Source organism: Lepisosteus oculatus, chromosome 19 (genome assembly GCF_040954835.1).
Source record: "Lepisosteus oculatus isolate fLepOcu1 chromosome 19, fLepOcu1.hap2, whole genome shotgun sequence".
Lineage (NCBI taxonomy): Eukaryota > Metazoa > Chordata > Actinopteri > Semionotiformes > Lepisosteidae > Lepisosteus > Lepisosteus oculatus.
This window is the reverse complement of record NC_090714.1, coordinates 10,419,243-10,563,421: the sequence shown is the minus strand read 5'-3', so window position 1 is coordinate 10,563,421 and position 144,179 is coordinate 10,419,243. Positions and strand designations below refer to the sequence as shown.

The window sequence follows — 144,179 nt, the reverse complement described above, 5'->3', positions numbered from 1 at the left end:
CATTTCCCAGTATCTTATGACAGTCCATGTGCCAAACATTTTAGTTCAGTTTAGTGTGCTGTTTTCAACACCAGAGGTCTGACATGGTCCTGCTTCATAAAATACAGCCAAAGCACAGCCTGGGAAGTGTATTCCATCATCAATCATGAGGGGATCTATTGAGATCAGTGGCTGACGGGTGACATAAACTCTGTCTCAGCTTTCTGTAATAGAGCAGCCAGGGAGCAGAATCCAAAGCGAACTGGACTTGTTTTCAAATCGTATTTCATCTAATGATTTTTTTTTTCAAGCAAGATTGAAACTATGATTTACAGAAAATGGATTGTCTTTTTCACACTTACTGTATAAAGCATTTCCTCAACAGTATTTACCGTCACTGTCTAGGATACCTTAAGAAGGAAGACCATATAAGATAAAATCAGCTTTGCAGAGACAGGAATTATCATCATTTCTGGAAACACAGACTGTAGAAGGGATCAAGAAGTGCTTTGGGATCAAATTTAACTTGGTATCAAAACAGTGTATGAAGAAGGAATTTCAAAAATTTTGAATCCACTACAGTCAGTTCTTCTTCTATAGATCTTTGTTTACATTGACATAATATGGGATATTTGGATAAGAAGACCATGTAATGTTTTAAAATTAATCTATGTTCACAGTGAATACAGAGCAGAACAGTCTTCAATATAGCGATATTATTTTTCTACAACTTGGAGAAGAATTAACAGAAAGTGTATGGCCCACAGGCAGAGTAGCCAGGATGCTGTATAAAACAGCTACTGTACAAAGTTCAGAAATGCCTTTTCAGACTTTAACCCTTGTAGGAGTTTCTCACTTTCCAGTCTCTCCCATGACTCAAGTTTGTTCCATTGTCAGTCCCCCTTTGAAATATCGATTTGACACTGTGGTTGTAAACAATGCAAATAATGTTATTTTTTATTTCCAGTCACTGGGTAAATGGCATTTTGGCTGTAGAAGTCCTGTTTCTTCCTTTCAGCTCTGCTGTCTAGGCTGCCCCATGATTTCTCTCTAAAGAGCACGCCTTAGTTTCGGGGTTAGCTTATTTAACATGCAGCTCAGCCTATGTGCTCCATCGGAGGGCTTTTAAAAACTCGGCTCTGTCCTTATTTAATTACACCGAGAAAAAAAACAGTGGAAGAGGAGTTAGTCAGACTCAGCAATTCTGCCCTAGCTGGTGTGAATACAAAAGGCCTATGCCCAATTCCTATATCCCAGACCAGTTTACCTTTCCTGTATTTTGATGAGGTTGCAACCTTACTACCAATCAGTCTAGCTAAGTTGCATATGTCCTGCATGCTAACCCCAAAACTGTACAACTGTAGTCAATTTCATACATCTCCCAGAGGTGTGTCCCTTTGTTAGACACAGTACATGTGTGACTCAGCTGTGATGTCATAGAGATGAGTCATTAAAATTAAGGGATAGGTTTTATTGTCAATATTTGTAATACAGTTGTGTTTGTGTGTACAGAGCCAGTCTTGCCCCATCTTCATGCATGCCTTACTTGATTTCTAATCACAAGGCAGCACTTACATTACATTGTCATTAAGAAGGGCCTTCATATAATTCCATTGAGCACATGCTATCTATTACTGTAGATAGCATCCAGTAATGAGAGATTCTAGAGCAAAACAGCATGTAATTAAAGTCCAAATAAAACCAGATTAGCTCCTGAACAGCTAAAACCACAGTATAACATACATGGTCACATTTTTAGCAATAATAGCAACATTTTCTAATATTTATCATTGTGTTTTAACTGGACTTCATTACTGATCTTAAGCTGGTACAGAATAAAACATTGACTAGTAAGAGGGAAATCATTGAAGTTTAAGTTAGCTTTCCGCATAAGACAAATTGTAAATGAGGGAAATATTTGTTCATACTGAGTATCACACCCCTTTTAATGAATTAAAGGATCAATATTTGGGAAGAAAGTAAAAAAAGAATAAAAGAAAAGTGGAAAATGAAGGTGATTTCTGGCTTTTTATAACATGTTTAAGCTGGAAGGTAACAACATTCCAATTAACCTAAAGCAAACTGCTTCCCAGTTACTTCTCCCTTAATAGTGAAATCAGCATTGACACATATTTAACAGTGAGAGAACTTGCCACAAACAAAAACTCTATCCCAGCAGCCAAATAAGGGCATTTTCAGTGAGACACAGGCTTTCTAACAGGAACTGCATTTCTTAGGTCTGACATTTCTAAGCCGAGTCAACACAGGAAGTTGCATACAGATATTTTAGCCCTGGAGAAAGCCTGAGCCAAAATAGGAAGGTGCAGTTCTGCTGTATGTATTGATCGTCTCGCTTCTTCTGACAAGAATATTGGTCAGACACTCAGATATTGCATAAACTGTATATGCAGAATTTTAATGAGAGACAAAGCATTTCAGTGGTAGGTTAGTTAATCTTCATGATGAACAAGGCTAATGTCAAAAGTGCTTTCTTGTTAACGCTTAAAGGAATGTCCTGTTCTGACAGGCTAAAAAACGAATCTGCTTCATTTTGATCTAGAGCCTTAGTATTCAAACTCCTCAGAAGGCCCGGACCATGCTGACCCAACCTAGCTCTTTGAAATCAACGTGAATTACAACCCAGATATGGAAAATAGGGGGAAGTGCGTTTAAAATGGAGAACAGGAGGTATTTCTTTATCCAAAGAGCTATGGGACTCTTGTTCATGAAATAATTATCTGTTAGCAACCAAATGAGCCAAAAAGGGCCAAATGGCCTCCTCTCATTTGCAATCTATCGTATATTGTACACAATTATTCTCTCTCTGCTGAAATTGTCTAGACAATGGTTTCAACTTGACCTACGCATATTTTATTGTATTTAAATCTGCTTGTAGTAAGGTTTGCTTAAAACAAAACGAAAAGCATAAAAGGTCTGGTTGTCATGTAAGAACGAGGTGGGCGGGGTGACACAAGATTTCTTTATACTTTTATGGGTGAGAGCTTCCTTTAAATCGCAACTTCTCCAAACTTCATGGTGATTGTGTATTACAGTCAGTTTCCTGCCACAGCCCGAAATCTCTCAAATGTATAGTTTAATTTGGCAGTAAACGTTCTCACCTTCTGCGGAATAATGCAATTAATTCTGGAACTCAGAATTAAAATATTCCCTTGTGCAAGCACAGTATCTCTATTTGGATCTTCTGAGGGCCTCTGGAATTTTGTTTTCTCATTGCAGACAACTGGCTGGTGTCCTGACTGACAAGTAGTAAATCAAGTGGATTTGCCAGTTTTTTGATTCTGGGAGCTTCAGTGTGAAGGCAGTTCGGGTCAGAGGTCAAATGGGTTTGGTGGCCTCAGGATAGATCCAGTGCGTATTAGTCCACACCACAAATCCAGCACACAATCTGTCACTGATTGCCTCTACAAGTATGCAAGGGGCTTCTTAATGGATGCCAGTGTGTGTTTAGGTCAGCAATGTAGTGTGGTATAAGAACCCATGCAGGCCATTGCTATCTGCTCTAATGGTGAACAACTCAGCTTTGTCATGACCACTGTGTCACATCTCTCAGCCCCTCTAAAGTGGGGTTCACAAAGGTGACAAGCCCTCAGTCCTCAGAGTGGAGTGTGCTTTGGGTTTTATCACTCCAGGGTGGCCACAACTCATCACATCTTTGATCGTACCACATTCAGGCATCTGAGCTCAAGCAGGTCCCCAGGATTTCCATGCACTTCAAGGGAGAGCCGATGAAAGGGCGCTGGCCAGCTGTGAGTCCTTGGCTGCTCTATGTCAGTGAAAAAGACTCCGAGACATGGACGAGTTTCAGCCTGCAGATCAGTTCCGATCTGTCCTTGTGTGATGTGCTGGTCTTTACCTGCTGCTGGAATGCCAAACTGATGATGCAACAACAGTTGAATACTTTGCCTTAACTTACAAGTGAAACGCAAACAAATAGCAACATATTGCACTTAGTGTAAAAGTATTATGCCTAATGTATACAGAATAAGCACCCAGTATTTTATTCTTGACTAATGCGTCTATTCCAGGGTTATGCATTACGACTGTCAGATAAAATACGAAAGAGGGCTAGGCTGGGAAAGCTAGTGGTATCTCTTATAGCACAAATCAGAGTGGAAACAGCAGGAAATGCTTTTTTAGAGTCTGTAGCTTTTCTGTGAATCAAACAAACAAATCGGTTTGAGATAGTACTTTGCCTTTTAATCTGCAAGAGTCATGTTTCACCCCAGAAATAAATCCAAAAATTTGAATTATTGGATGCTTGTTTCTGTTTTATAGTCATTTCCATAGCTTCGTATTTATTTCCCTAGATGAGAGAAGCCTCGCCCTCTAGGAGATGTAAGAGTAACCACCATAAAAGGCAATCTTTAAGTGTGTCACATGGTAACAATGTTAAGAATGCAAGGCCTCTGTCACATGGGACTTTCACAAGGAAATCAGATTGAAACCACTGGGCCAAATGAATGAAATGGTTATATGCAAAAAGCAGGGGGAATTTGCTGCAAAGAAGATTTTCACTTCTGTTTTGCTAAACAGGAACGTTTAAACTATTTCAGCTTATTTGCTCCTTCAAGTTAATTTCCTTTTCTTTTTTTTTTCTGCTTCGCAAAGCCTCCCTCTCTGTGCACGATAGAGCTTTCTGCAGGAAAGATTTTTTTTTTTTAAAAGCCCTGATGTATGCGTGTGTATTTGAGTGGGCTGGCCATTACAGTTCCAGCACATAGATGTTCGAACAAAGTAGGTGATCTTAATATTTTTCTCGCTTTTATCTTAAATTAGTTAGCCGATGGGCATGTCTTAGTGAGTGATCACTTGTAAGGATAATTACTCTTTAGAGAATTTGGACGAAACACTGACAAAATGTGATTTTAATACACAATATTATACTTTATAAATAGGTGTTTAAGATATATGGTACTCAAGCTGTTGTTAGCTTCTGTACTCTTTCTGTCATATCATATTTTAACTGCTTTAGTTATTTATCTGTATGCATGCCTCTTATTTATTTATGCATTACGTGCTTTCATATCTATGCAGGCTGTCATGGATGTGCAGTTTATTCGTCAGCAAGCCAAAATACAGTATTTTACATGTGAAAATGTTACATGGTGCAAAATATGTATACATATACACAAAAGAAAACTCTTACTTTTTTCCTGTTAGTGTACTGCAATCAGGGCCTAGTCCCTTATTATATTTCTTCATACAAGGCATGGAAACTTAATCAGATGCTTTCAGTGCATGTATGTGCCCCAGGTATAAGCTACAGGGCACTGAAACAGCACAAAAAAACAGAAACGAGGAAGCAGTTTTAAACTAGGGCACAGAAATTTCCTTAAATAGCAGGTCTTGGCTGAAACGCTGGTGACGAGTGGCTCTTTGTCACATCCACTCGTTCTGACTTTTTACAGCTTTGCGTCCATCTTGTTGTGCCCTGTGTCATCGCGACTGTGGGCAGCTCTCTCTCCCTCCTGTCCACACCAGCACAGAGTCACTCTCTCACACACATGGAATTCTTTAGCATTCCTGTCCAACTCCCTGACTGCCTCACCACACGCACACACATGCGCACACTCCTGCACTATCAGTCCTGGGCTGCCCTCTCCTCCTTGCGCTGTTTAGACTGCAAACAATCATTAGAGCAAGGTCTGTAGGGTGGAGCCCTGCCTCATTCTCAATGAGGCTTTCTTTTCTCAAAAGCTCCATATATGGGAAAAACTAGCAGGTAGTGATTGCCAAACTTAGTCATCAAAGCCTGCAGTCCACTCAGTGCGCAGTCAGCATCTGGTTTCCTCTCATTTTAGGGGCGTAATTTTTTCATAAGCTCTGTGAGTATTGTGACAAAGCATTTACTGTCAGTGCTATTTACGGGTTTATTAACCGTTTTGAGTTCTTTTTATACAGTGTTAATTTTTAACGCTTAATTCTTTCTAAGCAAGTTGTTCCTCCGGGATAGCTGGGCTGGGAAGAAACATACAGTTCCTGTGTCTGCTGGTCCTCAATAGCTAGTGGTTTTTAGAATCCGGTTTGCTATAAGAAGAGGCATTGTGATGTGAAATCTATGCAGCAGAGCAGGCTGACAATTTGTCTTTGACAGCACTAACGATACCTCACGAAGTACGGCTCTGCAGCTCACCTTCAATTTAAAAGGGTCTTTCTTTGCATTCTTAGATGCCTGCTTTCTAGCAGAATTCCATTCACTGAACTGTTCTGTACTCAGACAGTGCTAATGTATGTGCTGTCAGCCTGAGAGAGGCCCTCTACTATTCAATTCCTGAGCTCCACATCGTGAGAAAATATTAAGTAAAGATCTGTACCACTTCAATGTCCATACTGGGCCGTTTTTGTTCAAAGGCAGAAGAATGAGAGACTTGTCTGTGCATGTTTGTGTTTCACAGGAATCTTAATTGTTCTGACACATCAATGCGATGAAGGGAAAAAACTATCATGAGTACACACAGGATGATAGATCTCCTTTTTATGGTGATGCTTCTTTGGCTTTAAAAGAGAGTCGTTATGACTGCTTTATGGTCATTATCAGAGAACTCAGGTTGTAACCTATGTGAAAAGCAACAGTACGGTGTTTGGAAAATTCAATTTTTTATCCGTTCTGTTCTAATTTAATTTTAAAGATGATTTTGAAGAAGCAGTTTTTTTTTCTCTGTAACACTAAGGACTTCAAATCTGTAGAGAAGTCAAGCACATACTGAGCTCAGTGTGAAAGTCAGTAACTAATGCAGTTGATTCAGCACAAACATGGATGCCTTTTAGGGAACATTATAGCTTTTATCTATTTTACACTCTGACACCGATAAAGATGTAAGCTACTCCCTTTTATGTGCACTGAAATAGCAACATAAATTTCAATTGATCCAGAGAATTCTCAGATTATGGCTCCTGAAGAGGATTTCAGGAAAGCTTGGAGGTAACGAGAAATGTGAACATTATTACACAGACTGAAGTGCCGCTCGCTTTGGCCACATTACCTGTCTGTCACTTTAAAACTGCTCTCCAGTGTGGAGATTTCCGCACAGAGCAAGACTTCCTCTTTTCTAGTACCCATCAAAGCTGCTATTTTTACCCTGATTAAAAACACGCTCTGGTGCCGTGCTTTGAAGGCCAGAAGCAAGCGTGCTACACGCAGCAGTGTTTGTGTAGCTCTTACATCACACAAATAATTCGAAATATATTCTTAACACAGAAACACAACACAAAATAATGGTAAGAACTGGGCGAAGCTGCTTTGTGAAATCAGTGGAGTTGACAGCGCTCTCCAACTGTCGAGCGGCTGCACCCTTCCCTCGTCTAAAACCCTGCCCCAGTTTTTGCATTGCCTGAAGCTGCAGAAAAAGAAAGCAGGGCTGTTATTCAGTCGTAAGGTACTGTGCATTTGTGTGTGCAATGATCACAGCTGCCAGCGAGTGCTGAAGCAACAGGAACTGCAGTGTGTACAACAGCAAGTGTGGGCATGAATGAAAGCTGGTTTAATGGTCACTGAATCACTTCTCGAGGTAATGAATTCTACCACTTGATATGCAAAGCCCCCTCTTTCCGGGCCCTCCCAGCTTCCTGCGCAGCTCCCATTCTCAGGGATCATCCTCGCTGGACCCCCAGCTCTTTCAGCGGTAATTTATTTTCTTTCTCCCATCGACGCTACAGGGAAAGATGCCTCACAAGGTCAGCAAGAGGCCTTCATGGAAAGCTGGGGAGGTTCTGCGGCGCTGTTTCTGCAGAGCTGGGGAGGACTCCCACAGCAGATGCTGAACAGGCATGTCTAGATCACAGCGAAGCTTCCAACCGCTGAGCTTCTGGGATTATTCTACTTTCCTCACTAGCTACTCCCAAATCAAACTCCCACACTCATTATAACACTGTATTGATGTCGCCTGGCCCGTCAGAATTTAAAGCAAAATGAAATCCATTTTCATTTTGGATTGATTCATTGAAGCCTATCTGATCATCGTAGAATATAAATCATTTGTTACATGTTTTTCAATTTGTTTCAACCATTCTAGGGTGAAGTGAAGCAATAATGACGAGGGTCAGAACTATCCTAAACTGATATATGTAACTATAATTCTACTCATTTTCCCACACTTAGATAATTTTATTTCTTAATTGTTCAGAGAGTAACCTGTGGGAAGTGAAATGTAATCACAGTGTGGATAAGGCTTTCAGGAGGTCTCTTTCCACTCATTGCAGACTTGTTGCTCAGAGGTCTTCGAAAATTTGCCTGTCTGACGCAAAACACAGCATGCCACATGCTTTGAATATATATTTGAATGTGTCCATTGAAATCCTCCCTGTTTCATTTAATAAAAACAGAGTGTATTAAAACAGGGCCACAGTGAAGTATAATCTATAGTAAATTTGTTGTTATTTCAACACAAATCATACAGTACCATCAAAATAAACCCTGAACACTTCTAGATATTGTACATTTCTTGTTTTCAGACATTTGTGCCCTAAAGAAATGCTTTTGAAACCAACACCATACCCTAGTGTATTGATCAAATTACACTGTTATTCTCAGACAAAAGGAAATGCCTATACAAAAGCTGCCAAAACAGCAAACACAATCCTGGGCATAAGGAAATCACTGGAACACAGGCATTTCTGGCTCTCCTGTAGAAAAAAAGAAAAGAATGCTGAAGATACATGACAATGATGCCCTAAAAAGGCAATCTGATTGCTAACAGCAGGTAGAGGTGGAGTAATGATTCACTGCAGAAATTTTAGTTCAGGTAACACAGCAGGTATATGCTGTATATAAGTGCCATCATGAACCAGTTCCATTCTGTTACTTAGTTTCATGGAAACTACAATAATGATAAAGATATGAATTGAATTTTAATGAAGAATCTGCTAAGGTATCACGCTGTACAATACAAAGCTTTCAACAGGTAAACTTGGCCCTACCCTTCCTGACCAAAATCTCAGCTATTGACTAAATAAGGCAAGGCTGAAGGGCTTTCACGTGTCTGCAATCCAAAGAATGCCAGTGTGTCACAGCCTGAGAGGATTTTTTTTTCTCTCCTGTACCCACCAATGCGAGGAGGAGAAAACGTTAGCTGAGATAACCCTGAAAATAAACTGTAACTGCCTGGACAACAAACACACCCTCTACATAAGCCACAAATGAGTAAGCTGATAACCAAAAACGTCAGTATGAAGCTGCTGCATAACTGAAACTAGTCAATGATACAGAGAAGTTTGTCAGGGAGAAATCCAACTCTATGTCTGTCAGGGAGAACTACAACTCTATGTTTGTCAGGGAGAAATCCAACTCTTTGGAGATTTGGTGTCCATATTAAACTGTTTCTTGTTATTCTGTGTTGCTGAGCTGTGCTTCTGTTGCAAGAACTAAGGTACATAGTATGTGCTTTGTGTGTCTCATACAGACTTAGTAACCCTATGTTATAGGGTGAACAAAATGCAGCACCTACTGTGAGAAAAAGATTGTGAGGCAAAAACAGAAGTAGCTCCAAGATAATTCAAAAGATCCGAAAGCTGAAATGTGTTTTAAGTGGAAATAAAATATGCATGCTTGGGGCAGTGTTTTTAAGATTCAGAAATGGCATCCACTGGAGTCCCCAGCTTTGACAGCAGAGGAACAATTCAACTGCAGCAGAACAGTGCTTCAGGTCTGTGAAAATGGGGCTCACTCAGGGGGGGCTGAACATTTTCTGTCGCCCTTGAGCGAAAACCCCAAACAACAGGGCATTTCAGCATCACCGGGATACTGTTGCTAGGAAAGATCTGCACAAGACCACAAAAAAGCTAAGTGTTTTTGAGCTGCATCTTCATGAAGAGCAACACACTTGAGCTGATGAGGGCAAAAAATGAGAACCTCTGTAATGAATTGTCTCTTTCGCACAAATTAGAAAATACTGTCAACCTTCTTTTTTATAGTTAGACTGACGTTAAGGTAACTTGTTGAACACAATACATGAACTAACAATCCAAGGTAACTTGTTAATAATCTCACAATCAGTTTCTAAAAGGAGCTACAGTAAGTGACCTGGTTGGTGAGCTCTGGCAATATGGTCATATTTTCACATGTGCAGACATGTATCAATGAAATTAATAAATAATTGTATCCAATGTGTGATATGGTCTTCAAAATAAAACTACTTTATCACACTGTCTCTGCCACTCAATTTTGCATTGTGTTTTATTTTTAAAACAATTTAATGCCAGTTAATGTGTCCCGTGCATCCCTTTCTCTCAGTGAGGATATTTCTTCAGAACGCCTATTATGTTTAAAAGAGGTTCTTTCATTTACCCAACAGGGGGCAGGGTTGAGTTTGAAAACCGGTCATAATCACTGTGCTGTTGCCAGAGGGAGTGTCCATGTACGATTGCTAGTGCATTCATCTGTTCCAATGACAGGGCATTTCCTGTCTGGGAATTTTTCTCTGCTGCAGAAATCATGTAGTCAGATGTGTAGTGTTGTTTAGCCATAACACACACACACAAGATAAAGACATACATTTTTAAGATGAAGTCTCGTTTATATATTAATGTTTTTTTTTTTCTAGGTTGCTCAGTGGAGACACCTGCCATGGTTTTAATGCCCTTTGGGCCAGGTGTATGTGGAGACTTTGCATGTAGAAAAGATTTCATCTGAAGTTCTTTGCAAACAATTAGGTACTTGAAGACCTCTGTGATGCTGTGCGTTTTTATCATACAATGATCTGAGTACAGCTCAGTATATCCCAATATTGCTCATGTGTCCCAGCCAGATGGGCAGAAAGCGGGCAGGGTGTGGAGACTGTGGCCCAGCTGAGTGTATTGAAGACGGAGGCTTGTGGAGCCCCAGGGAACTCCCCCTCTGAGAGCTCAGTGTTTGTGGTGTGTGCCGGCCACCTGTGCCAGCTGTTAATGAACCATTATTGCCAACAGATGGTGTCTGTCCTGGGCTGTAAGTGTACAGAAAGCCCCATGCTGCTGAATCCCATCGTCCCCACTCACAAAATCCACTTTAATGGGTATATGATTGCATTAAACCAAATTGAAAAGTAAAAATATCCAGTTCACAATGGGATGCAACCTCAGTCCACAAATGGTAAGGGAAGCAGGTTTAACTACAAAGAGTAAAAAGATGGGGAGAATTCAGGACTCATGGGGTCATGTTGAATTATACTATACATCTATTCAACATTAGGTAAAGTCTGTAATAAAGTGGTTGCTATTTCAACACAAATTGTACAGTACACTTAAAATAACCCCCCCCAAATTCTAGATATTGTACATTTATTTTCTTAGGCATTTTCCCCCCTTGATGGAAGTTGAGAACCTTTTTTATTCTTCTTCTGAACTCTCTTCTTTGCAAAACTTTACATTATTATTTTTGATATTATTATAATGATAATAATGACTTAGCTAACTGCCTTATCAAGGCTAACCTGCAATACAGATATATAATGTGCATTAGGTAAGTGTCAATCAAGCGTATACAGCAAGTTTTTTTGACTGATTTTGAGCAAGTAAAATTATATATTATATCCTAGACACAAAAAAGCACTCTGGTTTGAAACATACAGTACATGTCCTGTGTTTATGTTTGAAACAAGTGTCAGTCATTTGTAAGGGACACTGATACAGGCTGTGAATTTTCTCTCCTTCAAACAAAGATTTTCTTTCACAGTCTTTTTTGATTTTGCCAAAACAGGCCTGATTTTCCATTGCTGCATTAAAAAATCCGCACCAGTATATCTACAAAAAAAGCATGCCGCAGAAGGGTGGGCAAGTTTCATAGTAATCGGTTTGATGCACTTTATAAAATATTCAAGAGACTTCTGAAATTTGATGCAATGTGTCCTCCTTAGAGAGGGTGGTAAATAATGTTTTAATGGGTGCACTCACAAATGGTCCTGTGCTGATGTACAGTACCAAACAAATCCCATCAGTTCAGCTGCATCAATGGGGACTGGGCAAGGAACATTTAAACTCACACGATTCCAGATGCTCTGAAGTTTATCAAACAGAATGCACTGTGTATGAATTATGCATATTAAGAAATACAATAAAAACGAATGTCATACAGTAAAGCCTTGGAATCAACAAATGACTGCAATTAGGAATCAAGTTGAGGTGATCAAAAGAAAATTTCCTATGAGAAGAAAAATTCAGTGAATTTAATGGCTCATTACTATAAGCTCTTTGCTTGGTTCGGGTCACTACATGTCTCATGCAAGTAAACTGTAGTCTTTACAAGCATTTAACATACCTAAAGTTTACAGAGAAGGTCTGTTTCAGGCTTTTTCTGAAAGAGCATTTAACAATATCAGTTATTAGCCAATTACTGAAATCAATACACATTCTGAAATGGAAAAGCGATGAACCTAGTTTTCCAATTGATCATTAGTATCTACATTTATAAGGGTTTTTTGAAGACACACAAAGTGCTGCACAATAACATATGCAGAATCAAAAAGACAAATAAGGAAAGCAAAGCTAATTGACATTATAGAGTGAAAGCTATAGCAGAATGGGTCATTTTTATTATGTAGATTGTGACAGAGAACCTTAATTCATTTCAAAATGTATATGGGGTGCAATATAAATATAGGGAAGCCGTGCATTACAGAAAACAGGAGTTATGTGCTGATGCAGAACACGTTTAATTAGCACACAAAATACAGAATCGTGGACAATCTGAATGGGGCACAGAGAATTATCGTTATTAAAGCTAAGTGAAATAGCACATTCCATATTGTATGTGGCAATAAACATAACTGACTGTAAATGGTTTAAGTTGTGAGTTGTGGGCTGTAGGATGACAAATAGAACAATTTGTTATAGACAGCTGTTTCCAGCTGCTGTTCATTTCCTCTGAGCGGTGCTGCTGCAGGCTGAAATAAATCACTCCAGGGGGGATTCTAATGCATTGTTCAGGGAACGTATTTCATTTGCATCTAAAATACCTGATGGATCAAAGGACATCTGGGTCTGCTTTTTAAAGTCACTCATGCCATAATGGGGTGCGTTAGCTGAGCCCCATGTGCAAATCTCTGCCTTGTCAGGCAGATGTCCAGGAGGGTTTCATGGCACTGACTGCGGGGATCGAAAAGACACGCCACCCACATGACCAGTATCACCAAACTTCAGTGCACAGGGAGAGAGAGGGCTGATGTCATTATCTTCAAACCATTTAAGAACCGTTAATACTGCTAATGATACATTTCACACGCAGCCAACTTTCACTCTTCAGATTTAATAGCTGTTATACCTGAAAAAAATGAAATTGTACATTTTTGGACAGGTGATATTTCAAATTTCTCAGAGTCTTCCAATGTAATATAAGTTATTCCTTGCACTGCGAGAGAAAGCCATTGATTATCTTAATACTGATGTCCTGGTTTTTAATGTCTCATTCATTTACTCAATAACATCTGATGGAGACAACAAAGTAACCAATAAAGCCAAAACAGAAAAAAATATGTGATCATGCTGAGTAATTCACATCTGACGCCCAGCTTTGCTGAGTATTTGATATTCTGAATGCATATCAGGTAGAGCCTGTGAGAGAATATTTTTTTCCTATCAATTTTTAGCTGTGCTCAGTAATATTATGCTTTTCAGGTGTGTCACATCCCATGCGAAGACGAACAGCTTATACAGGACATCGAGTCAAGGTAGTATTATTAAATGGCATCCTAATGTTAAATTAAGTGTCTTTGTGTCTCTTTGCTTTAAAGTGCTGCGATTTAGGATTTCAGATAGCTATGCTTTTGATGAATCTGAAGGTATTAAATTATTTAACTGAGAAGGCAAAGGTTCAGTAAAGCCCCCCTTACAACTGCGTTACCATGGTATTTCTGTGAAGCACAGGGCATGGAAGGTTTCTAAGAACCTGCCTTTCCTGCATGAAGCCCACTGTTCACCATGCTTCGTTTTTAAACTGTACCTGCTCAGCAGAAGGCCCTGGTTATTGTGCTCAGCGTCCCCATCGCCCTTGGCAAGCAGGCCATGACTGTGCGTCTCCGCAGCCTTGAGATATACATGACAAGGCAGAGTGGGCGTGTGTAAACCGAGCCCAGTCATCACCCCCCAGCAAGATGAACATTAGACTGAGTAATGCAGGGCTTTCGGGCAGAAACACATGAGATCTGAACACAGCCATACGTGGCAGCAGACATGCAGCACATTGCAGTAACACACCTTTTCTATGCTGATCAAGTGGCATTGGCTATATTGCATGTATCTTAAATAAAATGCGAGTTTGGAATTGCTTCTTTACCTACATTATACAGTCTACATTTTAAGTAACCTATATACCTTTTTGACAAAGGTTTGCAAAAATAGATAAGTAGTTAAAGAAAAAAATTATCACATTTCACCAGTCTATTGCAATGACGTTGGATGAGCAGTTACAATGACTGTGATCAGCCAGTGGGTGGAGATGGAGAACTCCATGAAACCTTAGCCTATTTCATAAGTCAAATAAGAGATATTGCTCTACAAAGAAATGCTTTTTCATTTAAGTTATCATATTGATGCCACCCGTTATCCAAAAAATTCACTGTACAATCATAGCTCTGATTTGGTCACCTGCAATGTAATTGACACCCTTGATAAAGAGGCGCAAACAGGCTGTAGTAAACGGTAAAATAAAAAGATAATGCCTTATATTTTATGCTCAAAAAGTGAAAAAAAAAATCGTATTAATTGTAATGCAACGGCTCAGAGAAAAAGATTTTTGTCAGCACATAGTAATTTTACTTCTGAAAAAGATGCTTATAAATAAAATTAAATCTGTATGCCAATATTTTGAGTAGAAATAATCTTGTTAATCTTCCAATCAGGTGACTTGTTAGCTCCGCTGAGGGTTCTGTTAGGAAATTAAGCTCAACTGGAATGAAAACACGCAGGTGTGCAGTCCTCCAGGACCAAGATTAGGAACCTCTACTCGTGGAGACATTGCACATCACATTGGCCACAGTGGATCAGACATGCAAAAAGAACAATCTCTGGCTACATGGGTCTGTAAAGTCTACCCATTTATTTTCATATCCTGGCCTTGCCAGCCAAAATATTGTTTCTTGATGTCATGTTATTGTGCTGAAATGCCGTTTCCAGGATATGCATTTTTATCTTCATTCTTCCTGTCCCCTATTAATGTTTCCTACATATGGTAACACTTTACACAGATGTACAAGACAGTTAATTATAACAAACCACTGGTCCTACATTGCTGGCCTTAGCAGTTAAACAGAACTCACTTTGCAACAGTTAAAGATGCAGCTAAAGACATTATTAGGCATTTGTGAACCACAACTCACGTGTTACACAACTTGCAAATTGCTCATCATTCTTAACAAATCTTGACGATATAAAAAAAACAAAAACAAAAAACAAAACAAACAAAACAAAAAATGACGATATAATGAAAATCATCTTATTATTCAATGGAATTAAAATATTGTCAGTGTGTGAGTCGCAAAGGAACATGCAGGGGTTAGTTCTGAAAACCTTAATGCAGAAAAGTAGAAGGCTAAAAAAATTGTTTCAACTGTGGAGCTTTCTTTAGCAGTGTGAAATAATAAAGAGTATATACAGTCAGAAGGAACAACAATCCTCAGTGATTAGATACTACTTAGAGACTGTGTTGTGCAGGAATCCAACAGGCTCACCCTGTCCAGATCACTATGTGAATATTGTTTTAAGATGAGTCATTTTCTGTTTTGACCACATTGTGCTCCAGACGTCTAAACAGTAGCTGATCCGGGTTGGCTTGTTTGAAGATTGTTTGTCTCATTGATGTGACTTGGAGTTTAATCCAAATCCTTGGTGAGCTAGCTTTTTAATTGTATTGCGCCCTGTAGCTTTATTAAAAGAAAGAAGTCGGCATTTACATTAGTTGCAATATAAATTAGTTTACATCACCTTTCAAGTAAAATTCCTCTCTGCAAGCAGAGGGATTTTTTTAATTTTCAAGCAGAATATTTACCCTCTATTCCCAGCAGAGGGGTGGCACTGTGGCTAAGGATCTGCCCCTGTGGCTGGAAGGTTGCTGCTTCAAATCCCACAGCTGGCAGAGAAGTCCTACTCCGTTGGGCCCCTAAGCAAGGCCCTTAACCCCACCTGCTCCAGGGGTGCCATATAAATGGCTGACCCTGAGCTCTGACCCCAAGCTTCTCTCTCCCCCTTTGTGTGTCTCAAGGTGAGCAAGCTGGGGAATGTGAAAAGACATATTCTTAATGCAAGAAATTGTATATGGCTAATGAAGTGATTTTATCTTATCTTATATGATGGACAGAAACAAGGGACTCACAAACGTAAAAAAAAAATGGAATTGACTGATTTCAGCAATCTCACATTAAAAGGAACTGTGCGCATACATCCTATTATTCACCAATTAACCAGAAAATTAACAAGTTTCTTTAGCTTAAATCGGAACACAAAAGTTCTAAACAACAGTGGCATGTTTTCTTTTGCTTAATGAAAGATGAAATAAGTAAAAGTGAGAATATTCAGGAATGCACAGGAATTAGTTTAAGGAATTGTTTAAGTTGTGCTTTTGATGAGCACAAATGATGTTTGTGCTCATTGTAATTACATTTTAAAAATGCAAATAACCGGAGTAATAACAGACAGTCTTTTTATAAAAATGCAAATGGAGAGAAACAGCACCTCTCTGTAAAGCAGACAGTGCTGTGCTTGTTGATGGTATGATAGCATCGGCAGGCTGTTGGAGGAGCCTCACTCTTGGGGACTCACCTGTAGCATTTTTATCAGTTTGATCTCCTGAGCAAAACTTTGTATGAAATATTCTTAATCATAACCTTCGTAAATGCTCCTCATAGCATTTAGTACAGACAGACCCCACAAAAATAGTACCCAAGGAACTGAACCCAAGCCCCCAGTTCACTTCCAACCACTGTGCCAACATGGTGCCCCTAATAGGGTTAATAGAAACCAAATTAATGTCTCTTGGAGTGAGTTTTGTTTTTCACCATACAGGTATGTAGGAACAAGTCATGCCATCTAAGGAAATCTCCAAATCTCCAATCTCCAATAAAAAAATATTTTATTAAATTAAATGATGAGATTGATGAGAGTAACAAAACCATTCCTCAGGGTCTCCTGCTCCACCAATCGACTGTCAGACTGATAGTCTACAGATGGAGAAAGATCAAGACCACAGTCACTCTACCCAGGAGCAGTCATCCTACCAATATCTCTACAAGAACAAACTGGAAACTCATCAAGGAAATTACAAAGAACCTTATAGTAACATCCAAGGAATTGCAGTCAAGGAACTTGCCTTGGCAAATGTGACTATTCATGAATCAGCTATCAGAAAACGACAGAACAAGAATGGTAGGATAGCAAGGTGAAAACTGCTGCTCTCCAAAAAAGAACGTTGCAATCTGTACAGTATGTAGTTCCCCAAACAACTAATGAATGGTCTTGCAAGTCTCCCGTACAGACGAGTCAAAAGGTAGAACTCTTTGGCCTCACATTGTTTTCAAAGTGAAGAACCTCACCCTAGATGTCAAGCATTATAGTGAAATTGTGAGGCATTAGGACCTGCACAGGTTGTCTCATTGACACATCCTGCATTTATCAGAGGATTCTAGAGGAGAATGTCAGGGCATCCATGAGTAACCTGAAAACGAACCAAAACTGGGTCTTGTAGCAACGCAATGATCCTAAACATACAAGCAGATCTGCAAAACAATTACCGCAAAAGAAATTCTCCATTATACAATGGCCTAGTCAAAATTTGGACCTAAACCTCATCATAGTGTTGTGGGAGGACATGAGGCAAGCTATCCTTGCAAGGCAGCCCTCAAATGTCACAGGGTTGAAGGAGTTCTGTAAGGAGGAATGGAACAAAAGTTCTCACAACCGAAGTGAAAGACTAATCCATGGTTTCAGGATTAATTTAATTACAGACCTTGCAGCTCAAGGAAGCACCACCTGTTACTGAATGTAAAGATTCCCATACTTTGTCACACATGGAGATTGAATGTTGCGTTATTTAAGGATAAATAAATGTTGAAAGAATATTGTCTAATTAGTTTAATCTCTTTCTAGGACATACAGTAGATTAAGATCCAATAACATTTTATATCTCAATTACATGAAATATGCGAAGATTTAAAGGGGTTTACAAACTGTTTCTTGACATTTTATAAACAAATAAACAAATACATGCTCTCTGTGCCCTTTGGCAGACAAACAGTGCCCCAACCCACCCCCCACACATGAACATCAGCAATGTATGCTTTACAGCTAATTACATCACATTTTTACATAATTACATCTAAGGTTATTTTCAGTCTTAAATTATTGACAGTGTTGATAAGAGTATTAATGCAGCGAAGGTATCCCACATCAACACACCTTTCACACTCTGAGTTTAAATAGACAACGGTGTTGGACCAGTGCTCAGAGTAATGTTGCCTAACTTTACTGTCAGCAAAAGTGAACTGGTTTAATGAAAAACATCTGAGGCACACTTTAAACTGTCCAATGACTGCAAAGCTTTTAGGTTAGAAATATTATTTGTTTTCACCTTTATGCGTTCTGCTAGTACCTCAGATTAATCATGTCCATTGTCCACATTAGTACATGTGTCTCTCAGGTCGATCTCTCGGAGTTGACAGTGCATGGATATGCTTGACGTCGCACTATTTTGGAACATTGAAGCTTGTTCACACTCTGTGGGAGACAGGGCTTTCTCTTGCTACACTATGAAGCTCTGGAATTCAATCCCCAAGGATATCCGAGGGTCATCTGCCCCGAGTACATCCAAAATCTTGACTCAGGTCTTCAGAGAGGTTATTATGAAATTTGACATCTGTGTCTGCACCATGCATCTTCTCCTAAATTTCTAATCCCTTGTGTTTCTTTGTTCTAATTTTATCATCTCCTATTGTTACTGTTTTCAAAACTTACTGTTTACTGTTACTGTTTTTTTTTACTTTCCTTTAAAGTGCTATGAAAAGATATTTTAAAGGCGCTTTATAAATTAAGTTATTATTTGTAGTAGTAGTAGTAGTTGGCATCTTTGCAGTTAAAGGATTAGGGCAGTCACAGATGTCAGAACTTGTTTAAATTAAATGATGATATACGCTTCACATCCTGAAATTTTCATTAATATCTCCCTGCACCATGAATGCTCCAGTAGAGAGGTCAGTATGTAGGTGTTGTATTTTTTAAAAACTCAGCTCAGCACTAATAGCACAGAAAATCAAATCCAGTTTTATTTTAAATATGATGAAAATGTTTTCAGTCAGTTAAAGACAAAAAATACATTTTATTGGAAAATTAAAAGTGAACAAGTAGCCCATCTGACAGGGACTTGGCGTGTGCTAAATTTTAGTGATGCCTAATATTCAGCCTGCATGTGCTGTTAAAAAAATGTTTAATTTATTTGATTACAAGCAGGAAGTAAGCCCTGGACTGGTTTAAAAACTCATTAGTCTGCTTGGCTCTGTAGTCTTTCTTTTATAAATCTTGGAAAAGGTAAACATTTTAACAGTATTTAAATGTAATCACATTTAGCCCAGTTATTTTTGCCGCATAGTTGCTAATATACTTATCCATAAAATCTGGACATTTTTCCTTTGTTTTTATGCATTTGTATTTTCTTTTTTTCAACAGTAATAAATTGTTTGTCACAAGGGAAAACTAACGCAGATCATCTGCCTGTCTTGATCTTTCTTTAAAGGGAAAAAATATTTGAAATATTTTATTAATATTGGCTAATGAAAACTCCAGCAGGTGACCTGTCCAGCACACACACACTGTCGTGTTGAGCATTCTGTCTTTGACAGTGTGTTAGATTTGTTAGGCCTCACAGTGCTCATCTATATAGTATCAATCCATAGCTTATTTGAAAAAAACAACACATGAAGTAGATTATAACTGCTGTTGTTCTTTTTCTTATGGGCTACAAAAATGCAGAATATGCAGGAAAAGATACACCTGGCTTTTGACAAGTATTGCTAACCTTATTCCTGAAACTGTCTGACTTCTAGTTTAACCAGCTAGAACAGAAAGCCAACATGTACAGTATTGTGACAGAGTGCTTGTTATTTTTTTCTTTCTGAATGTGAAATACTCCAATCCTTCCCCCTTCCCTTCTGGTATGTTTGAGAGAGTGTATGTGATACAAATGAAGTGTGAACGATACTTACCCTTTTTGTTGTTTCCCTAAAAGCACTGCAGTGTTTTCCCCATTTGGAGTATTGTATTGTATTGTGTTGTGTTGATCAACATGGCCACCAGTCACCTTTCCTGTTTGTAGTATCACAAAAATGATCTTAAAGGGAAAGGTTACTGGTGAGCCATCTATAAATAACCGATGTAAGGTTAGGTGTTTTGTTTAAGTGAATATATCATGGTTGCATGACTCTGTTAAAATTTATAAAATTAAAACCCCATGAGGGTTTTTTTTTTGTTATCCCTATTTTTTTTGGCAATAAATTTTCAGTTTTGTTTGCATTTGAAGACTGCTTGTGGGAGTTTCTTTTCTTTTGAGCCAAGCCTGGTCACTTGGCCTGTGACAAGTATGTAAATATTATATTTTAATTTAAAATATTTCACTTCATAAGATATTGTATTCCTCCACTTCATGAGAAAATTATAGTTTATAGTAGTTTATAAAATAAAATTCTCTGAAAGCAAGAAGAGATTTTGTTTTCTGGGCCTTTCCAGCTTCCAGCTCCAGTTTTCTCTAGGAAGTCATCTATCAAAATTGTAGGAATGATATATGAAAAGAAAAACAGAGGCTTAGCTGAAGAACAGATTGCAGAAATAGTTTTACCAGCAATGGCCACATTTAGTTGTGATCAAAAGCCAAAGCAAACATGAAGAATAATGTAGTGATAGCAGCTGAGTCTTAATGACAGAAACACACATCACACCGACAAATATAACCATGTATCTTTTGGGACCTTTAGAAAATAAGGTTTATCTGAGGTGCCTTGTTCGCAAAATCAGACGCATATTTGCAGTCTTTCCAAATGTGTAGATGATGCTTCCATAAAACAGGCCAACAAGGAAGCAAATGCAGGTGATATGAAAAACCTACAAAATTATGGTTATTTCTGGTATGCCTGCAAGTCTAGATAATGAGATAAATATCCGACAGAAGATCTTTGTCCTACAGATAAATAGGGTAACAGTAGCTGTTGTGTCCATACGCTTCTTGCGGTAAGTTGGCCGGGAACCAGTACCTTGCTTCTTCAAATTCAGGTCAGCATAATATTTGTAACATTTTCATTCAGAAGGATTTCGCTCACATAAGCTTCAGCCTGATAGCCTCACTCGAGTTCTCTGCTGGGATGTGATGTCAGCAAGGTTTGACCAATTGAATAAAATAACATAGTATTGCTTCTTCATTCATTAGGATTTAGGGTTTATATCCTAATGAAAGTCCTGTTTCTGCTGAGCAAAGTTGGCTGAATCCCAGGTGCAGAATAACTGAGTTAATGAGCACCCCCTGTCTACTCGTTACAGGCCTTATGAGCTCAGCAAAGAACATAGTGGGAGGTCCATTGTTTCTGTGAGTGCAAAATTGAAACTACAGTTGAATAATCATAGCTACATAGAAGAAATAATTCTGTGCTTACACATGCAAAAATCATTGCAGCTAGCTCAGTAAAGACTGACATGTGGAAGCATAATGTCCCTGAACTTAGGATCATACTATATGTAACTGAAAGTAAGTTTCCTTTCAATTTTGTAAAGACTTTTCCAGCTATAATTCCATGGCTGTAATTCACTGCTATGAAAGAAAGCATGATGGGACACAGTCCCTGCTTACCCATGTGCTCCATACGTGCACTCACTGGTAAGGGCTCAGGACTGCTCTTAATAACGTTAATAGAAAGTACTGGTGTTGCTGTAGTGGCAGTAGACCTCATCGTTCTGTCTAGTCTGAACCCAATAAAAGGCCTGATGAAAACAGCAGAAGCTCTTTGTTATCCCAAATGTGGTTCATCCAGGGGGGCCCATGTTGGGCTTAGAGAACCATCGTTTTCAAAGCAGAAGCACACTTGCAGCAGAAAATCTCCAGAGGCAGGAGGAATCCATCATGTCTTCAGGCCTTCCTGGATGAGTGCATGAAGAGTAAGCCCAGAGCTCTGTTAGGTAGAGAGAACAACTGGTCATGTCATCCCAGGTGGTGTGCTTTCTAACCACCACCCACTGACAGCGCCTTCTGTGTCCTTAAGTGACATGAACTAGTGCAAGACTACACAACTGCAGAAAAAAGCCAGTCTAGAAAAGTGCTGTATAAGTGTATAAGTCTTATTCATTATATTAATTTGAATATTTATTTATTGTAAACGTATGTACTTACGTGGCGTCCAAGGAAGCGGCTTGATGGTTGCGATCTTCTCAGAGACCAGATGGAGAGTGCAGAGGAGTGACCACGAGCCAGCCGGTCAGCCAGATATTCAAGACCCAGGGTGGGAAGGCCAGGTGGCACAACTTGTACACCTTGATTCCTGCTGGGCATCAGGTGGAAGCCTGGATGACGATAACCATCAACCCAGTTTCTAACACTGACATGACACCTGGCATGGCACTTCATCTATGCAGATGGGAAATAGTGCTCCAGAGTCAGTGACTTATGAATAGCAGAGAGGATACTCAGTACGGGGTTAGACTGCCTCTCACTGGGGCTGCCTGAGGGACTCGCAGCGGCTGAGGGCTCTGTATGGGACTCTGTATAGGATAATGTAAGCAGGAGGTTTGTCTGGCAGGTGTACTGGCCTCTGCGGCAGGCTGCATCTGAAGGGTGTGGAGTGCCCTCACTGAAGACCTCTTCAACCTCAAGTGTCTTCTGAATTGCAGCTTCCAGGCTGCCTGGGTGTTCTTGCTGTCTCAGGCCATAAATGAAGCTGTGGGGTTTTAGCTCTTTTTGGGCCTCCCTGGGAAACCAGAGGTCTATCATGTGTCCCAGACAGTGGAGGTCAGCTAAAAACGCCCAGATCTTATCACCTAAAGGAGGTCAAACTGCCATTTAAAATCCCCTTGCTCACAGTAATACACTCAGCAACATTCCAATTTGAACAGGGTAGCAAATCACTTGCGTTGAGTCCCCGAGCTTCAATCCTGCCACATATCTTCCATATAGGAATTCGTCTGTCTTCTTCTTTCATTCCAAGCCATTACTTCTCAGGATATGAGAGTGCCACTGAAGCGAAACCCATGTAGCAGCCTCCGTCTTTCCTTTCTGAGAGTGACGGCGGTATTGAGATAGAAGCAGCCAGTGGCAGATAACAATGCCCATGATTGCCTTTAATCTTTAACAGGTGTGTGGCATAGGGAGAAGTAGTGTTTTGTTACCACCCCATCAGATGTAACAAAATCAAAATGGCCATCTCCCCTCTATAAAGGTGAGAGAAGGGGAACAGAGGTGTGTATGTAAGAGAAGAGGGGGGGAGTCAGGAAAGTAGTCCTGGCAGCCGAGCTCCAGGGGCGGAATGATACAATATTGTACAAACAATTGCCGCTGATGACAACAGGACATGCTGTCCACACTGTACAAAAACCATACCAGAAAGGGTTGTAGTAAGAAATTACTTTTTCTAATGAGGTTTGCTAGATTTTTATAATGGGTTTTGTAAACCTGTCAATACAAGTACTAATAAAATCTGTTACATTACAGCAACTGCGGGTTTCAAATCGCAAAATTGTCAATAGTGTATAAACCTTGCATAAAGGTTTTGCCTTATCAGTCTTTTTATTCTCTAGATTTCTTTATGTTTGCAGTGTAAAGTGGAGAGCAGGCTTCGTGTTTAATTTAACACAACTTTAAAAATGTATGAAATCTGATGACAAATCCACACCTGGGTGATTTGCATTTAGTGTCATCGAACAAACGATGTATAAAATAGCTTGCCTGATACCTTTACAAGCGTGTATTCTTTGTTCAATGCCAGAGTTTTTTGTGCTTTATTAATATTTAATATTTGATTATTGTGTGAGTGCTGTGTGTGGGGGTGATCTAAATGGCTGTTGGCCCCCCCACCACCAAGTCATTTGTGAAACTACATTGTCATTCTATCAGTCTCATCACTGTTTGATTTCCAGTGTATTTCATTTAGTCTTTTTCGCAAAGGTGGATTTGGTTCAACAGTATGTCTCGTTAGGTTCTGACTCATAACCCTTTATGTAAAGAAATACTTCTCCTTCTCAATCCTACATGTACATCCTAATTTCATTTGGCCTCAGGGTCTTGTTCCACTATTGGTCCAGAAGTAATTTCCTGGGGTGATTTTGTCTGCAGATTTTATTTATTTGCGCCCTCACACAGTAAGAGGCATTGAAATAGGCACTACTTTAAAAAAAATGATGTGTCGTCTCCGGAAATCAGTGTGAGAATTAGGAGACTTAAGTTGGCAGTGAGCTGTGTGGGCACTTGCTCTCATTTTCTGATGTAGTATCTATGTAATGGATAAATTAATGCAAAGCTAATGTAGCATTTACAAAGCTACCTCCTTTTATTCAGTTTCCCTTCATTTAAATAAGTGGTTGGGCTGTACTTGGCTGAACAAAGGAGTGAAACTTCCTAACAATAAGCACCCATTAGGTTATTATGCGTGTGTTGGTTTGTGGTATCTGGTAAATGTAAGGCCATTGCAGTACAGCAGACAATAGCCCATGATTGCTCAGCTCATGATGAAATAGTCATTTGAACAGCTTGAAGTCTTGCACCTGCCAGTCTAGTCTTAGTCTTCTTTTCCTGCCCTTGGTGCTGGATTTTCAAATAATGCGCCCATCCAGGCGTCTGCACAACATCACAAAGAGGGGATAAGAAAACAGGACAAAGTGAGGTCCTGGACAAGCACTGTTTCATAAGCTGAGAGCGGAGAATGAAGAGCACAGTGCGCTAGCCTATTGTCTAAACACGGACCAGGAACCACTGCAGTGTAAGATGGGAGAATGCCCAGAAAAAAGGAGCATACAGACAATGCCTGCTGACTGAAGAAGCAAAAAGCAAATGTCACATGCTATAATTATTTATTTGTCTTTATAACGATGTTGTGATGGTGCGGCATTTCAAATAGATGCAGACAAAAATAGTGTCAGGACAAAAAAAAGGCTGTTCTGTGGTGATTTAGAAGTTTGAACAATTCAGAATTTTCCCCGCGTATATTATGTAAGGGACATTGCTTAGTCCCTTCGATGGACTTTAATGGATTAAGGATCCTGCCAGTATCGGGCAGTTTTTATCACTTTTAAACCTTCAAGAATAAGAGGATTGTGGGATATTGGAGAAAATAGTTGTTTCACCCTGAATGCTTTAGTCAAACCAGCTGTATAAATAGGTATCAGCAGTCAAATGGTGTCTAATCCGTGATGAACCTTGAAGTCTATCTGGAGTAGCTCTTTGCTTTAATTGGAAAAGTGAAAACAGACTGACTCCTCTATTTTAGACTGTTTTTTATACTATTTGCTTGATACTACTACTGCCCTATATGAACTGTTGTTTTTTTAAATAGACAGTAGTCTAACCTAAGAGACCTTGCTGCTCGTGCTTTTTTAAGCAGATAGGAAGGAATTTTATATTACCATATTTAATCTGGCTATATCATGTTAAAAAATGAAAAAGAAAAGACGCTCTGAAGCTAGCATGATCTGTGTTTGAGGTATGTACAGTAGGTTGAAAGTGTATCACCCTTGACTGTGAGTGAAATGTGCCTGTAGAAGTATAATTACCCAAATCATCTCTTTTTTAATTAAACCCAGTGGTTTTCCCAATGTACTTGTAATTACCCACCAGATTCAGTACTGATATGACTTAATTTAAATTAATCTGGGAAATTCACATGTTTAGAGGCTTGAATGTCATTGACTGGGAAGCCTAGTGGGATCAGATGGGGTGAAGTGAGAGAGAGGGAGGATGTCTTTGAAATCACAAGAGGGATTTCCTTCTGGACCTGCTTCCCCGCATTCATACCCATTTCTGAAGCGCCTTCTGAGGAGTCGGCCTGCTTTCGCTTTTCCAATTAAAGCAGAGAGCTACTCCAGATAGACTTCAAGGATTTAATCATGTCAGGAGCTGATATTCATTTTAGAGGCACAAAAAGAATTTGCCTTTTGTATAGTATTACAGTCTTGTGTGTTAACACCCCTTTCACATGGTTTCAGACAGCAGAGATTAATCTCCACCATTGTGTCTGACTCAACACTCCCAGGTCCCCGCAGTGCTGTTGAGTCAACCTCCTGGCTCTGAAATTTGGGAGGAGTGTATTTAAGCAACTTCAGCATTTCTTTCAAACTCAGTTTATTCTTGAGCGAGCTCAAGCTTCAGCTAGCAACAGCTAAAACTTTACATAATTACAAACTGCGTCCCTTCCCCACTGAGGTATTTTCAAATTTAAGGGCATGAGTCTACCAATATCCTAGTTTCCTAATGTAGGTACAAGGTTTTTTATTTTACCAGGAAGCAGTTAATCTTCTCTGGTCGTTTGTAGACTTCAACGTCAAGCACCAAATTACAAAATGAAAGGTGAAGCCTAAATTAAAGTCTGTGCCATTTAATAACAGCCCAGAAAGCTATGGATACAAATTAGAACAAGTCAGTAAAATACACGTTCCATTAAAGGAACTGGTATGAAAAAACAGACCTGAGAAACCACAGGGCATATTATGGTTCATTTTCATACTACCGAATTGACGTTTAAAGCACAATGCAGGATTTGAACATCAAACAGGCAGAGCTTTTTCTCAGAGGACTTTCATGTCTCTAATGTGAGTCCTAGTTTACTGGGTCAGCTGTGTGCATTAAAACTTCCCCTGACACAGCATCATCACGCCTCAGTGATTCATGTCTTTCAGCATGACCTATATAAAGTAAGTCTGCATTTCCCTTAATCTAACGCTCTTATCTGCCGAATTGCATTCCCATCAGGGGCTCTGAAGTCATGGATGTCAGCAGCATCATTTCCCGATCAGCTGAATTGTGTTGCATTTTGAAGGCTGTGATTGAGGGCTATTTTGGTGGTGAGGTATGGCTCAAGTGACAATAAAACAACAGAATAAACTGGAACCTATCCAATCTGCTGATTCTCTTGTGCCACAGTATTATACTACAATACCTTTAAAATTTAAAGCAAAATGGGTACTATTAGTTTTGAATTGCAGGGCTGTTCTGTGGTTAATGTAGAACGTTTTGTTTTAATTCAAAGCAGATTGCTTATAAAAGTATAGGGTTCTTCATCAGATTTAATCCGGTCAGACAATTTGCAGTGTTATCGAGGCTTTCCGAAGGTGTACTTATCCTAAAATCTAATTGAGACAGCCCCCATTTCCCAAGTAGGCTGACAAGTAAAACACTAAAGAGACTTCAGTGGTTCAGTTGTTTAGAGACAATTTGGGGATTTGTATTGGTAGCACTAGACAGATGCATACTTCGTATGTTGGATTTACAGTGTAAATCTGATTTCCCTGAGTAGATTCTGCTCTTGCAGATCAGCACGGGAGCACAGAGGGAAACTGGTCTGAATTATTATTATTCCACCTTGGGATTCAGAAATAGAATAAACACTAGCTGAAAAATAATTTTCCAAGCATGGGGAAGTGAGCTGTTTTGAATGTCTCTTGTCTTAAATCAACAACAGCTAACAGTGTCTGAAAATTCAAAAGCTAAAGGACACTATATTATACTTTCAGACCTTTTTACTAAAATACTGGATCAGACCTTAAGCTTATTTTATAGTCTCTGGGAGGAGGTAATTTTTTTGTTGTTAATCTTGGCCCAGGAGGTACAGATTGTTTTCCTGTCGGCGTGGCAATGATTGGCCCAGAGATCACAGGGTGCAGTGACAGACCTGGGCCCAGCTAAACAAACCTGTGAACTTTGACCTCACCGGCAGACCGGGCCATTTCCCCGGCTATGGGTCCCCTGTGATTTCAGGCATGGCCTTCGTTGAAAAGAAGAGGCCCTCAGAAAGGGTTGCTTTCTGTATGGAGAAAGAGAGAAAAATAATTAGTGTTCATCTATCTGAAAGGCTTTCTTGCAGGCTCCAGTCTTTGAACAATGAAAGAATGTCTATCTCATTCTTGGGGGTTATCTCCTGTGACTTTTCAAAATCTGATTATCTTTGCCAACCACAGTAAGTTAAACGAAACCTTGAAAATATTTAATAATACTTTCTTTCTCAACATCAGACACAAGGCTTTTGTCATAAAGCTTTGACCAGTTTTTTTTCTTATGAAAAAGCAACAGGAAAATATTTCAAGAAACTAAGAGTTGCTAACATTTTATTTAGTAATATTTCTGAATTTCAAAAAACAGCTGGTAAACTGAACGTGCTGTAAACATTTTGTCAATACGACCTGTATTCTCAAATTCACTTTAGACTGTAATTATGAAAAGACACTGATAAGGGGAATCGTATCAAACACACACTTACTGGTTGGAGTTAATTTAAGAAACAACACTCTTTATCCCATTAAATAATTTGGAAGGCCTTTGTGATAGAAAATCTTTAAAAAGTAAAAAAGAAGCATAAACAATCAAACAACAACAACAAGAACCCTGAGTGCAGTGGTAGATGAAATTGGCTCGTGGGGATTGGGATGGTGCATGAATCCTTTCAAAGGTTCGCAAGGAGTCAGTAAACCCAAGAATTAAGTGTATTAAAAATGTTTCTTGTGTGTTTTAATCATTGTTAATTTGGATGAAATAATACGTCTGAGGCCAACCTCCTGGATACAGGGTGAGGAGGCTGAGCCCCCCTGCAGAGTGGGCAAGAGGGACCTACAGAGGCAACAGAGGGAGCAGAAGATGAATGTGAAGTAGTAAAGGCTTATGTATAGTATTTATAGTGTTTTTAATTGAGGAAATGAAGTCGGGAATGATTACGGTACAGAACAGCAAATTGAACTTGGCTACAGCCTGAACTTTCGTTTTATGTTTGACCAGTAGGTTCACCAGCAGTTCCACTGCACACTGTAGCAGGCGCTGAGCAGGCAGCCCGCTCGCTTGGTACTGCTGTGCATCCTTTATTATTATAATCCTTTATAATTATAATTCCTAATGCAAGAAATTGTAAAGGGTTAATAAAGTGATGTTATTATTATTGCTGATCTAGACCTCCGTGGCAATCCCTGCCCTACACTCAACGTCTATGACTCTCGCTCTCCTTGACTCTGCTCGGCATCTGGAGGAGTCTTCAGCACCACAGCGCGGAGTTTTCACAGCAAAGGCAGAGGGGTGTTCCTCCTGCCTCTTTTTTTGTGAGCTGGTGTTTTACGAGCTCCACTGAAGACTGGAGGAAAGCTCTCTGAAAGCTGCCATGTTCTAATCCTCGTGCTGTCCCAAGGTCGGGGGGTTGTCTGCTTGTGCAGGAACCCCCTGTAGAGCACTGGCTGCTTGTAAAACCAGGCAAGATTAAGATAATGTGTAGAAAAAATCCACATCCTTAATTACAGTTTGTGAGTCATGAACCTGTAACACGGTAACTACAGATGATTTGTTTAACTGGTTTTAAAAAAAGGGAGCCCGCTTGTCTTAACGCTAAAATGTATGTTACATTCTTTCAACGGCTTTATTTTTGAAAACGTCACTATCCTCTTCAGCAGTGTTAGTGACAGTGCACTGGAAATATTGATATAATATTCAACATTGAAACAAAAAACACTTTTGAGTCTTTTCTTACACCAAACAAAAGCTCAAAGCAAAACAACGTTTCTACAAAGCTGAGCTGTCTAGCTATAAATACTCTGCAGCTCATTAGTAAGAGCGCCCGATACTCGGGGGTGTCAGAACTAATTCAGTTCCTGCTTCTTTGCTTCTGAACAGGAAGTCAGAGCAAGCTGAAAGAGTTCTACAGGCAAAGACATCATCCAAAAAAAGATTTTTTCGGCCAGATGTATTTACAATGAACTAGAGCTCTATCCTCAACCACAAAAAGTTCCTACTGCTACTGATTTGGTGACAAAACGTTAAGATTGCATTTGCATCTCTTTAATTAGCTTCTTACTGCTTTCCTTTTTAAGACTTAAGAGATGTTCTTAACATCCGAGACACTTAAGAATTTGTGCTAGGTTTCTAAATGCATCTGTTAAGGATGTACAGATACAAATATATTATTAAAGAAGACGGTAGATATTTTAATGTTATTTCTAAATTTTTTTAGTTTTGTAGAGAGCCCAAAACTACTAAAATAATATTGAAGTGGCTGGGCAATTAGTCAGGAACTTAAATGTACTTAAATGTGTTTAATATAACAATATCTTGTTTTATTGTATTCCATTAGAAACAAACACTAGACCAAATACATAAGTTACAGGAGCTCTCAGGCATGGGTTTATGTTTTATTTGTTTACCCAGTACACACCATTCATTCTAAAGCAAGAGGCTGAAGACTCCTTGGAAGGCCACTGTGTCTGAGATCAACACTCATTAAAAGTGTCCTTTAATTTATTCCAGTGGCTAAGGAACTTTAATTTAGTGTCATTTTAACTTCAAAAAAGATAGAATACTGTTTGATTGAATGCTTGTCTGCCCATTAATAGAAAATAAATATGTTCCTGATTAGAACAAAAAACCTGTTTTGCACTTTCATGAAATAGTAATATAAATGTGCAGATTTTAATGTATCTCTCATTCACTGCATGGAGGTTTTTTGTCTAGGAGCTTGATACAATCTTGTGTGAAATCATTTGTTCCTGATTAGCATGCATTGCTTTCAAGCAGACGGTTGATAATATCTGCCTTTTGTCACGGCCCAAGAGGTGCCTTTCCCAGACAACACCTTCTTCCTTCTTCAGGATATGGCGAGAGAGGACACAGTGGGGAACCTGAGTACTGTAATTGAACTCACTGAAAATAAGCCAAGTACCTGCATTTTAGATAGATGAGAAAAATTGGTGAATCATTGCTTCTCATATTGCAGTGTTTTTTAATATACTGCTCAGGTGGGTGGTCTGGGGACAGTTTAGGATGACCCCCATAACTGTTTTTTTATTAATAATCTCCAGAATCCTTCCATAGCCAAGGGAAAATTCCCCAGAGGATACCTGGCTCACAATAGTGGATAAACTGGAAGGTCTGTTCCATGTGAATGTCTTGAGCACAGAGAACAGCAAGGGAGTGTTGCGGCACAGACATGCTTTTCAAAGAGCCAAGGAGACACTGAAATCACAGGACTGGAAACAGTCCTTTAATCTTCAGCAGTGAGAGAAACCTAGGCTACATGATAATAGATGAAGATGCCAGGTTTACAGTGGGAGAAACAGTGGGAGGGAGCAGCCTGACTACCACAGCTAGCGGCAGGATATGATTCATGACAACCTTTACCCATTCGTTTAACCCTGCCAGCCTTTCAGAATTCTGCATTTCACCCGGGTGCAGTGATAAGGACCTGCTGGGAAGGTACATTCCAGTTTTTGCCTTTATATTGAGTGGTAACCCAGGTCTCAGGTACCCTGTTGGCCATGCTATCGTTACTAAAACCAATTGAGCGCTTGTCACCGAAGTGAAAGACGTAATGACGTATACCACACAACTGCCAGAGAGCTCAGTCATTACACAGGCCCAAACAAACCTCCACGGCAGTTTCTCAATCCTATTTATGGATGAATGTTGCCATGTTGCAACATCCCCGTAAGGAAATTTCATTCTCTTGAGAATGTTCTCCTTTCTAACAAGCATTGACTTGTTTTTCTTATAAAACAGTAATACAGTACAAAGCTGTATTTGAAATTTTAACCTTTCATTCAGCCATGCTGCTGTCAGTTGTGACTGGCTTCTTCCTTAAACGAACCAGGCTATGCTGCTAATATTATCGCATGTTTAGCACTGACAAATTGAAGGAACTGATCGTTTTTAGTTTTGGACAGTGAAGGTTATGAAGAAAACTTATAAAAGTATACAAAATCCTTAAGGCATTGACAGAGTCAACGCATGGACTTCTTCAGTGTCAACATTGCAACACCAACCAGAGGACACTAGTGGAAACTCTCAAGAACAGGAGGCACTTCTTAACATGAAGGCTAAAGGGAGTGTGGAACAAGCCACCCAGCCAATGTTGTTAAAGCCAAAAGTCTGGCTTCTTTCAACAAACAACTGGATGAGATCCTAAAATCAATTAGTCACTAATTACCAAACAAACTAGGTGAACCAAATGGCTGAATTATAACTACAGTACACACCTGCACACACCTGAAAAGGGCTCCACAGCCAAAACATTGTGTCTCATTTCTTCTCCTTTCAGAATGGAATAAACCTTCACCTGTTCCTTTGCAGCCTACGCATGCTGATGCAGCTCCCTATTCGAATGATAAATAGTCGTATGGGAGGATGGATGAAAAAGGTATTGAAATGGAAAATCTTTTTTGTTTCGAGGCAGGATTCTGAAGCCAGCTTTTAACCAGATCTCCTGCAGCAATCTGTACATGTCAGCCTAATATGTCAGCCTCAGACACACTCTTGCTTTGCAGCAGTCCAGGATTTTGATAATTTCTCTCAGTGCACACACAATGAGACAAGAATGCATTTCTAGCTACCCTTAAAAACCCAAAATAAGTCTAGGCAGTTCTTTATCTCAAGCATTTCTTTAAGTTTCAAAATTGTTTTTGCACTGTGAAGTATATTCAATAAGATATTAACTGCTGATGCTGGAAGGGTTGCTAAAGCAATACCTCCATTTGCTCCATAGGTTCATCATAATTTAATGCACCTGGTATTTCCTGTGGTCTGCTGCAGTGCTTGCAGCTCTGAGCTCACTCTTGTAAGAAGCCTGTATGGGATCAATTGGCAGCTGTGTGCTTGCCAAGGCAGTGCTGCAGTGCACTATTATCATTCTTGTGATGTGACTCTGAAAAACCCCACCTCTCTGCTTGGCCAGACAGAGTGCTTCCAAAGGGAAATTGCAAAAATAAATGACAGCAGAGAACTTTTAACAAACACACGTGAGATTGTTAAGATGAAAGAAAATCTGCAATTTCTCACTGAAAGGGGATTCAGCAGCTGCAGTCATACTGCAGGCTGGTATGATGTTTCTGAGCATCTGCAATGCAAGCTAAGCAGTCACATGGCCAGAGACTCCACACTCCTCGACAGCAAACACAGCTCAAGGGATTTCTTTCAGAACCACAAGCATGCAGAACTCCAAATGCATCTCTATCTGCATGCACCACTAGCCAGTGCCTGGAAACGACTTTAACATTTTAACGTTCACAGTCATTTATGTAGGCTGAAAAAGCAGCTCTGTGACTTTCTTTTACTATGTCAAAAGTGTGGCTTACACAGCTGTAAAAATACAGAACTTTCAGTGCAAATGACACCTGTACAAATGATTTTTCAAGGTTAATCAATTGGTCAAAGGTTATTATCTGATCTGCATGTTTTGAGATGCATAGGCGCAATGTTAAAGAACAAAGAAAAAAACAATTACACAAACGTCCCTTACAATGTTACAGTAATTTGATCTTGAAGTGAAATGACTGATGCCAATAGAGAGTTTTATTTTTTTTTGTTTTCCTTTTAGAAAAGATGTCTAGCACATGGAAAGATGAAAGCCTTCACACTACTGAGCCAGACTGAGTGCTCCCTTTTTTATCTTACCAGGGGCAAAGCTCTGTTTCCATGGTTACCTCCACAGCTTTGAGGCGTGGACAAAGACAGCCACATACACATTTGGAGACCCTTAATGTGAAAATTCTGTATTTTCATGCAGAACGATAGTCTGTACATTTAATACAGTGATCTTCCTGCATACACCAGACAAACATACTGTACAGCTGAGTAGATTAAAGTGTTAGTTGTTAATACTCAAAGTTAAAGAAATTGATCTTTCCCTTTTACTTGCATTTTCATTGCTAGAAGGCATTTCAAGAGGATTTTCAAAAATAGATTGCTGAGCTGCCTTCACTCACTATGATTAAAAAGTATTGAGGAGCAGTGTGAGAGGCCTTCTTTCTTCGGCAAACAAATGGGACTTTTTTCATCAGCAACAATGGAGCTAACCATCTGGAATGTGAGATAGCCCCATTGCAGGAGGGGAGGGCTGTATTAGAATAAACTGTGAGACTCTGGCAGAGAGACACCCCCCCAGTTAAGCCCGAACCCTCCCCCACCAGGGGTGAGAGGGAACTGAACTGTCCTGACTCAGGCCGCAAGTGAGAGGTCTGATTGAACGTGGAAAAATTCACATTATATACTGTTCTAGCTCATGAGATGAAATTTGAAAAAGCAACACGCCTGCCTTGAAATGTCCATTGGAATGACTCAATGAGTCAGACCTCCCAATATCCATCTGCCAGCTCCTGATACACCATCAGGAACAGAAATGCCATTCCCAACCAAACCAGGGGATGTTTCCAAAACTTTCCTTAAAGAAATTTTACATGATTCCCTTACTGGCAGAGCTTGCTGTGCAATTCTTGTGTCCTTTACACTTTTAATGTTTACCGCAACAGTATTCATTATCAAGGGGCAGTCCTGCATCAACATGCAATTCTGAAGGCAAAAGTCATGACCAGTAATGCATAAGACACTGTGTTTTTCTAATTACGGATAAAGTAGAACAAACATTACACACTGAGGAGAAATAAAACAGTTCTACTGTTGCAAATGTACACTAAAACAACTTGTAGATTTTATATATTAAACACACTCTTAAGGCAAAAGCTGGACTGGTAAAAACTGCCTGATGGCAATAATTAATGACAGGACAGGAATGAGCTCACTTAAGTAATTAAGACAGAAATTTGATTGGGGACAAGAGAACAATAAAGGACTTGTGAAGAATACCTCACAGAGTATAGCAAGCTGGGAGGTTTACAGCTAAGTCTCTCAGCAGGAGGCCACAGTGGCTGTTTGACACCTTTAGGGTTAAACGTCTAATTTTCCACCAGCTTGGATTATACTCTAGACCCTTTCAGTAGTGTGTGTGTGCTCACACTGAGGCTGACCTGAGTATGTGTACTACTGTTTGTCTCGAACAAGCTTAAGCTGTTTTTGATTCATCACAATGATAGAATATACAGCTTTATTTTTTTTCCCAGTTGCTTCACCAGCAGGAATGCCCACAGTATTTGTTTATGAAAATCCATGAAATCACCTGCACCAGTTATCGTGGGCATTTTCAAGACTGAATTTCTAGAGGAAATAAATACTTTTACTTCTTCATCTATTTCTAACATATATTTAAACAGCTGTGGCTGTCTTATTTATTTTCAGTCGTGTCGCCTTATAATTCATGCACTTTTCCAGTATTTAAAGAAGATATATACCCACAAACTATAATGCTGCCTCATTCATGTTTAAAGGCTACATAGCACACGAGCCTTTTCTGATTTTCTGTGAGCTTAGCTTGACAAAAAGACAATTTGTGAAGCACCATAACTATCCCACAGAATCATCTCCTGCGAAAACAATAACACCAGCATCTTTTTACACACAGGACTTATGTCTTCATGGGAAAAAGCTCCTAATGGTGACACTTCTTTTTCTTGTGTTGATAAAGGACTAACAGCCCAGCCATTGAATCAAGTTGATTCATTCTGCACACACCTTCACATTGCATACTCCAACTAGCCCAAGAAATATAGCTAAAACATTCATTCCTTTTCAGCCTGAATTATTTGACATAAGGACTTTCTTTTGAATAAAATTACATAACAATATTTGTACAAGGTGAATGAATATATACAAAACACACTCATTGTTTAAAACTTATTTCCTTTTCGAAATAAAAAAAAGTTCTGCCTGTGTAATTTATATGCACTGTATACAGTACAATGACAAATGCACTGCATGTATTATACTTTTTATCATGCATATTAAACTTTTACAAACTGGAGCCAAATATATAAATACATTTTCAGTGCCTTGGATAAAAGCATGACGGTTGCCAATATTATGTAGACAAGAGCCATTGTTTATTTTTCTGTAGTCTTTACTGAATTGCTTTTTCACAGCGATGAATAGATCATTGTATGAGTGGACACTCTTGAGTTTTGTCTCCTCGTTTTCTCTCTTGCCTGTGTGGGAGATAATGTTTTCCACATGACATATCCAGTTTGATTTGTTCTGCACACGTGATTGTAAACACTGGCTCTGATGCCATGTAAAAACAATTTAGACAGAAGAATTGCTATTTCGGTTTCTCGGTGTCAAACGTTGTTATTACTGGTGATAGCACTGCTTCGGCATCACGACTAATACAAAGCTAAAGAATAAAATGCATGCATTTTTTGTGTGTGCTGTATTCAAAATTCACTTTCACTGAAGCATTCCTGAATCGACTTTCCCTGTGTTGTATGGCACGCATTTGTATATAAAAAAACGCCCTTAACTTATGTTTTGCTACTAAATGGAAACAATGATACCATTCGATGTAAAGGAAACTCTAACTAGTCCTGGTAACCAAGTTATTCATTTTAATTTTGCAGAAAAGCTCCTAACCTGTTTTAAAGTTGTGGGCACGTTGTGCACATGCAGAGAGCTTAAATTGCACCCCTTCACACACAAACATCGCTACCTTGTTTAATTCTGAATTAAGCAATCGGTAGAATATTCGTATATCCACTTCTTGCTGCACGCAATTACTGCCAATATATGTTCATTCTACCCCAAGTCGATATATTGTGTTCCAGGGTGTGAAATGTGGTAGAAGGCTTTTTGGCTAAGGTGTGGTGCGGCTCTCTCGCATGCATCTATCTCATTTTGGTGTACCGGCGCTCGATGCAGTTACTGCTTAACATTTTTACCACCCCGCATCTTTGATCACCCTTTTTCTCCAACTGCAAACCTAAAGGCTTTTGCTGCAGTTTTCTCTAAAAAGTCCCCTCGAAACTGGAGGCGTGGCTGCGAGACTGACATCACTCATCTGTATAAAAAGCTGCAGCTGTGGCTGGAGACTCAGGCTGTCTGAGGCTGCAGAACGGGGTGCTCCTGTCTCCGAACAAAGAAACTGAGCAAGCATCATAATCATAGCACAGAATCATCTCTCCTACCAAAACAACAACAACACCCTTTTGTAAGCCAGTAACAACAATGACGGCAAACGGTGTCAGCGAGATGCTCCAAATCCAGTTTGGGCTCATCAACTGTGGGAACAAATACCTTACCGCTGAAACGTTCGGGTTTAAGGTCAATGCCTCTGCCACCAGCATGAAGAAAAAACAGATCTGGACCCTGGAGCAGGATGGAGATGACTCCAACATGGTCCTCTTCAAAAGTCACCTGGGCAGGTATCTGGCAGCGGACAAGGACGGCAACATCACCTGTGATAGCGAGACCCCCGGCGTGGATTGCAGATTCATCATCGTCGCTCACGACGATGGGCGCTGGTCTCTGCAGTCTGAGCCCCACAAGCGCTACTTGGGCGGCACGGAGGACCGGATCACCTGCTTTGCACAGACCATCTCGGTGGCGGAGAAATGGAGCGTCCACATCGCCATGCACCCTCAAGTCAATATCTTCAGCCTCACCAGGAAGAGATACGCTCACCTGAGCTCCAAGCAAGACGAGATCGCCATAGACAGGGATGTCCCCTGGGGAGTGGACTCCTTGATCACTTTGGTCTTCCAGGACCAGAAGTATAGCCTTCAGACGTCGGACAACAGGTTTCTGAAGAATGATGGCGCGCTGGCAGAGAAGCCCGACAAGACCACTGGCTACACTCTGGAGTTCAGGTCGGGAAAGGTGGCGTTCAGGGACTGTACGGGGAAGTACCTGGCACCCTCGGGGCCCAGTGGGACCATGAAGTCTGGAAAGAGCACCAAGGTTGGAAAAGACGAGCTGTTTGTAATGGAGCAGAGCCACCCCCAAGTGGTGCTCACCGCTGCCAATGACAGAAACGTGTCCACCCGGCAAGGTAGGGGTTACTCTTCTCTGGTTACCTTAACTCTTCACATCATGGGGCACGTTTTTGAATTTGAAATTGAATAGGCGGGCAGAGGGTTGGTTATTCTTCACAAATATGCTCATACTTCAGCATAACGGTGGAAGGAACCACAAAACGATTCAGCACTGCCAAAGCTGCTCTTTGATGTTAGTGTAGGATAAACGTTTTTGGAAAAAAATCTCAAACTGCTTGACCCGTGTTCGTCATTCAATAAACAATTTGAAATGAATCTATATGCATAAGCGTATCTGCTTATGTATTGTAAGCGTCACGTTTGCAATGCCTCTTTTATGTACAGTAGCAAAGAAATGGTTAATTAGCCAGTGAATGTATTTAATGCTAGGAGGTATTTTTCTGAATGCTCCATTTAACTGAAATCTTTCATCCGTCTTAAACAGCAGGATTTGCTTCATTTTTTACGGTTTGGGAAGGGTCTTTTTTAAGAATGGGAGCGCTGTCTTTTAAAGTATGTGTATTTATGGTTTTGGCTTTGAAGAACGACGAACTCAACTGATAAAGGACTTAATTTGCAAATCAAATTCTCGCCAGCCTTTCTAGCTTCTAAGCAGACTGGGCTTCAGACGAATGCAAAACAAAAGACATCCTAGAATTTTAAAGTAATGTTGCATTATTTTAACTCTTCGGCTATTAACGGTTTCCATTTTCCAAGGACTCCCCTTCTCACACAAAGGATCTTTACTTTCAATACTAATAAAAATAGTGGATGAACTGTTCATGTACTTAAGCGTTATTTGTTTTTCTTGGTGGGGGTTGGGGAGTCAAACACCCATCTGTACAACTTGCAGTGGTATTCTACCTAATTCCGAGGCTTCGACTTTATTTTAAACTGTTCTTGGAAGGTATGTGCCATGTGTGGATCGGTTTACTCGTTTCTTCGTCCGTCTTTAGCAATGTGCATTTGTTTCGGGTTAATGTTTGATGCACAGAAGACTTCCAGAGATGTGCTTAGCCATTTGGCTAACCGACAGCCCGTATGTGTCACAAAACAAAAGATGCGTTCTGCAGAAGGCAAGCCCTCACGCCCGCAGCACGTCTTTTCCCCCTTTATGCTCGAGTCAGGAGCCTGCCAAGGCACAGCAGCGGGAGTGTATGTGGATTTTCGAACGGAAGCGTGCCTTAAAACTTACTGTGGAGTAGCATGATAATTTTGTAGCCACTGGGATGCGCTTTAAAGAGGCTTCGAGTCATGGGGTGTAAATTACAACCGGCAGACCTTTCTCTTGGGGGGGGGGGGGAGGGACAGAGTTATTTTTTTTCCAAGTTTCCTGGATTCAGATCAGAAAGTGGAGTCATGTTTCCTCACTTTTTTTTAATATTGCTGTTATTTATTACCCTGATGGCGTTAGTGCCTACGATCTTGTGAAGCAACCTTCATTCTGTTGCGTGGAGAGATTTTAAAACAAAAAGTCCTGTGTATTGAGTCTGTAGGAGGGTTAGGGGGATGTACCATGTGTTTTGTGCAATATGGAGCTTTGTATCACCTTAGCTCTTATCTCGAATAAGAACTGGGGCAATTTCTTTGTGATTACAAGTTATAATTTGTAGTTACCTTGCTTAATGCCTCAGATTATGCAAAAGTCTTTATTGCATTTTAATGGGAATCCATAGAATATTTTCACATCTTTTCATTCTGAAGAAAATGGTCTACATTTTTTTAGACCCTTCAATGCACATACAGAAAGTATATGACCATCTTTGTTCATCTTTTGTTTTTAGCAAGTATTACTTGAATTGAATTCTCACAGATAATGAAGCAATTAAATTGTCATTAACTTGAGCAATACAAAGTAGGTGCTGATTTAATCCTGGAAGTCTTACTTTAATCTCCTTATCTATTACTATAAAGTCCCAAAAGCAAAGCAATAACTGCATTTCTCTGCATGTATAAACACATCTACATTTTTAATCTATTTAGTAGTACAAGGAGCTAAAGATTTTGCAACATGAATTTAATGCTGCATGCAGCAGCTTACTGTTGAATACTGCAAAACATGCACATTTGAATCAACTTCACTAGTTAAAACACTGAAGCTTGCCCATGTTTAAAATCTGCATCTTCGGCTTTTGCTGACATAGCATAGTTATTTTTCCAATGTTTGGTTGTGAATTAAGATTATTGTTAATCCAGGTTCACATTTTTAGGTGTCTTTTTTTTTTTAAAAAAAATTTTGTTTTTAAATAGCATGCACTGTCACTCCAAAGGCCAAAAGTCTTCATTTGTCTCCCGTAAACGGGCATATTTTTATTTTCAGGGCTGTCATCTTGGTGTTTTATCTGCCACCCTACAGAAGTTCAGATTGCAGACTCAGGCCATTCACGCCAGAGGGTTGATTAGTTGCCAAGAGCAAGCTGCACATGGTTTGAGATGGGCATGTTAAGATGAAAACTGGGCCCTTTCCTACCATCTTCACTGCACAATATGCCCCTTATATTGAGTAGTTTTTTTTTTACCAACATAAATTCTGCTGCTTCATTCGGCTATGTAACGCTTGGTAGAAGTGCAATGTACATGAGTGATGAGCTATACTTATTCATAGGTATATTTCTACATTGTCCAACTGCATATCGCTGACATCCAGTTCCTTTATTGAACTGAGGAACCCGACAGGCTACTACTTAAGTTAAAACAGTCTGCCCTGTTTGGTAATTGAAAGTTGCCCCTGACATTTTTATTTAACAGGAGTGTTTAGCCGTTGGAGTAAACTTCTATCGTTACATAGAGGAAGGAAGAAGGTGCACAGTTTGAATAGTTCTTTGTTATTGAAGAATAATGTGGCATAATGTTTATGCATTCTTTTGGATGATCTCATTTTGATAATTAAGGGGTTGTGTTATAGCCAAGGAATGTTAACCCGAGATCAGTTTAGGAAATAACCCTTTACGATTCCCTCGTATACATATGCAGTAGGTATGAGTAGTGTACTTTTCCATTTAGGTGCTGCAGGGTGCAAGACACTTCTGTATTGCAATTAAGTTTTTTTTTTTCTGCTGATGTCAGGAACCTCTTGACCTTGCAGCAGTTTCAGATATCGAATGCATAGAAATCATAAGTTTTTACATGAAATTGGAGGAGCCTGGAGCCGGCCGGTGTAATTTGAAGAGAACAAAGGCAGTGTGATCTCACCAGGCCTCCTCATCGGCTGCAGCTGCTTGGCCCCATGGCTTGGCTATCTGAACAATAGGGGCTCTGAGAGAGGTTAACTTGAGACCATGTGCGTGAAGCCTGACAAAACTTCATGCACAGCTCCAATCTGCATTGAACTCTACAAAGTTTTTTCTTTCTTACAAAATGGCCAAATGCAGGGATTAGTAGGAGAAACCATTTTGAAGAAGTCTATATCTTCATACGCCTTTTTCTTAAGAAAATACCAACCGCTGAACATGTAAACTTGGGTATGGATTAAAAGCTCATCCCTCCTGCCAATAGCAGATGATGATCGGTAACTGAGTTTAATGGCTAGAAGCAATTGTTCCTGGGACTTCAAAAGCTGATTTGTTTGAAAATCAGTTGTCTAGCCAGATGCGCATATTTCTAAATTCACTGAAGACCTTTTCTGAACCATACAGTTTTTAATAGAATGGAAAAAAAAATCTGATTTAAAGTGTTTTTCATCCTAAAATGGGTTTAGCAGTGCAATTCTGAAGCCATCCCATCCACAATTTGGCAGTTATCCAAATCTTGCCCATCATTATTCTGTATTCCTATGATTTGGGCTATTAAGATCCAGGTATTGCTTCCTATTTTTCTTTTTGTCGAAGCCTGATTACTGATTTTAGTCTTTTGCTTCTCAAAGTTTGTCTGGGTTTTTCTTTCAAAAGTATTTACTTGCCTGTGTACTGAAAATGAGTTGAGAGCTGAGCTACAGTAGTTGTATTTCTCGGCACAGTGACCTGATTTTTTTTTCTCCCCACCAATCTAACAATACTGCCTGTCCTCATTTTGACCCTAGCAGTGTTTGATTTAACTTAAATCTCCACTGAAATGCTGACCTGAGCATCCTTTCCTTAAATATTACCATCCTGCCAACACCCTGAGCTGACCGGCTTGTCTTAATATATGTTTCTAAAAAAGGATGGGGCATCTTGCAAAAGCTTTGGAAGTTTTGAACATTATGGGATTTAAAAAAATGCTTAATGGTACATTTTGACATTAGATGACTAGGTTAATTTAAAGATGCTTTTTGGTTTTACAACAAAATTGTATCATTGTATTGTGACATGTTTTTCAGGGACCTTCTGATCATTTCCCCCCCATCAGAAGATTTCATTTGGTCTGGCAGATTTCACTAGGCTTCTGGATATTCCTGTTCCGTTGCATTTTTCAACAGTTGACAATTTTGTACATCTACCAAACCTCTCTACAATATATATTCCTCTAGCCTCAATCTAGGTATAACATTACAACAGGGTTTTTAGTTTTGCCTGTTGTGAAAGTAATTGCCCTGCTTTTAACAGAACCTTTTTTTTTTTTGCTTTGGAGTAACCTGTTAATTTAACACCATCACCTTGAAAAGTGATTGCAATACTTTTGTCCAAGGACATTTTTTCTGAATAGCTTTAAGGAAAAGAGTGCTGTATTAAATATCAGGTTTCTTAAATAGAATATGGCTTTGACCTCCAAGTACAATTTCCTTCCTTATTTTTGCCTTGGTTAAGAGAGAGGAGGCCGATCTAGCCCATTCGGTAGTTCAGTAGTCAATTGAGCCAAAGATCTCATTTGGTTATTTCTTGAAAAAAGCCAGGATGTAGTCTTAAACATGGCTGGGTAGCTTTTTCTGTACTCCCACAACCCAATGAGGAGGAAAGTGTCTCCTGTTGTCAGGTTTAAGTGCACTTCCACATAGTTTCCACTTGTGCTCTAGGATTCATGTTTAACCGTTCATTCTAAATCCTCTGGGTTGATTATGAGTGCCTTTGAGGATTTAGAATACTTGTATCTCTGCGTTCTGGTTGTTGTTGTTGTTATTGGAGAATCGGAAAGATTCTGAAGAAGCAGAAGGAAGGGTGATTGTGGAGAACAGGTTTGTCGTAGGGAATGAGGATTGCTCCAAATTTTTTCCTTCATAAAGCAAGGCTTCCTGTATTTTATTCACAATGCCTTTCCTAGGTTGAAACTTAGCAGATGCGTTTTTTTGGGGGGGGAAATTGCCTCATGTAAAGAATGAGGGCTGTGATCCAAGTAGTGCAGTAAAAGTGCTGAGCGAAGACCTCTTTCTGCCAGTTTTTAAACCATAGACCTTTCTTTTGGCCAAGTTCAGTTTTGGGCTTGTCTGAACCCCTCTGTCTTAATCTCCTCCAACCCCCTACTAAACAGCTCTTTATAACCATCTGTTTCTCATCTTTGCTGTTCAAGTTTGGATAATTCTGAGAAATGGATATGCCAACAAAGTGCTTATATTCCTAAGATTACCATCTTACAAGAGTAAGGAATATATTAATAAGGCTAGTAAGTCTTGGAAACGTGCTTCTGTTAAAAATTGAAGTCTAGGGAATATACAGGGGTATTAGTAAATATGCTCTGGCAAAGTCTTAAGGATGAGAATGTAAGATGAAGTACTTGATGTTTATGAATGATTTGGCTATTCTCACAATGTTCTGTTGAGAGTGCATTCACTTGCAGTTTCACATATGGTTCATAGAATTGTTAGTTCCATTATTTCTTGCTCCATGTGATATCTTCAACAGGCCTTGCATTATAAAGAGGTGGTTTAAGAACATATATTCTTGTATTGTGTTGTAAAGAATCTCACCATATACTGTAGGTGCACAATATTCAGGAAAAAAATGGACATGTGCAGGTGTGAGTTTTCTAAAGAAGGGAGAACCTTGAATATCTGCAGAAGATGAAGTCTTTCATCTGCGTACTATCTGCACTCAAATACCGGTGGCTTCCATGACTAGGGGAAGCTGATATGTTGTGCTGACCTGCACAGCAGGTTGTGTTTTCAATAAGCCGAGATTTGGCACATAAAAAGGACCAGGGTGACTTGGCAGCTTTCAGTAGTGGAACTGCAAGAGAGATGTGTAAAACCCATTCCCTGACCTCGCTGTGTCTAATTCCCATTGAGCACTGTGGATTTAATTTAATGGCAGATATCTCCCTAATACAGCATGTTGTGTAAGGAATTCTATCACTTTTAAAGCCTTCCCATTTTAATTTCTTTGGTTTATATATATATATTCATAAATGGCAAAAAAAAGCACATTTTATGTAAAAAAACTGTCCAACTGTCCTATCTAATATTTTGATGCAGTATATGGTGGTAACAACCATTCCATTTGTTAAACCACAATCTTGTCTTTTTCCAATGAATTCTTATGCTGCGAGATATGCCAGAAGGCACAGTGTGTTGCAAATGGAGGCTGATGTAAAATGTTCAAGAGCAGGCGACTGCAAAGTGAACTTCAGGAGACTGTGCAGTTCTGTGTGTCAACCACAAAACTGTACACCTAGAGTAATTCGACATCTGCAGAACTTCAAAAAGGAGCTATTGCTCATGCCAAATTTGTGATTGATCCCATTCACATTGATTGATTGTTGTTCTCTGGTGTTAACTGCAATATCTAGAAACCTGTTGGGATTTCATTAAAATAATAATTCCCCTTGTATACCTTGGCAACACGCAATACCTAAGTGTCTAAACACTAGATTGCATTTTCAGGAATGGACCTCTCTGCTAACCAAGATGAAGAGGGAGACCAGGAGACCTTTCAGATGGAGGTCAGCAAAGACACAAAGAAGTGTGCTTTCAGGACCTGCACTGGGAAATACTGGACCCTGACGGCCAATGGAGGGGTACAGTGTACTGCCTCCACCAAGTGAGTCCAGCCCTTTTTCACAGGGGTAGCATGGCCTAGCTTTGCTCTTCACAGCCACAGGCCCCTCCATTCTTCATTGTATATGTTGTTAAGGTTACACACTTCGTATTGGTTGTATACAAACAAACGTCACCCTGCCTTGTGCCCGTTGCTTGCTGAGATAGGCTCTGGCTCCCCCTGTGACCCTGTGTTGGAAGAAGTGGTTAGAAAATGGATGGATGGATAAACTGCTTTCAAGAAAGAACTCATCAAGCTTTGCCCACGCTGGCATGATACCAGGAGCTAGGCTAGGCAAGGCTAGCTTGTTGGTTCAGTCATGTCCCATTAATGTGAACATGGGTTGAAGAAAAAATTGTGGTGTAGAAGGTGTGGGGTTACCCCCTCCCCCCTGCCCCTCTAAAATAAAGCAGATTTGATGGAACGCATTAACATTTAGGCATTGTTTTGGTATTTTTGCTTTCTTTACTGCCCCTGTCCATTTTGTTCTTGAAGGACAGCAAGGTTGTGGCTAAAATGAAAGGCCTTCACTGCAGGAATACCTAAAATAATTGACATCAATATAAATCGGATTACAAATGAGAGGGATCCATCAGCCAGTCTAGCTCTTTGGTTTTTCTAGAGTTAATCGACCCTCTGTGTCTTTCTTGAAGTTGAAGCCAACCTCCTGGCTTACAAGTGTGTCCTGTAATATTCTATCCGTTTAACGTGCCCTGAGTGATGTGATCTTCTCTTCACTCAAACCCATGAGCTTCTTAATTCGGATAGTGCACATCCTTGTTCTTTTAAAACATGGACAGTGACTATTGCATCAGTGGGTTTTATGGGCACAAGATGTTCTACATTATCACATTTGTCACGTTAAGTTCACTGTCATAAGGGAATGGTCATTTTAAGGTCAATATGTATGTCTACTAGAGTGACTTGGACTGAGGTATTATCATATGGTAGACACTGGCCAAATGCTCCTTTCAATAAAGGAGGTTCTTGCATGTGCAGCATTAAAACGGTATATATTTCTTAGGCTATCATTTTCTCCACCACAATTCTATATAATAAAAATATAATGAAGTTGAAGTATATGAAATTTGATGCCTCTGTTTTGATTACATTTGGCCCCTGAACATACTAATTTCTCAAAACTGTCTTTCTATATAGTAGTCTTTTAAATTAATTTAGAAAGCTTTTGGTTCTCTCTGGAAAGAGTGCAATATGTACAAGAATTAAAAAGCCCTTTTACCACAATCAAATGTGGTATAATGCAGAGTACCAAAAAAAGGTTGAATTTGCATTTATAATTTTACTTGGACTTTATAAATCTGTTTAATTACTCATACAGCTACAACGTTAGTCGAGGCTATAAGATCTCCTGGAGAACAGTACTTGAATAAAACATTCAGTATAACATCTCCACTACTGCAGTGTCTACTGATAATGGCACAGTAACTCCATTCCATGTTTGTTTGCAGTAGTTCTTGGCAATTTGTCTGGAGTTTTAAATGAAGATTCAGGAGATCAGACCCTATCCCTTTTCACTACATAAGGGTATGAAAGTCAGAAACTACCCTTTTTTAGCTGTTGCATTAACACATCATATATGCCATTGTGGCAATCCTCTTTTCACCCTAGCTGTGTCTTCAAGTGAGGAGGAGAGGAGAATTGCAGGCTCACCAGGGTTTACTGTGCTTTAATGCTTAACAGGTGTGTGTGATGGAAAGAGTCGCAGCCAGCAGCCTATCATGGCAAGAAAATTAATTAAAAGTTTAAGGCCTAATTAAATCCCAAATTTAGGATACACTTAAGTAAAGAAGCATTGAAGAGAGAATGGCCTTTTCACAAATTTGTTTACCAGAACTGAGCAGAAAATTGAGCGCTATAGAACCTTATTTCTTTTAAGAATGGGCTGGATGAGATCCTTGAATCAATTAATTACTATGAAATGGGCTGTTCTTCAGCTGCTTGTTTCCTTTCTTCCTCTCGTTCCTATTTGCCAGGAGAACATCTCATTGTGCCTTTGATCCCAGTAACATCTTAAAAACAAAATCCTTTTCTATTCTGCCATCCACTTCTACTGTGCTGTTGGCACCAGCACTGCTACTTCACTCACAGCCTTCAGTGAATATGCAGTTGTCCTTGAACCTTCAGGTATCCTGATCAGTCTTGTTCTTCCATCTCCTCAGAATATCCACTTCACTCCTGCTTCAGTCCTCTTCCCCAAATTCATAAACGCCCAGGATGCTGTCATCCTTCCAGAAATACCCCAACTCTGTGACCATATCAGTTCTGTGATGAAAACTATTTCTCTCCCTAACAGATTGCTGAGAAGCACACACTTGTTCTATTTGCTCTTGCCAACCGCCTTCAAAATATTAAGCCACGGCTATTGATAATACTGGAGCTCTGATGCAGGAGACGATATTTTGCAATCTGTAGTTCCATTGCAGCCCAAACATAGCAGTCTGGAGCTTTCTTTTTATTCACTGCAAGCTCTACCTTAGTCTTTCATATTTTAGATGACCGTCTCAGACCTGTGCTCAGGCTCTTTCCACCTTGAGTGTTTCACACTTGGTACCGTTTCATGCGGAGGGAACCATAGGGGCTGTAACATCCACCTGGTTTCTGGGAATTGTTCACCTTCAATGCCAAGCTAAAGGCTAGATATCTTGCTGCCTTCCTCAATACTCATCCTGTCATTCCTTTGTCACCTGACCCTCAAGTGCCCACTAACGCCTCAACAGTGCCTGGAGCAAATAAATGACATCACCTTTTACAAAGTCTACCTATAATCTCTTGTATACTTCCTGTTTACCATGACTGCATCCTCTATAACTTTCAGTTTTAATTGAGGTAAGTGTTTTTCAGCCCCTTGGCCTTGTTGGAGGGGGAAAAAAAACACTTTTTTTGGATTCCTTATCAACACTTTCCAAACTGTACTCTATTGTTGCCTCACTTATTGGGGTTCCTCCTGGAATATTAAGATATCTGTCCTCATCCTCCCAGAATGTCTGTAGTTCACATTATAAATAAAGGCTGATCTTGCTTCCCCATCTTAGGAATGCGAGATGCCATATAAATTGCTAAACGATAGAGCAGGAATTTTCATTTGATATCAATGTTTATTCTTCATCAAAAGCCCTTAAAGCAGAAGCACCTTTGCCACCCCAGTGGGGAAGAGCACTTCTCTCCTTCTAGTGTCAAAATTCAAACCTACAGCACATTTATACTTTGAATGCACTGCTACTCTTTTAATCAACATAAACCCTCTCTGCTCTTTCTGTAGACTTTGGTTCCCTTCTGGGTTCAGAATTCTCAGGTCTTTAATTTTTGATTGTGGGAGGGGGTTTTGATAGTCTTGTCCTTATGGTCATGTTACCATTTTCTAAAGTGGATTTAAGACCATAAACCTACTTGAACCAAGTTTGAATTGGAATTTGATAGACCTACTGAGGCTTTGTAAGAATTGTTTTTTTTTAACCTACACTGAACCATAGTTCAGTTGCATCGTGTGGTAAACTAATGATATGATGCTGAAAAGGTGGCAAAATCTGACCTCAGTTAGTTAATTTTCAGTAACACTTTTCATTGCTTGTCTTTGTTATCAGGACTGCTAATTGTTACTTTGACATTGAGTGGCGTGACCGGAAAATCACCCTGAAAGCTGCCAACGGAAAATATGTTGCAGCCAAAAAGAATGGGCAACTGGCAGCCACTACCGATGCTGCAGGTGAGTCCCTGAGATAAGATCTACTGCTGGTGATTATTTGAGTCCATTTACTTTCACTGATGCAAAACTATGCAAGCTTAGTGCTGATATAGCGAGCTTTTCATGTTAATGTGCTTGACAGTGAAGCAGAGGTGATTTCGTTTTGCATTCGATAAAAGCAGTTGTATGTAATGCCTTGCAGAAATATTCACTCCCTTGAAAGGTGTCCATGATTTACTACCATTGAGCTTCCAGTCCATCTTCTATATATCTGTTTTAAACTGAGAAAAGGGAAACAGTGCTGTTTTGATGAAAGAAGGTTCTTAATGGCATAGTTATTCAATTCAGTTCAGATAAAGATAATGGTCTTTGTGCAATCATTTAACCTGACTCCAAAATGTACAGGTTTGAAAGTTCCCAATTGAATTTGAAGTTGCATCTTGCATTGCAATACAAAAAATAAATAAATTAAGTTTTTAAAATTATATAAGGGACAAATTGGTAAAGAAGCACAGACTAGGAGATGACTAGAAAACAATCTCCAAGTTACTACAAGTAGGAATGTGTCCTACTATCCAGAATAGGCTACTCCCTCCAAACCAAGCAGTTGGGTATGAGGGAAATGAGTTAAGGATGACCCTGTGAAGTCAATGGTGACTTTGAAAGACTTTGAGTCGTGGGGGTGGAGGGGGCGGTTCAGTGTTCATTTACCAACAATATCTCACACTTCAGCTGCATGTAGGAACTATGGGTGGGTAGCCAGAAAGTTGAATTGCTTCTACTGTTTGGTAGTTATTGCTGCCAAAGGGACACTTCCACCAAGCACTTACAAGGTGAAATATACAACTACTTCAGTTCCAGGTTGTATATTTTCTTTACAGGTTTTGGTGACATTCATCCTCTGTCACAGTTGTACTAGTTCTGCTTGTTAATTTCCATTTTGAATGAAGTTAATTTGGAAAAAAATCTATATATTTGTAATTCATCACAAATGTTATTCAAGATACCATAGTTTATTCACACCACTGTAGCCATATTTAGATCAAGGCCAACTACCTTAAGTCGCTTGAAGAAGGCTCCATGGCCAAAACGTTGTTTTCTCTCTTCTTTTTTTCAGCATGGAATAAACCTATTACTTGTTCCTTTGCAGTCTATGCATGCTGAAGCAGTTACAGACCTGAACTACCATAAGGCTTTATATTTACCTTGGCTAACATGGATGGGAGCAGCTTTTCTTGTTTCTTCCTTATGTCACAAGACATTTCGGTGTGTTCTGATCCTCTTTTTTTTTTTTTTTCCCCCTTATGTCCTTTTCCTTCAAGGCGAGACTGAAGAGTTCCTCATGAAGCTCATTAACAGGCCCATCATTGTCCTGCGAGGAGAACATGGTTTCATTGCCTGCAGGAAGCTGACTGGTACCTTGGACTCCAACCGTTCCTCTTATGATGTCTTTCAGCTGGAATTCCGCAATGGAGCTTACAGTTTGAGAGGTCAGTCAAGTCCTGGATTTTTGTTTTAGCATGGAATAGTATAGCGATTCAGTACCCAGGATAATGCTGTGTTGCTGTGTAAGTCATGGGGATGCGATATTTGCCATACTGCAATTGTTCTGATTTGCCAAAAGTCTACAGTATTCAGATTTTTAGCATTCCATCTACCTTCCTCCAATATTTATCCAATTTACAGAAAAATACACAATATATATTGGCATAAAGAATATTTTAAGAACTTAATGAACTTTTTCTAATGGATTGCAAAATAAGTTATAAAAGGCACCAGGGTGCTTTCTACGATACATGTACTACTCTTATTTCAACGGAAAGCACAAGAATTGCAGTGAGTAGTCCTGGACTCTAAAGGTAGAGTCTGGAGAGGTACATAAGTGATCCATTACTACTAAAGTAAAGTTGCATGTGGATTTTTATAAGATTATTAATGGCCCAAATAAAGTTGGTTGGTAAGAACTTCTGGGATGGAAAAATGAGTGTAAGTTCTTGCTGTCTAAGAGTTGACTCTTGAGGCATCTGTTGACATTTTCTGCATTTTAAAAAGATGCTCTTTAGAGGTTCATCAGGGTTTCCGATTTGCCTTTTCAAAACAAGAGCAGCGGCTAGTGAGTCCATGCCAGCATGCTCTCGCTCTTGTTCTAGGATAGCCGTTCATTTTCCTGGGCCTCTACATGTGGTCCCTGACCTCGACCCCTCTGTCTCCCAGATAGCACAGGTAAATACTGGATGGTTGGCAACGAGTCCTCGGTGGTCAGCAGTAGCGACGCCCCTGTCGATTTCTCCCTGGAGTTCTGCGATTACAACAAGGTGGCAATCAAGGCCTCGAACGGGAAGTACCTGAAGGGAGACCACGCTGGCGTGCTCAAAGCCATCGCCGACGACATCGACAGCTCCTCTCTGTGGGAGTACTAGAAGCACTTTAGCAACCACTGTGGCTTTTTTTTTACATTTTATTTTTTTTTCTTTTAATGATTTCTTTCAGCGTGCATGTGGGGTTTAATGGTTCTAAAGAATGCAGACCTGCCATGGATTGCTAAGCTTGTCAGCCTTCACAGGACAGCATGTCGCTAGCTTTAGGGGAAGTGTACATTGCAAAAACCCCAGTTAGACGGGGCCTGTTCTACACGTAGGACTGATGTACCTCTGTGTTGTTCTTTCTTGTCTAAATGGTGCCTCACAGTTGTGTGAAGAAAATATAAATTGTCAGAATATGTTTTCACTTTAATCGCAGCCTAGAGTTCAACTTTGTGAGAAAGTACTAGACTTTGAGACCTTTTCTGATGCACGTTGACCGATTTTGTTATTCTGGTTCTTAGAATAACATGCTTGCTTGTTAGTTGCTCATGAGTCCTAGCTGAGATGCACAAAATTTTGATGGGGGGAAAATCGGCAAAAAACATTTTTTGCTAGACAGGAAGAAATAGGATGCAAACCTCTTGCAATGGCTTCAAACGAACCCTGCTTTCAAAATAAATACCAGTGGTTTTCTAACCACCGCTATCTGGTCTGTCAAGCACAAGTACACTTTCACAGACTCGTGAAAAGCAGTTTCACACCCCAGAGTTTGCTAGCTGAGTTTGTGCGTGGTGGCCTTTTGTGGCACAACTTTTTGTTTTGTTGTTAATGCTAAAGATGGGAGCAAATGACAGGATGGCCTGTTAAATAAAACTACAATTAAAAAGCAGATAAAACTAATGAATGAAAGATGGATACCAAACATGCAAATATCCATCATTTTCAGTCAGATTAGCCAAGTGGTTTTGTTTTTTTTTTTAACCATTTTCAACAGTATTTAACGAAAGACCTTTATTTTACAGTATTTTTTGCTCTTGTCTAAAGAAACCTGACTTTCTTGCCATAATTTGATTCAGTATTTATGAAGTATACAGTGAGAAGTTCTATCAAAAGGTCAAAATAACCCTGAATGAATAAAAAATATGGTCCTCCATACACATAACTTGTGGTTTCCACTTGATTTAACCGAGACCTTTGTAATGTGAATAACCTAAAGATGTGATGACCAAATACTGTTTTCTCTTTGTGCCATAATATTTTTTTTTTTTCCTTTTGTCTCATGGAAGAAAACTGAACTGGAAATGCTTCAGATTGTTCTGGGCTTAAGTGCAATGTGCACAGTCATCTCAAACAACTGGACCAAGAGAAAAGATGAATGCCAAATGTTGCATGACAATTCCACAGTGGAAAAACTAACATTCTCAAATTTTATAATGGCCACATTTAACCTGTTCACTGCAACGTACAGTACAAGTTCTGTTTCAAAATGTGATGTTTAGATGTAGGTGTTTGTATTGATTACTGATCTGAAGTTGTTGCAGGTTCAACACCGTATATAATTGTATAATAAACTAGTCAACTGGACCCTTGTTAATCCATGGCAGGATTGCTTGCTTTCTTCCTCTGTTGCTGTAACACACAAGCTTCAAAGAAACAAGTTTATCTGGAATGCACAATTGTTTCAAAGGTTTCTGGAATAATTTACGAAACTCTTTACTTTTTGAAGGCACAGTCTTTATCATTGTTTTATTTTTTTTCCTGTTTTTGCTTAAGCAAATTGCAACAAAGCTGATTTAAAACCCCAAATGCCACACCACAGCCTGTTGATCTATGTCGACATGGATAAACTGTGGCGTTTGACTGCTCCAGGTTCAGACTACAGCTCTTTTTGTCAGATTTATCAGCAAGCAGTGGCAAACATATTCCAGGCAAAATGGATGTTTAGCAACATGAAAATCGCATTACAATTCCCTTTACTTAAAGAAAATTTGAATATTGCTTTAGTATTAACTAAGGGAGCTGACTAGCTATGAACCTAGACTTGATATTCCTGCTTTAAATGTTTCTCTTTCCAATCTAATGTCGGAAGCTCAGATATTCTGGCATGTAAAACCTCTATAGCTCACTTTGGTGCTAAAAGGTAGTGGCTAAAACTATTTAGACAAAAGCTTATAGTAGATTCCAGTTAAACAATTGCACAAAATCATTGTCTTTGGTTTTTTTTTTTCCTCCAAGTGACCTCTCAAGAATAGGCAATATCTCATGTCATGAAAAACGAGCAACCATTTAAAAACTAGATGAGTTTCCTGGTGCTAAAATGTCTTGCAAGCCAAACCAGACTGAAATTCTGTACATCAGTTCATCTCCTTGGTAGTTGTAGGATTTTAAGGCAGGTCTGTCTTCACTGTAGCAATGCTCAGTGCTCTGGTACTCCATTCCACCTCTGTGGGTGCCAGTTTCTCTAACCAAAGAGCCTACATTAGGCTGGAAAGGGGTGCCATTTCAACTACAGTGGGTGTACAAAGAAAGCCATAAATGCTTTCTTTAAGTGCTTTTCAAAACAAAGTCAACATGCTACTTGCAACAGGAGACCACATGAATTCCTCATTTGTTTGTTCAATTGCTAATGACTGCTTTTCAACTGACAGAGACAGTGGGGTTGTCAACAAACCAGGACAGTAATATTGATAATGGTTGTGCCTTGCTCAGAGTATTGGTTGGGTTATGAAACATTCCTCTTCTGTATCTTGTAAAGGTGGAACTTTATTTTTTATTTGGATAACTGTGGTTACTATTTTTTTTTCTGATGTGCCATTTGTATAACTTAAAACCAATGTCAAATAAAAAGTTTCCATATGAACTTTTGAAGTTGGTTTTACTTCAATGCTTTTTAATTGGTCACGGGATGGAAAATACACTTGCAATGTCTTGGTGAGTTTTGAAAATTGTGTTCAGTGTTTTATTAATCAAGTTTTGCCTGAAAGCATCTACAAAACATCCACTCAAACCACTCCTACAAAACACTCCAATATAGTTTAATGGTGTATATGGGTACTAAACCAGCTATTCCCAAAAACCTGGCCTGGAATTTGTGTCCTCAGGTATTCATGTGGAATATGAATCTTTTTCTTTCAATAATTGCATCATATTCTGTATTCTTCATGTGCATAAATTACACACCTTTGTCCACATGCAGACTAGTAGAACAGTAATGAAATATTGCCATAATAACTTAAGTTGAAGGTATTTAAGACCTGACATGGCTACAGTATGTATAGGCTCTTTCCTATGTTTTCATAAATCTTGACCTAAATCATAATTTGCTATACTTATGCAGCACTTTTTTCAAAGAGCTTTACAGTAAATGAGGACTCCCCTCTACCACCACCAATGTGTAGCACCCATCTAGATGATGCAACCTTATGTGTGTCATTAGTTTTAGAATACAGGGTCGTAGGATTTTCCAAGTAACATTTAAAAACAAATTAGGGTAGCAGATTTTTTTTTAAACCTTAAACTTATAAACTACACCAATTCAAGCTGCGGTGCCCTTACAGGGCTTGAAACATCTGCTATAATGCCTAGATATTTGTGTGTGTGCTACTGGGACCACTGTGCTTTGGAAAGTTGACTTTGGAACCTAATCCACACATTGCACAGAGCAGGAATGTAGTTTTTTTTCTGCATTTGATTTGTTCATGAATGTCCTGAATTTGACCTAACTCTCATGTTCCTTACATTGCTTTGTTTATTGAAGATTGGCCTTTCACATAAATTTTGTTTGGTTCAGAAATTAAATCTAATTTGATTTTAAAATATTATAAATGTAGCTCTGCAGTAGTTTATTTTTACCCTTCATTTTAAGATAATTCTAAGGAATTTTGTGAATCTTACTGCATTATGGACTGCTGTACTGGTGACCAGGTTAATGAGAGTCTCCAGAGCTAATGATGAAATAGAGCTGACATGGAGATTTAACACCAGGACAGATGTATAGAATTAAAAACTAACTCACAGGTTAGTTCTTGGCTGTAGACTGTAGATTTATGAGTGAGAGGAAACACCCTACCAGCTTATATTTGATGCAGATCTTAAAACATATGAGGGATATCAGAGAATGAGTCTGAAATTAAACCCATGTGACATTCTGGGCCTGGTCTGATATTCTTATGTTTAAAGTTCTAGTTAAACACTACCTTGTTTCAGATTTCAACATACAGGGTTGAAGTTTAGCCTACTTTACAATCTTCAATTACCTTGGCAATCGATTATACATAATCATAGCACTTTAAAAAATTCCCTCATGCTTTAGGCAGGGCAATAGATCTGAGCAGCTTGTTAAATGCGTTTCCTCCATTAATAACAGACTAATTTTAGCAGAGCCCTTGAAATGATTACACTAAATCATTCTAAGAGGCTCTGAATGATAAACATTTTGAAAGCAGAAGACACAATATTGGATAATCTTGAGCAGTCCCAAAACAGTGTGCAAACACACACATGCGTGTGACACATGGAGATGAACTCACACTTCAGAGGAGAGTCTGTGACTGTGCTTAGCCTTCAGTATCAAAGGAAAACTGCTGATATATGGCTTCGGAGTCTAGCTTTGAACATCACTGTCTCAGAATTACCTTGCCCAAGCAGGCTGTCGGGAACATAAGACTGCACTGTTTCTGCTCACTCAACTCAGACATAACTTGATAAATGTTGATTTGTGGAGCCTGGCCACCTTCTATTCTGACACCTCCATGCTTCCTCTGTGAAAGGTAATGTAATAAGAGGCCTCCGGAGCTCTTCTGTAATCTGCTTTGCTTTATTTACTAAAAACAGGCCTAGACGGTGTCAGATAGGTTAATTGTACCATGTCCCTGAGGCCTGCACACTGCCTACAGATGTCTTCATCTGGTTTCTTTCAAGTCTTGCAAATGACAATCTTCAAATAAATCATAAGAATCTAAGGCCATCAGCTGGCAGAACAAAGCCAACTCCAACATAAAATATTGTGTTATTAGACAGGGCCATTAAAGTAATATACATTATAGTTTAATGCTTTTTTAACAATCTGAGAATCATGCCTTTATTGGAAGGGATAGAATAAACTTTGAAAAAAAGTTTTGGTTTCAAAGACAGTACTAAGTACCAATGAAGCCATTTAAAGGCCAGGCTAGCAGGTTTTGGAAAATATACACAACAATTCAGCTACTGTCAAGAACAAGTACTAGAAAATACAGTTTTAAAAGCTAGGGGAAAATTAAGATCCTATCATTTCACAACAACTATTACAACCCTTTGCATATGAAGTACACTAGTAAATTCTCCTGTTTTGTGTTAGAGCAATTCCAAAGTGAGGTAAGATAAGATTAGATCAATTCCAAAGATGAGGTAAGATTCTTAGCTATTTTCAAACCAGCTTTATACTGTATACCTAATTTCATCACACAAAATGACATTTTCCCTTGGCTGTGCAGCATTGATTGAGGCTTATAGAAAATGAATGTATGATTCCTGCACAGGCTCTGTGGGCAAACTTACTCAGCACCACAGACATTTGAGATTCCTGTTGCCATAGAAACTTGGACAGGAAGACGTGTGTTGGAGGGGAGAGACTGAGAGAAAGCAGCGTGTGGGGGTGGGGATGGACCCTAATGTTTTAGAAAGAGCTAGAAAAATTAATTTTTCAAGAAGTGAAGACCCTGTCCCCTAAAAAAAAAATCAAAGGCCATGAATTTCTTTTTATGTCAAATACACTATTTAGACAAACTGGGATTTCAAATTTGTATTTAATTTGAAAAGTGTGAGGCAAGCAAGCCTTTAATCAGGAGTTTGTTTATTATCCAGCCACAAAGGTATTTATTTAATGGCTTGGAATGTAACACAGAGATCTATTCTGCATACAATTATGTAACTGGATCTAGAAAACCAGCTGCAATCTGGCTTTGATTTTATTCACTTAATCTGTTTCTGAAATATCTTGAAGTTTGCCTTTAATAATAGAAGATTTATAAAAACATTCAGCTTTTATGTTTGCTGACAGATCTGGTGAATGTATTTATTCACTTAAGTGAAGCAAGCCTTAAAGGGTAATGCAATAGTTAAAAATCAAATGTAGATTTCTCTAGGCGATTGGAAAACAGGTCTTTTCTTGATCAGCATGTTTTTTTTAAGCCTTTGTCCAAACATTACCACTTCATTTTCATGAACAAACCTTAGACATATAATAACTGTTAATGTGCACATATTGGTATTAAATATGCAGCCTGCAAGTCCAGTTAATAATAATTTCTAAAGGAGGGTAAAGGTGAATACATAAGCATTCAATGCCATTTTTCGATTTTTGGCATAAAATTTGAAGACCATACCAGTGATTTAACAACTATTGACTTCCCCATTCGGATGGTGGCTGAACTACCCTGGCGGTAGTTTAAAATATAATGTAAATGGTTGGGTTATCATACTGCCCTGAAGGTTTCCTGTGACCAGTCATAACATTCAGTTTTACTCTTGTAAAAACACAAGAATGTCAACAGCATCACTGTTGACAGCAGTTAAATTTGTGGAAGGAGTAGGTGGGGAAGATAAGAAATCAGTACAGTATGTACCTCTGAAATATGAATGATCATTGACTATAATTCTGCCACATTGCAGAATTTGAGATGTATTGTGCACTGTTGATGTAATATAATGTCAAAGTTGAACACCTTTTATGTTCATTTTTAAAGCAAAGCAAATTTTCTTTCTGTAACTCAATAGACATCAACATGCATCATTTCAGGATGTTTATTCTTCATTTCCTTTCAATTGTGTCCATTTTCTTCATTTGTATATATAACACACATGTTGAGTTTTTGGGGATTCTGGTTATGTTCTGCTGTTGAGAGTGGCATACAATTGCTTCATTCATTGTATCAGGAAACAGACAGGTCAGCACAAAAGGTTAGACTTCATATACGAACCACCAGAGACTACGTAAACATTCTGATTGTCAAGATACTAGAGCAAACCAAGGAATGCAAGTTTGATGTTCGTATTAAAAAAAAGGTTTAATTTCATCATCTTTCCTGGAACATCCATCCTCTAAGTACTGTGTTTTTATGAAGCAGGCTTACTGAGATCTAAGATCTTTTGAGACATTCTATTCCCATTAGGCACTGTGTCTTAAAACACAATAACAGGCCACAACTTCCTAATTATTTCAGTAACCTAATGAAGGGTGCAGCTGTCGCCAAGTTGACTTCTGAACCCTGGGATGAGATTAAAGTTAAGACTGAGGATTTGTGCTTTGGTTGAATGGGCAAGAGCTGAGTGACTGGATTAAGAAGTACATTTGGGGGAAAAGGTGGGACCCAGAATGAGTGAATCGCTGTATACCAAACCTCAGTTCTTAAATTAGAAACACAACAAAAAATAAATAAATATTAAGATGTCTCATTATTTGATATCTTAAAAAAACAAAACAGATGTAATTGCCCAAGAACAAACAAAAGTATGATCAAATGAAGAAAGCACATGAGTTGAATTATTAGGGATAATTTGCTTGCAACATGTTTTATGAGACCACAGCTTCAGGAATGGGGAATCTTCTATTCAGGGGCACTTTTAAAGCACAACAACCCTTATTTATAGTCAGGTTCTAAACTGCAGTGTTACCAACTTTAAGCCTTTAAGCCAACTGTTAGCCTGATATCATCAGATCTCAGAAGCTGGGAAAGGCTGGGCCTGGTCAATGTCAAGACCTCTGAAGACAGCTAGGATGCAGCTGTAAGGGATGTTAGTGGACCAGTAGGTGGTGCTCTTTCCTCTGGATCTAAATGTTCAAACCAATATTATTCTAGCATGTTTACTCATCACACCATCCTGTAGTAGAAGACTACTTCAGGTGAGATGTCATACTGCGGTTCTGCCTACTGGGTGATTAAAGATCCAATGACACTGTTTGAAAGGAGATAAAGGCATGAGGTATAGTTGTGTTCTCAGTATTTTAAATTATCTTACATTTGACTCCAGGCCTGTGCAATCTGTTCTACTTAAAGTACCCCTTGAGTCCATTTTCAATGCAATTTCTCACTTCTTCACCTAAATCTGCCTATCTGTTGTGAAGTGGAACTGCTGCTTGTCATCACTTCAGTGGCAAATAAAGAGGGAGAACATTCTGGGATGAAAAGCATTACATAAACACAATTAATTATTATAATAAGAAAGCTAATGGCCATGCAATCATTCTATTGTTGATCTGATTCCTTGATCTGATGCCTTTGGGTTTCAAAGTGCTAGGCTGCTTCCCGAACATTCTTTCTCAATGGGGCTTGGTCAAGTGCCAGACTTTCTGAGGAGTTAATATGCGTTGCATTAAATCATGTTTGGTTTTGTCACCTTTGCCTCCAAAATGCTTCTTTTGGCCTCTTCTGAACTGGAAGCTCCTAATGATAGTACCATTCAATGTAAATCTCCATTTCAGCTTTGTGAAAGCCCAGCTGGAGAGATTAGAAAAGAAGCACAAAGTCTGTTTTGACTTCTTAGTGTGCACTACATTGTCTAAAGTCACAGTGAGTCCAACAGCTGTCTTGGCAGGGTGTGAACTGCTTCCCTGGCAGACTGGGGTGGTAAAATAAGAGGAGAAAAAGACTGCTTTGCTTTGCCTCCAACTGCTTTCAGTAAATAAAAAACCCAAAGTCTGTAAATCAAATGCTCTCTTTGAAGACTTTTAATGTGGCACTGAACTTGAACAGAGTCGAGTTCAAACTGCTCTGTAATGGAAGGTACCATTTGCTGTGTCACATTACTTATCCATCCATGCATGCCTGACTTCTTTCAAGTCAGTGTGCTCAGATAGGCTCAGCAAAGAATGTAAACTCAGGAAAGCTGCAGCCACAATCGGGAACAGAAAAAGCCAGGTCTTAATGAAGAAGAAGGTACAGTAGCTCTGCTCTTGGGAGACGTTAGCAGGCCCAATATGAGCCCCACAGAAATGGTCACTAAATCTACATTCTTTTTGCTCTTGGATTACGCCTACCATTCCATAACAGAGGAATGCAAAACAATTTAGCTTTTAGTATCTTTTTCATTTCTTACTAAGATACAGTATATAACTGATTCCAGCAAGATGTGAGTGCTCCTGGTAGAGATACATACACATGAAATTTGTCATGCTTTAAAATACAAATGTGATATAAGTTGCTTTATCCAAAATGCTTTAACTGCATTTGAAATGACTCAATTACTGACAGTGCTGCACACAGGCCCATGGGTTAAGAGGAAGAAAAGCCTTGCTTTACTTTACTTGACTTTATCTAAACTGTTTAGCTATGAAGCTGAGGAGTGAGATTTTTAATGGTTCATAGCCATATCTTTCCCACACTTAATATCTATCTAACATGTTGAGGATGTGTATTGGCAAAGCACAGCATTTACAATATTCAAGGATGTGGCCTAACGTGTGAATTTGCAAGTTAGGAAATGAGTAATTCTGATTTGTTTCTTAATAATAAGCCTCAGCCATTGAAAACAAAACAGAGGAAAACAGCAGTGTGTGCTCACTGCATTGCTCCATACAACAAGGCAAGCGGAAGAAACCTGAAGATTAAAATGGTAAGCTAAACACAAACAACCCAAAATTAAAACGTGTAGCTGGATAACAGTTTTTTTTCCTCTCTTAGGAAACTGGCCATTTTTAGTAACTAAATGTTTTCTTTTGTTTCTCCAGACAATGGTCTTTTGAGACGAAATCCGGAAGCTTTTAAACTGTCTCGCTATTAAAAGACAAAATGAACATCATGCAGCATTAACAGTGTTTGCACTGTTTTCTGACTGAGCCCCTTTTTCTTCTCTTTACAAAACCCCAGGAACTAAAGGTCATGGCTGGACTAATGTTCTGCTTTGATTGGGACACAATAACTTTACAAAATCATACCTGCGTACATCCCCAGACATTATTTAAAGTTTTTTGCTAGAGGATCCTGCCTGTAGAAGGTTTCCTGCACAGAGCTCCTTAATAGATGGAGCAGCAAAGCCTACAGCAATAGGCTTCTGGTAGGAAGAACTAACAGAAAACTAAGATTGCATAGCATGCGGATGCTGTGGTTAGGAGAGCACTAAATCTTAATACTGGAAGAACAATATGATACGAGACCCCCTCAAAGAAAATCTTTCATGACAAAGTCCCAAAATATTTTCGGTTCGACTCCGGTTGTCAGTTTGAGAAAAACAATCTTTGAATATTCAGAATCTGCAGACTGGGAAAGCAGTAATTTGGCACAGATATGACAAGGACTGTAACTGTCTACACTGTCTGTTAAAGAAACATTTTTGTAAACAGCACTGCAGACGACAGATGACAACCATCTTCAGGAAATGGAGTGCGAGTCAATTTCATCTTGAAGAGTTGTACAATTTCAAAAGAATGGAACAGCCAAAATGCCGACACCCTGTAGACACCTTTGGCACAAAACAGAATCCCAAACTGTCTGCCTTTCCACATCCCACAGATCTAAAAATACATCCTTAAGAGAATAAACAGATTGAGGCATTAGAACGTTGTGGTTTGGAAAGAAGACATAATAAAAACTGTCTACTTAACAATTTCCGAAATTCGCCGAATCTCTTAACTACTTTTCTTTTTAAAGAAAAAGAACAATGATAGCCACTGTGATACCAAATGATGAGTCTCAGTCTCATTTTATAGTCAAGAGATAGAATCCTATAATGATTCAAATTAAAAAATTCAAAACATCTTAGTCAGTGTTGCCTGAAGAAAAAATTGTAGTTTGTGCAGAAATGTAAATAAATTAGTATACCACTTTTCTCCCTTTTCCAGTGATGAGAATGAAAGTTACCCATTTTATATCCCGAGTCTCAATCCTCTGAGACATGGAATTCAGTTTTATCTGAACAAAGCCATCAACAATTTCATGTTAGAGGGATTGTGGGAGGAAAGCAAAGGAGAACGTGATTATTTCTCTGTGCTGTTATATTGTTTCCCCCAAAAACAATTAAAGGGATTAATTGACATCACATTCCTTAAGAGAAGCTACAGTCATCAAGGGAAATATGCTACATCAGTGTTTCCCAGAGTGCTTGCAATCTCCAGAGCCACACCCTACACCTCAGCAGTTTGTGCCAAGCAGTTGGCCTGGAATCAAGTCACCAGAGCCGGTGCATCTGTGACCAGGACAGAATATAATCAAGCTGTTGAGGTCACTGTCTGAAAGGAATAAGGCTGACCTACTCTCCCCCTAGTTTTCGTGGGTGGCCATCCTTCAATATATACCAGCTGGAACAGTTGATCGCTACACTTCAGAATTCGAGACAGCTGTTTGACAAAGGAATGTCCAGTTCTGTAATTGTTATTTAACTACTGTACAGCACTTAATTAGAAAGGACAGAAAAACCTTCCATGATGACTTATGATGACCATGATGCACTTGGAAGAGACTTAATAATAGTGCTGCATATAATTATCTTTTGATCCCGCATTTAACATTTTGTGTTGCTGGTGTGGGCATTGGGGATGCCATAGTAACCAAGTATAATAGGCGGGTCTAAGGAAAACAGATACCAATGCAGCCATAAGGTACAAAACCAGTGGTCTTTACTTACAATGTGGTTGAAAAGCAAAACAAATGCCCATGTTCCTCTTTGAGCTACTAACTAAACTTGTGTTTCTCTTCATCATTAACCAAGACACTAAATTACTTACCTGTTTCAAAATTAAGCATTCATGTTACCCCGACTCACAGCTGCACAGTCCAAGAAAGGGTCCATTGACCATCCCATACAGGATCCTCCATTCTTTTTCCCCCTCTGGCTTGCTGTTTTTTTTTTAAACCATTACCTAACCAATCATCTTCTCCCAACTAGTCAGGTGACTGAGGATGGCAGAACATTCTCCACAGCTTTCTGGGGAATGTAGTTCAAGACAGAGTGGCCATCTTGCCTCAACCTGTCATCCCTTCACACTGGGCTTACAAGCTCCATAAGCAGCTCCTGTAGTCAACCATCTATAAAAAACAACTATTTAGTACTCTATTAATAATAAAACATGATTATATAATTAACGACTTATTTGACTAATACTTTCATTCAAAACGACTTCCATGGAATAAAAATAACCTATTTTTATTATTACACACGTGGTTTTAAGGTTAGGATTTCAGGACCAGTTTAGGCCAAGTGTCTTGCTTATGGGAACAGTAACAGTGGCCCATATCTGATCTGGACCCTCAACGCTCCAGTTAGGAGTCAATATCCCTAGCCCACTAATCCACAATACCCTGTGCGTCCAGTGTTGTAACTTATTCCCCTCTGCTATTATTGCTCTTACAAAATATCCTTCACAAAGCCTGGACAGAAAACTAGTAATGAGTAGTAGGCAATCCCATACATTGCTGTAGTGCAAAACCTAAATTTGTATTTTTTAAAATTAGGGTGTTCAGTATGATACTGAAATTAAATGAATTGATACCAGTGGCATCATGGCCAGAAAACTAAGATGAAACAATACTAAAGTCAACATGGATAAATAGCTGGGATACATGGAAGAGATGTGCTAATTTGATTTTGCCAGTGAAACTGAAGCTGTGTTATGTAGAAACACACCTCTTGTTTCCAATGCTGTAGTCAGCCCTAAAACAAGTGTCCTCTTTGGCACTTGCCATCATGCTAGCAGAACTGCGTGGTGATCCTCAAATCCTGAGATCCTCAAATTTCAAGATTTGAAGATCTCATTCCGGTAAAGCGCTCCGTTGGCATCCCCTGGTTGGTCTGTCACTGTGGATTCTGAAGAGGTCCAATCTGTTAGCTTTGTCAGTGCCTTTAAGGCTTTTCAAAACCTAAATCAGGTCTCTTCAGTATGCTGTATTCAAACTAAGAAGAAACAGTTATTTTATATCAGTCACAACGGGAAATCTCTTTAAGTCCAGTGCAGTAGTTCAGCTAGATCCCAATGAAAGGGATAGAGAGATGAAATGTGTGAGCAGTACTTGGTGTGACTCTCCTAGTTGAGGGAATGACAGTCTAGCCAAGGAGTAAGCTAGGGAGTTTGCTGTAAGGGTGAAGGTAAGGAGGTTGGTGGGATGAGAAAGAGAAATACGTTAAGAAAAGTCCTGGGTGCGAGACTTGTGTACATAGAGTGGAAGTGTGGGTCTAACTTTCCTCCCGAATTTCTGTTATAAACAAATTAACTGCCGGTTTCCCTCATTCCCCCTCACACCTGAAGAAGGCTCCACAGCCGAAACTCTCTCTTTCATTTTCCTTTCAGCGTGGAATAAACCCTTACCTGTTCCTTCTCCCACAAACTCCTTGAATGTATCTGGTCACTTTTCTTTTTTTGATTCCAGAGCAGCTTATCTATTTAATAAAACGCAAAGCAGGAAATCAAAGAAAATACAGTGCGTATGTTTTGTTTGGACTACTCGTTTTTTTTCAACTGGTTTCTCAATGATGAAATTAAAAACATTCTGATATATTTATGAGGGGAAACTCAGCATTCCTCATATTCTATACATGCAAGACAGAACCGGTTAAACTTAATTCCTTTAATGAAAAATGTTTTTTTATTCTGTGCTACTGGAATATGCACTCATACTGTACATTAACATTGAGGATTCAGGCAATTTTAAATAGATTTCACAATTGAAAGCTTCTCAATTAAAAGGAATGTTATATCAAGGTTGTTGTGATGCATTCACTTTTTTTAATTAGAAACTCATAAAAAGCATATTATCTCCAGTCACTTTGATTTCACAGCTATGGCTAGACTCTGGGTCTCCATTTCCACATCTATGCAAATCATATGGATGAAATAACTTAAGCAACAGTCAGCTAAGCCAAAGGACCCAGAGGTATATGATTTCAAAGCCTTTATTTCCTTCCCAGTCCTAGCCATGAAACAATAAAGATCTCCAAGCATGACCACAAGCTAGGACTGCTCATGGCCTACCATGACCCTGTCAGTCAACAGGCCTTGGAGGCTTGCTTGGAAAAGAAATACGTCTCTTCCCAGCAGCCCTGAATTCTGGGGCTCTGAGCTAGCCACACAAGGGACACCTCTTGAACTGCATGTTGCTTGGCAACTCAAAACCCTTTACAGTTTAAAGCAGCAAAGTAACAGCAGTCCCTAGCCAAATGGTTCTTACCTTCAAGGAACTCTTATGAAAAAACTTATGAAATGTCCAAACTTTCATTCATAATGCTGAATATTTACAAGCTGCTGCTCGGAAAACTGCATTCCTGAAACTTGCATCAGTAGCAATTTTTGAAACCAGCTTTATAACAAATAATGTGGGTACCAGCGAATATTCACCTCTTACCACTATAAATATAGGGCCTTCCCACAAAGAGATTACCTGAGAAACTGGTCCTCACATTTAGACCCTAAACTTTATTTCAAAGCTTTTAAACAATCAATAGGAACCCAATATATATATATATTTTTAGTTTAAAACAAGGTCATGCAAGCTTGTGTTTTTATTGCTGAGAAAAGGTGGAATCTTCATATTTGACAATGAAGAAGGAGCTCTGAACCACTTGTTTTATGCTCCTAATTATATTCTCTTCAAGACTGATTCTGCTTCCAAGTAAAATGAGACCATTTGTTAGTAACTACCTGGTAATGAAGTGTGAACGTCTGTGGCCTGCAAACATTAAGGGATTTGGGTTTTCTAGCATTTATGCACCTTTCACACATTATCAGTGATTACGGGTTGTTCCCTGGTGATTTGCCACCCAGGCCTGCTGAATTATCTGCAGTAGCAAGGCCCTCTGAGTGCTGGCATGCATCACGTCTGTCAGCAGGCTACTGTGCCTGGCCTTTGTTCTGTGGCTGAAGAGAGAGGGCTGCTGCCTGTCTGGAGACAACCAAGGTGCAGTGTGGCCTGTGGATCAAAACATGGAAGTGGTTTTCAAATAGCAGTATGAGAAGAAAGCATGAGGTGCACACATTGTGACACAGGAACACTTCTTACTGTTATCAGATCAAACCTTTTGCTAGAAAAAACAACCCATTAAAACACTGGTTAAAATGTGCGATTCAGTGCCGTCTCAATTTACAACTTTTAGTACACAAAAATACCGTATTAGTCATATGAATGTGCACTGAATATCACAGGTCTCTGATATTGCACTGATCTGTTCTATTACAACTAGACTAATATGAAGCCTAGGGGTTTGTATGAGACAGCAGGGTGTGCCTTTTTTGTTTTCAGAGCACTGCAGTGAGCTCTCTGCAAACACTGAAGTCAGGAGCTCCTTCTCCCAGTTGTCTGGTGTAATCCTTCACATTAGCATTCTGAACAGGCCAGCACTGCCTTGTCTCTGACGTCACAGCCAGACAGATCAAGGGAAGCACAGATAAAGACACACACACACATCAGTGAGCCGATTGTCTGGTAAACAGTTTACTGCAGATATTGATTATTGAACACTTTAACTTAATAAATCACCCTTAAAAATGTTGCAGGTCTAATCATACTAGGTTTGCATGGTCCCATATTTATTTTCAATTAATTATGACTCGCATAATATGCAGAGTTCACTGATCCTTCAACAGGAAGCTCTAAGGACTTCTTCAAACGACATCCCCCTGCAGGGAATAACTGTGAGATACAATATAATTAATACTAAATTAAAAGTATTTGCACAGTGAGCTTTAATTTCCTTCAGGTTGTGTATTTTCTTCTTCACATATTCATCAATAAATGACAGACTGAAGTCACAGCATAATTATAGACAGATTTTCATTCTGGAGTTCATTCTTCCCCTCTCTTATCGGAAGATTACAAGTCCCACAGTCATGGTATATATTAAAGTGATCTGAAATGTTCAGCACATTTTGAAGAGGAGTGATCATGTTACTTTTGTCTCAAATGGTCTCCAATAAGCTGCCTTTTTTAATCAGGCTGTGATGTGAGACCACAGATGGTGAGAGCTGGTGAATGACTTCTTGCAGTAAAATGCATCTGTCAGCAGCAGACAGGCTCTGATCCCAGAGAAAATTCCCCAAGTTTAAGTTTTAATGTGAGAATTAGCAAGCAAAGCCTAGAAGGTACATGTTGACAACAAGAAAGTAGTTAATTAGATTCTTGTCAACTAATTATTGTAATAATTATACTGAACAATCATTTAAATCATGGGAAATGTCTATTTTACACCTTGGCTCCCCTCAATCCTTGTCAATCTTGTCAAGCTAACCTTAGATGATTTTCAAAAACAAGACTAACATTTTTTATTAAAAAAACTGACTCAAAGAAAAAAAATACTTCAGTGTCCTCGAAAAAACAAAACACTTTATTTACAAAACAGGGAATCTTTTTTTTTTAAAACAGGACAAGTTATACTCTAACAGTGAAACAGTAATAAGCCAACTTCAAATTCTGATTTAATGCAGGTTTCCATTTTCAGTGTGCAAATGATCTAATTTTAAGGCAAGTACTAAAGCACGCTTCAGAGAGTCCTTCGTGTGTACAAGAAGTACTCAGACACTAGTTGAGCAGAGCAAGGAAGTATGTTCTAAACACCCTTTGGAGGACATAATCCTGACCTTCTCCCTTTAAGATACTGGGACATTTTGTTGTGACAACTTTCTGAATGCCAGTATTCCCTGAATTTCAAATTAATACCACTTAAACACTGCCTGAACTGGAGATGAGAAAGAATCGGTGTGCCACGCTATTGAGAGAAATTATTATATTTAACTTATTTTAGCCTAACTCAAACTCCAAGAAGCACTACAATTAATGTAAAATTAGCATTTTTGATATGGTTTGTATTAAACAGTCTTCTTACCAACACCCACATATGATGGGTTGTGGTTATGCTATTAACGGATTCTGGAGCTTTAGACTGGTCACTGTTCTGTCAAATGTCTACAAAGTACACTGTCATCTTCAACAGAACAGGGGTGATTACAGACACTCAGCTTGACCTAAAAGAGAAGCCAATACCTCAAACGCCTTTTGCTGTCTGGTCACTGGAAGAAAATACCCACATTTTAATTTCTAGGAAGCCATCTTTCTCACATTTCTATTGTATTTAAAGGTACAATCCTGTTTTCCACTGCTCAGAATAACTGAATGTATCTCTTCTTGCACTGCTGCTTTGCTTTCACACAATGACTTGAACTTACGAGGTACTATACTTCGATCGTGAGTACCACCACTCAGCAAAATACATTTTGTGCTTGTTCCTCCACATCGCTGGCCCAACCTTAGCGAGGTCACACTTGCAAATAAGATGAAATCCAAGATTAATTATAAAAGCAGCGGAGACTTTAAGGAAGCAAAACTGACCTCGTCAATGTCAGACACAAAGACGCAAGATAAAACACCTGGAAATAATGAGATGAGTGGGGAAAAATAACTGATTTAATGCTACAGTTATACAAAAGTCTTTTAAAAATCCATAAACCACACAGTGTTTCTATCTGTAAATTTGTAAGTTTTCTCGCCTGAGGTATTCTACTATGCAGACTGGCATTTGACATAAGATCACAGTCGCACATATCACATCTTCTCTTGTTCAAGGGTACTACACTAATTACAACTATTGTTTACATGGCTCAAAAATACAAAGCGATCAAGTACAAAATGAAGGGTGTAATTAAAAGGACTTGATGTTCACGTTTTTTTTTTCACGTAAAAAGACTGTAGTTAAAGGTGATAAAATGATGTGGGTTTTGGCAAGCAAGCTCTTTGAGATATATGCACTATGACAGGGGTGAAAATGTCAGCTACAGCATTAATTTGAGGACAGAAGTATCCATCCTGCTAAAAAGAAACAGTGTAAGCAAAATAAAGGAAAAGAAAGACATACACATCAAGCATACTTCTAGATTTTAAATTCAAGATGATTAATAAAAGGTATCTTTGCAATCTTTTAAACAAATGATTAGTTAGATGACGTTTTAAAACCCTGGAAGCACATCTCATGTTATCCAGCAGTAATCCATTTGCTCCTCAGAATGTGGGCAGAATTCAGGCTGGTCCGCTGTGTTTGCAGGTCTAACTGCTGCAGTAGTGTTTAACTCAGAAAGAACTGCCCTCTAAAACCATTGCCCATGTCGAACAGAAGACACAAGCACAAGCACTCCCCCAGGGAAACAAACACACCTGATGAAGCTGTTCCTTTTCAGCAGTGTGGCCTCAGCCTGCTCTCGGCAGGTAAAAGAGATCACAGAGACTTGAATCCACAGAGCTAAACTTCCATTAATATTTTTATTTGCCCACAGTCTGGGAAAAAAAAAAACGAATTCACCCAGCACTCCCATCCCGAACTGCAACGAGAGACTGGGCATCCAGCTTCTTTGTCCACTGATCCCTGTGCTGCAGCCACCACCACAGAAGAGAGAGGAACCAGCACCCGCGGGGGCCCAGTGACTGTCCAGTGTGGAACCAGAGCGAGAAACTCTACAAGGGCCGGAAGAAGGGGTGGTGGGGTCCATAGTGCATAGGCAAATTTAAGTCCAAGTTTAGGTTCGGGAGCACGTAATTGACCGGGAGGTTTGGCAGTGGGGGGACGTAGGGGGCAGGGATGGGCATGTTCATGGGCTGGGGGGGTAGGCGGGGCAGCATCATGTGGGGGGGCAGCAGTGGCGGCCCCTGCAGCAGGTGCTGGGGGGCCGGCGGCGGATCCAGGGGAATCCGAGCGCCGGGGTCTGCAGCGCGGGGCAGCTTGGGCGGGAGAGCCTCCGGGGGCGGGCCCACTCGCTTGAGGGTGTTCTCTGGAGGGAGGGGAACAGAGAGGGTAAGAACGGGGCAGACAAGGGCGATCTGCTGCAGTTGGTCAACACTCATGAAAGTTAGGTATGAAGAACATTACTGATTGCCAGTTTAAGAAAGAGTTACAGACTTGTCTAAGGGGCTATAATTAAAAATCTCCAATGTGAGCTTTACAGTATTTTTTCCAAGCAGAGGATTCTACTCCAATTCAGTGTAGCATTGAGGATTCAGTATGGCTTCATTTAGTGGATTTAAATTAAGATCCACTTTTTGGATCTTGAGGCTTCTATTCTTTGAACACAGAGTTTGGCCATATGAGGTGCTTAAACCGAGCGACTGGGACTCACCTGAATTCTTCTTTCGCAGCTCCTCTTCGGCTTCCCTCTGAATCTCCTGAATTATTCTTTCATCGTCTTGCTGTGAAACAAGAGGCGCGTTTGAAATATTTTATGCAGGCTCAAATTCGAAACTTGCAAGACTTCATGTAGTTCCAGCCAAGTGCACCACTTTTACAAAAGAAATGCCACATTCCACATGTGAAATGACAGGCAAGTGCATAATCAGAAAAAAGCAAATGACAAACAAGGAACGAGAAAAGACCAGGGGTTTTCATAGTTGATTTTAGAAAGAAAAAGCGCCACTGCTTTATTATTTTTTCCAAATATTTTATAACAATTTTTAAAACTCTCAATTTTCCTAATGGATGTCTGCTCAACTGCTAATTGCTGCCTATCTAACTGACAAGCCAGTTTGATCCTCCTGGTGCAGATTACAGAGCATATGGAAGACAATGGGACAGCAGCCAGCACTAACAAGCAAACAATATAGAAGGCCAGTAAGGCACAGCAGGCTCAGTCACTGGTGTGCTACGTCTTGTGATTTAGGACAGGTCTAGGTCTTCATACAACACTGAAAAATCACCCTACAAGCTGTGACTTTAACAGGGAAACTTATAATAGGGTAAATGGGGAAAAATGCATGCATTGGAATATCATGTACTTTCATTTTACAATATTTAATACAAGTAATAAAACAAAAGAATCTCACAGAATATGATACAAGAAATATTTTGTGCCAGTCTTATTCTGAAAACTAAGCAGATTTAAGGCTTGTAAAACAAATGACCTATTTGTATTATAAATATTAGCTAAAAATAGCACACCAGACTTAATATTCCTTGATGAGACAGTCTTTGCAAAAGCGATCAGCAGTTGAAAACCATACATGTCACACTGCTGATGTCTGCAGACACTCCTGGGATGTGGCTGCTGAACTGTTAATCCATCAGAATAGAAATACTTAAATCGCTACAGCTAGTACATTTTTACTAAGGCTTCAAAGAATTGCAGTTCGGCTGCTATCTTGAACTAAATGTGGCCCACAAATCTACCACAAGTGTAATTCCTCTGAACAAAACATGAATGAGACAGATCTATCACTTAATTATTGGATTTAAATTCATTTTAAGTGTTGGGATCATTGCTGGTTTCAGAACCAACATTAATGTGCAGTAAAGCAAATCTTGTAAACAAAACCACACACAATTAAGTACTCCCACAAAGATGGTTTTACATTATTCTATAGCAGTTAATCAAAGTTCCTGGTATAGTACTTTTCAAATGCATCATATTAGTGCGATCTTTTACAAGCTGAAAAAAAGCCAAATATTTTGCCTGGTGATGCAGTTGGTTTGAAAGGATGATACAGTAATTATGTTCTGCAGTAGACAGTAGTCCTGCCAATCATGTCTTTCACGGCTGTTGCCGTGAGTACTATATCACTTTAAATGTATCCAATGTGAACCTTTTTAAAACTTCAACAAATCTAATAATTTGTAAAGATCACAAAGTAGTAGCAGTAGCAGTAGGAAGTGGGATTGCACTTCTGAGAGACGTGGGCCTTAATTGTGAGACAAGGGTGACAAGATATGATTTAGTTCATTTTAATTAGCAAAAAATGAAAGATTTAAATCACAAAGACTTGTTTAATGATGTAAGACTAACTAAACAAAGGGAAAAAACCTAGTCTATGGAAATAAATTTTTAAATTCTAAAATGCTTTATAAGACTCAAATAAGAATGTTCTTTTCTTCTCCAAAAAAGTTACAATTTACTTCCTGATTAAATTTAATTGCACTTAGACACAGCATGACACGTTAAACTGTGATACTGATGTAAGTAATCTCAGCCATGCCCTTTCTCATGAACTGAGCATGGACAGATTAAGTTTCACACTCTAACGTTTAGCCATTTGTTCTGCAAGAAACATTCAGAAATTAACAATAGTTTCCCAAAATCATTTTACAGCAAAGTGCAAATGCTGGATATAGAAGGTGTTTTGTAGAATAAGCCTTGATAATAAAAGGTAACAGTTCCCTAAGGCTTGGTAAATCAATTTGACTGTAGGGAAAGCCTATACTAAAGTAATTAAATAGCAATATACAACTGTTAACTGGGTTTACTTTACAAAGTGTCTTAAATTCAGTTTAAAACATTATGGCTTTAAACTAACAGGATCAGATACTTGTAACTAAAGCTCTACATCTTTCAATTCAAACAAGTCCAGCATGACTGTGGGTCTTCCAGTAAAAGAAATCACTACAAGCTAAAACTATTCATTGCCTACCTCTCTCAGGAGTTGAAATAAGTCATCATCAGAACATCTGATAACGTTTCAGGCTATACTGCATACTGTATATATATACATGAAAACTCTTTAGGAGGAACCAGATTTGCAAAAACGTATTGCTTTTACTTATTCACTACAGGAGTGGTTGTCAAACTACAGGACCTATCTCAAAGCTTAAGGGGACAAACGTTTGGTTTGTATAGTGCTAGTGTAACAAAAACAACAAATAATATAATAGCACATCCTACTAGTGCTGTGTTTTTGAACCTACAAAAGCAGTTTCATAGAAATCATGTAGGTTTTTTTGGTACGTTTACTTGGAAACGTTTACTAAGGAGAGAATGAAAACATTGAAATCAATGGTCCAAATTATTTATGATGATTAATACCAAGATACATATTGCTTTAAAAAAAAAGATGCAACAGTCAAATTAAAGGTATTCTTAACTTCCTCAGCAAAAGGTCTTCAGCTATAGTACATAAGAATGATTACAAGTAAGTAGATCAAATTTAGCTCATCTAACTCTTATGTTTTGAAGTATTTACTGTAACTGATCCAAGGATCTCATCCATGTGTTACTTGAAAGAAGCCTGTGTATCAGCATCAACAACATAGCTGGGTAACTTGTTGCCATCAACCTCCTCTTTTAAGTTTTAAATACACTTTGCTGCAGTTTCCACTTGTGTCCCCTGGATGGTGTTTCACTGTTGATTCTGACGGAGTCCACTGCATTCTCTATTCAAGATTATAGAGATTCACAGCTTTTAGCCTGTCTAATTTTAGTCAGGACAGGACACTCCTTTAAGGAATGCATCAGTTCTTCCCTTTCTTGGATAGATTCCAAAGCAGCCAACCTTTCCTGCATTATGGCACTCAATAATGCACACCATATACCTGAAAATGAGGTTATTATTAGCACATTGTCCAATTTTAACATAATCTCCCTTCACCTGAATTCTGTGCTTTCGACAATCTTATTTGATTTCTGTTGCTCCCCCACAGAGTTCAGAAGATGACAATGAAGCATCAATATAAACACCCAAGTCTAACTACACAAGCTTGGTAGTCTTTCTGTAACTCTTTTGAAACTCCTACAGCATCTGCTAAACCAACTATGCAAATATGCATCCAGTTAACTAGACAGCATTGACAAGAAAAAGAAAAGTGTCAGATCTTTGTATAGTATGCTGCCCACAAATGGGTTTTGTTAGGGGATTTCCGCCCATGATAACTGGATTTAATTATAGGCAGTAAAACATTTTGATAGTCTGTTAGATATTAATCACCATTCTAAGTTTAAATCTAAGAGTTTGTATTTACGGATATTGTCTTAAAAAGTTTATATGTAGTGACTGAATGGTCTACTTGCAGTTTTAGCGTGTGCTGTGAACACAACACTACATGAATTCTGGGAAGAACTGTTTCAGAAGATAAGCAGCACACTGGATATCTGTGCTACAACCTGGATCCTGGTTGTTTGGCCCTCAAACACCTTTAAATTACACCTGGAAATAGCCAGATGACGCCTCTCGGGACTTGGCTTTTGGGCGACGCCTTACAGAAAAAGTTTGAGAACCACTTCTGCAGCTGCAAAGCCTGGACTGGAAAAGGCCACTTGCACTGACACTGAGTTGAAACAGAGGATTTGTCTCCTTCTCTCTGAGGACTTACTGTGGGGTCTGTCCACAGAGAGCACTTCTTGCAGTGGCGGCACTGGGCTCCAGGGGAGCGGGCGTGTTGGCAGAAGTGGTTGTAGCCGTTGATGGGCTCTCTGCAGAGGTAGCACATGTAGGCACCACAGCGACAGGACATCCTGTTGCAGCCCTCGGACTTCACCAGGCCCGTTCCGCATTTGTGACACTTCCTGACCCGAGCAGCTGTCATCTTCTCCTCACTGGTCAAAGAATTCAAGACATTAAAAAGCAGTTCAAGTGTTTAAACAACCTACATGGGGATTTCATCGTCTGACATCTCTTATCCAACACGTCAAATGTGTTTTCCCTGACTGCATGGGGGGCATTTTATTTTGTCCTTTTGTAATGTTAGGACTTGCAAAATAACTCATAGGAACTAAACTGAACTGACTTTCAAAACTGAACCCACACAGAATAGTATGAACTTGATTTATGTATGAATAATGTAGTCATTATCAAATTGATGTCACTAACACTGCATTTAATATCTACTGTATATATCATACAAAAAGGATTTAACATAAAAGTCTGGGATAAATGTCTCTCTCCTTCAAAGTTATATTAAGTACAATAGAGTGTTTTCCTGTCAGATGGTTAAGGATGTATTTAAGTTGCAGGACATGGTGGAAACAGGAAATTTGGTCTGCAACCCAGCTGTATCCTCCCACAGTACTGTGAAAGCTGCAGGAAGCCCTCTGCATAGACCTATTTCCTATTCAAACTGCATGAGAGCTGTGAAAACACACAAAAAATCAAAGGAAAAACGTGGACATGGCAGACTTTGGAGCCACTAAAACTATCCCTTTTCTGAAATGCGTTTGCTTAAGGCTTTTTCAGCATTTCTCCCTGATCAACATATTTCTGGTTGACAGCATTCAACAACGAGTTGAACAGAAACTGCAAATACAATACTCTCCCCTCAAATGGCTTAAAACACAATACAACTACTGCCATCCTCTGGCACATTCTGAATGACTACCAATTGAGGGGGTTTAAACAGCCACAGGAAAGAAAAGACTGCATTTATGTTTGAAGGGGGTGGGGGCAGGGTGTCTGGACTAACACTGCTGATGCAGATTCTGGTCCAAACTGGTGTGAAAAAAAAAATTGGAACACCTGCCCCAAGGCCATATAAAGGGTAATGCAGCCCTTAATATTTATGATCTGCAAGTCAACTACAGAAGCCTAAATAATATATGAGCATACGATTGAAATGGTTTCCTAGTCAAATAATGGCTTTAAAAACAAAAACACACATGGCACACACACTTACAAAGCCACCCTGAGGCGAATCTCGTCTTTCTCTGCGACTTGTTCACATGTCAGGTCCATATGATCCTTCCAGAGGATCTGGCACTTCCGACAGGTCTCCTGATGATGGGAAGAGAAAAGTGGGGGGTTTAAACAGTCTAAAACACGTAGTTCTTTTCTATCAGGTACACTAATATATTCAACTGCCCTGCTCTAAAGGCTAGTGCAGCTGGCTGTAATAAAGATGCCCCGATGACTGTTGACTGATTTGGGCACTTCTGAGTGGCTCTGATGCTGCATCACAGTTTTATTGTAAAAAACCCTCAGGTAGAAAGTCATTGGCAGCCAACTGCTTTCCATGCGGTTCCGGTTAAACCCATTTCATGCAAAAAAAAAAAAAATTAAAAGGAGGTAACTTCTTCAGAAATATAATTAACACAACCCCCCATGGTACATCTGCCATCACAGGCCTGGGTGAACACATGTGAGCCCACAGGCAAATTGCTAATGGAATTCTTCTTGTGCACTTAGAGGTGAGGCACAGGACAGACTGCGAGCGACTCATTATCAAGCTGTCACAAATCTGAACAGAAGAAAGAGTAGTGGCAAAACAGTGATCGGCATATGCAGCAGTCCTGCAAAAAACAAAACCATAGAGAAAGAAAGAGGTCACAACTTCCAGCGTTTTAGGTCGGTTTTGTTTTTTAAAGCGACATCTATTGTACTGATGTTTTTTTCTTTAAATTATTGCAATCCATATTTTTGTCCAGCATTTAAATATGCTGATGAAAAAGCTATCTTTTTTAAGACAAGCAGAAACAAAATGTTTAAAATGGGAATCTTTTACAGGGTATTAAATCTATCAAAGATAAATTATGAAAAGAAAAATAATCCAAAAATTTCAGTCTTTTCTAGCCTGCAAGTATAATGTAGGCTTGTTGCTTAGAGACACTGTTCTCCATTTGTATTCTTGGTCCTGTCAGCCTGCGATTTTCTTTGCTCTTTCATGAGGCTGTCACAGACATGGGTGTCCACTACACAGGGACTACTGCTCCTTGGCTAACAAGGAAAATGTGAGCTCTGAATCATTAGCATCATTTCAACAAAACATGTGCACACAACAACAATAAAAATAACAAGCCTGCTCACATGTTTTCCTTTGTAAGGACTAACCTAATGAGAGAGGGTGCTGTGTTAATTCAATAAATTTTTGTTGCCTAGCAATCTCCCACAAAAGGTGAGTGGATAAGTCCTGTATTTTAAATGACTTCTATGAATATTCATAGGACTGAACTTAGCCAGGAGACAAGTGTATGTCTATTATGGAAATGTCAAGAGATGAAATACGTGGTACTGAAATGTTCGATTTTACAGGCCTTTTTTTCATCATTTTTTTTTCAGCTGTTACAGCTACAGTATGTGCATACAGTGACACAAAAGACATGTAACAATTGGATTGGATCTGTTCAAATAGTTTAAATTATCCTGAGCAAAAAATTGATCAAGCGCTCATGATTAATTTTCACAAATGAAATGTGACACGCTGTCAAAGTGAAAATTAAATTCAGGTTATTTTGAAAGGATATTTATACCTGTTTGGAATAAACCCTTTGACATGTCTGAATTCTCAAAAAACAATTACAGCAAACAGTCAAACTACGCAAAGAGTATCTTCTGATGGTTTAAAACAAAACACCATTATGCACCTGCCTAACACACTGAAAATTCAGTCTCAGAAGGTGCACTTTTTAGTCTCCTGGTAGTTTCACAGAGCCACAGAAGGTTCCAGAAGCTACTACAAACTCACTTTGGTCACCTCTAGGAATCAGAGAAGGCCGAACACTGAGGCAACGCTCTCAATACCATGTCAATGGGGGAAAGTGAGAACTGCTAAAATATCTAAAGCTAAAGACTGTTGACCTCCATATGACATCCCAGTCCTGGCTGTTGATTTCCATCATCAAGAGGTTGAAGGTTAAGGGGACAGCAGTAGTGAGGTTTTACCCAAACGAACTGTCAGGAAAACGGTTTGTGAGGATGTGTCACACCCTAGGGCAAGGACAGGAAAGCTCTAAAAACCTGAAACCATTAGGATACAATGTCTTGAGCGGGATTTTCATACTGGCACGCCCGAGGAGAACCCTGCCAAACTCCCTCAGCATGGTCAGTGGCCATGCAGGCGAGGTCAATAGAGACAGGCACATGGAGGCATCGAGTGGATGTGTATAGACTTGAGGACAGACTTTGTCCTATTTTCGTTTTTTGTCCACATCCAGAATATGAAAAAAGAAGAAACTGGGATATCCTAAACTACTCACCAAGGCACGTGTGCCAAGATACAGATGAAGAGCAGACACTTGGAAAAGTAAATACCTAAGTTAGCACTACCTCCCACATTAAGCATTTTATACTTGAGGCATGATTCACATGATGTGGGGAATTCTTAACAAGGTTAAGCACAAAGCAGTACATGTTAGATAAATCCTGGAATTTGTAGTACAGTAATGAGGAGGTGTTCGTCTAAGTATATAAGAGGTTTTCCAATGATTATTTTGCATTTTAACATTTTCATACTAAAAAAATTGATATACTCAAAACACTTATGCTAAGGTTCTATGATCATTAAAACTTTCCTCATTATTGGTGTGTTTTCTATTTTATAAAAGTATGCATGAATGCCCAAAAGTGGAAGAGTGAAGTCAGCTTTCTTGATTCAATTGGCATACCTGTTTGTCAATACAACCCATTCATGTAGACTAACAGCAAATGCCTATGACTGACACGACCATAAAACTAAAGGTCGATTCCAATCACAGTGGTGATTAATGCACAGAAATAATGTTCAATAAAGATAAAAGAAATAAATAAAATGCTGAGTCCCAGCTGCTGCTCCAGTGTCTAATGAAACAAGCAAATTAAAAAGTCTTGAATTTGTAGCTTCACCATTTTGTTTTGGTAACCTAAACTGTTTGGGTGATAGATCAATCGCTAACATTAGCACACATACTGTACCTTGCAGAATAATCTTTTTTGTAGATATTCCTACACTTTGTACTAGCAACACAAGAAGAGCAACTGTGGCTCCTCATCAGGTATCTTATGACAGACTAGGCCCCCAGGCCCTGCTTAGCCAGTACCATACAGCATGTGAGGCTAATGTCTCCTGGATTAGTTCCTTCTCAGCTGGACTAGAAGGCCAGCGTGAACTGAACTGCACAGCAAGGGCTCGTCTTGGGCAGCACAAATTTACCATTTGAGGTTTGACCTGATGGATCGGGCATCTGCAGCACAGGTCCATGGCATGAGACACGAGTCTGTCAAATAGCAACGCATTGACTCTCAAATCAAATGGGACCACATGCTGTTCCTCAATCCGGCAAAAACTGAGTTTTTAGATTGAGTTTTAGACTTTTAGCTTTAGTTTTTAGTCTCGCCAGAAAGTTGATAAGCGGAGGCAGGAGAAGCTCATACTGAGAAGAATGTTATTCCTTCTTTTTGTACGTATAAATCCATCTGTTATGCTTCAGGGGTGATCATGTTCGTCAGATCTTGGCGTCCTTCGTCAGAACTGAGGGGAAGCCAAATGTCATAGTTTACCAGGATATCTAAGCTAAAAACCTGCACCTCCTGTCAAGAAGCTTGAGTTTTGACGCAAAAGGACATTATAATAAAATAACAATACAAAACATGCATTGCAGTCATTGACCCAATGAGATCATGGACTGGTCTCTAGTGGGACATTCATGGTCTGAGCTGAAGAACGCTGAAGACCACAAGCAGAGGCCACACAACCTGGAGGAACTGGAGAGATTCTGCATGGAAGAGTGGTTGAATGACCCTCTCCCTTTTAAAGACCATAAAGAGTCTATTAACAGACTACAGGAAGGATCTTCTTGAGATTAATTAAGCCAGCATTTTATGTATATTTTCATTTAGACAGTTATTTGCATTTAGAAAAATTGATTTTCATGACAAATGAAACTAAGAGTTCAACCAAGAGCATGAATACTTTTGGAGATTACTGTGCAAACTGTTCAGTTAGGAACCAAGAGAGGAAAGCAGTGACAGAGCGCACCCTAGTGGTGATAAAAGATTTAAAAGAAAAGGCATCCTGCAGAGCATTTGTATAAATAAATGAGCCGCATTAAACCATGGCAGGATTTACAAGACATGCTTAGGTGGAATAATGTAATTAAAAAAACTTATTCAAAGGACAATTTTTAAGATATACATGCTTGCCAAAACAAAAGCTGCCCTTTTTCCAAATCCAATGAAATACCACTGCAATATGACATCTGAAAGCCATTTGTGAGATATACTGGTGAGTCATGTCATACAGTCACGTGATATGATGTCACTACCAACATCCCAGACGCTCACAATGTCATTCCCAGAAATGAAAATTGTTGCTTGTGGGAAACTGGTTGCAATTTCATATCTATTCATTTCTGCAGGTGACCTTGACAGTAGTTACATATGAAAAGGTCTCCCAGATTGGGTTCACCACACTTGTACAGAGTACACTTCAAGGACTGTAACATCTCTTGACTGTAAATAAATGACAAGGTGGGGCAGATACTTTAGTGAAATAAAAGAAACCTTTGAGCTTTTTATTGTAAAGTGCATTGCTGCCAATTTTTATATTCAATATTATGTTATATTTAAACTAGCTGTTTCACAATCTGAACTGATTGTTTCAGACTGCGTATCAGTTATGTAGTAGGTTTAATAGATTTTTTTTTAAATAAAGGAATGTCCAAGCACCTTTAACATAGAGAATGTTGTCAGCTGTGTCTCTCTAGTGAGTAATAAAACATTAGTGCTGGGCAACCAGCACCTACATACTGAACTTACCAGAATGTACCCAGTGTTCGGATTGTTCCAGCATTTCTGCTTACTCGTAACCAATACCTTGTATCTACAAATTTAAACAAAAAAGGGAATCTGGAAACCTTTAAATGAACTTGACAACTTTCAAATATCCTATTTCTGTACATTTAACAATTGGTTCACAAGCCTAGGTGGGATTAATGAGAATTTCAGGCTTCAGCTAGTTTGGATTGATAAGCCATCAGATCTGTTGTTAAATTCGATTCAAGACAACCTAAAAAATAGGACTACTCTAAGCCTAAGAAAATTAGAACAAAAAATGCATACAAACCATGGCTTAAACCAGTTAGTACAGATGCATCAAAACAAAATAAAAAATGCAAATGACACACTTACTAAAATAGGCTAGCAAAGCCACCAACGTGTTCTTGTAAATCCTTCTACTCATCCATTTTCGAAACTGCTTTATCGAGTACAGCGTCACAGGGGGAGCCAGGGCCTATCCCAACAAGCAATGGGCACAAGGTTGGGTACACATGGGATGGGATGCCAGTGGAATCGCACAGGCACAGCCATGCGACACCAGTGCCAGTTTTCCCAGAAACCAATTTAAGCTACCAGCATGCCTTCAGACTGTGGGAGGAAACTGGAGCACCCAGAGGATACCCACATGAACATGGGTACAAACTCCCTGCAGACAGTACCCCATGCCCAGAACTGAGCTTGGAGCCATAGCCCTGCTAAGCAGCAATAACCCCTGTGTCCCCCTTTATTTATATAGGAAGAAAGTCAAATTGTAGGCTGTGCCTTTATAATGCTTTTATTTTTTTGGCTTTAGGCTGGTATGCAAGTAAAGCAGCTTTCTAAAGTGTTAAAATGCACTGGACCAGAGCACTCTGCGATAGCTCCACCCGACTTCTACCTCAATTACTCACTTCAAAGTCTACACGAAGGATGGAAGGGCCATTTATACCTCCACAAACCTAACACCCAGGCAGCTGCATTTAGAACTGGATTAACAGGTGTAAAAATGTGACTTTCTTTCATTAGAAGAACTAAAATGGAAAAAAATCTGTCAAAAACCTAACACCAAGATAGAACCATTCCAGGAACTGCTGCTAATTTTACAGTAAATGTATGAATGCTGTTCAAACTCTACTGCGCGATGCAGTAAAACAGCCATATTTGTCACCTATGACACTGTGACTAGTCTGAGAGAAGCTTCCTCTTTTTCTCCATTGGCTCTTCCTTCAGAAGAAGGAAAGCTTCAGGTTACACTCCTGAGCCACTCAGAAAGGAATAACACCTACCACAGGACCCTTGGCAACCAGAGAGTATTTCTGTGCTTTATAAAACTGAGTCAGGTTCAAATTTAGGCATTACATTTCTACAGAGGAGCAATAGACTGCACTGAATCTCTGACAGATCATCTCAATGGCGATAAAAAGAATCCATTTTAGCAGCGAGCGTAACATGACAGTTTGGTGTTGGTGGACTCATTTTGCAAGAGGCAGTGGGAGTATTTTAGAAAGCAGTCTACAAAAAAAAAAAAGGTACATTGTAATGGCGTTGGCAGCAACCCACTGTACTGGTATCTCAGCTACTGAAATCACAAAGTACACAACCTATGTTAAGCCACAGAAAAATGTGGCTGGGATTTTATGCAAGGATAATTGCAGGATTTGAACTGTAATTTGAAACAAAGCATTCACATTACCACCCAACAAAGGTATTTGATTTGTGCAGGCGGCCTAACACTTAAAACAGGCGTGTGTTTTCTCAAGCTACCATTTCTTTACCCCACTTAACTGAATGATACATCTTTTAATTTTTCTGGGAAGCATTAATGTGTAAAGCTCGTTAATGTAAAGGTTCAAAAAGAGGAATTGTGATGTGCTTTCTAAATTTGAAAAGGTTGAAAAGTTTTTTTTTTAAAAAGGATTTTAGTTATGGAATATGAAAGCACTGCGGTCTAATACGAAATATTGACACCAGTCTTGTGTCCCCAAACTATAATTGTACACTGAAAGTGTAAGTGACAAACAGAAATGCTAATACGTGATGTTAAGTTATGCAGCCAAATGTAACATTTTTGTTCATAAAAGTGAGTTTTCTGTACAATTTAACAGTTGAGAATACTAATTATGTTTGCAAACTTTCATTTTATTTTAGGAAGTGAAACCTACATTTGTAACTGATAGTAAAATGTAAGAATCCTACTTTACAACTGTTAAGTAGCTGTTTACAACTTTAACATGAAAGGCTCTGCTATAACAGAAGAGAAGGAAGCTGTGTGCGAGGACGGACTGATGCAGGAAACACGAAGCAACACCTCGCAACTTATATACATGGGCTAAAAATAATACTGTGACATCACTGTGATGCAACACTGGTAAAATCACGTGACCAGCCCTCTTCTGGAGACTGCCTCTTTACCCTGGGTCTGTCAACACCTAACAGGAATCGGTTGCACTTCCTGAACCCGAAACAGCGCACGAGCAAGCAAAGAAACCTGAGAGCATTAAGCAATTACAGCCCTCTTTAAAATCCAAAAGAGGAAACAGAACTTGTAATGACCAAATCTTTTCTCTTGCAAAACCAGGTTTAGCGCCCGACCACAAATGTAAGTTTATGGAAAGGGCATAATTTAGAGACCTTTGTGAAGCAAATTAACTAATAAAAAAAGACAAAAATAAAGACGTTAAGAACTGTATTATTTATGCAGGCATCATCAGGAAAAAAAACTAAAAAAGTCCCCCCCCACACACACTGTGATAAAAAACAGTATTAAAGTGTAGCAGGGTATACTTGTTTAAATATATGTAAATTTGAAACCGATGAGAATGTGTTACAGCAAGTGGAAAATTACTGAAGCCAATGATTTCAATATGAACTTGTATTCTGTTGACACATAAAACAGGCTTTTAAACAATGTCAATGCCCTTAAACTGTAACCACTAACATTGTAATTCAGTGTGGAAAACATTTTTCTTCAGGGATGGATACTGTAACTTAGAAGGTAATTTCTTGCTTTCCACTGTTGTCCAACTTGATGTCCAGATAAAGAAAAACACTGCCCACAGTCCAGACCAGTTCATAAGCAGGTTTGTACTGGGACAGTCAGGGACAGATTGGGACAGAGCAGGTTGTATTGTTGTCTACCATTACATTACTAAACAAAAATTGAAATGTTTTTTCTGGTAAATTCCACTAGACAGCTATGGCTCTTAATAGCCAAGGACTAAACCTTCATAACTAAGGTGGTGGGAACACACAGTATGAATGAACCCAATCAGAAATGGCCTACATACCACACTTGGCCTACGTACTTTCACTGAAATAAAAAAGGGCTGTGAAAACACCCGGAGCCAAGTGACTAAGATTAGCATTTAACAACTCTACTCACAAGACAAATAACACACTTTTCAGCAGCCTGTCTGACCCAAAAGTTAAGCTTCAAAAGAAGTGATTTTCAAAAGAACCTATAAAGGGCTTTATATCTTTCACTAAGTGGTAACACCACTTACAAACACAGGGTTAATTAAACATTTATTGCAGAGCTCTCCCAACACTCACACCAGCTCTCCCAAGCCGCCACTATTTCCGATTATAACCTACTACACACAATTCAGAGCACTGAATGCAGAGCAAGCCACAGCACACTGCATACAGTAAAATGTCCCACTGACAACTGGGCTCTTCCGATTGGTCAAACATCCATTAAATGAGCCACGTGACAGGAGCCGGGCAGATGTCAGATGAACAGCTTTTCAGTAGTTTAACTCGGATATAAATAAAAACAGAGGCTGAGACAGCAGCACCGACACTGCTTAAAAATAATCACCACACGCGTACCAAAATATTCTCACCACCTCTTAGATGCGCTTCGGTGAAGCAGGTTAGAATATTACAATTCTGGGCGGATCTGTCTTTGCCGAAGCTTCCTGTAGCTCAAGAGAGGGTGATTGTTAATCTGGGTTTAGTTTCTCAAACCAAGATGCCTGACCTGGACCCTGCAAAGGATTGGAGAGTACAAACATTTTTTTTTTTTACCCGAGATAATTTGTGAATGTATAAAATATCTGTGAGTTTTGATACTATCTCATGAAAATGACACAACATCCTCTCTGTCCCCCCTCCCCAATCCCCCAGCCCTTGTCTTGCAGCCCCAGCACAAAGGCCGCAGTTTAGCCTTATATGGCAGAAAAAGCCAATTGCAGCAGTTCTGCTTGAGGGAGGTGGGCTGGTGCTGTGAAATTTCAGAGGCCTCTTTACTGCTCCCTCTGTCGCTTCCTCATAAATGAAGGAATGTAAGCCCTTGATCAACTGCAGCTGGACTGATTACCCCCACAGATCCGACAGCGCCATGCCTCATTCACGGGGAAAGTGGGCAAAACCTAGCGAGGGGTTACAAAACCTGCTCAGAAACAGACACACGCTTTGAAGAAGGGAGTACATTTAGGCAGCTCTGAAAACGTTCTAAAGCTGCTTCTTAAAAGGTTTGAGAACCCCGCTCTTAAAAGCCCTGTGGCTTGATCAAAGCCAAATGCTTCTAAACAGCGCATCAGACAGAAAAAGTCTCCTGGACCAAAAAGAACAGTTAAAATAGGACCCCGCTGTGGGCTTATTCTCAACAAAGATGCCCTTCACACTTGTGTTTCGGGTCTTTCTCCTCTGTGAATGCTCCCAAAACAAAACTGCCACCCTGGGCCGACCTAAATTAATGATGGGGCCCAGGGCCAGCAATCTCAGGACCAGGGCCTAACAGATGGGTTAACGCACAGCCAGGCCTGGGCCCATGTTGTATTACCAGTGAGAACACGGTAACACCGCTACTACCAAGCTCACCAGCAAGGCAAGAAAAGAAAAGAGAAGCCTAGCAAGAGCTTTTTAACTGACCTGTTTTTGTTTTAATAAGAATGAAGAAACAGCATTTGGATATTGTCTTTAACAGTTATACAAATTGGTTATCTTTTAAAACAAATTTTTAATAAATCAGTTTATTTTTATGCAGTGTGTAATTAACACTGTGTAAATTCAGAGTGACAGAAATACATGTTTCAATCACATAGAATTTAACATTTTACTTTATGTAAATGAATGGCAGCTGGCTGCCACACTTTATGACGAACTTGACTGGTAATTGTATATATAAGACATTAACGTCTACCGAGACCAATAGGTCTCCTGTTACCAAAGCCAACACCCTTGGTTCTTTCAAGAAGCAGCTGGACGAAATCTTGGGATCACTGAGGCGCTAGCAACCCAACATGCTAGATGGGCCAAATAATCTTTTGTTTGTAATTTATGGTCTTATGTTAAGCACACCTTCCAACAGCAGGAAACATACAGCAAAGAACAGACCTAGTTTTTCTAACTTTGCCTCCCAGCAATCCAGTGGTGATAAAGCTGTTGGGAGTAGACTGCTGTTTCCCTGGGATCAGGAGCTTTCCACATTCCTGGTTTGATTAATGGAACCGCATGACATGCAGTCCATAACATAACATTACTGTAATATCCATACCTAGCTCTCAAAGATTTTTTTGGCAACAAATGTGTGGCAAAGACACTGTTATGAAGTCATCCAGGAATCAACATTTAAACTAGGGGATGGATTCAGAATCTGGAAACAAAAAGCCAACATTTTAAGGCTTTGGCAAAGGTATTCTTCAAAACAGAATTTCAACAAAGTCAGCTATTTTAAGTAAGAGTAACAGCACCTTTCCTAGCTGTAAAAATCTGATTGATTTTGCATTAATACTGTGGTTTGTAACAACTGAAACTAAAGTGGTATGAATATTGTAGTTGTGTGCTGTGCACAATATAAAGAAGATATTTTTCCAATGTTATAGACTTTTAGCATTTTTTAGATGTAATATGGTTTGCCCTCTGTCACTTGCACAAGGAACCTGTGGTAAATATGTTCCAAATCGTCCAAAATAAACTAACAGAAACATTACCTTTGGGCCAAAACCAATTCTTTAGCCAGCTGGACTGGCGTAATGGATACAGACATTGCTGGCGTGGACAGCTGCTCCTCCTAAGCGGATTTTTGTCCTGGCTGTAAAGCCCCAAAGAAGGAATTTTAGATGAGACTAGGATTTATACTCTGGAATTACCACTATGACTGGCTACTTGGGTGTCATCTGCCAGTTATCCATTAGCCACACTGAGCCTGGTACTGGGCAAGACTACGCAAGTCTACACAGGGTAATATTTTGTCTGGCTTTCACAGATCCCTTGTGCTTGAGTGATATACAGAACTAAGAATCTGAAAGCTATGCTCACAGGCAGTGACTTGAGAGCTGTGCAGGGAATATTTTATGGGAAAAACAATGACCTCACGGCATTACTATTCTAAACACAGTCACATACTAGCTTGCTTGTGGTGTGGGAGCCATGTGCACTCAATTAAACTGTGTCAATCTTACCCCACTCGCAGAAAGCCCTTTTGCAGGTTTAATAGTTATGGGTCTTATTCCTTTATTTATTAAAACATAGGCTTAAGTAATTACAGAGAGACTACACAATCAAATGTAATATTAAGTAAAAAGCAAAAAAAAATAATGACTAGATTTTATAACACATATATAGTGCAGTAATTGTATCTAATTCTTTTAAATAGAAAATCCACTGCAAGGTGCCCAAGATGTGATTTGGCTTGGTTTATAAAGACCAAGGTATGAAAAATGTAATCAAGGTTTGCTATTAGAGATAGCACTTTGGTTACAGTGTGACTAAATTATTTTACCTCTCTAGAATCTGACAGAACAAGTAAAGAATATTAACATGCTTAAAATAAAACAAACTATTTCTTTTATCTTTTACATACCGGGTTCAGGAAATCTTTGCTTACTGAATGCTGAAATGATGGGAGCAAATAATATGACCTAGACTGGAATCTAATGATTGTCTTGTTTCGCACAGAAAATGAAGATCTGCCGATTCAGATTTAGTAATGCTGCTGCAGTTTTTCTGCAAACAACTTGCTACGAACATTTTCAGCCAATTGACTGCAGATCTCTTATTTTTCCCCTCTGGCTTTGTAAAATAAAAAAGCAGAAAATATTTGTGGATGTGTGTTCTATTTGATAACAGTACCACTAGCATTAACTGACATAGTATGCAAAACACACCTAGTGCTCAAAAGAAGATGTGAGGAAAAAAAATCCAAAGCTCTTTTGACTAGCAAATCTTGCAGCTGTGAAATAACCAAAGCAACCTTCCTAGTGCATAAAAATATGCGAGCATAACAAATTGTTTTTACCGGATTTGTTTATTTTTCCCCTTTTTAAGTTTGTGTACCACTTACTTCGCGGGATTTTACAGCGAGGCTTTGAAACAATCCTCAAAACCATTTCTGAGAACTGGCCAGGGTGACCGTATATCTAGAGGAAGGGAAGAGAGGAAAAATATGGTTCTGCGTGACAAGCCCCTTCCTTAAAAAATAACTCCGTAAGTAAAAGAGCCTTAAGAATGAGAAAACTCAGGAGGACACAACCTTAACGATAAGAGAATTATCTCATGTAGCCAGTATGTGGAACACTGTGATTAAAACAAGAGAAAGCTTCTCAAAAGGAAAAATAAAAAAGCATCTGGATTTAGGGACAAATGTACCACTGCAGGCCTTCTTCGATGTCACTTACAACGGGAACTGGGCAGAGAAGCACAGCCATGCGATTAATGATCACCAGGACAATGACTTCACCAAATCACTATTCCTCAACCAGACAGATGTTAGCTGTCTGCATTATTGCTGAAAGATATAATCTACTTAAGGGTGATCAGTAGGCCGAATGGATTGCCTCAAGGAAAAATAAAAAAATGGAGCATTGTGAAGCGTGAAGTGTCTAAACAGAGTGGAGACTGACTTTGGTTTTAATTTCTGCAGTCAGCAGTATGCAGAGATAAAAAGGCAGATGTGACTCAAGATTTTCATGTGGTAAAAACCTTTCAGCAGAAAAAAGGGGTGCTCCAATTTCACGGGCTCTGGATTAAAGAACTCCTGGTGCACAAACTTCCTAGCCCCTGGTTGCCCTGAGAATACAGCTTGATATTCAGCTGTAACCCAGTCATGTGTGGCACATGGTAGAGAGGTAGAGCAAACCTACCAAACTCACTTTCCATGTCCATAAATTATATATGACCATTATTGAGAAATCAGTATATCGTTCATCATTTGCTCTGTTGAAAGAAAAGATGCAATATTTCCTGCAGCAGTTGTTTTTATTATGCCTTGTTACACCATGAGCACATCATGGGATCGATATAGTGCGGGTTCTTAATTTTCTAAACAACCTCCCTTTGTCTTCAAAACCGAAAAGAGGGCTCTTGAGTGGCTCAGCAGTTGAAAACGATCTCAGAATGAGCTGTATGATCCAGGCAGTGTGCATCAGAACCTGGGTGTTCCGCCAGCAAAATTCTTTCAAATTAAGAAACATACATGAGTTCGAAATGATGGCCCCAGTGACCTTACTGAGTGACATTCTCAATAAAACCTTGGAATGTTGCTCCTGCAGCCATTTTGGTCTCCTGCTCTTAGGAATTCAACAGACATCGGGAACAGTAGGTTTCGCTCTGCTTTTAAGACCAGAATATTTGTGATTTAGTGCTGACAGACAATTTTTTGTTTTAAGTTTAGAACTGGAATCAACTCGATGCTCTCACTAGAACACTCACGAAAGCAAAGGCGAGACGGGCACTGTGCAAAGCCAGATTCCTTCTGAACACGCGTTTTCGTATGCCTCAGCCCCCATTGCCAGAGTGATCACCAGCTGGAGGAGGTATACAGCTCTCACTGACAGAACTGAAACCTTACTGGCACCCAATGAGACAATAATGGAGTCCCTTTTGCACATTATGCTAAGAATGTGCTGGCCAGTTGCTACACACCCAAGCCTACCAGTCCTCAGTTAATTACAAAGCTTTATAAAGAACCAGCTTTGACACATAACAGCTACTGGTATATACTGGTATGAAGGAACAAGTAATAGGTTTATTCCATGCTGCAAAAAAGAAGAGAGAAAAACACGACGTTTCGGCCGTGGAGCCTTCTTCAGGTGTGTGACCCGAAGAAGGCTCCACGGCCGAAACGTTGCGTTTTTTCTCTTCTTTTTTTCAGCATGGAATAAACCTATTACTTGTTCCTTTACAGCCTACGCATGCTGACACAGCTACCCACCTGAACCTATACTGGTATAATTTTTGAATGGCACAGCCTTGGTCTTAAACTACCGCCTTAGGCACACAACTAAACTTGCACTCAGAAGGAGTGTCTTTACTTATTTAGCCACTTGAAACCTCTTTCTAGTTATATCTTTTTTTGCTTATTTCCTAGACATAATAATACATCATTACACGCCTTTTTTTTTCACAACAAAGCAAATCACATTGTCTTCCCGTTCAAAAAAGAGCAATGTGGTTAGTGCACATGGTGGGTGTGGTGCCTACATGCTGGCCTACATTCAAACACATAGGACCAGCGACTAGGATGCACTATGAATCCCAAAGCAAAAACAAGCATCTGAAAGTAGGTCACATTATGAAATCATGCCACACTCCTCTGTTTTACATGCCTGTTCCAGCCTACAAAAAATAGGCCAGGCAGGAATTCCCTCAGCTGGAAAGTTTATTCTCCCAATTCCTTGATGCAAGAGCCAAAGAAAGCGCTCCCAAAGATTTTTTTCAGAGATTTATTCTTCATTTCCTCCTTGCTTGACGTGCAGGAGGAAGGAGATCTGTAATCAATGACAGCTGCAGTCAGTCCTGCTCAGACGCAAGCTGATCCTGGACCGCTACTGCCACCTAGTGGCTGCTGTAACACTGCACAGAAGGCTTGAAAGGAAAACGTGCAAATCTATTAGGATACTTGCTTGTGAGGCGGCTATTTACCAAATAATACAAACAACTGTATCCAAAAGGCGTAATAAACAGAGTTAGAGTTTCATAGAACTAAAATGGAGGAAAGCAAAAGTATACTGTTATGCGCTTGAAAATATATCGGTTACATTTAAAATGACATCACCGCTGAGTAACTGGTATTTCCTTGTTTCGCCAGATCTCCAAATTGAAATTCCGTGTTCCTCCAAAGACAACATTTATAGAGGATCAAGTCAGCGCTGTCCCCTTTTACGTCCTGCTCCCGTCATGCCCTCTCCGCACAGCAGCGCGTCCGAGTCAATGACGAGGCAGGCAGTCCTCCCGCCGAGTCCCGGGGGAGGAAGGATTCGAGACACGTGCTCGGGCCTCCGGATCCCCCGCTGCCGCCGCCGAGCGCCGGGGAGGTGCTCTGAGAAACAGCCGCGCAGGCCAGCACAAAGACCCACTGACACACTGCGGTCTCCTCTCCCAGCCACTGGAAGCAGCGGAGCCTCACACCACCGAGAGCCCGTGCACAGGAAACATTCGACAGAAAACTGCGGAGAACAAACAATTCCCTTCTCCACTGGAAGCACGACACTTGAGGATAATAAACGTCCGAAAGAACCTGACTGCATCATTATGCTCCTAACTTAGAGAGACTTCATAATGTCCATTAAAATCCTTACTGCAACAGCAATTTCTAAATCGATTAAGAGTATTCAAATTAAATGTTTTGGGCCTATATAGGCACCTACAATCCCGTTATTTGCTAAAATTATTTGTGAAAGTATTCCCTTACATTTACCAAGAGCTAAGCAGAAAGGACATATGTTTTCCAGGTCTTTTCGCTAATGAATCACAAACCCTTTCATTAACCAGTCCTCAATGTTCAAAACACAGACCAAGTGGGATAGTTTCCATTTCCTGTCCACTTCGGGCCGAACCATCCTGTCCATAAGACCCAAAATATTAGGCAAGAGATGCGCAACAACGGATTCTTGGCCTCCCCTCAAAAGTGGCTAATTCAGAACTAATCTAATAATTCAGAAGCCAGTCTTAAAATGGATTCGAGTACAGTGCCTCTCCTCTCCATTATTTGTGTGTCAGGGAAACATTACCCCCACAGTACATTACATTAAAAACCTCAATACAGAGTGCCATGACTATAATGCCACTGGGCTACACCCTGCATTAAACACTCCATCAAATATTAAACCTTCTGGAATGACTGAATGAGAGGCAGTCTAATTTCATCTCCCTCTATCACAGTATTAAGGTTATTCCCTAGTGCTGCATGGTATTGACCCATGAGAAGCTCGTCTTTATTAAATAATTTTGATATTACACACTCTTTTATACACTACTGTCTTCATAAAGAGGAGCCAATCTGGACAGTATTAATGCAGATGGAAACCAGGATTATGTTAAAAGTTTATCAGAGAAACATGCTTAATGAAATTCAATTGTTGTCATCTTCACATACTTGAACAGAACCCCTCCTCCAACATACTATGTTTTTCTTACATTTTAACAGATGTTTCTATATTTAAAAAACCAACAACAACACCCACATACAGGCTTCCAGACATCATCAGGGGATCAAAAATTGATTGTTCTGGAAATCTGTCTGTCTCTTAATACTGGGCGCTGAGAGGGAAAAAATATTTTGAAGTATCTGACAGAAAACAAGCCTTATTAAACCTTAAATTGAGGCAAACATTTCAATATTTGCTTCATGTTTTCAGGAAAAAAGATACACAAATTAAGGTTTCGGGGACCAATGCTTATATAAGAGCCTAACGTTCAGTATTTAACCATGTACAAGCTGTCATTAGCTTTGCTACAGAACCTGACTAATACAAAAAGAGGAAATCAGAATTAGCTAGAACGCTTACATAGTTGCACTATAAGCAAATATTCTTAAGATGTTTCCCAAAAATAGAAAAAAATAATAAACACCAATTAACAACAAAGCTATATGCAGTATTGTAGTCATTTACGACTTATGACTGATTGAGGACATGTTTACTCTATTTTCAAGGAAGTATGTAAAATTGAAAAATATAAAACAAAAACTTGTGACTGTAAATTTCCCTAGGGATGGACAAATTTACATGTTCTTGAACAGTAATTTGTCACCAAGAGCAGATGATCAGTGCCGATAGCTTTTCAGTTAGAATTTGTGTGTTAGCAGGATAGTTAGATTATGTGGAACCTTATTATTTTACCTACTATACCAAACCAACAAGAAAACATATAACTTTACATTCAGGTACTGGGTCCGGGGCCCTATTAAAGATGATACATGAGAAATGCTTTTTTTTTTAAATCATAAATAACTTCTGAGCTGATAATTCTTTACTGATAGATTCATGGCACACAAACTTTTTAACAGATAGAAAATGTAGAGTAATAATATTGCATACCTATATGAACAAAAATATTTGTAGGGCAAGAAGAGGAGAATTATATATATAAATAAAAAATCCAGGAGAGCCAACCAAAAAATTGGAAGATACGCTACATGATTTGTTACGGCCCTAAGTATCCCAACAGTGGGAACAAATCTGTCCAACTATTGTGTTTTTAAGGCAAAATCTTACTAAAACTGAACTGTACAGCCTGTACACTTTATTAAGGCTTGGTGTTCTTTAAATAACTGGAGACTAGAAAAAAAAACAGAAAAAACCTTTCTGTCCTTGAACTGCAGCATTGAATGTAATGCTCTTGCTGATTCAGGTATTCTCAGTAATTCCCAAGACTGCCTGTATCATGCAAATGTTGATGGTTAAAATGACATACAACATCAAGAAACCTTGCACACATCCCAGGAAGAAAAGCAAAAAAAAAACCCTGTGAAGTACCAGCACATTTTACGCAATATAAATATTTCATATGCTTATTCTCAAAACATCGCATGCACAAAGAATATGTCAATAGAAATCACTCCTTAGTGCACCATCCAGAGAATAGCACATATCCACTATGTTAAACATAGAAGTTAAAAATGACTTCTACAATATAAAATGTTAACCAGAAATTCACAGAGCACTGCTTTGTATTTTGGTTTGTATTTAAAATCCCTTAATTCTGCCAATGTTGCCTAATTCAATTGTAAGTTTGTTGAAGTAAATGCTGTGTGGAAAACACGTTACAGTTTTGAATATGACATCACACCACTTACACTATAAAACAGGCACTAACTGAGTCTTGCTGATTTCCTCAACAATCAATTTATAATTAAAAGGATAAAAGATTGAAATACAAAAAGGATATTGCTGTTAAAGAACATCACTTGATGGAAGACTTTTAAAAGATGGTAAATTTTTCAGACATGAAGTCAACTTGAGTCAACTTGCACAATCAGAACAACGAGATTTAAAAATATTTTCAAAGAACAAACTGTCACATAATGCTATACTTTCCAATGACTTAGGATTTTTATTATAACAGATTTAGAACCTATAATTGTAAAGGTTAAACAGACTTAAACATACTAAGAACTATTTACATCCCTATTTTTAATCTGCATCTGCAGCCTGCTGTATTGCAAAGCTATGAGAAACTGATAACTCAGATACAGCTGGAGGAATGATTTATTCTTTAAAAGGAAATTTGTTTCAGAGCTTTAAAGGAAGGTGTTTGCAACTGAAACAGAATGTGTCACTTCCTCTTGGCACAGGAAGTGTAAAAAAGGCTGCTTTCCCCCAGATAAGAGTGGTCACCATTTCCTTTAACAGAGGTAACTTTCAGAGATGGATTGACCAATCATTTTCACAAAACATTAGACTCCCTGTAAAGGAGCTGAACATGTATCTAAATTTTTAGGTACCTCCCTTTTTTATAAGGGCTGTTGCAAACATACTCACTAGTCTGTTTTTCTACCTTAAAATGCGGTCAATTCTTAGTGAACAAGCTTAATAGGAAATTCCAGAGGCTGCTGTGATCGGAACAACAGTGTAAAACCATCTTTAGACTCTAGTCTTCATATAATAAAATGGGAGTGCTCTGGCTCCATAGTCCTCAGGGGAAAATACTAAGCATTTCACGTATTAATGTAAGCAAAATAATAAAATAATAATAATAATGTAAGAAAAATAAACTTCAAATAATCATTCTTGTTTATGTTAATCTTAAAAAACAAAAGTGGCAAAAAAACAGGACTAAAAACATTTAGAACAGCTTGTTGATATTACCAGTAACAGCAACTGCTACATAAAAAAGCTACAACTCTCTAACTGGACTTCACATGTTAACCATATAATACCTAACCACAAAGTCTTCAATGACTGTTGATAGCATCTCTCTCTGTCTGAGTCTGAGCACAGAGCACAGACTCTTTACACAGCTTCCCTTCTCCTTTTATGGTAGAAACTGGCTGGAGGAAGCGAGAGACACCCACTCTGGGTCATGCAGTGTTAGCTCTAGCATGCATCCACATCGGCAGTGCGGCCTGCAGACGAAATCTATTCTACAAAAACAATGAACAAGTAACAGGCAAAAACAAGATTTCAATCATATGAAAACAGCAAAACACTTAGACAGAACCAAGCAGCTATTTACAGCTACAGCATATAAAAATATGAATTCCCTTTAAATGTTGTTAATAAGGGAGAGACAGATTACCAAATCAAATATGCTGGTGCTGTTTTGTTTGATTTATGTAAATCAGCAGATGGATTTTACCGATTCCTAGAGGAATAAGGAAGAATAAATGTAAAAGATTCCCCTGACAGGCTCCTTTAATCAATTGGAAATATAATGTTGAACGAAAACCTATTTTCCAATTATCATTTAAATTCACATAGCTTAATTCAAAACAAAGCATAGTATACTTTTAATACAATTCTGTCACTTCACATGTTGCTTTATAAATCAAGTGAAAAATCTTATGTTTTCTTTACTGTCATTGCTCATGATGGGAAAACGTTCTTTTGCTCTTGGAAGTAAAATGTAGCGTTAAGCTAAGATTCTCCTGATGACTAAGGCAAATGTATTCTTTCCCATTAAATTATTCCATTAGAAAATCAACCCACTTATCTTCCTTGCTGGCATCACAGTTAAACTAAAGGCCTGACAAACACAGGATATCCTATGAACTCATCCTGAATGACAGTATAAAGATACAAAAAAACTGCTGAAAGAAATAATGGGAGAAAGTAACTCCCATTATATCCAGTGCCTTGCAAAAGTATTAACATCTTTCCAGTAATGTCACATGCCCATTTTTAAGCAAAACAAACGATTAGCAAAAAAGCCAGGAAAAGCTTCATTACCGATTGCATAAGTATTCACCCCCTTTGTATAAATGATAGCAAATGGCAAATCGAAATGAGTTAAAGTGCACATTACTTTGACACGTCTCACAATCAGCTGAACAGCTGAACAGTCATCCTGTGCCATGATCTTTCACAAACTTTCAGAATAACACCAGTCTATACAAAGGTTTCTCAGTCAGGTAATGAATTTCAATGCTGAAGACCAAAGGAGCTTTCATAACGCAAGCATAAGGTGGAAGAAAGGGATAGAAGAAAAACTCCTTTAAGCACAGTTAAGCAGATCATTAAGTGGAAAGTGTACGTCACATGGAGGTTGTCCCTCCAAACTGAACAGCCGAGCAAGGAGGAAACTGGTGAGGGATGTCAAATGAGGCCAATGGTGATTGTGAAAGAGCTACAGAGTTCAAAGGCTGAGATGGGAGAAAATATCTATGGGTCCAAGCTGGCCTTTATGGAAGAGATACGAGTATGAAGTATTACTGCACAAAACCTTCCCAAAACTTGAATGCAACAAAGCATTTAAGTGACACTGTACACATGTTGCAAATGACTTTGTGGTCAAACCAAACTTTTTGGACTCAGTGCAAAGTGTTACATCTAGCCGAAACCCAACAATGAGCATCACCCAGTCAACACTTTCCCTACTGTCAAGCACCTTCCCTACTGTCAAGCAGGTTTTGGCAGAATTGGGTTATGGGGCTGCTTCTCATCAGCAGGGATTGGGAAGCTTGTCAAAACTGAAGGGAAAATGAAAGGAGCAAAGTACAGGTAAAGGAGTTTCCCAGTCAAAGTCCCGACTTGAACCGGTTAGAAAATGTTGCAAGGCTTGATTGCAAATCGCAAATTACTGTCCATCCATGATCTCCCAACAACTTGACAGAGTTGGAACAAAATTAATCCGCTAAATCTGCACCACCCTGGTATGGAAAGTTGGTAGACAGTTATCCTAAAGACAGGCAGCTGTAATTGCTGGCAAAAGGTGGCTCTGCCACATCTTGACTCAGAGGGCTGAAAACGTATGCCTTTAAGTTTATTATTCAAGTCCTCATTAAAAACATGCACTTTCAAAAGTGTAGATATTTTTAATTCAACACAATTGCACATCATTGGAAGGGTATGAATTATTTTGCAAAGCATTGTAAATACCATCTGCTTAACGTGAGTTCATCATTTCTCTAAATGCAGGAGAAAACACAGAGAACAAAGGAAGGAAGGATTTGAAAAGCGGATTCTGTGCCAAACCACCTCCCTATTTATGTTCCTAGAAAAGTAAAACCATATCTTGTTACAGCAGCAAAGCATTTGAATACATTAAATGCAAACCCATCCATGCATGAAACCTCATTCACAGTGACACAAGTGAGGTCAGGGTTAGGCTTCACTTCCTTTAGGGCCACATTATTGTCATCTGTACACGTAGGGACAAGATGGCTTTTCTAAACAGGGGCACCACCTATCTTAATGAATCAAAAGTGTTAAAGTAATTTTAACAGATTAATGTGGATTTAAAGAAATCCTCTTTTAATATCCCATAAAACATTAATGTGTCTTTGTGTAAAAAAGAGGAACAGGGAACAGTTCAGCTTGGCGAATGAAGCAGTACATCTCTGTTCCAGTTTTGTATACTTCCCCACTCTTTTTCAGTTCCACTGTATTAGAATGCATTTTATGTTAAACATATTTCACAAAACCCTCCCCCACCAGCAATAAATGTAAAAAAAAACAACAACTAAACTTTTGTTCTGAATCTTAACCACATATCCTGCTTTCGGCACATATAACGTCTGCTCTAGCCCACTGAGGCCATCTGCCAGCTCTCTGCAATAGGGTGCTTGAAATCAAAAGAAAACACCCTTTGACAAGAGCAATTAGGTGTTAAAGGAATCTAAACCTTATCAAGTCAAAGTACCTGCATCTGACTATCTGTCACTGAGAACTAAGCTACAGCAAGGCCAAGAACAAGAGAGCAGAGTACAACCAGAGAGAGTAAGTGGAACATATATCCAGAAACGGCATTAGTTTAGGAAAGATAACCACATGAAAAAAAAAACAGCACTCCCGATACATGACTTGACCTTAACTTTTTTGCACTAAGTCATAATTGCCACATATGGCTAACTGCACACCAAATCTGACAACTACGTTAGTACTTGTATGGCCCTGTTGTAGCCTTCTGTACAGTAACCTACCCTCCACTTTCAATTAATAACATATAAAGTAATTTTACCCCAGTTCCATCTTGAAATTCTGAGCATGTCCGCAATCAGAATTATAGCTGTGCTAAGTGCACACAGCACCTTACTGCAGGGCGGACAGAGAGCACAGCAGCCTCCACGTGGAGATGACAAAGCTCTGCATGTCGAGCACCATGAAAGAACGCAGATGGGCATTAACTACTAAATGGCCAAGCTGTTCTAAAGTTTAATTCAGCACAAAAGGGAAACATAGATGGGTGACCCAGTCTTTTAAGTTATTTCCTGTATTGATCCAGGTTTATCTGACATCGCCTGTTTTCAAAACAGCTAAGAGCTAATGCAAAGCATCAGGGCTGCAGCTGGATCAAATAATGTAAAACTTTGTCAAGAACAGCTGCTGACAAGTGATGAACCCCAACCTCTGAGCCAACTCTACACAAAACACCACGGACAGGTCTTTCCACAATCTATTTCTTACAATGATAACTGAGTAAAAACCGCAATAATCTTTACTGACGGTAAGTCAATATCCAAACGTGTAGATTACAGAAAAAAACATCTATGCATCCATACACAACGAAACAAAAACAGAAGTATTACTTGTGTAAGTTAATAAACATTGAAGCAGATATTGTGAAGCTTTTAGAAACAAAAGATATCTTAAGTTATTTTGATCAAATGAAAAAATAGACTTCGATACAGCTGTTGGAATATAACAACTACATTAACATTCTCAATCCTTGGAGATGCAATTACTCTAAAGAAAGCAATGGATTAAATCAATTTGCAATTCAGTTTTATTTGTATAGCGCTGTTTACAATGGTCACAAAGCAGCTGTACAGATTTCTGGGCCTGAATCCGCAGTGATTAATACAACATTCTTCTCCATAGTCCATTTTTATGGCATACAGCAGAAAAATAATTAAAATGCTAGTATCACATAATACTCAATTCCCTAGAGATGACATTGGCCTAAGATGCCATCCAGAAAGACCTTCTCCCAATATTTCATGTTTCTAGTACAGTACTTCTACTAACAACAGAGGTGACACTTTGGTACCATCTATATAAACTACTGGAGGTTTGTTACTAAATCTTTGGATATAATTCAGTCACATAAGCTTGCGAGCTAACAAATTACAAACTGACAACCCTCAACTCCAGAATTTACCTGACATTTAGAAATAGGCACATATCACAAAATTCTAATTAGCTAAGGAATCAAGAAGATTCCCTTAATTTGGAAAACTCGGGAAGCGGTTCCGATTCAATTTTTTTAGCAATGTCGAAAATCTATTAACAGGACCGATGACAAAAACCAGTGCTCATACATTTGCGATACACAAACAAAAACCATATGTTCTTCAATCCTAACCTAATCAGAAGGACTTTTTTAAAGCGAAGATTTAACACACAGCTCTCTCCACAGTCCCACAGCTCCATCAAGTGGAGATGCTGGGTATTGCATTCTTTCTGAATGAAAGGGTTACATTAGGTGATCATACAAAAATTTAAAAGCACCCTAAAGTCTATGTATGCAAAATGCTTAGGTACTTAGATTTAACACCATAAAGCCTATTTACTGTCTGACTTTTCCTTGATCTCAAAGCTCTGATTGCTCCACAGAAGCTCTTGTATAAGATAAGATCACTTTATTAGCCCTATACAATTTCTTGCATTAGGAATTTGTCTTTTCACATACCCCAGCTTGCTCTCCATGAGACATGGGTCAGACTGCCGGGTCAGTCATTGTACAATACTGCCAGACACCTGAGCCTTACCTTTCGGCAGCGAGGGTTAGGGCAGCTGAAGAGGAATACTTCTTTATCAAGCAGTGCTGGGAAGTTACAGAACGGACACCTACAGGAAAGACAGAAACCGTATTTACAAAAACCATGAGAACAACCATTTTCTCGATCTTCTGACAAGTACTCTCCTAAGTACCTAAGTGCTGTCTGCCCTGGTCCTAACCACAAGTACAGTTCACTTCCTGGTTTTTGTTCCAATTTAATTCTCATATACTTACTTAAAACCTATTATGTTCTAAACTGGATAATTTTTTGTGACTAAGCACAATCAAGATGTGTGTTCAGGCACAGTTATTTTGGGAAAGATGCCAGTTAGGTAGATTTTAAGATCAGTTGGTAGGATAGCAAGCAGACAGAGGGTCATATAAGGACAGGGATTAAAACTACTGATCCATAATGCATCTCTGTTTAACATCCCACCATCCATGTGTATACAGTATATAAAATCTGCAGTATAAATGAATTGGATGCACAGACCTTTTGCACTCTAAAATTTCAAACCTCAAACAAAAGCTGTTTAATTTTCACATACAGATTTCTAATAATCTAATAATCATGCATTCATCTTGCACAGTAAACTGATGCCTGTCAAATAACAGTATTACTTCAGAGATCAGGAGATCAGGAATGTGAACTGACCTGACAAGCTCATCAGCGCAGGTTGCCGCCACGGCCTCCTCCGCCTGTCGCTCGTAGTATTTGCACAGGATGTTCTCTGGGAGCACCTTTTCCAGCTCGCTGGTTGGGAACGCACACGTACAGTTTCCGTCCATGCAACTCAGCTCCGACTGCAGGGCAAAGAAGATGCATCTGTTGATTCAACAGTTAGGACAGGCTCTTGGCTCCTCTCTGGTTGAGCTGGGCCGCAATGACCCAGGTGTTTCAGGTCGGAGCCTGGGTCAGGTTACTAGCCAACTGTGACTGTGACTCGCCAAGAGGCGGGAGCGCACACACAATTGGCTGAGTGCCACTCGGGGTTTTGTGGGATCAGTCAGCCAGGACTTTCTGGAATGTGCAAATACAGAGACCCCAGCAGCCTCCCGGGTGCTGGCAGGCTTGCAGTACTGTTAGTGAGGGACGTGCCTCTTCTCCCAGTCAGCACTGTGCCTCTGGTATGTGGCCATGCAGCCTGAGATGTGTTAAAAGGGGAGGGGCTTGAAGCTTTAAAGTGGGCGGGTCAGTCTGCGAGCACTTATTTATTCTACCTTGCAGGAGGTTCAAAGTCATGACCGCAGATGATAAAGAGCGCACAATCTCTTGATTTAAGAAGGTATATTACCAAAAAATGGAAACTATTACACTGCTAAATGTAACAAGTTGTCTAAAAACTTTCCTTACTGTTTTATTCATCATCATGATGCTGAGATAGCTAAGGTCCGTGGCGACGATCAGCCATGGCCATGTTTAATTACACAATTGTTATATGAAAGTAGCAAAAATTAGTATAGTCCTCCCTATGAAATTACAATATTCTAAGTATATGTACAAAGATAAATTCAAGATTTTAAAAAATGATCCACAAATAATTAAAACAAATAATAAAGGTATTTCAAATCCAGTGAAAACTACACTTTTTTCCTCTTTTTAAGAAGTCGAAAGATATTGGTTATATAGCCAATGAATTACAACTGTTTGTATTTGATTGGCTCATTTTTATCTGGCCGGAAATAACTGATTTTTCTTGGGCACTTACCCTTCCCGAACCGAAGACAGCCTCCTGAGCGTATTTCACCAAGCACTCTTTGCAGAACAGGTGACCATCTGCACACTGAGTCAGGTCCTCAAAGGCAAACTCACCATAGCAGCAACGGCATTCAATCAGCTGACCATCCTGTCATTAAACAGGAATGGCCTTTTAGGATTCACAGGATCCCGGAGGAGTTATTCCCTTGCAAAATCACTTTTCTGCAGTGCGATACAGTGATCATAGCCAAATACCATTACGTTTTTTTCAATGTCAACAGAATCCTTGTGATTGTAAGAGCCTGCAAGCCTGAGAACTGTAACACAATTAGTATAGCATCACCTTCTGAAAGTATGTATAATCATAATTGGGAGAACTCCCTTATGAATACAGGACTATCTGAATTATGTCTTGGTAGCAAAAATGTTTCTGAGCACTGAATGTTGCAATTTTTCATACAGATCAGTCATTTATGCGGAGATTATACAGAAAAGTGTAAAGGCATATTCAATATCAATCCCACATCTTGCACGTATTTTGAAATATACCTTTTGATATTGCTCCTCATTCATTTGTAGAGCTAACAAGAAGTCTTCATGCTTAGGAGAGGAGAAAAAAAAGCAGTGAACAGCACGAAACGCATAATAAGAACAATGCAATTTAATACGAGTGCATTTTAAAAAACATTAGGAGTCATATTTGTACAGCTCAATAACACTTTGAAAACTAGAAGCATCTCTTTGTACATTTTAATATTGCATTGTAATTCTAAAACTCTCTTATGAAGAAAGCAGAACTAAAACAACTAGTTCTATCTACATAAAGAAGATGAGAAATCAAATATCGCATTATCAAGCATTTTAAATGTCAATCAGAATCATAGAATATTTCACATTATAGTGTATGATAAGGTTGCCAGAAAAATGTTTAAAGTGCACTCCAAACCTCAGCCATTTCTTTAGCTTTCTGCTCGTAGAATGTAATTTCTTTCTGCAAGGATGGGTGAAGAGAACGCTTGTCATATGACTTCCAATGTCTCCTCTTGTTTTCCAGAAAGAACATCCGCCTCTCAAATTTAGTCGTACCTAAGACAAACACATGATTTTCTTTCACAGGAAACAGCCAACACATTATTACCAATTTACACATAGTGCAATGTTACATTTTCCATGCAGTGTTTGATAGCCAAATTGAAAACAAGGTATATAAAATTTATTCCAACTGCATCTGAACACAGTATATGAACTCTCAAAACGTTCAACGTAAATGTTCACCAATGCCAGAAAACAGCAAAGTTTGAAATGATAACGGCATCTGCAGGGACGATGAGATCTTATCTCACTACTGCTCTTAAGATAAATCCAGAACAGACTAACAACACACAGTGAGGCAAGCCAGGAAAACACAAGCCAGAATTACCCTCTTCGAATTTGAAATCTATGTATGAAAACTGGTTCATTTCTTTTCGTTTTTTCTTCTTCCCTGAGGATTCAGGAGAGCGTTCCCGCCATTTCTTGATGGCATCAGATAAGGCCTGGAAAACAGACAAGTCATTTTCTTTTCAGTCCTCTAACTGCGAGGTCAAAATTACACGAATTAAGGCCAGGGAGACATTGCTAACTGCTGGGTCAATCCAACATCTCTTACATCATTCCCCGCACTGTGCTGTTTGTCTGAGAGGACATGGACCTTTCACATAGCAAGCAAGTACACCGTCTTCTGTGAAAGCTGCTTCCTAGGCAGCAAAAATTGAACTACACCTCCAATTTCTCCAAAATCAAATTTTAGCATTGTGATACGGAAAATAAAAACATTTACTTTAATGTCTTTTCACTGCAAGTACATATGAATCATTTATAGAATGGGAAACTTGTTAGTTACCTTGCGTGTAATTGCATAGTGTCCTCTAAGAGAATGCAGAGCCCATTTAATATCCATACTGCTTAACATCTTGAAATCAGCCATCAGGAGGTCTGCAGCTTGAACGGCTGTGCGTTGGTCTACGGCTTCCAGTTTGGAGAAATCAAAATAATTCTCTTTATTCTAAAAGGGGGGGAGGGGGGAAGGCAAAGAACTAGATTACAGATAATAGATAAAGAAAAATAAATACATCAATTCCTGTAACCTTGCAAAAGCACCCAAGACAAAACAAATATGAGTTTGTAAGGAAAAGATAGCAGACATCATAATCTTACAGATAATTAAGAACATTTTTGGTTGATGAAAATATTGCAGAAATCAATCATTTATTAATTTTTAACATGAATTGGTAACGAACCTTACAGATCATCAAGCATGTTTTCTCAATGTGAATATGCAGAAATATGGCAGTTACTGATTACTCAATAATTGTCAAATTGTCACTGAAAACTTTGTGCATTTTAGGCTTGCATGCTTTTGGCCTCACTGACATGGAAAAATCTCTATTGCAAGCTAAGCTTTTTGGCTACAGAACAATATTTAATGTGACAATATTACAGATAAAAGGGATATTGTTTGTTACAAAAATGGAAAAATTGACATTTACTTTTCTGATTAAGCAAAAAAGCAATTTAAAAAAAATATAAGCTTCAAACATCTGCCTGTGCAATTTAGGACACAGATGTCAAGGTTGGTGCTTACATCACTGCTAGAACTGCCCCGCAGAGATTTGTTGGATAGCTAGAGTTAGCAGCAAAGGAATCACAGAAGATTAAGAAATGGAATACAGATAATCAACATAGCAAACTGCTCTCATTCACCTGGTTTTCATCCTCGTTTGTTTCGAGAAGAATACTTGACTGATTCAAAACTGAGGTCCCTTCCTTCTTTGGATAATTGGGGTTTTCTAACAAAAAGTTGCAAATCCTGCAAAAAAAACAAAACATGTTCTTCCAAACAGCTATAATTTACCAAAAATGATAATAATGCTCATTTTTCTAAATTCTTCTTTCAATTTACATTGTCCAATTTAATTACTGGGGGACTACATACAAATATCTACTACAGGTCTTGAGATATAAAAGTGCAATTTTATCTGGAAGCACACCAACTATTTTTGTTTCTCCAACAAAGGAAAAATATTTGTAAATGAATCCATTTGCAAACAAAACAGAAGCATTAATCAAGTGTCTTATGACTTCAATATAAAACACTATTGTGCTTCATTGCAAACAAGCAAAAAATGCATAGGTATACTTACAAATTTAGATCGTTTAAATCATGACTCTTAATTAATTCTTCTACGTATGCTTCTTCTATATCAGGAAAAAACTCAGCCTAGACAGATGGATGAAAGAAGAAAATATGGTTTTGTTATTCTTAGACTTAAAAGAAATCTTCCTGTAGAGTAACAACAACTGAAATATAACAAGCTAACTCTCTTATTTTTTGTGAAATTTACATTTTATACATGCTCTTTGCTTACATACGTAATTGTCACTGAGGCACTCAATATACTGAGTATATTTCATTTACTTGCACAAGCACAATACATGTACAATCAGTACAATTAAACAAAAACAAAAACAGAATTCCAATGCCTTTTTTGTACAAATTCCTATTTTTAACAACATACATCCTTACACTAATGAATTCAATTCTACCGTGAAAATCAAATGGTAACATTGACTGGCCTGTCATAATTTACTAGGGAATTCAAAACGCAGATCTAATTTTGATGCACATGGAAAAACAAAACTGGCACTTACCACTCTATGCACTAGTGACTTTATCTGATCTCTGTCATACCGAGCAGCTATCAATTCTGGATTTGGGATGGATGGTCCAGGTCTCTCATCATCAATCAGTGCCCCTGGCTCATTTTGATTGACAGCAAGTGGGATGTGCAGGACAGGCCCTGGGGGTGCCTGGTGCTGGTTTTCCTGAACACCAAGAGCTGGAGGAAACCTAAGAGACTCATGTGGTTGCTGCTGTTCAGGCAGAGCTGGGAGAGGAACATGGAGTGGTTCAGTTCTTTTAGGTACCACACCAGCCTGCCTTTCTTGGTCTGTGTGGGGCTGATCATTCAGGGGCCTGAGCTCGCTGCGATCGCTCCCCAGTGGAATACCATGCCTGACATCCCGATGAGCCAACGGCTCAGGCATCGCTGCAATGAAAGCTTCGCCGTTACAAACGGCAGCACGCCCTGCAGGTCCTTGCTCAAGTGTGGTTTCAGTCCCTGCAGGCGGGTGAGGCCTGGGCACAGGAGGGGCATGAGAACTGGAAGGTGTGGCTTTCTGGTTTCCGCTTAAGACATTAAGGGCATTATTCCCTGATTCAAGGTCCACATTGCCGAGTGGCAACCTGCGGCGCGCAAGCAGAATCCGCCTCTCGGCAGCGGGATGAGGTGCTTCCATGGGAGCCTCCCCTTGTCTTTCAGGGGTTTCCTGATGTGGGGTACCCCCCCACAGAGCAGCAGGGCGGATAACGTTTGGGCGCAGAGGCTGCTGCGGTCTTAGTGGCTGCAGGGCAATAAGAAAAGTCATTGGAGCTTCTAAGTGTCCGCCAGGACAACCTCAATTACACTCTGATGAAAATAAAGAAGCAAATTTGTCTTCACAGCTATCAAGAAAATAGAAGAAACGTTTTTCTTTGTATAAAGTGACTACCTTGTTTTTCTAAACTATTCCAACATGCACGTCTTGCGAAACCGTCATCTTAATTTCTGGTGCTCAGAAAGATGGCGCCCTCTATTCCAATAACACTCTTCCACCTACCTCTAAAATCACAACATCTTCCTCCTCGTCATCCTCGTCCTCCAGTTCAGCTTTGATCTGGGCTGGGTTATTTGGCATCAGTGTAGGCAGCTCATCATCCGAGTCGTCCGATATGGTAATGAGCAGGTCATTTCGAATCCGGTCGTCTGTTTAAGACCAAAGTGGGCACAATTCACCCCCTCGTGGAGGAACACCAGTGGCTAAAAGACATTTGCTTTTTTGTGGATTGCCACCTTTAAGAACAGATTTTTTTATAGGTAACCGCCTTTCCAATGAATGGTATGCCATCCTAAAAATGTGTTGGGCAGCACGATATCATTTGGTAGAATTTACTATTTAAACGTACTGGAAAAAAAACGGAATTTACAAAATGTACTATACCTATGGACCTATAGAACAACAATGCTATACCAAAGTAGAAGTGTAGACCGACATTACTCACACCTCTATACTATTTAGCAGAAAAGACTGACGTTACAATTTCCGATGCTACTGTGGGTGCTCCCAATAAAACATCAGACTGAAGTGGAGTTTCTGCACTGAGGAGTGTGTGGGAGAAGACCCACCTTCTCCGCGATGTCTGTGGAAACTGGCCAGGTGAATCACTTCCTCGTCGCCTTCTCCATCAGCCATGATCGCAGGCTCCCCCCCGGCTCACACACAGGCCCAGAGTCACCACCTCGGCATGCTCCTGCCTCAACACGCAGAGGCCAGAGGTGTCATACAGCACAGAAGAAAAAAAGGTGCGCGAAAACAGAAAGACCTGAAAAGCAGCTGATGGCGATAATTTCGAAACTTAAACGGATGTAAAGCTCCTGGTAAACACATTTCAAAGTTTCTATTCACTTCCAATTTTAACTCATTTCAACAAGTGGCTGCCTGCCTACATACAAAAGCCTGAAATAAACAGACTGCCGATAGCAAAAATACAACCATGTAACAAAGGAATATTATATTATGAGGAATTGTATGTCTGCCCTCCTTACTGTCCCCCAAGCCCATCTACATTGTATGGACGACAGGGTCTTCTCCTGTTATACCCCCAAGCTCTGGAACTCTCTCCCCAAGGATATCAGAGAGTCACCTTCTCTAAACTCCTTCAAATCCAGACGCAAAACCCTCTTCTTCAGAAAAGCCTTTACTGAACAGGTTCCATTCTTCACCCCTCTGCTTTTCTTAGTACCACCATCCACGGTCTCCTCTTTATATTGTAATTGTGTTTTATCTTGTGTATTCTCCTTATTTATTGTTATTGTCATCCTGTAAAACGCTTTGAGAAGCCACCTTTAAAGGCGCTATATAAAATAAAGTGTATTATTATGATGATGCTTTAGCATATATTGAAAACCAAAAGACACAAGTAGAAAATAAGTGGAAACCCGGAGCAGTTAATTTTTTTGACAGTTTGTTAAAGGAGGTTTAGGTACATTTGGTTGTACTGGGTACTTCAAATGATTTACAAATACTTTGCCACTAAATCTGAACAATAGCAACTGGGGAACGAAATCTAGTCAAAGCACGAGTAAAGTCAGAACTCAAGTGAACACCTATTGCCCCAGGCTATACTCGGGCTAAACGTGCAGTGAAACCCCAAAGGTGCTAAGATGAGCTCTCACATCTTATTTGTATTTGAAAAATGTAGCAGGCAGATTTAATGTGGCACAGGTGCAAATACATAAAACAAACAGGGACACTTCAGAAAAGCAAAACGTCACGTTAGTGTGCTCAGCATCAATGCCCGTGGCTGACAAGCTCCAAGGCACAATATACAACACAGAGTGATGAGGAAAACTGGAATTTTGATAATGACCCTGCTGTGCAGCCTTGGAGCTACATTTCCAAAACCGATCGCCTTCTGAACGATCAAACTCGGTTTTAACGAGAGCTGTCCCTCTACTTTCCTTGTACTGTAACACTAAAACCCAGCTGTCATTTCACCCCAGCCCACCAGCTCCCCAGTCTAGAGTTACATTCGTCAATCAGAATGTATAACATGTGATGCAGTTCACATTCACAATGCTTAACCCATCTTTAAAACTTGTTTCTTTGAGCCAGGCGTGATTTGCTGAAAGGACACACTGCACTGTGCAATGGGAATACCCCTGGTGGCATACGAGGTTAAATACAAGAACCCCCCCCCCCCCCCCCGCAAAGATCAGTCTACTTTCAGTGCGGAGAAAGGAACTAACACTTAAATATTCATTCAAGTTTCCCAGCATTTCCGAAACTTTTTTGCAATCTCGAAAAACATTTGAATGCCTCATCAAATCACGCTGGAAAAAAACAGCGGTGAGGCAAAGGGTTTGAGAGGTCACCTTCTCAAAGCATTTTACAGACATTAAAAGCGTCTTGTCAAGTAGCTGTCTAGAAAGATTAAGACCGAAACACATCTATAGATCTTGCCAGGAGCTCTGAAATAGAGGGACCCAGAGGAACGGGGGTCTCGTATGTGAGTCACACATTTCTTGAAAACTGCTTCTGAATTTTGAACCCTCCTCTGCATGTGAAAACTGCACAGTAGCTCAAAGGTTCAAGATGAATAAGGTGTTTTCACTAAACACCTGCATACACTTGGAAATTAGTCTATCCTCGGCACTGAAATGCAAATGCAGCGAACGCAGTTAATTTCATAAAACTTGGGCAAAACTGCGTTTTGCTGAACTACACCGGTAACATCCCTGAAAACTAGAAATGAATCAGCAGTATCTAAGCCTTTTTTCGAATCTGTCGACCCAGTTGTAACGCACAAATATTAGGTGTTTTCCACCACATTGCTCATTTATTTCATTATTGCCACGTTACACATTCTGTGCTCCCATACAGAGGCTTCAGTTTTTCAAGATGGCAACAATAAAACAAAAAGCATTTAAACAAGTTTAGTAAGACAAACAACCACAGGACGACCTCCCTGGATCATCAGCTAAGGCGATGTTCCAAAGTGTTACTTGGATATGAAGCCTCTTCGAGTTTACTTAAGGAAAGTAAACAGCCACAGAGCAGTATAAACATTAATCGATTCTGCGTCATTAGTAATTTTAACAGAAATAACACCTTTATTTTTTTTCCATTCCAGTAATTATCGCAAACTAACATGTGCAACACTTTCTATTCAATCTTTCCTTAAAGAAGCGCGGTGAACATGAACTTAAACCACCCACTTGTTTTAACTATTGCTTTCATTTCCACTTCTGCTGTTCTCTCTTTTGACGGTAAACTCATAACACTGTCTTCAGTCAGACAACTTTAGCTACCAAACATTTGTCACAGTGACACTACAAGCGAGTAGTTACTGATCGCGGGGTTTTGTTGCGAAGAACAGCTATTTAGCAAAGCAATTCCGCATAACTGAGTCTACACTTTTATTTTTTTAAATAAAAAGTATGCCTACATACCTCTCGCTTCCTGCACAATACAAACACAACACACACAGCCAGTCTTTACCGACCGGAAATTGGAACGCAGAGGAACGTAACGTCAGACACCCATTTCTCACGCACATGAGATACTGGGAGATGTAGTCTTCACTCAACTACAAACTACGCCGATTGCGATATGTGAGGGATCACTCCACCGGTAGACACACTAGATAGAAGCGATATATGGCTAGCCAATTGATCATTTAGAGATATCTCATGAGAGATATGCCATTCATTGTTTAAAATAATCTTTACATGTATTTAGATATATCTCTAAATAATCATTTGACTTGCCACTGTGATACTACCTATTTGTACCAGTAGATGTCTCTCGTGTTGTAATTTTTTTAACTTTGTGGAAAATTACCTGATAACAGATATCCAGCGCCCTAGTATTCATACCATACCATAAAGTATTCATACCATGTCTATGGGGTCAAATTTGATAAAATCATAAAATGAGTCAAACGTGTTTTTTTAACTTAATATTTTATTTAAAACCTGAATGCTCAAGCTCAATACTTCCTAGTGTAAGATCGGTTGCTATAAATGTCAGTGAAATACAAAGACAATAAACTAAAATGTTACTTTACGCCTTACATATTCAGACCCGCGAACCAAATATTTCGTAGAAGTAACTTTTGCACCAACCACAGCAGAAGGTTTTTTTTTTGGTAAATATCTACCAAGTTTGCACAGTGGCTTGGTAAAGTCTTTGCCCATTCTACTTGGCAGATTTATTTGCTGAGGCTGTCTCAGGTAGCTTGGTGATCGCCTACTGACAGCAGCTTTCAAGTATTTCCACAGATTCTGAAGAGGATTCAAGTCAGGACTTTGGCTGAGCTACTGAAGGACTTTTGATTTCTTAAATCTTAAGCTACTCAAGTGTTCTTATATTATGCATCTTTGTTCTGCTGAAAATTGAGTGCTTATCCCAGTTTTAGGTCTGAAGTTAGTTTTCTTCTATGCTTTGCCATCACTTTGTTTAATCTATGTTATGATCAGTCAATCTTCCCAATTAATTGAATTAATTCCCAATTTTAAAGCTTGAAAACAAAACACACTATTTAAAAACAGCAAGCTCATACTCAGCCACCTTTACCCTAATATTTTTTATAAATATCACGGTAAAGAAAATGGAAATGAAAGTATAACACTTTTCTCATAGTTTCACTTGGGCATTTTAAGATGAAGGGCTTTAAATCATCCATCTATCCATTTTCTAATAGTTCTAATAGCTAATCCCAGCAAGCAATGGGCTCCGCAAGGTACAGTGGGATGGATGGGATGCCAGTCCATCTCAGGTTAAAAACAATTTTGACAAAAAAAATACACTTATGATAAAATGAGCAAAGAGGACTGTTTCCTCAGCCTGTTAGCCCAAACAGTCTCTGCCAGGGGTCCTGTTTTATCTCTGTCTCTGATGGAAGTCATCCTGAGATTTCTCCATCATGGTGTTTCACTTTTCTTTTAATTGCTAGAAAAGCCCCCTTTTATTTTATTTTTCTAAGGTTTCAAGATGTAGTTAGTGGCCAGTTGATCTGAAGAACTCAACAAGCCATTTCTTGACGGAAGCCAGGGTATCGGCTTAAACAACATGGCTGGACAGCTTGTTCCATATTCCTCTGCCTTCATTTCTCTATTTTAAATGTCCTTCCACCTAGTTTCCATCTGTGTCTTGTCATGTTTCCATGTCTGTTCTGATGTCGTCTGCTGGGTTGTCCTTGTCAATGTCCTTGAGGATTGGTTATCAACTTCAAGGACTTTATCAGGCTTTGAAAATTTGAGGCCTAGTCTTTCATTTGCTCTTAGTTCTATGCTCCTCATCCATTACATAGTCCAGAGAGTACATGCATGGTGAAGTGCAGTTTGCTCAAGGGAATAATGAAGCTCCTCGTGGAGTCATAGCACCTCACTACGTCCTTTCTTTTAAGATGCAGACAAGGTTTAGAAACCGACTGCACACAACCAACGTCATGACTATCTCAACAAGACAATAAGAAACATTGAACAAGAGAGCACAACTCCGTAAATGTGACGAGGTCTGGTATCCATGGCGACAAGGTGGCCAGAACAGATTGTGTCCACAATAGGCAAGAAAAGCGCTGATTGGAATATTGCTTTGGCCTCCATCTTTTGAAGGATTATTGCAAAGACCAACATCAAGAAACATCTTTGAACAAGAGAATATCAGTTCTGTTCCTCATAAATGATACAAAGGGGAGTTAACACTCTCAAGCAAATGTGTTGGCAGTGTTTTGCAATTAGGAATATAATAAATCTGTCTTGCAAATGCTTTGTTCAATAGATTGGCCAAATCCAAATTAATGTGACTTAGAGGAGAAATGTATTAAAAGTTTCTTTTGATGGCAGCCTACCTATGAGGACAAGCATAACAGGACGGCCATCTCTATTCCAGAGGATAGAGCTAGGGAGCTGCTAAAAGGGTGAAGATGGGGTGAGAGGAAGAAACTCAAAGTGGATGCATAGCGGGTGAGATATTTATGCACAGGAGATGCACATATAATACAGAGGTTAAAATTGTTATTCAGCTGTTTTCTGTAACAACCATAACTCTGTATTCACATGACACTGCTGAAGGTAATTTGAATATCATATTATCAGCAAACATAAAGTGCACTTTACAAAATGTGCACTGCAACAAAGTATTATAATTTCTGCTACATCAAAAACATCATCCTCAGAGTACTTCACAGTGCCATATACTAAAAATCCATTAAGGACATTTTGATCTCTGGATAAAAATTTCTCACTGTCTTTATTTTTAGATAGAGCACTCCGACTTCATTTTACCCATGACTGACCAGAGTTTCTTTGAGAACCATTTTTAAGGCATGGAGAGGAAAAGCTTTCATAGCTGTTTGTCACTTCAATCTACTGTTTTATATCTTCAAATAATTCTAAATAGGATAATTCGGAAATGCTTATTTGACGTTATGTTGTGTATGATTATTTCATAATGTGAGATTGTAAGATAATTTATATAATGCTTATTCTTTGTGAATAATCGAGCTATAATTTACTGTACTGAGAAAGTATAAAAGGAACATGAAATGAGAAAGTATAAAATTAAGGACATCGATCAAAAAACAAAAATTGAATCAGCTATGCCTAAAAGGGTTTCAAGATTCCAGTTCCGATTCCAAGATTTCTGTTTGATTTATGAGATTCAGTTATCTGTTTTGTTTCTGCCATGAATGTATCCATTGTTGATATCTTTTATCCATTGTTTTTTCATGTCAATCATAAAGAAATGAAATCAAGTAATCTGCCACTAGTGGGTATAGAAGACAGTCCCTTTGTTTGTTTTAGCAACTGCAGGTTTTTAGTTGCACGAGTATGTAGAAACAATGCCATGCACAGATTTCATGCATGTTACCTTGTTGAGCATTACTTTACGAAGAAAGCAATATATACTTCAGTACAATTTGCACTATTTCCTACAAAGTATATTTCGTACATAACTATGCCAATTTTCATCTCCAATTAGAGCTTTACCAGTAAGAAAATAATTTTGCTTGCATTCCAATGAGCATTTACTGTAATATAAATAAACTTCAGGAATCATACTTTCAATAACAACGAGAAAAAGGAGAAGAAATACCAGCAACCTGAATATCAACAGTGAAACACAAGGGTCACAAGTGGACAGTTAATCTCCATTGAGAACAGGAGGCACATCCATACGCGAAGGGCAGTGGGAGTGTGGAACAAGCTATTTCCACCTGTTCTTTAAACATAAAGCTAAAACTCTGGCTTCCTTCCAGAAGCGGCTCTATGAGAAAATCAGATCAATTAGCTACTTACCACTGAATTAGTTAAATGGGGCAAAGGGCTTCTTCTTGTTTGTGACTTTTCTTACGGTATCACTTCTGTAGCATGCCATAACATGACAATGACATCACCAATGGCAACAATGGCATCACCAGCAAACTTTTATTATAATTATTAGTGAAAAAGGGTTCACTAATAAACTCTTTAGTAGTCCCACAGACATGATTAATAGATAAGGAATAAAGTATTCTATTCATCAATTGAGGTGTGATGGCTTTTATACAATCCAGATTTGATACAGTGGAAATAGTTACTAGTTAACTGTTTGTAAAGGCACTAGGCAACCAGAATAAAAATTTTCAAACAACCAGAATAAAATTAAGGGAGATGTGACACATACTGTAGCTCTTATTAAAATAACCTATTTTTTCTAAACAATTCAATTTGTATCTTATTTTGAAGTTGTGGCACAGATATCGTTTCTTTATGAAATCCACATTGCTGTGCATCAGTAAAGCAATTAATGTCTGGAGATCAATCTATATTACATGAGGTAGGCTGATCTGGGTCATCACAAATCAGCTAAGCAATGAGTGTAAGTGATGAGCAAATTACTCTTTTATATAACTTGCATCATAAGGGTTAGTAACTTGCTCATTAACATTTTATGTATCTTCTAATGATTTTGTGGGGGTGGTGTAGTGTAGTGGGTAGGTCTCTAGACTCATAACTGGTGGGTTGTGAGTCTAAGTCACCACTGAAGACCCTGATGTTGTACCTTGAATGAGGTACTTTACCCCAGTTTATTTATCCCTGTGATGGACTCGTGTGTCCCATCCAATAGAGGGAGTAATGTGCTTGTTTATCACAGAACAAGCACAATGAGGTCCAGATATGGAGATTGACACTCTGTGTTCAAAATCATTAAGGAGGTGGTTAGTTGACTTTATTGTAAACTATTATTGTCGCTTGCAAGAGGAAATGATCAAATTCAAAGTACATGAATGATTTACTCAAGTGTCTATTGGACATAAGTGTCAAATTACTGAATCTTTTTGCTTCAACGGGTTCAGGAACTGTATGGCAGCAGTGCTACCCATCACACTACCATGCAAATTTCAGATAATATTTTTTGAATGAAATAAGTTTCATTCAAGCAGTTTAAAAAGTTTTTAGAGATGTTATTCTGAATAACAAGAAATGTTATTCAGAAGCGATTGATGCTATGCTTTCAACAGTGACCCAAGACAAGGATAGTACCCTTGGGCTAGAAAATAGCTGTTGTACTGTCATCCACAGGAAAGACAACAAAACTGACCCAAGTAATTATAGACCAATAAGTCTGATTTCTCTTACATGTAAGTTTATAGGAACATCTATTAGAACTAAACCAGATGATCACCCATGGACATAACATCCTAGGAAACAGTCGACATGGATTTGGAAACGGTACTTATCTAACCAACTTGTGAGATGTCTTTGAAACAACTGCAACAGTAATGGACACACACAAAGGATATGATTTGGAGTATTTAGATTTTCTGAAGGCTTTTGATAATGTTTACCCATAAAAGATTAATGCTCAAATTTAGGGCACTTCACATTAAGGGAAATGTGTGCATTTGGATTGAGAATTGGTTAATAAGTAGAAAGGAAAGAGTACAGATAAGGAATAAATGTTAAAATTTGGGGTGATGTAATTAATGGAGTGCCAGAGGGATCTGTACTAGGACCATGGTTCTTCTCAATTTATATTAATGATCTATATTCTCATATAGTTAGTAAACAATTATGTTTGCAAATCATACCAAATTAGGGGGATTAGCTAACACTGTAGAACAAGCAGATAATGTAGACTTCCAAAATATTTACACAACATTTAGATATAGAAAAGATTTAGATTTAGATAACAATCAAGACTGAGCAAACACCTGTCAGATAACATTTAATGTAGACAAATGCAAGAATTTGCTTGCTGGATGTTAAAAACAATCTATAAAATCAATCTATAAAAATTAAAACAATTAGATGTAATCTGGGACTTAAAGAACAGAACCGGGACATTTGCTGTAACAAATGTATTACATTGACTGGCTGAATTTAACTGAACTTTTTAAATCTTGAATAGAGAAAACTATGAGAAGCCTAGATATACTCATGTACATAAAAATACTCACAATCACCAAAAGTATAGAGTCCATGCAGTGGACAGTGAAACATAAAGCAGAGGACCCAAGTGGAAACTAAGTGTAAGAGCATTTAAAGAATAGGAGGCGTTTCTTTGCACAAAGGGTTGTGGGAGTATGGAACGAGCTACCGAGCCATGTGCTTGAAGTTAATACCTTGAAGTACTTCAAGACATGGCTGAATGAGGGCATTGGATTAAGAAGCCACTAACAACAAGTGGACCAGAAAGGCCGGGTGGCCTCTTGTTTTGAACCTTTCTTGTGTTCTTTTGCTGTGGTTATATAAAGGGATAACTTGAACTGGTACTTGTCCAGAGATGGAAAACAGCTCAAGCACAGCCAAAAACATTACACAGACTTTAGTAATTAAGAACTAGATTTGCTGGGATTGCTTACAATTATAGAACTATATGACACAGCCACATTGGGTAGGATATGGGATGTCTGAAAAAGGATATTGTAAAAGTTGGTAGTCTTAGGAAATGTTTAAAGATGAGAACTGGATCATTGAGTGTGAACTGCACTGGAATTTGCCTAGACATATAAAAAGTGATAAGATGTCTGCAGACTCTCACAAAACACTTGCCTAATGCTAAAGCACAAAGTCCTGATCTTATATCTTAGAACTTCATTTTTGTGACATGGAGACAGTCTAATCTGTCTGGAACATTGTGCAGCATTCTTCCTGATTTTGATTTTCTTTGAAGATGAGCAACATTATTACTCTCAAGCCATTAGAAACTCTTCGCATAGCTTGAAAAATGTCAATGTTCAGTAAAAAAGAGAAGAATTTGTGGATTCTGTCTTGGCATTCAAATTTTACAATCTTCATGAAGATATGAATCTTTTTTGAAAAAGAAAAAAAAAACGGCACAAAGTAGTCTGGAAATTCCTGATACCGCAATTTTAAGCTCTAACATATTTTGATATTTTATTGATATTAATTTCCCACTGCATATCGTGCAATTGGAAAAAAAATAATCTACCTATTTTAATCCTGTGTATTACAATTATCCATCGATTTTCTAACAAATTAATTAATTCAGCATTGCAGGGGAGAAGAGGGTATCCCAGCAAGCAACAGGCGCAGATACATCCTGGACAGGACACAAGTCTATCAAAGGGCACACACAGTCACAAACATGCACACGCTCACACCAGGGCCAATTTTCCCAGAAGCCAATTAATCTACCAGTATCTCTTTGGACTGTGGGAGGAAACCGAAGGATCAAGTATATCCCCATGTGATCATGGGGAGTACATACAAACTCCTCCCAGACAGCACCCCAGGAAGTGAACTCAGGGCCCCAGACAGTAATGCTAATGACTGTACCACCTTGCTGCTGCCTTCACATCTCCAAGAATAATTACTATAAAAATAAACTAATTACATATAAAAGTAAGTGGAAGACCAATAATAACAGGTAACACATTTATTTACTGATAAGGTGCACATGTTTGCTAATGAATTCTGATAAAATGACAGGTATAACATCCTACAATGAAATTAAATTCAAAGTGTGTTCTAAAGATGTTGAATGTTAAAATATCAGAAATTCTGCTCACTCTTTATATTTAGGAAAAGCTGTGTTTCATTTTATGGCACATTTATTTTTGTTTTTCCTCCTGCTAATGTCTGTCAGTTCTCCAAGTATTATTTATGAAAAATAAAAGAAAAATCACAATCCCCTCAGTAAACAACTAACTTGAACACTCTTCCTCTACAATTTTCATGGTCTAGTGCAGCTTATTTTTTTTAACTCAGAAATGCTGACAGAAGGGCTAAGTATAATTAGCCTGAAGCCACGACAATGGGTAAGCATCGTCTGAGCATGAACTTAAAAACACAGACATAAAACTACCTGGATAAGGTATGCAATTCCATTAGAGCTGCACACAATGGCTTATAAGGTCAGAGCTTAACATGGTTTCTAGGCATGAAGCAAGCAGAGCCTCTCCTGCTTGATGGGATACCAGTCCATCACAGAATCTCCCCCAGCTGTGCTGGTTCCCAATTAAATAACTGGGTGGACTGGAGCTACAGGGATAAAGTACCTCACTCAATTCACAACTGCAGAGTCTGCAACAGGGACTTGAACCAACAATCCACGTGTCCCACTACGCTGTTTTTGATTTTTAAGAGTTGCTTCTGACTGATAAAATTCCATTCAGGAAGGGATGTAAAATATGTTAATTTCTGAAAAATATCCTATATATGTCATTCACATATTAGCCCACAAACCCAAGGCAGAGACTGTCTTTTATAATACCTTTTATAATACCTCTGTAATACCAGCAGGGGGCTCTGTTATTCTCCCTGTTTAGTGGAAGCTCTGATCTGAGCTATACAACCATTTTCTTCTTTAGCATTGATTATTAAGGAGCTATATTGATCTTATGTGATATATCACACTACGGATACGTTAATCTGGGGGTGATTTAAGTTGTAAGTGGGGTGCCAAAGTGAGGGTCCCTTGCTCAGCTGGGGTTTAAACTATACCTGAAGGCAAATAATCAATCTTAGCTTCTGCTGAATAGATATACCATGTTATCAGTCATTGTCTTTAGACAGAGGTACACATGCCTGAAAGCTTTCTGCCCAGCTTTCTCTTATTAAACACAAAGGGACAGATTTGTAAAACCTTTACATCATAGTAATTTTACCTCATACCCCATTTTTTAAACACTGATTTTATATATCAATTTGTGTCAATGTCTGATGCTGAGTGCCTGATTTCTCAAATTCTTTACTGTATGGCCTCCTGAACTCTCTTCTCAGCAAGTTGTAATATGTTTTAATCTCTGCAGCTAGACTACTAACTCACACCAGACCCTGGCAGAATATCACTCCTATACTAAAGTCTCTGCATTGCTGGCCTATATAGCCACGTATTCAATACAAAGTCTTGCTGCTGACTTTCAAGGCTCTAAACAACCTGGCTCCATCACAAATCTCTGAGCTCCTCCATGTTTACACTCCCCCACCCCCTGTAGGCTCTGTTCAATTGAGGCCGGTCCTCTTCTCACTGTCCCCAGGACTAAAGCACAGACTTTTGGTGACCATGCTTTTTCTGTTGCTGCTCCAGTGGAATGCCCTTCCTCAGACTCTACGAGAGGCACCTTCTTTAAATCTCTTCAAATCTAACCTTAAAACCTACCTTTTTATCAGCGTCTATGTCTGATTGCCTACAGTCAATTTGTATTAACCTATATGCTTTTGTGTTTTTTTTTCATTTACTTTTCTAGTGTTTTTCTTTATTTCAGGATGTAAAGCGTCCTTGGGTTTGGAATGGCGCTTTTTAAATAAAGGTTGTTATTATTATTATTCACAACAATCTGGTGATTGCTTACTCTATAAATCCTAAAACAAGAAACCTTGACTGTTAATAAGAGCATACAGGTTGCTGTTTATGAAAGATCCCCAGAATGCTCTTGAGGTATGGGTCAGTGAAAAGCCCAACCCCCGGGGGAACTTTTTCTTCCTAGCAATTGTCATGGATGTTGGAAAGGCTAGCCGTGGAATGACCAGGAGAGCAGTAAAGACCCTATGTGTAGAGGCAAAAGGGGACAAAGACAGAGGTTAGCCCCAGGGGGTCAGGCAATGTTGGGGCAGAAACCTATGCCCTCAGGCCACGGACGTGGGGCGACCTGGTACTAGGTGGGTCTCACGCCATTCATATCCCGAATGCTGACCCAGGAACCAAGGAGACACAGGAAGTAAATAGGCAACCACAACAAGACACACCAGAAAGACATGAATAAACATGTGGAACTACTGTTGGAACAGGACTGTAGGGACTGTTGGAACAGCCCTCTAGGGGTTGGATGAGGGCCATAACAGCAATCCTTTCTTTCTATATAGTATAAGTGTGTGCTGTAACTGTCAAGGGAGACCCGTAAAGGTAACGGGAGGATGGTCCCAATGCAGTACCTAAGGAGCAAAAAGAGAGGCGGAGTCCGAGTAGGGTTCCGAGGTCTGTAGGGGAAAAGGCAAGAGAGAAGGTATCCAAACCAGAGAAGGGCAAGGCTGGGGTCGAAGTCGAGTAGGCAAATCTAGAGGTCAGAAGGAGGAGAACAACGAGTGGGTTTCCAAATCCGTGGGGCGAGACAGTAGGTGAGGTTGAGGTCGAGGTCCATGGTAGGTAACAAGGAGTCAGAAGGGAAAGAGAAACAAAGGGAAGGCAGGTGAATTAAAATACAACCAATACCAGGCAAGGAGCAGAGGATCCAGAGGGGTTTAAGTACTGTGTGAAGAAGAAGGTGGGCTGATTGATGGAGTGTCGTGGTTGGCTGATTTGCAGGGGCGGTGTCGTTTGGCAGAAGTGCTCAGGGGTGGGGCGAATTTGTGCGGGTGCGTTTCCGTGTGAGAATGCGGTGAGTAGAGGGTGTGACAGTAACTAGGTAATGGCCTTTGTGAAGACTGGTCTAAAGTTACACTAAAGCCTTTTAGCCTTGACTCCATTTCAGTGAAATTCATAAAGTTTCCATCACTGTTGTTGTCACAAAGATGTTTTGAAGCAAATTTGTTGCCTAGCTCATTTGTTAATCCTTCAGCCTGAAAGCAGGGAAATATTTTCAAGCCTTGTGTTAAAAATACTCATCTCGGCCACAGGACTCCGACGCCATTTTGTTAGATTAGATTTTAGTCCTTATTTTCCCTCTTCCTTGGAACATGGCACCCGAAACCTTTAATAACAAAAAGCATTCAAATCTCTGAAATGGAAAATATCATTAATGGAATTCTGGAGTAACAAAAGAACTGCCTGCCCTCTCAAGTATACCATCTGAATATTCTGTTTTATGCTACACCGCTGAAGTGAAAAACCACCAATAGTGTTTAAGACCTTTGGAGTTATTCTCATCTACACACAAAAAAGATTAATGTTCCACAAACATAAAACTAAATTATTTTGCCTTTCATGCATCCCTACCTAACTGAAGTGATTTCACATTTCTCTTTAACTGTGTGAACCAAGTTAAAAAATATAGTCCTTGTAAACAGTAATAAAATTTATTTTATTTATCTTGGAAGGCTCATGCACGTAACTATAAGTGTCCTTTCAATAATCAAGTCAAGACCTTTTTGGTAAATACTGTTTTTTTCCAAATTAAATAATATGTATAATACATGTAATTTAAATTGTAATTTCAATAACTGGTTAATCCAATACAGGAACAGAATGAGCAGGAGCCTAACCTGGCAGACAACAGGCATAAAGGATCACTTTATTGGCCACATACAATTTCTTGTATAAGGAATTTGTCTTTTCACATACCCCAATTTGCTCTCCATGAGACACACAAACAAGGAGAGACGCTTGAGGTCAGAGCACAGGGTCAGCCATTTATACAGCACCCCTGGAACAGTTGGGGTTAAGGGCCTTGCGCAGGGGCCTAATGAAATAAAACTCCTCTGCTGGCCGTAGGATACGGACTGGCAACCTCCAAGCCACAAGCAGAGCCACAGTGCCACCACACCAGCAGGACACAGCCTGAACGAATTGCCCCGTGACCTTTCTACAAACATATGTCCACACACACTAAAAAAATTGTACACTCTACACAGGCAATCTAACATTGGCACTATGTAGGCTGTTCATTAATTTATGGAGTGGAATAAGCTTTTGGCAGATAATGTGAAAATTATAGAGAGATTTAAATAACACTGCCTGTTTGGAATATAATGAATGCACCTGAGAGCATTTTTAAAAACCCTGGGCCTACAATCAACAAGTGACATTTCTCAGATTTACAAGTCAGACACATAATTTTATCCCAAAAGACTTAAAAGTATTAAAACAAAAATAATGGAAATGAGTCAGAAGCTGTTCATCTTTGGTATAACAAACCTTAGCCTGAATTGTATGTTTAGGAATAGGGACAAAACACTTCATACATCCCTGAAGAAATAAATCCGAAAGCTTGTAAAAATTTTCAAACTTATTTCTCTAATGCTGTAATTATTCTCATTGTAACAATACAATAAGACTGCACTTTTCATTAAAGCAACCCAAACCTTTATTAATTGGAAACATTGAACACATACAACTGCCCAAAAAAGACTGTATATTGTTTTCTAGACTATAGTACAGTATGTATTTTAGTTACTTAGTTATTTCTTTTCCTCGCCACTGAATAATAAAACCTCAATTTTCACTCAGGCTTGCCGTATCTGTACCTCAGGGGTCAAATTATTGGAACACTGGCAGCTTTCAGGGATCTGCTGAATATTTTACCAGGGTATGATTAATTTGTGGTTGTGCCAATGACAGATCAAAGGAAAAGGGACTTAAGGGAAAATAAATGGTATTAACATTAAGGGAAAAAAGCTCACGTCCAAGATCCGCCTAGCATTTTTATTTGCATTTACCAAGTTCTAACATTTTAAGAATTCAAACAAGGGAGGCGCGGAGGCGCAGTGATTAGCATTGCAATACTGTCTTATAATATTGGCGGCCTGGGTTCAGTTCCTGGGGTGCTGTCTGTATGAAGTTGGCCAATTTGTACAGTATGTTCTTCCTGTGTTCATGTGGATTTCCTCCAGGTGCTTCTTCTCTGTGTTTGAGTCTGTCCTGTGATGGACTGGAATCCCTTCCACAGTGTAATAATAATAATCGCTTACACTTATATAGCACTTTTCTGTACACTCCACTCAAAGCACTTTACAGGTAATGTAAAGATCCCCTCCACCACCACCAATGTGCAGCCCCACCTGGATGATGTGACGGCAGCCATAGTGCACCAGAACGCTCCCCACACATCTCAGTGGGGAGGAGAACAGAGTAACAAGGCCAGTTCATAAATGGGGATTATTAGGAGGCCATGATTGGCAAAGGCCTATGGGAAATTTGGCCAGGGCGCCAGGGTTAACACCTTTACTCTTTTCGAGAAACACCCTGGGAGTTTTAATGACTACAGAGAGTCATCGGAAGGATGGCACCTGTTTACAGTATAGTATCTCCATCACTATACTGGGGCATTAGGACCCACATGGACTGCAGGGTGAGCACCCCCTGTTGGCCCCACTAACACCTCTCCCAGCAGCAACTTTAGTTTTTCCCAGAAGGTCTCCCAGCCAGGTACCAACCAGGCTCACACCTGCTTAGCTTCAGTGTGTTGCCAGTTGTGAGATGCAGGGTGATATGGCTGCCTCATGCCTGTTGCATGCCAAGATAGGCCCTACATCCTTGTATTAAGTGCTTAGGAGATAGATAAGTGGATTTTCATTTTCAAACATTGCCTATCATATACAATATGTGATGTAACTCATAGGTCCAAAAGGAAAGGAAACAGTTATTAGATAATATTCATTTTAAAGAAATATAATGTTCCATTATTTCTGAGCTTAATCAAAAGCATATAGAGTGTGACTTATCTGACTTATCTCACTAATATAGACTATCTTCGATCAATCATACAATTAATCAATCAATATTCTGGTCCTGGTCTGTAGAGACCTGTGGCACCTCTTTGTCAATGTTTGTTTTGCCCGGGCAACAAGTTTATAAGTTTAGGTTTGTTTAATGCTCTGACAAGAAGGAGGACAAAATGATAGAAAGAAGATATGTTAAAGCCATGCTGGGTTTTCATTACACCAGCTGGATAGAGACAAGGAAGTCAGAGGCAACTGCCATGGAGGAGGGGTCTGTCTACTGGTAAACAGCCTTCAGTGCCAAAACATTATTGTTAGTCAGAGTGTGTATATGTCTGACACTGAACTATTCAGTATTTCTCTGCATCCCCTTTATCTCCCTCGGGAGCTTCTCCAGGTTATTTAAGATTGTTTCCATTCACCCTAAAGCTAATGTGTAGCTACTGAACTGTTACAGAGTTGTTTTGACTGCACACAATGGGATGTGTTTAAAGAAATGACAGAGGATATTCATGAATTTGTTAATGTACTGTCTGATTGTATTTCTTTCTGTGTGGACTCTTATTCCTACAAAACATTTAAAAGGTTTTTCTTCCTAACAAGCCGTGGGAAATCTTGAGCCTTAAAAAAGTATTTATTTTAAAGCATCTTTTTCTTTCTCAGGGGGATGCAGAGGTCAGGAGAGCAGTGCAGGAAGAGGCAAAAAGGGAGATCAGGAAAGCTAAAGATCAGTACAAGGAGAAACAAAACCTATAAAGGATATATGTGACACTAGGGATGCATAGTTTTAATTGTTTCTGATGTGATTCAAAAGGGCAACACTAATATTTCTTTCTTCTCTTTTCAGCGTGGAATAAACCTATTACTTGTTCCTTTGCAGCCTACGCATGCTGACGCAGCTACCCACCTGAACTACTAACACTAATATTTTACCAGTGTTAAAGGGCAGCACTTGGTAAATTACCTCAATGTGTCCTATACTCATTTTGAATTACTGCTTAAATCATCACAGATAACAATGCTGACTTTTGCTGAATCTGAGGAGTTTATTAAGACTGACACATTATAAGAGTGCGGGCAGTTTAGGAGGATCTATGTCAGAAAAATTGCAGGACTAGGTAATGTATGTGGCAGAGTGATATTTTTTTCAGATGCCTTTAAATTTTTCACATCATTCCTTCTCTCTGGAAGAAAGCGATCCCTTTTCCAAAAGCTACAGATAATGAGGTGATAAAAGTATTGTGGACTAAGGTGATCTGATGCAAGTATTCAAAATATTCAAATTCCTCAAAATTTAAAAATGCCATTGACAAACCAGAAGACTTATTGAAGATAATACATTGAATTAATAAAACAAAACAGCTGCATGAGACCCTTGGATCACTTAACTACTAACCAGTACACAAGGTACTAGGTAGGTCACATGGCCTCCTCTCATTTGTAAACTTCATGTTCTGTTGAGTTAAATGCTTTGCAGATCTTCTCTAGTGCGCTCTAATAAACAACAAGACTGTTGGTTGTCAGGTTGTCAATGATAACAAGTATTTGGGACTGGTTTTGGATAAAAGATTGGACAAATGTTGTGAGACCATTTCTAAAAAAGGCAGACAAAGTCGTTTTGCATGAAATCTTAGCTTCTTTCAGCTGGACAGAGAAATTATAGAAAAGTGGTGAAAATCTTTTATTGAAGCATTGTATTATCTTCTGTTTTGCAACAGCAGCACTGCAATTTGAAATAGGCTTGTGAAAATAGGGAACAGAAGTAGCATAATCACTGGACGTAAATCAGATCGATCTAAACGCCCTCTTCAAGGGGATGTGGCACGTCTCCTCCTCTGTGCATTTACACTACTCCCATCTGGGAGATGACTCTGTGCCCCAGGGTGCAAGGGTAATATATAATGGAAATTATTTACACAGGATATGTTCCTGAAAAATTGTTTGTCCTGTCCTTCTTATTGTGTTGGACTCTGCTGCAAAAACAAGTTTTCCCTTAAGAGATGATAATAAAGCTTTGACATTTTGTTTGTTATGGCCCGCTTTGCAACACTTTGCCATCAGAATGATTTACAGAACTGTACAACAGTTGACAATATTTATGAATACTTGATTGACCTGACAGTCGGGAATTGTTATGTTACTAAATCTGTATCTTTGAACGTGTACAGGTGTATATATTGTTTTTGGTTGTGTTATTGGAAGTGACTATGAAGTCTTAGGGATCTAGAGACAATTATTAAACACCTGGATAGTGTCATCATTTATAGATCTTGGGAACGTCAAAGCATGAAAGGAACTGGGGTGTTTACTGAGTGGGGTCTGAGACACACTGATCAAAGGAATCTCTGGCTTGCCTTGGTTAATTAGGTTAGAGGAAAATGATGAAGTGTCATCAACATTCCAAGAACACATCACAAAAAAGGCAGGTAGACAAACAAGAAGGAGAACACAGAGAGAAAGGAGATAAGAGGAGAGAAGGAGAAGAGAGGAAAGAAGAACAGGAAAGGGACAAAAGCCTGTCAGATGAGAGCTCCTTGTCCAGATCATCTGTAAAGACTAGATTCTAGTTAAGTATTTTAACCTTGTTAAGAGAGCTTGCCATTTTGTTGTTATTAAGAAACTCTGATTTCCTTTAAAAATAATTCCTGGGTTGGAAACTGCACTCTTGTAGATAGTAGATGCATATTTGGAATGGGGAAATAGGTTTTCCATTCATTTTGTAGCATCCAGATTTATATACTGTACAGTATATGTAACAAACAGTTCTTTCCGGACCCTATGCGAGCGACACAATCCGAAGTAGTGAGGAAACACTGGAGAAAAAGGTAATGCAGGAATACAGGGATGAAAACAGGGGGGCGTGTCCAAAGTGCGCTGGTGCACGGGGGAGGTGTGGCCGAGGCAAACTATCCAAAGGTAATCCAGACGGTGAATCCAAGAAACGGGCAAAAGTCCATGGCCAGGTGATCCATCCACGACGAAGGATTAAAACCAGGAACAGGGTCGGAACCGGCAGGGGGAACAGACACAGGAACTGAGACTTAGAAATGTGACGGAGCCAGACGCATCAGGACCCGGGCTCGCACGATATGGAAATCAGATGCAGAGCCCGGAACTGACCGAGTGTCTGGCTTTTAAGGGGGACTGGAAGGAGGCTGGAACAAGGGGCAGGTGCACAGAATTAAGTCCAAAGTGAAAAGAGCCGGAGCGCCCTTAAGGAAGAGGGACTACAATCGTGACAGTATAGAAAGATTTAACTCTTTGTCATATTCTGTTAGGTGGAGGAGGCAGTGGTCTTGTTGGTAGCAGTCTGATAATATTTGGTAGCAGTCTGGTGTTAAGGCCTCCATGGATGCCTTGTTTGTAAAGAGCATATCTCCTATGTTGCATGTTGTTTAGGGTGTGTATTGCCATTATTCATAAATATTTGTTAAGCCCAGTGTGCCTGACTTATTACCCTTTTTACCAGCGAACAAAAAACTCAGGCACTTTTAATTATATCAACCAGATGGATATATTTATGGCAAAATCTTTACAAGTTGGGGGGTTATAATTATTTATTTTAATTGTTCAATTACCTGCTCAGTCATATTTGGTATTCTCTATTTTCCGTAACAGTACAGTATCTATTGCAATTGATTGTAACTCTTTTAAAGGGTGGACTGATATGAACTAAAATCAATGCAAAACTAATATGTGAAATATCTTTGTTGCTTGTGCCTTCAATTTTAATAAAAGCACTATTCCCCTAACAAACCCTGAATTATCTGCCTCATTAATATTTTAGCACATACAGTAATGTACAGAGATCTTAGAGTATCTGAACTGGCAGATGGGGATGAATCCTTATTTAATGTTTGATGTATCATATTTATGCACCATTTCACACGACCAAGACGAGGATGATGGATGACTGTGAATGTACTATAGGCTTTGCACTTTGCTTTAATCAAGCTGATTTTGGCTCTTTAATGATGAATGGTGATTGCATCATGGGAGTGCATGCACGGAGAAGATGGTTTAAAAAAAGCGGTTTGAGACTATGAATTCTGAACATCAGAGGGAACCAAAGAAAGCCAATAAGAAAAGAGCTTGTACTGTTAATGTCAATAAAAAGAGAGTGGTAGCCATTGTGGAGTGTAATTATGCAACAGGATAGAACGGGCAATCAGAGGCAGTAGTGTGGCTGAGCAATGTCTGCTTTTTGCCACAGAGGAGAAGGTTCATATTTGGAGGTGAAAGGTAGAGAAATATTAGCTCCCCTTTTATAAATTTATAGATGAAGAAGGCCAGATAGGTAAACATTACAGCAACAGAATGTCGTCTTTAAAAATGTACACCTTTTGTTGCCCTAAACCCCAAAAAGAGGACAAATAAAAATCAGACTTTTTTCACTTGTATTTACAAATTGTACCTTGCAACATCCAAGTGAAAAAAGAAAGAAAAATTTCTGAAAAAAAAGTAGAATAACTGGGTTGGATAAGAGAACAAGATAAGAGTTAATAGTTGGTGGAAAAACCTTTAGCTTGAATTACAGCCTTGAGTCTCTTTGGATACATCTCTACCAACGTTTCACACCTAGAGGAAGGAATATTTGCCCAATTCTCCTTACAGAATTGTTCAAGCTCAGTCAAACTGAGTGGTGACTGTTGATGGGCAGCCCTCTTCAAGTCATTCCAAAGATTTTCAATGAGAATCGATGGTCGGGCCTCTGACTAGGCCACTCAAGGACATTCACCTTCTTGTCCTTTAGCCACTGTACAGTTGCTTTAGTGGGGTGCTTTGGGTCATTGTCATGTTGAAAGGTGAACCATCTTCCCATTTTCAATATCCTGGCTGAGGGTTGCAGGTTTTCTTCAAGAATTTGCCTGTATTTTGCACCATCCATCTTCCCTTATCATGACAAGTGCCCCAGTCCTTGCTGAAGAGAAACACCCCCACAACAGGATGCTACCACCACCGTGCTTTACTGTGGGAATGTTGTTCTTTGGATGGTAAGATGTATTGGGTTTTCGCCAGACTAACCATTTTGCATTCTGGCCAAAAAATTCGATTTTGGTCTCATCTGACCACAGCACCTTTAAGGTGCTTTTTAGCAAAACATAAAGGAGACTTGAGACTTTGGTATTTTTAAGGAGTCGCTTTTTTCTTGCTACCCTCCCATACAGGTCATACAGGATTTGTGAAGCACTTGTGATATTGTTGTCACAACACACAATGACCAGTCTTTGCCATAAAGGCCTATAGGTCCTTCAAAGTTGCCACTGGCCTCTTGGTAGCCTCACTGATCAGTCTCCTTCTTGCTCGGTCATCCAGTTTGGAGGGATGGCCTGATCTAGGCAAGGTCTGGGTGGTGCCATATGCTTTCCACTTCTAAATGATGAATGATGGTCTTGACTGTGCTCCATGGGATACTTAATTGTAAGGGGGTTTTCACTTAACCAAACAAGGTATTTTACTGTTGTAATATTAATTAATTTTCAGAATGTTTTAGAGTGTAAAAGGTACACATTTTGAAAGGGGGGTGTACCCACTGTACAGCACTTGCAAAAGCGATGTCCCACTTTCTTGCAATACAAAATTTTCTAAAGTGAATCCTTTACATTTAGAACTTGAATGCTCAAAACGTTCACGGATGAAAGACATTCAATACAAGCAATGACAGCTCAGGCTCTGAAGGAAAGTGGCGAGACACTAACTTGAGCCTTTCTTGAGGTGAAAGCATGCAAAAGAAGTATATTAAGAAAAATTGATGAGAAAAATCCAGCAGAGAGTTTTAAAGGATTTTGGGTTGCCATTGCAGTTCAAAGTGTGACAGACTACAAAGTGTCAAGTGTTTCAAACCTGCTACTCACTGTTCCATACTTTATTGCGATGTCAACAAAGCTGATTGGAATTTGCCCCAGTACAGCCCAGATAAAAACAAGAAAACACACATTACACTTACACAGTACATATTCAATCAATCAAAAGTCCATTCCACTTACTGTATACTGTATTTATATTCATTCCCAAAAAAAACTGTACTTGCGACATCCAAGATCTACATGCTGAGATGCCTAATGGCCGCCAAATACTGTAGGTGCCATTTCGGAACCAGGCAGTACTACATTTGATGCTTTGAAACCTCTTCCTTGAAGGATGAAGTTTAAAAGGGTGCTGGCGGGATGAAAGGTGTCTGCAGACAACTTCTTTGCTTTCCATCGTAAATAGTGGCAACAGATGGATTATTGCATCCGATGATTCTGGATGCTGCTTGTACGACTCTTTCCTCTCTTGTGCAGTATTGCCATAACACACTTTTATTGAGAAGGTGACCACGCTGTCGATGAAAGTTCTATAGAAATATGTCATTGCTTCCCGATTAACTCTGAACAGCCTTGACTGTCAAATTGGGTGAGATAGTGCTACAGTATGATTATCACAGTATATTTTCAATCTCTTTACCTACTCTCTTTTCCTTCTTGAGGGTAGTTCTGCCAAGTATATAACATTTCTCTCACAAAATGATTATTACCAAATGCTGCCATTGTTAAAGTAATTGCACAGGTTTCTGGCGAAAAGTCTTCTGTGCACATAAAGTAGGCTAATGAAACTTTTAGCTCACTTTGCTCTCACGCTAGCACACCCATTGAGGATAATTAGTCCCTTAGGTTAATTTGAAAGATGGACTATTTCATCAGTAAGTAATTCAAATCTGGCAATAAAACACACAAAACAGTGACTAAGAGCTAATATACAACTCAAGCAGAGAACTCAAATTGTAGGTTATTGTATACAGTTTTGTAATGTGTCAGAGATCCAACAGGTGTGCTAGCTAAGACCGTCATTTTGTAGTTGAGTTCCATCCTATAATTCTGGTTATACCATTATTTAAAGTATTCTTTATGCTGTCAGTTAACTTGCATTGCTCATTGAAAGTTCTGATTTACAGCTTTTTGGCAAGAATGTCAGCCCTATTTTCTTGCTGAAAAAGGGAGCAGCAAAAACCTTTCACTGAAAATTCTTTCAGCAAAGTCACTTTCCATCAAAACACTTCCTGCAAAAAAATATTAAGTGTATCAGCAAAAGATACATTTAATAGAAGATTTGATATTAGTCTACAACAGTGTTGATCAGTAAACTAGCGTGACAGCCATATATATTACTTAAACAAAAACAATTAAAGAGCTACAGTCTACATTTTTCATTTCTCATCAGAGATTCTCATTTGTTGCAATGTAGCTGCTGCTCTAACTCTGTTTTGCCAATGATCACTTGCACTTATATTGTATTTCTTTGGTTGTGAGTTCTTACTTTGAAAAGTAATTTTTGTGGTAATTTTCAAAAGCAAACAGTGGACTTGAAACTTGCGTCATCCTCATTTCTGCATCCGATATGTATTCCTCTCACCATGGTGAGAATCTGATAGCAATTTTACAGGATGCTGTGATATAGCTGCAGCCCTTTTGAAGGCCTCTTGAGAAAGAAGTAAATGTACCCTAACTGTGGATAACACTGCATTAATGGTCTCAAATAAATACAATGTTCTATCTACCTTTTATCTGTGTACTGCTCTGGACATATATAACACAGAGATGTGATTTAGAAGAGCAATTATTATTAATAAAATCTCTGCTATTGAAAAGAATGTTTTCTCAGTTTCCAGCTTGTAATGTGTGATAGATGACCAGAGTATGATACTTAAGAGCCAGGGTTTTCATAACATCCCAGATGTCAATGACTTAATTGAACATCACAAGGAATAAGAACATCCAGGTATTAAAGTATCCAAGTATGACATGCATTGGAAATGTTTACTGAGTGCTGAGACATGGTGAGACTTAACCCTCTTGGCTAGGAACACAACCTACTTGGCCACAGGACACAGGGGATGGGACTCCCCTGGAGACTGAGGAGTTACCCAAGGAGGCAAAAGACAAGTGAGAAGAAGAAAGGCTTACTTATAGTATTTAAAGCTTTTGGGAATTAAAGTCTCTCTCATTATCACCAGTTATAGGTGAAAAATCAATTTACACAAGTGTCTCTACATCCTACAGAAGCCCAGCACTCAAGGGCCAGACAGGCCTACTCCTGATGCTATACAAAGACATTTGTCCAGGTCAAATGGACTTCCAAGACAAGGTTGTAGTGTAAATTGTCAGTCTCAGCTGAGAGTGTAGTATAGTTGTGCATTTTCCTTTAGCTTTAGTTACTAAAGTCAAACTTTAATGGACTACAGTCCTATATTTAACAGATGAAAAATATAGAAAGTATTACAGAATAAAACCAGAAAATCCGCATTTGCTGTAATGGAAGTCTGTAGGTCTGGGAGTGAGGCTTAAGGCTGCTATCCAGTTCCATATATTAACTGGAATGAACCATATCTGAAAGCAATCACACCTAATCACAAAGCCAGCACCTTCTTTGGCTAGTGAAATTCCCCGTGTGCCATGATGAGAATATGTGGATTCAATTCTGCTTCTCTCTCTCTCTCGTCTGCTTTAATCAGCCAAATACGGGGATCCTCCGGGCCTCAGACAGGATTTGTACATCAAAGAGGCAGCTTGGGAGGTATGCTGTGATTTAGGAAAGTACAGAGCATCAGTAAATATTAGCGGTATCCTCAAAATCCTGCTCACAGTCATTACCTCCCAATCAGCATTTTATCTGAGGGTCTTGGGTAAAACAGCAGCCCCAGGCTTCTCCATATGCATACATTTTTAAACCTCCTGTGTAGCTGGACATCTAGCAGCAATAACAGAGACATCACACTGAAGAAATACAATCTGTAAGCGTTAAAGAACTGTAAGTAAGTTGCTACTTTTCATACTCATTTTAAATAAACATCGCTGGCAATATATACTTCTCATAGGAAAACAAAACAGTGAGACATAAAACAATGTAATCAAAGTTGCTGTGAGGCCAGCCAGGCAGTTTTATTTAGCACAAAGGATGCCAAGATATCTGTGTTCATTTACTGGCACTTAATTGCATTGTAAAAGCATTAGTGAAGAATTGTATAATAGATGTCCAAAAGCAATATCGGAATAGCACAACTTGAGAATCTGGACTCGCCTACTCTTTCCTGCTGAGTTCTCAGAACATTGGGTTCAGCCATGCTGGCTGAACCTTCTACTGATGGGTCAATGAACCACTACATCCCAGTATCACATTTAATAAACGACAATTATAAGATTGCGCACTCAAGGCGAAATATTTGTCAATATGATTTAATTTGCAAAATTACATGAATCTTCAAACACCTGGGGAAAACAAATCGCCCTGAATGCAATTATTACTTTAATAATGTTGGAGGCTATCATAGATACAACAGCATTTATACTGTATATTAAACACCTGTTCATGTTCATGGGTTTTGCTCTATTATAAGGGAGATACAGTTCTTCATGTTGTACAGAATGTAATGAAAATGTACAGATAATGCCTTTTACTGCCTCCTTTCTCCAGTATATGTGAAAAAAGACTTCCCAGTAGGTAAACTGACCTTTTATTTATGTTGTCTGTACAGTATTATGGGAATAAAACAAAAAAACATCTGAAAAGAAGAGCAACATATTGGCATTTCTGTTGCTTTGTTCCCGTCCACCCAGACCCAGTGGTGTTCTATTTGAATATTGCAGCACATGCCTGATATCCTCTTATGCTATTTATCAAGCAGGTGCCTGCCTGTCATGTTGGTATCGCATTGTGGAGAGAGCAAACATGACAAATTAAAAAATATATTTTTTTTTATACTGAAGGTCAAAAAAGAACTCTGCTGTGTATGTGACTACTTTTTAATTGCCAAACCTGGAAAATATCCAATGTGCCTGTTTTTTATTCCTTCAAATGCATAAAATCTACTCTTTAAACAAATAATACATTTAATAATACATACAGGAATTAATTGAAATTCTACAGCACTTTTTATGCAAAAGGATTTCAAGCCACTTTACATATAGGAAGGTGACCCCTTTTCATGTGCCACTTTGGATACAGTATGCTAACATCTCTCATACCCAGTAGATTAGGCCGAGAATTTAGAAACTGCCTCACCAGTTGAATTATGGGAGAACTTTAGCATTGGCCAGATTGTACAAATACAGAGTGGAACTTAGCCATAAACAGTACCTTGGGATTTCTAATGAGCAATAAGACAAGACCTCAATTTAATAACTCATCCCAAGTATGATGCCTCAGAAGAGTACTGGAGGGCTGGTCATGGAAATTCCATTCCAGAGGGCAGAGCGCCACCTACTGGTCCACCAACTCAGCAGCCTGGTTTTCCTTAGAGGTAGCCTTGCTTAGTTTGTTATAGGTGATGAGACCAGGCTACAATGTGATTGTTGTTACAGTACCGACATCCAGCCACCGGAGGGCACCTACACACTCACGGCTTGTTTCACCTACTCTGGGCAGGCGTGGGTTAACCAGGCCTCGTTAATTCATGACCACGCCTCCCCTTCACTCTATTTAAACCTAGCTGTCTACATCTACCTTTGCTCAGTATTAGGTTATACCTCTTGGGAAACACCTTGGAACTGCGCGTTCGTATAATGCCTTTGGTGTATGACTCGCATGCTGGAGGTCGGGGTTCGAATCCAGCTCATGGCATGATTTTTTGGGGGACGGTGCGGTGGCTCTGTGGCTCAGGATCTGCATCATTGGCTGGAAGGTTGCCAGTTCGTATCCCGTGGCTGGCAGAGGAATCCTACTCCGTTGGGCCATTGAGCAAGCCCCTTAACCCCAACTGCTCCGGGGGCGCCGTATAAACGGCTGACCCTGCACACTGACCCCAAGCTTCTCTCCCTGTCTGTGTGTCTCACGGAGAGCAAGTTGGGGTATGCGAAAAGACAAATTCCTAATACAAGAAATTGTATATGGCCAATAAAGTTCTCTTATCTTATCTGCTTCCTGTTTTTTTCCGACTTCTGGATTGCCTTCCCGACCCTGTCTTTTGGAACATGACATTGGTGTTGAGGAACTGATTGCATCTCTGTTTATTTTGGACTTTGAGCTACTCCAAGGACTACGATTCCTGAGCACCCTTTTACGGCTTCCTTGTTTCCTTGTCACCTGCGTAGGGTCCATCTTTAAACACTCACTGTTGTCAGCGTAACAATTGAGCAGAAACCTCAAAACATAAATGTTTTCGTACTGTACATCAGCTAAACTTCCACTGTATTGTAAAATGACAACTCCAGTCTGTTTTATGCTTCCTATAATAAGCTAAGGTTCACTGAATAAAATAGCTCTTAAAAAGTTAAAAGAACATACCAATGGTATGTTCATAGGTATTTCTTTAATAAACTCAGCATCTTTTCCCAAAAGACTGATGTTCAATGAAAATGCAGTAGTTACAAAGCAATAATTATCTGTACACTACATACTGTATACAATTAATTTAGTGAGCAGAACAACACCAGGTGATGTTTGAATTGGAATCTGAGTCAAGTTAAAATGACCAAAACGATTTAAGAAGCTGTATAAATAGCCATGCCAAGCAATGAAGACTGCCTAGTTGCTATCAGCATAATTGAAGGCTGCCTGTCTCTCAATGAAATGATCCAGAGAATTAGACATCCTGCTTCAACAGTCAGACTAGTCCAGAGAAATTGGGAAACCAACAGAGACTGGAACACAAAGAGTCACCATTCCAGCCTAGAACCTTCAAATTTCCTAACCTGTCTCCAGAATCATTTTCAGACTGTCATGGCCCAGTTCCAGAAATTCCAAGATGAAATAACTTGCTCACCAGCAGAACGTCTGGAACTTGTCATCTGCATGACAATGATACGCATGCTTGGAAGTTGTACTGGGATAATATATTGATAGCTGAGAGACAAAATTCCCATCTTCTATAGGGTAGAAAATATATTTTCCTAAAATGGACCATTAAATTATATTTGAGGTGTTTTCTAAGTAGGTCAGAATGACCCACATTGAAATGTCTGGCTTGTCACCAGGTGGAGATTCTAATTCAAATTACACTTCCACCTCCAAAACTCAAATCAGCAGTAAACTCTTCCTGTCTACCAACTCAACTACCGGCTGGCAATTACTTATATAAACACGCCTGTCCCATCCAATAGTCATGACCTAATAAGAACCGGAGAAAAAACAGACCCTATTCTGAGAAAATCTTACTAGAAGCCAATTAAAAAGGTAAACCTGAATATAGTATTGTTATACAAATATTAGATCAACTAAAAAATGCTACAGTGTAACCCTTGCATGATTTTAATCGAATTTAGTAAACAGCCTACTTTAAATATCCCATTTAAATAATCCTACTTGATAAAAAAATCCTAAAAAATATTTTAGACTATCCAATAAAAAGGCAAACCTGGATATCAGAAAGGATTATAGAAGTTCTATAACATTGTACTGGTGTGCAGTGGTTAGCATCGCCCTGCAGGGCTGGTGCCCTGGGTTCAGTTCTGAACCTTGGGTGCTATTGTGTGGAGTTTGTATGTTCGTTCACATGGGTTTCCTCTACGTGCTCTGGTTTCCTCTCACAGTATGAAGACGTACTGGTAGGCTTGCCTGCTTCTGGGATAATTGACCCTGGTGTGAGTGTGTGTGTGTTTTTTTGTAGACACTGTGTCTGTTGCCCTGTGACCCTGCCTTGTACCCGCTGCTTGAGTGGGACAGGCTCCAGCTCCCAGGAGACCCTGAATTGGATGAAGCGGTTAGAAAATGGATGGACTGTTCAAAAAGTCCTGCATTCCTGTTGTAGAAGGTAGGATCACTGATTGGACCCTCATACTGTATATGAAGTACTTCAAGTACAATAGGTAGCTGCGTCAGCATGTCTAGGCTTCAAAGGAACAAGTAAAAGTTTGTTCCGTGCTGAAAAGAGAAGAAAGGAAACACAACGTTTTGGCTGTGGGGCCTTCTTCAGGTGTCCTCGAAAATTATTGTAGAAGTCTCTGAGTGTTAGTCTGGGTGATATCAGAGTCAAAGGAAAAGTGTCAAATTTCAGATGAAATCCACACCCGAAGAAGGCTCCACAACCGAAACATTGTTTTCCTTTTTTCTCTTTTCAGCATGGAACAAACTTTTACTTGTTCCTTCGTATATGAAACTGACACGCTGATGTGTAAACATGAAGCATCAATTGTCATGAACTGAAAGTAGCTTACTACAGTATTTTACCTTCTGGTTAATATGCAGCTCTGAGTGAAAATAAATTAACTTGGGTTCTTAAATTCAAGTCTTTACTAAAAATGTTCTCAATTGCACCAGAACCAAAATAACAGCTGCTGCCTTCTATAGCAGGTCTAATCACTGTGCTCCTAGAAAGTAACTGTCCAGTAGAAATAAATCCAAATACATACAAGTAAATGGGATGTGGCTCTAAGTTTGCTCTGTCCCATCTTTTCTGTTTGTAAAGTTCCCAATATGTTTCTGGGAATCACACTTTTTTTCCATAATACTGTACCTTTGTTTATTGAAACTGAAAATCATTATTTTCTTAAATAACTAAAACATTACTAATTCTATGATTTTTGAGATGCGTTGGAAGATTAAAACAAAAAATGAATATTTAAGAAAGTGCTTTTGAAATAATAAACAACACTCTAGTTTACGTAACACTTTTGAGGGGTTATTAGAATTAGATATAGGATATCTGCAAAATAAGATGTTTACTTGTATAATATCATAAGATGCATGAACAAAAAGAACAAATTTGAACTTTTAAAGACAATTCATCTTGTGACCACTTTTCTAGGGATGGTTTATTAACCATCCTAGAGACCCCAAAATGCTTTTTATACACGGGATGATACTGGATGGTTAGTCCAGCTGGCTATGCCTACCTGCTAATTAATATCTGAGTTTGCACCAAGGTATTTTCTGAAATTAAAAATTAATACAAATTTGATTTCCAAACTACAGTCTTCTCAATACTTATTTCTCCTGGAAGAGACTTTAGTGGTTCCTGGTGGAGACAAACAGGCATTGATCTCAGTCCAAGTCACAAGGTGCAACTTTCCACAAGAGCAGGGCAATAATAATATTCCATTACATTTCTTTATGATACTCTTCATGTTTTCCAGTAATATGAGCAACTGCAACCTGTGACCATTGCAACACAGTGCCTGTATTTTCATAAATCATCTGCTTCATACCAGGATCTCTGCCTAACGGTGCTTCAAAAGATTCAGATGGTGAAAAAGCACACTGGCAACAGAGACGAAAAAAACATGCGATTCTTGTGAACTAAACACCTTAAGGATTTCACAGCTGTTGTGACTGATTGCTTGAGGCAAGGCAGAAAACGAATGTAGTGTCTGCCTACACGGGCACTCTCCCAGCTCATGGAAGAATTATGGACAAGAAGCATCATGATTTCAGCCCGCTGGTTTCCTAGAGAGTACACTCTGAGATAACACTTAATTTACTCATTGACCTGCCAGAAAGCTTGGAAATATCAGAAAACAGATACCTTGATTCCTCTAGGCATCCATATCCCTTCATGGGGAAAGGAAGTAAAAGCAAAGTACAGTCTTGAAATGTAGTTATGGTTTTCTTCACATTCCTGGGCACCAACTGTCCCCCAGATTTCAGTGCAGTCAATTCTTCAGTGATTGAATTGACCATTACGTTCATTACATAAATGAACCTTTTTGATTTTTTTCAGCTCTGAAATCAGAGATTTTATCGCTAATAGTCTTATGAGTCTTACTGTAAACTGAATAATTTATAGAAGGTCTTCAGAAATTGAAAATAACAGGACTCATGTACAGTAGAGTCACTGTAAATCAGTCATGGCCCAGGAATACAGCCGTTTCTGTAGGTTTTACACCTCAGAATTTAATTTGACTTCAGATGTTGCCTATGTATTGAGCAATACACTTAGTCACTGCCTAAATGGAAAGGTTAATAAAGGTGCAATTCTTAAAGGTGTTGATGAGCTTAATAAATCTGCAAAGCTTACTGGATCACATCCTGTCTGTGTTTCCCAGCCCTGGTCCTGGAGGATAACTGGGTCTGCTGCTTTTCATTCCAGTGGAGCTCCAAATCTCTAACACTAACTGATGGCTTAATTGATCTGCCTGTTTGTTTAGACCTTTATTTAACTTGTTTCATCAGTCAGCCACAAGTGTCATAGACTTTAAAGATACTGTCCCCAACACCTTGAAGACACTTTCAGAGCTTTACAAATACATTCCTAAACTTGCTCTCTTTTTTCTGTGACTTATAGCCAGCAGCCATATCACTCTGCAACTCACAACTGGCAACCCACTGAAGCTAAGCAGGTGGTGTGAGCCTGGTCAGTACCTGGATGGGAGACTTCCTGGGAAAAACTAAGGTGTTAGAGGAGCCAGCATGGGGTGCTCACCCTGCGGTCCATGTGTGTACTAATGCCCCAGTATAGTGATGGGGACACTATACTGTAAACAGGCAGCGTCCTTTGGATGAGACATGAAACCGAGGTCCTGACTCTGATTAAAAATCCCAGCACGTTCCTCAAAAAGAGTAGGGGTGTAACCCCGGCGTCCTGGCCAAAATTCCCAGTTACCAGTCGTGGCCTCCTAATAATCCTCATCTATGAATTGGATTCATTACTCTGCTCTCCTCCCCACTGATAGCTGATGTGTGGTGAACGTTCTGGAGCACTATGGCTGCCGTTGCATCATCCAGGTGGGGCTGCACATTAGTGGTGGTGGAGGGGAGTCCCCATTACCTGTAAAGCACTTTGAGTGGAGTGTCCAGAAAAGCGCTATATAAGTGTAAGGAATTATTATTATTAATTATATTAAACAGCTCTTTTCACTAGTTGACCAATTTATGATGAACCTACAAAGGTGGAAAATGGTATTGGATGGAAATGGGTTACACATCAGGCAACACACCTGAATTAGGGCAGAAGTTACACATTGGGACAAGGTTGATAACAATTACGAATCTCATTTGACCTTCTAAAAGCCGAGAGCAAATACACGCCTACTGTATGTCCAAAACAGAAAGCTGAAATCAATTAGCCTGTGATTAAAATTTTGGCTGGAGTAAAAACCAAAAGCTTCAGTGTTCCCCCAGGTCCAGGATTGGAAACCAGTACTGTACGTCCCTGTTGATTCAGCAGGTTTTCAAGATGTCATTTAATCAGCAGCAGCTGAAAACCTTTGAAGACTGTTAAACTGTTCTGGATAAATTAACAATTAGCTTGGATACCTGTAGCTCATCGTCAGCAGGAGCAGACACTGTAGTTCTCCATAACTGGAGCTGAACACCTCTGCTGTACATCATTAACCTTGCCAATTCCACGTTTACCTTCTTCCTATCTGACTGCATCAATGTTACTGCGCTCAGTAATTCTATATTGCTGCACAATTTGATTTGAGGTAAAGGAATTCACTTATTAGAACACTTAATTCCCTGGAAAAAAATAGCCTATAAATGTACCTCATTTATTCTCAGCTACCTTTTAAATTCACTTCAAATATACAGAATGCATATATCATTGAGTAATTAAGAGATTGTCAATACATTATGTGGGTTTCACTCCAAACAATGACAAATAACCGTTCCTTAATCAAATATTCACAGCCTTTGCATAACTGTTTGAAGTAGTATTCTTTTCAGTTGTCTGTAGCTCCCCAATTTTTCCAGCTTTTTTGATGCAGTCTAGGTTTATGATTAGGTCAGTTTTGAACTGCTAATGCCTTACTGGATTTCTGTACAAACATTAAAAAAATAAATCTCTGTCGAATTTGTTTTTAAGCATTTTCAATTAAACCCTTCGTCTCACTGTAAATTGAAACGCTGATATGATTCTCCTATTCTGCTGAAGGTTACATAGCAATGATAATTCATATGATGACACCCCCAGTCTGCTTTTGGTTGTTGTGTATTTGGCTACATTGTTTAACAAATTGAATAGATGTTATGTACTGGTTATTCCATGAAGGTCTTTTCACTCTGTAAGACTGCCTGCACCATTTGTTACATAAATTAAGGCCTATCTCCAAGATGCAGAGGTGGGCATTGCACAGTAATTTAAATCAGTTTTGCTGCAAAAATGGGAAACACATCTTACAAAATCTGATTGATCCACATTGCTTCTTAACCAGCTATTTGCACAAGTAAAGGCCCTATTCTGACACAGAGATGACAATGATTAAAATCCTTGCCATATCTGTCCGAGGCCTTACCACAAAGTGTATAGTGTTATTCATCATGCCTGAGAGTCACATACTGTAGCTGTTCAGAATGAAGCCACTGCCCCTTTTGAGATAGAACTTGGCCATTTCCATCCAGTACACCCTATAACAAGCTGAACTTTAAAAATCTGCTACAGCCCTGCTACAGTTACAGTTACAGAGGATTTCATTTCCCATTTGAGATGAAAGAGTGCCACCTACTTCTCAACCAAAAGGACTTGCAATAGGAACCATGCCTTAATGGCTTTCCACTGAAGGATTTACATAGCCAAAACAAACAGAAACTGACAGCTGGAAGCTGACAGGTGGTGTGTTGTCTAAGTGTACACAAAATAATACCCTGCCTATATTCAACCTTGAATTGTTTCCCTTGTGCTTACAACAGCTAGCATCACAGAATTGGGAATTGGACAGAGACTTTTACTTAAGTTAGACATCTAATGGCCAGTGTTTTGCTGGGTATAATGTGTTTTGTTCTCTTTTGTATCTGCTTTCCTCTCTCTCTTTTAGGTCTTCTGCCACCCTAGTGCCTAGTGATTGACTAGACGCCCATCAATCTCCACACAGACGGAGAAGACAGGTGAGGTTCGTGGTGCTGCTGAGCCACTTGAGGAGCAGACCTGAAACAGATGGACACAGAAGAAACAAAGGAGAGAGCGAGGAAAGACAAAACACCACGATCCCAGGCAATCTGTTTGCAGACGTGGGCCTCATGTAGCTCCTGGGCTATCTCTGTGATCACCTGCACATTCTCATCCCTACATTCAAGTCCTAGAGCTCTCGCCAGAAATGTCTATAAAATGCCTAGCCAGTGGAGATCAGAGCTGGTCCTCTACCCCCCTTACTCATTTCTTCTTGCAAGCAGCCAAGGTAAGGGAGCTCTAAAGGACCATGTTGGTTTGGAACTTTTGAGATGGATGGAGGCTTCTAGCTTCCTTGGTACAGCAGAAGGAAGCATGCAGACTGAGATGGCTGGACTGAGCTGATTCAGGAAAATTGTAGGGGATTTTTTGTGTGGGTTTGCAGCAGCCAAGTGGTTGCTGGTGGGAGATGGTACTGTGAAGCCTGTAAGGAGTGCTCCTTGGAATTTTTTTAATTTCTTTTTTATCTTCTTCAGCATTGGTTGCTAATTTGTTTATCTTCTGAGAGTATACAGTGATACTTTTTGTGTGGTTGCAAGTACCAAGATAGAATAAAAACGGCAATTTTGAGATCTACCTGTCTTGTGCTGGCTTGTGGGCACGCTGGTGGCTCTGGGGATCCAACAAACTCTTCGAGGTACTTGCAGATTTTCACTTTTTTGACACACTAATATTCAGAAAAATGCTTGCAACATTGTTGTTAGAATGAATTGTTCTCATTTTAGCTAAATTATTGTAGAAAAACTGCTAACGAAATTATTTTCCCATTTAAAATATCATGATGTACCATGAAATTCTTTTCAGTATTTGTTGTGATAATGATTGGTAATGCAGATTAGGAATGTTCACAGGCAATTAATTGTGAGCTATTTCTGTTGGCAAACACTGATACCATTAATTGTGAAGTGTAAAAACATTTTAAAGCGCGGCAGTAAGCATTAGTTTCACATGTTTTACTTCCAATGAGAACAGTATTTATGGTTTCCCATATACACTTTGAAGACACATTCTTTGAGTGGCTCAGTAACTATAAAACTCTGAATTGGAACCTTGTGTTTCCTGAGGCTGTATTTCTCTTTTTTCCTCTTTGCTCTTGCCCTTTTGCAAGTTAACATTATATACGTCCACATCACAAGTGAGAAAACAAATTTCCAAAAGCACAATATGCATTTTAAAAGTCCTTACAAGGCTTTTTTTGACTGACCACTGCAAGCCTGGCTGAGCAGTTGCATGTTTTACAATAGTGCAGGACACACTTGTCTTCACACCACATACCAATAGGATAACACATCACTGGAATTTGTAAACAAAATTTGTAAACTGCCTGTGTTTTTAAAATCTGGTTATGAGACAGTGATCCACACACCTAGTCCTATAGAGTGAAAGCTCATTGTGGTTCGAAGAGGACTTTTATCCTTGCTTAATGCCTAAACACGTGATGATTAAAGACTTGAAACAATTATAATTCAGAGCACTTAAGTCATTTAAAGCTAAGGTAGAAAAAAAACTAAAGCCTCTGTAGCTCTATAGAATAAGGAATTAGTATAGTATATGTTTCAGTAACAGTGTGTCAAGCTGTTTAACACACATACAACAAATACATCTGTTTTCAGTATGCCAATGAAGACATAGGCACAAGATTTCTTTTTCCAAGGGAGTGAATGTATTTTTGTGATGGGAAAGGCGAGTGACCTTTATTTATCTTGGGGTTTTTTATTATGCAATTTTTTCATTTACTAAGTGTAGAGAGTATGGAAATCAATCTCTTCAAGCATTCTACGAAAATCTCCTTGGCTTTTAAAGACTATCTCCTTGAATCTGCCCTTATCCTTGCCCTTCTAATTCTTGCCAAACTTTTTGGGACATTTCTTATTTGTGATATAAAATAGCACCCATGTATAATAATAACAACTTTAATTCACTTGCTGATGACACTCAAATATACATTACATTTACACATAATTAACGACAACTTGTCTATTTTCACTTTAGTTACTTGCATTAATGAAGTAAAGACTTGGATGTGGGAAAAGATTTTGTTACTCAACTATGCTAAAACTGAGGTTCTGTTGTTTGGAGACAACAATACTGATAGGATTTTGGTAGGAACTCAGAGGATTTAAAAATTTGCCTCAAAGACTCAGCATGTAACCTAGGCATCATATTAGAAGCCTCTCTTTTAACTCTCATGTTAAAACAGTATCGAAAACATGCTTCCTACAGTTAAGAAATATTGCAAAACTAAGGTTGTTTCTCTCCACTCAAGACACTGAAATTAATACATGCTCTTGTATACAGCAGGTAAGACTATTGCAATGCCCTACTATTAGGTAGCATAAAGTACGACCATATAACTCCTATACTTGGCTCTCTTCATTGGCTTCCTGTCAGGTACAGGGTGGACGTCTACTTACTTACAGTATAAGGCTCTCAGGGTCAGGCACCTGTCTATCTAATGGAACTTATTAATGTATACCATATAAGTCACCCGCTTAGATCACAGAATGCAGGTCTTCTTCATATTCCATGCATTAATCAAAAAATAGTTCGGGATGCCGAGTCAATCTCAGTATTCAAATCCAGACTGAAAACCTATTACTTCAGCCTTGCCTACTCACACCTTACATCATAGCCTTCCATCTTACATAGGGCAGAGCGGTGGCTCTGTGGCTAAGGACCTGTGCTTGTGGCTGGAAGGTTGCCAGTTCAAATCCCACAGCCGGCAAAGGAATCCCACTCCGTTGGGCCCCTAAGCAAGGCCCTTAACCCCAGTTGCTCCAGGCATGCTGTATAAATGGCAGACCCCCGGATCTGACCCCAAGTTTCTCTCTCCCCATCTCTGTATACCATGGAGAGCAAGCTGGGATATGCAAAAAGACAAATTTCTAATGCTAGAAATTGTATATGGTTAATAAAGTGATCTTACAAAAAAATCTTGGCTGCTGTTGCTGTTGTACATGCCATTGTGTGTCTCTGTGTTGGCCCACCAGGTAGATACATCTGTTCTGACCAAACTATCCTATTCTCCTCCCCACATGTCCGGATGGCGCCCGGGCTGGGCACCATCTGAGTTGGATGCTGCATCACCGCTATGGATCCAAGAGGGACATTGTGGATATAGCCATCATTTAGGAGGAGTTTGCTGACACTCAGAAGACATGATGGATGGATTAATACCCTTATTCATTTATTCCTTTTTTAAATTGTATTATACCAGCACAAAGGGGTTGGGCAGCCAGTTGACCTTGGACCCCTAGAGGTTTTTTCTCTCTTTACTAAGAAAATTTTGGTTCCTCTCATCTGTTGTCTTCTGGTCTTTTCTGTTCTGTATTCACAACATGTATGGTCGTTTGCTTTGTTAAGTGCCTTGGAGCAACCTTGTTGTGAAAAGTGCTATAAAAAATAAATTGAATTGAATTGAATATAAAGTGACAACTTCTAGAATTAATATTGAAGTTCTGTATGTTTTTTTCATAAATTATATTCATATAAAGCACTATACCAACAATTGACATGTTATGTAATATTGCTTTGTAACTAATGCATTATGAATTTTGTTGAAGTTCAAGTAAGGAGTTGCATCAGCATGCGTAGGCTGCAAAGGAACGGGAACAGGTTTATTCCCTGCTGAAAAGAAAAGAGACACAACATTTTGACTGTGGAGCCTTCTTCGGGTGTCTGTTGTTGGGGGAACAATCAAAGTTGACGGGAAAGATACTTTTAAAGAACTCATCAGTTACAACAGGCAGTACAATGGTACTGTACAGTAGTTAGCACTGCTGCCTCCTAGCACTGGGGAACTGGGTTCAATTCCTGGGATGCCATCTGTGTGGAGTTTGTAATTTCTTTCAATGTTCAGATGGGTTTCCCCTGGGTGCTCAAGTTTTTTCTCCCACAGTCTAAAGACTGTAAGTTAAATGGCTTTGGGGAAAATTAGCACTGGTGTGAGTGTGTGCATGTCAGTGTTTGTGTCTGTGTGTCTTCTCTGTTACAGACAGGCATCCAGTCCAGGGTATATCCCCCTTGCACCTGGTGCTTGCTGGAACAGGCTCCAGCTCCCCCATGACCATATATTGGATAAGTGGTTAGAAGATGGATGGATCAGTTACAGTGATGTATGTACAGCAATGTACTGTATGTACCGTGATTATGTGAACTAAAGCAATTTCCCCAGCTTCTAGTCCCGGAGTCCTGGTGAGTCTGCAGGGTCTCTTCAAAGCATCAGCACCTAAATACATGGAAAAAACTGTAAAATTGGTCTGGTTAGTCCAATAATGATTGGATTGCACCTCTTGAGAG

The 144,179-nt window shown here is 39.3% G+C and overlaps 2 protein-coding genes and 1 long non-coding RNA gene across 5 annotated transcripts; 2 read left to right on the top strand and 1 right to left on the bottom strand.

Annotated features, from left to right (window-relative positions):
* The first annotated feature begins 4,412 nt into the window (after positions 1-4,412).
* On the top strand, positions 4,413-10,157 carry LOC107078999 (uncharacterized). Its single transcript, XR_001479968.2, has 2 exons — positions 4,413-4,734; positions 7,657-10,157. It is a non-coding gene; the product is annotated as an uncharacterized lncRNA (long non-coding RNA).
* Positions 10,158-36,839: 26,682 nt separating this feature from the next.
* Positions 36,840-53,538, top strand: fscn1a (fascin actin-bundling protein 1a). The gene is made up of 5 exons (XM_006637119.3): positions 36,840-37,805; positions 44,519-44,675; positions 48,275-48,396; positions 49,698-49,865; positions 50,590-53,538. Exons 1-5 carry the CDS (start codon positions 36,983-36,985, stop codon positions 50,793-50,795), a joined length of 1,476 nt encoding a protein of 491 aa, XP_006637182.1. The 5' UTR covers positions 36,840-36,982; the 3' UTR covers positions 50,796-53,538.
* Positions 53,539-66,938: 13,400 nt separating this feature from the next.
* Positions 66,939-108,795, bottom strand: rnf216 (ring finger protein 216). Of its 3 annotated transcripts, none has more exons than XM_015360534.2 (17): positions 108,710-108,795; positions 105,884-106,012; positions 105,318-105,463; positions 104,310-105,062; positions 103,802-103,878; positions 103,362-103,467; positions 102,502-102,663; positions 102,040-102,154; positions 101,566-101,705; positions 101,169-101,219; positions 100,630-100,767; positions 99,576-99,724; positions 98,910-98,988; positions 74,985-75,082; positions 73,689-73,911; positions 69,736-69,805; positions 66,939-69,390 (listed from the first exon to the last, which is right to left on the bottom strand). In XM_015360534.2, the coding sequence occupies exons 2-17, from the start codon at positions 105,948-105,950 to the stop codon at positions 69,077-69,079; spliced, it is 2,688 nt and encodes an 895-aa protein (XP_015216020.1). In that variant the 5' UTR covers positions 105,951-106,012; positions 108,710-108,795; the 3' UTR covers positions 66,939-69,076. The 3 variants fall into 3 exon arrangements, with proteins under 3 accessions (XP_015216020.1, XP_006637308.1, XP_069036836.1); XM_006637245.3 differs by having other exon boundaries at positions 105,884-106,008; positions 108,710-108,768; XM_069180735.1 differs by lacking the exon at positions 108,710-108,795 and adding an exon at positions 108,476-108,681 and having other exon boundaries at positions 105,884-106,008.
* Positions 108,796-144,179: the final 35,384 nt, after the last annotated feature.

Bases quoted from the DNA above. Each gene is read 5' to 3' on its own strand.
- fscn1a (XM_006637119.3), top strand. From the start codon at position 36,983: ATGACGGCAAACGGTGTCAGCGAGATGCTCCAAATCCAGTTTGGGCTC. The intron at 44,676-48,274 runs GTGAGTCCAGCC...CTTTGTTATCAG, and splicing joins CAGTGTACTGCCTCCACCAA to GACTGCTAATTGTTACTTTG. The intron at 48,397-49,697 runs GTGAGTCCCTGA...TTTTCCTTCAAG, and splicing joins AGCCACTACCGATGCTGCAG to GCGAGACTGAAGAGTTCCTC.
- rnf216 (XM_015360534.2), bottom strand. From the start codon at position 105,950: ATGGCTGATGGAGAAGGCGACGAGGAAGTGATTCACCTGGCCAGTTTC. The intron at 103,468-103,801 runs GTAAGTATACCT...TTTTTTTTGCAG, and splicing joins GATTTAAACGATCTAAATTT to GATTTGCAACTTTTTGTTAG. The intron at 101,706-102,039 runs GTAATTCTGGCT...TGTTTGTCTTAG, and splicing joins AGATTTCAAATTCGAAGAGG to GTACGACTAAATTTGAGAGG.